This window comes from Amborella trichopoda, chromosome 5 (assembly GCF_054954075.1).
Source record: "Amborella trichopoda isolate Santa Cruz 75 chromosome 5, AtrichopodaSantaCruz75HAP2 v2.0, whole genome shotgun sequence".
In the NCBI taxonomy this organism is placed as follows: Eukaryota; Viridiplantae; Streptophyta; class Magnoliopsida; order Amborellales; family Amborellaceae; genus Amborella; species Amborella trichopoda.
The window spans coordinates 37,319,226-37,463,404 of record NC_142340.1 but is presented as its reverse complement, the minus strand read 5'-3'; the positions used below and the strand labels follow the sequence as shown (position 1 = coordinate 37,463,404).

Genomic DNA, 144,179 nt, shown 5'->3' with positions numbered 1-144,179 from the left:
ACATAAACCATAGTCATGAGGGTTATCACCATCCAACTAGCGATAGGATGGTATTCAAGGGAGAATGGGATATGATAAACTAAGACATGTCACAATGGTTGGTAGACGGTGGTACTCAACCCCCTTGACCTTTCTACTATTAATTTGGTGATGAACAGACTATGGAGGTTCCGTAGTCATGAGGATTATACTCATTGGTTAGTTTTTTTTTTACGCATGGGTGAACATAACACACCATGACCCATACCACCCATGGTCAGCTCGGGTTAAAACTACATTATTTATAAAAGGCTGCATTTTTTAATAGAATGTTTCAAAAAACGAGATTTAAAATATTTTTAAAAAAGAGAAATCCATGTATATATCATCCCATTTATTGTTATTTGAAACTTCCATCATATTTATGTATATTACGCACATACCCTTTCTCTTTCTTTTCTTTTTAATTCTCAGCTTGCCACTGTTTCATATCTTCACACAGTAGATTTGTATAAATAAAGAGATTTATGCATAAATAGATATTATCTAATATTTTTTATATTTTTAATCTTTGATGGGATAGGTTTAGAAAACTGGAAGACAAGGTTCTAGCATCATCATTTGAAACATGATGGCTGATCTAAAGTTTGAATGATTTATTAATTAAGCTCATAGCCAAGTCTTTCCCATGCTTCAAAGATCTGAGATAGACCATTGATCGCGTGCGTCATTGAAGGAGAGACTCGGTGTGGAGCGTACTGAGTTCGGTTGAGGTAATCTTCCCGCATGTTAGTTTGTGTTTGCAATATTGTATTTATTATGCTTCCTTATCCCATAAGCATTGTGTTGGTTTTATTCATTGAATGAAAAAAAATTGTAATTAGTTGCAGCAAATGAGAACCACTTTTGATTATTTATTTTTCCTTTCAAGTGAGTTTTATTGTATTTGGATTTTTGTAAGTATTCTAGTTGGTGTGAAAAAAAATAATTAAAATCTAGGGAAATTATCATAAATATACCTTAATTTTAGCTTAACTGGAAAAAAAACTCTCAACTTTCATAAACATCGTCTACATTATTTTTCTTCATTTTTTGTTTTTTTTGTTTTTTTTTTGACCAAAATAACTTTCACGGTAGCCATGAAGAACATTACGATACTTTAAGTATGGTAATGTTTAGCACATTTTATATGGTAATTTTAGTACCATAATGTTTAACGCATTTTAAACGGTACTTTAAGTACCAAAATATTTCCATTTTATACTGTACTTTAACTATTATAATGTTTAACGCATTTTATTCGGCACTTTTAAGATCTCCAATTAAGATACTCAAACGTTTAAAAATAACCTATAACTGGGTCCTTCAATATTACACATAGTAATTCTGAACCTCCCTCTCTCTCTCTCTAACAAACAAATCAACTCACAACGTGAACAACCTATCTCTCTCTCTAGCAACCAAATCAACTCAACCTTGATTCCTTCGTTAAGGTTCACCCACTTTTTATTTCCTTCCGCTCTTCAATTTCCAGACTTCCATTCTCTCTCTCTCTCTTGGCTTGAGACGAGGTCTCTCTTATATGAGATCAAGATCAAGAGCTTCGGCAATGGAGACGGTTTCCTGATTTCACCATTTTTTAGCAAAATCCAAGTCAAAGAAACCATATTTTTCACCATTGTTTTGCAAATAGAAAGAACCCAGGACAACTAATTTCAACCGCTCCCACCATTTATCCATATTCAGCAGCAAAACCAAATAAAGAAACAAACTTCACCATTTTCTACAAAAATAAAACCCCAAATCACCAAAGCTCACTCTCACTGCACGTCCATAAATGTACCATGCAAAGCTTACTGGCCACAAGTGCCACTCTCTATTTCGATCCTCACCTTCCTCACCATGCATAACCTTGCATCTTCCCCAACTTGGTTTTGGCAAACCATCAATCCCTTCGTAACAAACCTCAGAGTCTCAAAAAGCCTGGTTTTCACCCACAACCTAACCTTTGATGCCGCCCATGGCGAAACCCTACCAAAGACCAGGGACCCAATTAACGTTTCGTCATACTAGTGTAATGGGGGCCATGGTTTTCATGGGGTTGAGGTGGATGGGATATTACAGAATTAAAAATGTCATATAAAACGAGTTAAACATTCAGATAGTTAAAGTACTGTATAAAATGTAAACATTAATGTACTTAAAGTGTCGTATAAAATGTGTTAAATATAACGGTACTTAAAGTACTGCATAAAATGCTCTAAATATTACGGTATTTAAAGTACCGTATTGTCCTTCAAGATAGTACGACTAATATGAAGGTTATTTTGGTAAAAATAAAGCCGAAAATGAAGAAAAGTGGTGTAGACCATGTTTACAAAAGTTGATTTTTTTTTTTTTAATTAAGCTAAAACTAATATATATTTCTGATAATTTCCCTAAAATCTATATACACCGTGCTAAATCACCTTGTCCAACTATCAATGAAAGTCCATGAGAACAAAATAAATAAAGAACCCTCAATGTCCATGACAAGATTAAAGTGTACAAGGTCATATGTTTAGTGAGTTAGCTTCATTTGGTGAATACAATTTTCCCAATTCAGAAAGATTCCCAATGCTACTAATACTAGCTTCCTATTTCGTCTATTACCATTCTCTCACTGCAGTGACTAGGCAACTGAGGCAAAGGCCTATATCTTCGTGGCATGCCCTAAGCCATGCAAGCTCTAGGCTACGACAATGAATAGTTGAGCGAAGCTGAGCCCTCAACTCCGACATATTCATAAATAAGGGGTCAGATGTTTCAAACATGAGACCACCTGATGGCAAAGTGGTACTTAAATGTAGGACAATCTGATGTTTAAATGTTGGATTGCCATAGAAAAGGGGCGTTTCGAAGTTTTTGACGTCAGACCCCCCATAAATGTTCAGAAATAAAACAATAAAATTTCTATACGGTCTGATGGGTTAAAGTAGTAAAAAAAAAATCAAAATAACATAAATAGCACATATTTTCTGACTAGTCCTTTATTACAATAATTTTATACGGTATTAACGTATACCCCTAGATATCTAATGAACATCCTCTCTAGGATGAGGTGGTACGTAGAAGATAACAAGGTTGATGCAATGCATTATAGTCATGTAACATCCACTTTGTATGTCCTATGCCTAGAGTTACTCATTATCATCCAAGTCTTATCCCAACTACCGACGATCGACTATAACTTGATTGATCGTGTAATGTATATTTTCACCGCAGAAACCCGTACAACAAACATAAGCATATCTTTATAGGGCCCAAGACATAATAAGGAAAGAAATACAAGAGAAGATGGACATATGATTTTCACACACTTATGGCACCACCTGCCAAACCAACTACCAACATATACTGACCCACTGCAGACCCAACTTCATATGCCTATGCACTACTCTATCTCTAGACACAGAGGACCCACTGTAGACCCAACTTCAAGTTCCTCTGCACTACTCTCTCTCTCTCCACACACAAGGCACAGAGGTCATAACTTCCAAGTTTTATATAAACCCTTAACCCACTAGCAATGCTACCAAGTAATTTCTTCTTTTCTATATTCTCCTGCATACAAAGTTGAGTTCATCTAACCTTTAAACCCAAGCCATGATGATTAACTCTAAGGACCTCCTGGAGATGACCCCTAAATGCCAGAGACAGTCCTTTCATGGGAGGCGACAACATTGGAAGTCTGAGCCAGAGGAGGTATTGGCCTATGCAGGTCACTTTGTCATTTATACAATAGATGAAAGCCGATTCATGATCCCGTTGGCCTATCTGAACCGTCCAATCTTCAGGGAGTGACTTTTGATGGCTGAAGAAGAGTTTGGATTCACAGGATGCGGTCCACTAAAGGTTCCATGTGAGGTGTTTGTTATGGAGTACATAATTTTCCTATTGAACAGAAATCCCCCAATTGAAGTGGAAAGGCATTGATTTCTGTAACCACTTGCAAAGCCTCAATACCTTCTCTTGCCCTGCTTCAAATTGCCCCTGATTATATCATTCACCCAAGCTTTTGAGTTTGTTAAGTGGATATTGATCCCCAAATATTTTCATTTCATTTCGACTCTGAGGAGGAAAAACTCACCCCTTTTGTACAGATTGCACAATTTTGTTTCAATATCAATTTAACTCAATTCTTCTTTATCATCAATTTGGCTCTCCAATCGTTGTTATCTAATTTTCTAATCCCAAAAATGAATTATGGCATTTTGAAATGTCTTCACATGAAGTTAACTAAAGGCAAGAGAGCTAAATGAGTTAATAAGATGAAAGAAGGGTCACTTAAGTCAGGTAGTGATCTATTTAAGGCGCAATTGATGTATGCACAGAGGGGAGGCATTAAGTATAGTGAGATCTTCTATCCTATTGTGAAGCATACAACTATTAGTGTATTACTAGCCATGGTTGTGTTCTTTAATTCAGATTTGTAGTAGCTCGATGTTAGGTACCATTTTATCTATAAAATAATAGCTAAGGTGATATCTTGTTCTTGAATATCGATATGAAGAAGAATGTTGTGAACATCCTCATTGCCAGATCCAATACTGAAGTTATAGTACAAGTTGTACCTGAACCTGATTAATGTATTGTCCAGGTGAGCTTTTGTGGAATGTCGTTCGGATTTCAAGCCACAAAGATATTTTTTTATTTTGTCTCCATCTCTAAGACAAAGTCACATGAATCTTTGTGTTTCCATATTTAGTGTGGATATGAATCGTCAATTTTAGGAAGAAGTATTCTCAATTTACCAAGAGGTTACATGCTTGAGTTTGTCTTTGGATAAAGAAGATAGAGAGTATAGAGAGAAAGCTTGCGTGCAGAGAAAGTGTAAAAAGGCATTATAATAGATTGAATTTGTGTCTCTTGTTCTCATAGGTAAGAGTGTAAAAAGGCATTATAATAGATTGAATTTGTGTCTCTTGTTCTCATAGGTAAGAGTTTTTTTGCATTCTTTTTTTTTGCTGCTTAGTTAAGAATAATCAATCGCATTTGCATGTGGATGTAGTCAAATATGTGACAAAGCACAAGAAATCTTAGTGTTCTTCTCTGCATTATTTATTTCTTTTTATTGTTTTCTTGTTTAGTGCTTGCTTCAGGCCACCTATATTTTTCTTACTCCTTACTTTGCAAGAATTCAAGAGATCGAATTTTAGAGCATCTGTGCATGACATGGTCGAGCTACATTTAAACACACTTTTGTTAGTTGTGGTTCGAAATAATTTGGTAAACAAATTTGCCTCCCGGTGCCCTAAACATTATATTTGTGCCATACAGTTATCAACATGAGCCCCCTGTTGGCTCCACCAAAATAATATGGTAACATAGTATTTAAATATTCCATTATCATAAGGTACAAAATGAGTTTGGTCACTTAATAAATCAATGGTTTGACCAGTTCATTACTTTTTCCTATTTTTGCATGAGATTGAACTAAAGTTTGGAAGCATAAAAAATAAAAACATGGATATCTTGATTTCTGGAGATCTCTTTTTTCTTCTTACTCATAATTGCAAAAAAACGTTCAGTTTCTATGAGGCTGAGGCCCTTTTCAAAACATTCAGTTTCTATGAGGCTGAGGCCCTATGAAGAAAAGGCAAATCCTCACCTTGGAACCTTGACTAGGATACCTTGGGCATCGGGAATCTTTAGATCTCTCTAAAATCTATTTCCACTATCAATTATGAAATTTGTAGCTTAAAAATTAATACAGATTTTGCGAATTTGTGAACAATAAAAAATGTGCGGTCTAGATAATGCGCTACATTATAAGGTAGTTTAGGGCCTGAAATCCTTATATTTTTTTGTTTTCACAACCACAATGGATAGGGTCGAGATGATCGATTTGAAAGTTTTCTGACAACAAAACTGCCATTATCGATGAGTTTTGAGGTAAGGCTTTACTTTTTTCATAAAGCATAGGCCTTATTTTAACATTTTCCTTGCAAAAAGAACCGTAACCGGATCACACATCTTTCTATCAAGCTATTGACATTCCATAGTCTCCAACTTCATGTGAAATTCATTAATACAAATTTCCAAGAGTCAAAATTATATAATGGTTCTGTAAATTTAAAACTAGGTTTCTTCCCTTCTTGTCTTCAAGAATGAGAGGTCCACAATATGTACATTGAAGTACTTCATGTGTCAAATTTAAGAGACTAACAAATTTAATCATATTCCCATTCAATAGATATGTTTTGTTTTCTTGATGATACATAAATACGACGATGGGCAAGTAGGCCCCTGTTTTAGGAGACTTACTACCCATTATTCAATTCCATAGTCTTGTTTCAGTGTGTTCTCTGTCCCACAAAGATACGTTTTCATTCATTTTGTTGAGAAAGTATATAGCAAAAAAATTTACTTTTAGTACATGGATTTTGAATCATCCTCGGCCCCTAGATGTGAACTATAGCTGCTAGGGGTGTGTTTTAATGGATTCAATATCTTTAAATATTTTTATCATACTTTGCTACACACATGAAGCAGCTTGATTTTGCATATGATAATTAGGGGTGATTGTCATTTAGTACGAAATATAAGAGTTTTTGTAGTAGGGATGGTATGATGTATAAACTTGAAGGGTACACACAAATAACTGCCAAACATTTATTTATTTATTTGATCATATGTTCCTGAAACTTGTTGAGTAAACATATTTTTACATAGTGCTTAAAATAAAAACAACTAAAAAATATTTTGAGCAATACCAAAATACCCTTGCATATTTCGTGTTGTATTTGGTTCAAATTTTTGCTCAATATATGTTTTTATTATTTAAGTGCATTATATATTAAAAAAAAAGTATCAGCTCACCAAATTTAATAAATAAAATATTTAAATAAAATAAAAAATGAACAATAATACTATTTTATGGCCTTTGGATGTGGCCTTGTTCAATCTCATCTATTGGAAGGGTGCTTGTGCTTCTTTCCACCGTTTCGCATCATGTGCATAGGAGACTTTCCCTTTGTTGTATACAAACTCCATTTTATTTAGAGAAGCTAAAAAGAAATATAAGTTTGGATTTTTTTTTTTTTTTTTTTCTTCGGTTCGTTTGGGTTTTGAAGGAGGGGGAGAATTGAACAAAATATAAACATAGTGGACTCTCTCTCATTCATTACCATTCTCTTTCAATATCACAACACTGAGGACCATAGTCCATGTGGTATGTTTCTTCATATGCATCATTGAGGGGTATTGCCAACATTCCCAAAATGTCTGCCTTGATTGTGAGGTGAGATTTTTGTGTTGGGCTTCTACTACAAATAAATTTATGGTCCATGGGCCCAACACAAAAATAAGTGAATGAAACTTGTGCAGAAGGACAATAGATGAGTGCCAAACATTCAAGGCCCAACTTGCCAAACCAACTAATCAATTATGCTGACCCATTGTAGACCCAGGTCCACGTGCCTCTTCATTTCTCTCCCGACAACAGACCACACAAGCCATGGCTTGCCAGCTCTATATAAACCCTTAACTTTCACTCACAATGCTGCAAACTCTTCTCGGTTTTCTATATTCTCGTACATACAAGCTACATTCATCTATTCTCTACGCCCAAGCCACGATGATCAGCTCTAAGAAGCTCTCGGAGATAACACCCAAATGGCAGAGCCAGTCCTCTCGAGGAAGGCGACAGCAATCGGATAATGAGCTGAAGGACCTAGTGGCCGATAAGGGTCACTTTGTCATCTATACAATAGACGGAAGCCGATTTATGATCCCCTTGCCTTATCTTAACCGTCCAATCTTTAGAGAGTTACTATTGATGGCTGAAGAAGAGTTCGGGTTCACAGGACATGGCCCTCTCATGGTTCCTTGTGAGGCCTTTGTTTTGGAGTACATAGTGTCCCTACTGAGGAGAAACCCCCCAATAGAGGTGGAGAAGGCATTGATTTCAGTAACCTCATGTAGAGCCTCTATACCTCTTCAAACTGCCCCTGATCCTAGCATTCTTCCAAACTTTTGAGTTTGTTTAATGGAAATTGAGCTCCAAAAATTTTCATTTCATTTATTCATCAGAGTGGCTTAAGCACTCTACTGTTAATGTATAAAATACACAATTTTGATTGAATCACAAATTCACTTCTTGTACTTTATTTTCAATTTCATCCTCCAATAATTGTATTTTCTTTTGAGGATTTGTACTATGCTCCCACAGGTGCATGTATACACCTACTCCCTCTGTCAGAAGACTTGGGAGGACTTTTTGCATCTGAAATTCTGAGAACCACTAAAGAATCACTCGATGATTATTCTCGAAATGCCGAATTTGAATTTTTGAGTTTTCTAATACTTAGATCACACCTCTAAAAATTGGCTCTACTGATAGCAATATGGTAATATATGGTATTTAAACATTCCATTATCATAAGGTAAAAAATGAGCGTGGTCACTTAACGATCGACAAATTCATTACTTTTTCTCAGTTATGCATCAGATTGAACTAAAGTTGGGAGCATAAAAAAATAAAAACATGGATATCTTGATTTATGGAGATCTCTTTTTTTCTTCTCACTCATAATTACAAAGAGGATGTAGCATCTATAGGGCCTAGGAATAGGTAAAGCCTCACCTTGGAACCTCATCTAGAAAATGCTTTGGGCATGGGAAATTATTAGGTCTCTCAAAAATCAATTCGCACTATTAATTATAAAATTTGTAGCTTAAGCAATGGTACAAATCTTGCGGGATTTGTCAACACTTAAAAATGGACCGTCTAAATAACGCATTACATTATAAGCTATTTTTAGAGTTCGAAATCCTCATTTTTTTTCACAAGATGAGTTTTGGAATGAGCCTTTACTTTTTCTCATAAGGCATCGGCCTTAGTTTAACCTTTTCCTTACAAAAATAACAATAACCGGATCACACTTCTTTCTATCAAGCTATTGACCTTCTGTCGTCTCCAAATTTATGTGAAATTCATCAATACAAATTTCGAAGATTCAAAATTATATAATGGTTGCCTATAAATTCAAAAAGAGATTTCTTCACTTATTGCCCTCAAGAATGAATGTCCACAAGATAGTAATAGTGAGCAGCTTGGTCATCTACCCCAAAAAAAAGAAAAGGGGCTTGAATCCATGACCCTTTGAATTACTTCAAGTGACAAATTTGAGAGACAATAAACATATTTAAATAAAATAAAAAATAAAAAATTAAACTATTTTATGGCCTTTGGATGTGGCCTTGTCCAATCTCAACCATTGGAAGGTGCTTGTGCATCCTTCCACCAATCATATCATGTGCATGGGAGACTTTCCCTTTGTGGTATACACTCCCCATTTTATTTGGAGGAGCTGTAAAGTAATATAAGTTAGGGACTTTATTTTTTTTTTGTTTGATTGGGTTTTGAAGGGGGGAAAAAGGGTTTTTTTGTGGAGGGCAATTGAGGACCGATATATATATATATATATATAGATATATATATATATATATATATAATGTAATGTTAGGTGAGAAGGGAAATGAACAAAACATAAACATAGTGGAGTCCCCCTTATTCATGACCATGCTCTTAAATATCACAACACTGAGGACCATAGTCCATGTGGTATCTGTCTTCATTTACATCATTGAGGGGTCTTGCAAACATCCCAAAATCTCTGCCTTGATTTTCAGGTGAGATTTTTGTGATGGGCCATTGCTATAGACAAGTCTATCATCCTTGGGCCCAACACAATTACATGAATGAATTCTTGTGTAGATGGATCATTCAAGGCCCAACTTGCCAAACCAACTACCCATTGTAGACCCAGCTTCACATGCCTAAGCACTACTCTCCTTCATTTCTCTCCCCACACTAGACCACAAAAGCCATGGCTTGCAAGCTTTGTATAAACCCTTAACTTTCACTCACATTCCTGCAAAGTCTTCTCTTCTATATTCTCCTACATACAAGCTAAGCTCATCAAATCTCTAAATCTAAGCCGCAATGATTAACTCTAAGGACCCCTTGGAGACAACATCCAAATGGCAGAGCCAGTCCTCTCAAGGAAGACGACAACAATTGGATATTAAGGGAAAGGACCTAGTTGCTGATGAGGGTCACTTTGTCATATAAACAATAGATGAAGGCCGATTCATGATACCCTTGACTTATCTTAACCGTCCAATCTTCAGATAGGTACTTTCGACAGCCGAAGAAAAGTTCGGGTTCACAGGATGTGGTCCTCTGAAGGTTCCTTGTGAAGCATTTGTTATGGAGCACATAGTTTCCTTACTAAAGAGAACCCCCCAATGGAGGGATTTACTTGACCTCATGTAGAACCTCTATAGCTCGTCAAACTGCCCCTGGTCCTAGCTTTCTCAAAATGAAAATTTTTAATTTTATCTAGTCTAACACTTAGATCTCACCTTTTTAAAAATTAGTGCTCTCTATTCATTCTTGAAGCACCATTTTTTCAACTGTACAATGTGATTAGGAAAAAAAAAAGTTTGTTATTGAGGTTTATCTATGGTTACAGAGGTTACATCACCAAAATTTAAGGTATTAAAATTAATCTTAAATACGATTTTATCTAAGGGAGTAAATGGACAGTATATTCCTTCAGGAGTACAATAGCTTTTGGCTTTCTTTTCTTACCCAAAAAAATATTTGAGCGTTGTGGAACGTTCTCCTAACAAAAATGTGAAGGACATACCCCCCATCGACAAATATGCCGTCATATAACCTAGTTTTGCAAAGCACGAACCATCACTATGAGCCCTAGAGTTGGGAAAAAACATTTTTATATTATTTTAATGGGATTGTATACAATGAGATCATTTACATTTGGCATCCCGAGATCAAAATTACTTAAGAACATCTGACGTGAAATTTGATAGCTTGGGTGTGTCACAAAATTCGAGAAAATTTATTTTGGACTTTGAGCTTGTTCAATGAAATAAATATAGCCACCCAATTTCACATCCAGTGGTCAAGATTAATTTTAACCACTTTGTACCAATGGTAAATAATCTCTTTATATACTTTCCCTATTTTAAAACAATAACAGTTCAAAAAATTTGGCCATCAAAACATGTAACTTTGCATATATAAAGGAAGATATAATGGGTTTTTTTTAACACATTAGAGATAGTTGGACAAAGAGCCACTCTTACATATGAGAATACCTTTCTCAATTGTATATTAAGAATCCAGAGTGATGTAGCTCATGCACAGCACTCAAGTGCTGCACGTAAAGCATGTGCATGTGCATGTGCGTGTACGTGCAAGTGAACTTTAAGACATGCCCTTCTCTCGAAAGAGAAGAGCAGCGTCAAGCCAAATTTAATATTATGTTTCTTGACTTGCTCTGGTGGAATTCACAACTGAGCACAATGACCGTTTGGATGCCAAGATAAGTATCAAAACTTATATCGAATCACTGCCCCTATGATGAAAATAACTCTGCCAAGTCGGAAACTCGACTCTCGAGTCTCGACCTCCCCATGAGTCATATCATGTATCTTTGGCTTCCCTTTTGTGTTGTGATATCTGATGTTTTGGATCATATTTGCCTCAACTCCTTTTTCTGTAAATCTATATGTTTTTCTTCTTTGGTGGTTCTCGATAAGAAAATAGTAGTCTACTTGTGTTAATAAATATGGATTCTCATATGTCGGCTGTCCAAACAACTAATATCATGGGCATTGGCCTTACATTTGCGGTATGCTTTGGATTACAATGGGCTTTTGGCTATGTTGATATTGGAGCTCACATTCTTTCTCATTCAAGTCTCATTCAAGCCAAAGTTTGGTTAGGTGAGCGTAGGGGTGGGAATTGGGTCTAGTCGAGTCATGGACCCGGCCCTGGTTGGCCAAATCGGGTCTACGTCTGGACCATGACGATAGATCCAATGGGTAGGTCTAGGTTCACTTGACCTTGACCCGACCCAAGTCAAGTCCGGGTTTGGGTCCAACTTGGATCCCATTGAGTAGGGATGGGTCTTGAGTCAAGGATTGACATGACCCACTCTTGTATATAGGAGTATAAAGTACATATATAGAATATTAACTATGGAAAAGATCTTATCAGTCCACAGGCTAGCAGCTACAGTGTCAGCCAACGGCCCAGATTGAATCTGGGCCGGATCTAACGGTCACAATCTCATTTCATATTTGAATTTTAATATTTTTTATACAAATCTAAATCACTTGAAATTTTGAACGTCTACTCTTTAAAAGTATAAAAAATCTAATTAAAAATATATAAAAAATAATTCGTAAAATATAAATTAACCAAAATACCCCTGAAATGTTTCGAGGTATTTTGGTTAATTTTTACTTTACAAATTATTTTTTTTAATATTTTTATTAGGTGTGCCTTGATAAAGAATGAACATCTAAACTTTCAAGTGATTTGGATTTGTATTATAAAAAAAAAAATCAAATACGAAATGAAGTTGTGACCGTCAGATAGGCCGAAATTGAATTTGGGCCATTGGCTGACATTGTAGCTATCAGCCCATGGGCTGACATAATCCATTCCTATATATATATATATATAATGAATAGTTCTTCACCTCGCTGCAAACTTGTTATGTCCGTAGCAGTTTATTGAACGGTACTACGTGACGCTTCCACGTGATTTTTTGACCGTCATGGACCTAGCATGTCCATGACGGTACTGCCACAGACTTCCTAGGACTGTGGCGGTCATTTTATCCATGCCGCCCAAATTTTTCGAATGGTGATGAGCCTATGAGCGAAGACACTATTCATTTTCACCTATAGGCCATAGATGCTTCCATACTGGCTGACAGCCAAAGTGTCAGCCAACGGCCTATCTTCATTTGAAACCTCCTACTTAAATTTCTGCTTGTGCTACAATACCTGATAAAGGATGTTTGTGGCATCAACATTTGGGTCAGATTTCTATTTTTTGGTTAGAATTTTTGTTTATTTGTGGTGTTATTTATTTTATTTCTTCTAAAAGTTTCTCTACTGTTGAATATTGTGAGTCCTGCAAACTTTAAAAAATGCATGCATTACCATTCAATAGCAGCAATTCAATTTCTGCTTCTATGTTTGATCTAGTGCATACTGAAGTCCGAGGACTTGCTCATCTTGCATCAAAGAGGGGCCAAGATATTATGTCGTTTTTATTGAAGATCACATCAGATATACTTGGGTTTTCTTTATGAATAACCACTGTGAACTATATGACATCTTTGTCCAGTTTTATTCATACATTGAAACTCAATTTTCCACCAAAATCAAAGCCTTGCAATCAGATTTTGTTGAGGAGTATATTAGTAGGATGTTTCAAAAATTTCTTTCTAACAAAAATATTCAACACCAAAAATCTTGTTCATATATTTCAAAACATAACGGTATCGTTGAATGCAAAATCGCCACATTTTAGAAACTGTATGAGCATTTCTCTTGTTAGCATCTGTTCCAGAAACTTTCTGGGCAGAAGATGTTCGCACAACCATTTATCTGATTAATATTATGCCTTCTGTTGTCTCGTTTGGATGTTCCCCTTTTGAACTATTGTTCACTCAACCCTCGAACTATTCTATTCTTCGTTTTTTTGGTTGCACAAGCTTTGTTCTGTTGCCAGTATCTGAACGGGACAAATTATCTGCCAAAGCAATTAAATGTTGTTTCCTTGGTTATCCTAACCACCAAAAGGATTATAGACGTTATGACCATGTGACTAGGAAACTTTGGTACCCCGATATTTGGTATTTTCTGAGCATATTCTTTTTTATTCCCCTCCACCTGCTGAGCCTTCTTCCACTTCTTTTCTTGTCCCTTTCTCAAATGATATTTCTCTTGTGTATACAACCTCACCCATGCTTCCTATGGACAGTCCAATTGTAGAACACTCAACTACTGTTGATGAACCACTTTAGGCCCTGCACCTGTTGTCCACCGTCCTGCTCGTGTCCTTGTTTTACCTTCACGGTTTGTTGATTATGAAACTTTTTTACTTAAGCATTGAGCATTTCTTACTCTTGTTCATTCTTACTCTAAGCCACAGACTTATGAGGAAGCTACCAAATAGCTAGAGTGGCAATAGTCCATGGTAGAAGAATTAACTGCCCTTGACAAAATACATGCTTGGGATCTTGTTCCTCTTCCCAAAGATAAAATAGCCATTGGCTGCCGGTGGATATATAAAATTAAAACTAAAGTGGATGGTTGTATCGAGCGTTATAAGGCACAACTTGTAGGTAAAGGTTATAGTCAACAATTTGGGATTGGTTTTGTTGAAACCTTTGCTCTTGATGCCCACATAACTATAGTTTGTACTTTGATTTCTATAGCTTCTATTCGCCAATGTCCGCTATATCAGCTTGATGTAAAAAATATATTTTTTAAAGGTAATCTTGCAAAGAAAATATATATGAGTTGCCTCCTGGGGTTTCTGATCCTGCCAATAAAGTCGGTTGAGTACGACGCCCCATCTATGCGCTTAAACAAGCTCCTCGTGCTTAGTTTGAAAATTTTAGTTCTATTGTTATCTCTGCTGGTTTTCGAAAGAGCCATCATGACCCGACCATGTTTTTCTCAGTCACACCCAAAGGCTGCGCAATTCTCCTACTCTATATTGTTGATATGATCATTTCTAGTGATGATGAAGCTATTATACATCTAATCAAGCAGAAACTTAATCAACTTTTTGAGATAAAAGATTTGGGATTTTTAAAATATTTTTTGGGTCTGGAAGTTGCTTATTCTCCTCATGGGTATTTGCTCTCACAACTCACGTATGCCACCCATATTATTTCTCGAGTTCGCCTAGCAGATGATACAAAGTAGTATGCCACACCTATTGAGCAGAATGTTAAACTTCGTTCTATATATGGTGAACTTCTTTCGGATCCTATATTTTATAGGCAGCTTGTTGGAAATTTGATTTATTTGATTATCTGTCGGCCAGAAATTGCTGACGTTGTTCATCTTGTCAATCAATTATTGAGTGCCCCTCGTTCTGTTCACTTGGCAGTTATTTTACATACTATTCGTTATATTCGAGACACTCTTGACTGTGCTCTATTGCTTTCTTCGTCTTCCACTCTTGAGTTTCGTGCTTATACTAACTCTGATTTTACAGGGGATACTACTGATCAAAAGTCTACTACAGGTTTTTGTATTTTTCTTGGTGACTCCCTTCTTTCTTGGAAGAGTGAAAAGCAGAAATACATTGCTCAGTCAATAGCTTAAGCTGAGTATCGAGCAATAGCCCAAACAACAACTAAGATTGAATGGCTTCGCTAGTTATTAGTTGATTTGGGTGTGGAGTTTTCTAAGCCCACTCCCTTGTATTGTGATAACAAAAGTGTGATTTATATTGGAAAAAACCTGGAGTTCCATGAACGAACCAAACATATTGAAATAGATTGTCATTTTGTACGACAGGAATATTTAACCAGGACAATCTCTCTTCAATACATCTCATCTTCCGCACAACCCGTTGACATCTTTACGAAGTCCCTTAATGCCCCTCGTTTCTCAAGCCTTGCTTCCAAACTCTCAATGGTTCGCTTTCGGCCATCACAAGTTTGAGGGGGAGTGTGAAATTATGTATATTTACTTTCTTCTTTTTATTAGATAGGATGATCTTTCTGTGATCATGCAGGATGTATTCTTTCCTTTTTTGTATATCACACAGGTTATGCAATGCAACCACCTTTGTATACATATATGGGATTTCTGCCACAGGTTTAGTACACAAAAACAAATATTTCTCACAATAAGGATGTCTCTAGCAAGACCGTTCTTGTCGATATTCATTAATTTTAATTTTGTCACTTTTTTTCTAGTAAGAATCAAAACTTAAGAATAGCATCATCTGCTAACCACTCAAACCCAAGTCCAGTTCGTGATTAATATAAGTTATATTTTACTTGGGGAAATTTACTATGGACCGGGTTTATTTTTACCATTATAATGGTATGGCACAAAAATAGCCCTTTATTACCTAGAAGGATGTATCCACAATATTTATCTTTTGCCAAGTTTACTCCCGATCAGATCCTATATTTACCCCTTGAAACTTGCTTGTTCTTTCTCTCTCTTCTCTCTTCTGTCTCGCCTGCTCTCGATCCTCTCTCTCTTTCCTTGGTTCAATTTGTGCTCTCTCTGTCTCCTATCTCGGGTCTCTCTCTCTCTCACAAAGCCCTACTCCCATTACCTATAGATCTCACTCTCTCTTATAGATTAGGGATTTTATTGGGAAAAAATATTTGGGTTGTTTTTTTTGGGGAAAACTTTTACACTACTAAAAAAAAAGGATAATTTTCTTATTACATTCAAATTGCATGCTTAAGTTCTATTAAACCACTTGATTTTCTTAAAAAAAATTCAACCCAAGGCGGTCTGATGGTTCAAACATCGGATCGCTTAGTTCAATGAAAAAAAAACACAACAGAAGGTGATCCGATGTTTTCGACATCGGACCACACGGTTCACTCCAAAATTCATCAGGATTCGGTCTAATATAAGAACCATCGGACCGCTTGATTTCCACAAAAAAATTGCAACAGAATGCAGAACGATGGTTCAAACATCGAACCACATTGCTAACTTAGAAAAACTCAATAGAATGCAGTCGGATGTTAAAAAAATCAGACCACTTGATTTTCACAAAGCATTGCAACAGAATGCGATCCGATGTTTTTAAACATCGGACCACTTCATTCATTAAATTATTTCAGCAGAATGACGTCCGATGTTTGAACCGTTGAATTGCTTTTTTATCGAAAATTGCAATAGATTACGGTCCGAGGACCGGGGTCCAACTTGACGAAAAAAGATAAGCATCAGGGTAACTAAGTGGTCCCATGGCAAACTTGGAAAAATTAAAAAAATTTGGGGATCCATCCTTTCAGGTAATAATGAGCTATTTTTGGACAATATTGTTATAGCGGTAAAAAAAACCTGGTCCATACACAAATTTTCCTTTTACTTATGATACCAATCTTGGATTTTCTTGATTCGAATAAGAGGGAGCCAACGCCAAAAATTGGAAACCAACAAACGAAAACATACAAGTAGCAACTAGTAAAGAAAAAAAGGCGGTCATATAAAATGAATGTGTAATTTATTTACATTCTAACAAAATTGGACAATTTTGTACCCAAAAAAAAAAAAAAAATGATAACTCCATTATGAGCTTAAAAGCCACAAAGAATGTTGTTGGCAGGGATGATTCATGCAAGCCAAGGGAAGAAAAAGGCTCTCTGCATGATGTAATGGAAACTAATGCCTTCTCCACCTCCACACAAGCATTCTTGCTCAATAGAGACACTATGTACTCCATAACAGATGCCTCACATGGCACTTGCAAAGGACCACATCTCATGAATCCGAACTCTTCTTCCGCCATGGTTAGCAACTCTTGAAAGATAAGGCGGTTGAGATAAGCCAATGGAATCATGAACCAGCTTCCATCCATTGTATAGATAACAAAGTGGCCTTTGTCGACTACCAAACTTCCTCGCTGACTGGGTGTCCTCTTGAAGGAGATTCTCTTCCTCTATTTAATGGATTTCTTTTTCCATTTGCGAACTATTTGCAAAAGTATCTTAGAATTGATCATGGCTCCAATGAGGATAAATTAACTTTGTAAGAGTGGAATGGGAAGCAATTGATGGATGTGAGTTGTGTATAAGAGAAGGGTTTTATATAGAGTTTTTGGTCTTCAATTGTGTGGTACAGACTTCAGAGAGAGAGATAAGGGCTTGGAAGAAAGACAGTAGCACATGGAGTTGTCCACAGGGGCATTGCATCTGTTGGTGGTTGGCTGGGTTGCCAATTTTCCAATATATAACCATGCATTTTTGTATTTAAATAGAAAACAATAGATGTCGAGCATAGAGACAAAACTAATGGTGAGTTTTGTAGTAAGAATGCAATGCACATGTTTAAGTGATGCTGGGTGAAAAAAATAAGAAATAAAAAAAGAGAAACCCCTTGCGTGTATTTTGAGAGGGAGACTAACCTCTCACTATTAATGGCTAAATAGAGTGAATGATTTGCGCCTTGGTGGTAGAATTGCCGATCCAAATCCCCACTGACTTAACCGATCCAAATCCCCACTGACTTACCACTTTTTTAAGAAATGAGCTTCGACTTAATTGATTAGTACTTAATGATTTGCAACGTTATGTCCTAGGCTCAATTCCTGTCAAGGTTTAGGGTCCTCTCCCCACTGTCTCACCAAACAAAAAAAAAAAAAAAGTTACATAGAAAATGATATGAAATGGACTTAACAAAAGGTACGGAGTATTATAGCATTCAGTAAGTGCGTTCAACCCTTGTCGTTGTCCTAGCTTAAATCCCATGACTCATGCTTATTTATAACTTTGACAATGGTGGGTTTTAGTGGGTCATGGACTCAGCAATCTAAATGAGTCAACCATCCGAAAACCTTTCCCAAAGTTTCACTAGTTCATTCTGCTTATTTATTACTTTGACAATGGTGGGTTCTGTGGACTCACTTATTTACATGAGTCAACCATCCGACAACCTTTTCCCAAAGTTTCACAAATTCATACTCCGATCCACAATCAGAAGAAAATAGAGTATGTTTTAGTCAATTTTTTGCTATTCTCATGAGGGCTGCAACCACTTATCTGAGGAGGAATAATTTGAAACATATTTCAGATCTTCAATATTTGGAAAACTTAGGGTGAGTGTCCATGAACACTAACTTTTTCCTTCTCAGAATGATTTCAATTGTAAAGCTTTTCACACAATTCCGGGTATTTCAATGTATTTTGTTTTCACACAATTCTGGGTATTTCAATGTATTTTTTAAAAAATTTGTATGTACTGGCATTTCTCCCTTTCTTTTATTTGTGCCAGGGTGTCCGATGCGGTTGTTCTTCAGGACAAATAGTGTGTTTGGTGGGGTTTATGCATAGTCATTGTCGTCAGATCATTGTTGTCAAGATCAAGCCCTATGCATGTTCTCTATGTTCACTCAAATTAATATTTCATATCTTTGAGAAATTTTCACTAAATGCATATTTCACTTTACAAAATAGGTGGACAAATCATTCCTCTCCATTTTCACTTCCCTAACAGGTATCTCTTTAAAAAATTTATTTAAAAATAACCAAATTGCTCGAGTTCAGGCTGGGAATTCCAAACAAGCGCTGCTATTTTCGTGATTTGGCCTATCTTCATTGCTGTGAGTCAAATGACATGATTATCCCAGTTTATTCAGGTTTTAGATCATTAAGAACATGCTTTTCATGAGTAATCCATCATTCTGACTACATTTGATGAAATCCTTGCATATCACAATGCTTAATCTCAAATGGCACAAGAAAATCGGTGAAAATAGCCAACATACTCTAACTACCTGAATGAATACTGAAATTAGATGTGTTTGACTGACTTCTTCTGATTGGACATCCTTGTAACCACAATAATTTCGGCTAACTATATTTTTCATTGTTAACTCTAAATCAAACGTTTTACAGAGCTTCCAAGAAAAGGAAGTTATGTTCTTTCAAAGGCGAGCAACAAATGATGATAAGATCTCAGTTGGCTGAATTTTAGGCTAAAATATTTTTCAATGAAAATTTTATCCAAATGAAATATAGAGTAGCCATGCATTTAAAGGCATGTTCTTCCAATGGCTAGCAAAGAGAGAGACTCTCTATCACATAAGGATTTGTTGCCTCTGGAGCTAGTGCAGAGGCATATCAACATCACAATATAATGCATGTAGTATGGGGAGATGAATAAGAGAAATGTGGTGGGCACCCTCTCATTCATAGGTTTCCTTGTAATTTTCCTGATAGTGAAGCAGTGCTTCTAATGATGATGTTTGCATAATTGTTTTTTTGTTTTTTTTTTGTATATATTGATGGTGGGAATGGACGATGGGACGTTATGTTGAGGCATCTGCCGCTAACTACCGATGCCCCTATCCCATTGTCCGTTGTAATCTGTGCAAAGGTTCTCGCTGTATAATGAAGACATTGCCAGTGTCATTTACTGTGTAATAGTCAACTCTTGGCTGAAAAAAGGAAGGTTGTGTAAAAGGTGTACAAACATCGTCACGTGAATTCAGCATGACCATTGTCTTCATGGGCCCAATGGCTTTCATGGCCCCATGTATGACCATTGTCTTCATGGGCCCATTGTCTTTCATGGCCCCAATGTCTTTCATGGCCCAATGTATGTCGTATATAAATGGATATGACCACTCAGAAATGATAGCCTACCAACTAAAGGCCCAACTCTGTTACACACCTTGCCACACAATCTCTCTCTCTCTCTCATAATCAGTTACTTTTCTCCTAGTCACAATTCACAACTATTCTCCTTTTGAACCATTGATAGAAGGTTTCTCTTTGCTCATTATTCCAGCCATGATGAACTCTTAAAATGGCAAAAGCCACAGGTGATAGAGTGGGCTCTGTGGCATAGGAGGGTCACATAATTATTTATACAATTGATGGAAGTTGTTTTGTAATTCCAACACCCAACCAGGTGCCTGCCGGTGCCAAGTCAACCAAGCCAGCCCAACTGACTCAACTGCTATTTTAAAAGTGAAAGGTTTCTATGCTTCTCCTTCAGAGACGCATACTTCCCCGTTTATCTAACCATCCATTCAATTTAGATCCAATGCTTCAAAGTATTTTATTTTTAATTTTTTTTTGCTAACTATATGAATATGAAAATTGGTATGTGCCATCACCTCAATGAGGCGTACCTAAATAAAATATTAAAAACATATTTTTGATCAAATAAAATAATCAAAATACCCTTGAAACTTTCAGGGGGTATTTTAATCATTTTAATTTATTGATAATATTTTTTTCTATTTTTTTTATAGGTGCGACTTCAAGAGAGGATTGGGCACCCAAATTTTATTTTCAAAAGGTTTTGTATAAAAAAAATTAAAAATAAAATAGTACAGAGTGATTGGGGCCATCTAAGCTGTCCGTTTAGAATGGACGGTTGGTTAGGGGGAAGTATAGAAGTTTTATGTTGCAGGAGAAGCATAAAAAGCTTGCCCATTTTAAAAATATAGAGAACAAAGATAATAATAATAATAATAAATAAATAAAAAGGCAAAAAAAATATAGAGAATGAGTCAAGGTTTTAAAATGTTCTGGATCAGAATCGTCCGATTTGGATTGAGAATTGGTGGAGACAATCCGGTTCCCACAATTTATCGGGAACCAACAAATCGCCCCTAAGAACTATGCGGTTCAATGTAGGAACCAGCCGGTTCTGGCTCTTTGCCAATTCCTACAATAAACTGGTTGATTTGGCCCCAATTTATAACTTTTAAATATATTTTATCAAATTTTTAATTTAACAATATTATTTTTTTATCATAATAATTTCAACTTCTAAAAAAATTATTAAACATGCCCACTCACAAATGTGTGAAGGCCATGGTCCATAAGGCACGATGGAGCATAACAAGATTGAGTTTAGAGGGATAGAGTACTATCATCTGCTAAACATTGGATACTTGTCTTAGTTTTGTATCCCATTCTCCCTTGAATACCCTTCATTACTATGGTTTATGTAAGCTCATGAAGAGTACATTCCAATTTCCCACATAGGTGTGGCTTTTCCTTTTCTTGACATCATTATGATATTAGGATATCTCGAAAAAACCGTTTTTCTCGCTATTCATCGAACTGTTGTCAATTTTTTTTTTCTTTGGCTAGTTCAGCAGTAGGAATCAAACTTGAGATGTAGTGTCAATTGCTAACACCTCAAACCCAAGCCTGATTCCTAACTACTGCAGGTTATGTTTTACTTATAATACCAATCTTGGTTTCCCTTGATTCCGAATAAGAGGGAGCCAACCCCGAAAAAATGGAAGCATACCAGTAGCAACGAACGAAAACAAGTGGTGATATAAAATGAATATTTACTTTTGATATACTTGAACAAAATTGTACAATTCCACCAAAAAAAGAAAAAGAAAGAAAGGCTCTGTTATGAGCTTAGAAGCCACAAAGAATATTGTTGTCAGGGATGATTCTATGCAAGCCAAAGAAAGGCAGAGGTTCTCTGCACGATGTTATGGAAACCAATGCCTTCTCCACCTCTACACAAGCATTCTTGCTTAATAGAGACACTATGTACTCCATAATAGATGCCTCACATGGCATAAGCAGAGGACCACATCTCGTGAATCCGAACTCCTCTTTTGCCATTGACAACAACTCTTGAAAGATGGGGTGGTTGAGATAAGCCAATGGAATCATAAACCGGCTCCCATCTACTGTATAGATGACAAAGTGGCCTTCAACGGCTACCGAACTCCCTTGCTGACTGGGAGTTCGCTTGAGGAAGATTTTCTTCCTCTGCTGGCTGGTCTACTTTTGCCATTTGCAAGCCATCTGCAAAAGTCTCTTAGAGTTAATCATGGCTCCAATGAGGATAAATTAACTTTATAAGAATGAAATGGGAATTCCTTGAGAGAAAGTAGTGGATTTGAGTTGTGTGTAAGAGGTAGGATTTATAGTGTTTTTCAGTCTTCAAATGTGAGGTTCAGACTTCAGAGAGAGAGATAAGGGCTTGGAAGGAAGACAATAGCACATGGAGTTGTTCGCAGGGGCATGGCATATGTTGGTGGTTTGCTAGGTTGCCATTTATCCAATATATCACCATGAATTTTTGTACTTAGATAAAAGGCAACACATGTTGACCTTAGAGACAAAAGTAATGGTGGGTTTTGTAGCAAAAATGTAGTCCACATGTTTAAATGATGCTGGGTGGAGAGAGGAAAAAAAAAGAAAAAGTAAGCTCTTTATTATTATTATTTTATTATTTATTTATTTTTATTTTTTTTTGTGTTTTGAGTGGGAAACTACCATTTCACTATTAATGGCAAAATGGAAAATGATATGAAATGGACTTAACAAAAATGTACGGAATGTTATAGCATTCAGTAAGTGTGTTCAACTCTTCTGTCAGGTTGTCCCTGTTGGGTCCATGTGGCCTTTAAAGACCTTATGAGTGCTTGTAAAATGAAATGATGTAGTAGAACATGAACTCAGTGGGAGTGTGGTCCCTCGTGGGCCATACTAAGCAAACGATGTTTGCAGAAACCAGACTATGCTTGATGACCAAGGCCAGTCGGTTGGAAAAAACCCATGTTACCTGGGCATAAAGAACAAACCGAGAAGGGTTCTAATGGGTTAGCCCTTGATGAGGTTGAAGAATATGCCCGGAGGAGTGAGCCGAGGAACTGTGTAACCCTTGTGTGTGATGGTGCCCTACAGAGATAGGGGCCAAAATCTCATCCATGTACCATCACACGGCATGCATATCGATAGATCGTCCGAAAAAACTAGAAATCGACCTTTTAGGTGAAGTGTATGCATGTGCGAGAGATACCCTTATGCGCTATAGAACTGTTGTCGCATAAGGTCTTGGTGACGTTGACTTGTCTCTAGGAGAGGACATGAAAACCACAGACTGGGATTGCGATCCCTTGGCTCATTGACCGGACTTTTGTGACCCGCTAATGAGCCCCTACTTGGACTATGGATCAAGGGAAACATTGAGTCGGTCTGATAAAGCAAGTGTGATCTGTAGTCCACAGTTGAAGGTGGAATGCCCCATGCTTGTTGATTCCTAAACCATATGGATTATTTTCCAATCAAATTAATTTAACAGTGTTTGTTGTACAATGAAAATTATTTTAAGATTATTATTTGAATTTTTATGAACCTCTGGATATTTTATTTATAATTTTTGGATTTATAAAATTAAAGATATTGATTTTACAATTGTTTAAATATTCAAATAATATTTTAAAATCTTTTTATTAATTTTAAATATATAAAAATATCATAGGGGCCCATTGTGCACATGGGCCGGCCATATTTTTAAAAGGTGGGGTCCATGAGTGCCTCCCTTGGGTGGCACGCCCCATCCTTATTCTCTTTTTTATTTTTTGGTGATATGACATGTGGCCATATGGTTGGAAGCTATTGACTAACTATTGACTTAATATATCTTTGAAAAACTTTGTGGAAAGATTGAGTGGACTTGTGCAATTTTATGGTATGCACAATATTTTGATTAGATTTAATTTATTTAATTTTTATTAATAGTAAAATGGTTTAGGAAATGGGGATAATGGTTCATACACCTTCCATAATGTTGATGACCCATCTATAGAATAGATGGCTCAGATCACTCACCCCATAAGGCACCATTGATCGACAGTCTATGTTCAATCTTACAAGAAGAGGCAAGCCAAAGAAAATATTAAGAAACCATAATCTTATTTAAAGCCTATAAAAAGGGATTGTCTCTACCAACAAATATCTACACTTTTTCTTTCTATCTCTCTCTCTTAAGAAAGTTTATCTCTCTCATGTTTGATCTCTCTCTCCCACATAGTCAAAGAACCTAAAGGTTTAGGTTATGGAGTTCTTCGCTCCTAACTCTCAAATATGGATTTATGCTAAGGGTTTTAGGGTTTAGCAAAAAGAAAATCTATCTCTCTCAAACTAGGCTGCTAAGAGAATTCACTTATGGTTTGAGTTTGTGATCAAAGGGGTTTATGTTCTATTAGTATGGCTTAGTCAAAATTTGCTTTCCAGGTTCGAGATTGAAGCTAGACTGTTGATCCCGCACTATCGGATGGTAGTGACTTGGTGTGGGGTGTAATAAGCCCAGTTGAGGTAATCTGCGGCACTCTTCCTTTTATTTCTTGCAATCTTATCTTTTATTCTCAAGCATAGTGTATTGTTGTTTCAATGATATCAAGTTTTTAAGATCTTCGTTTTATTGTTATGTTGATTTTATATTGAAATTTATCTTATTATAATAAAGACCACATTTAAGTGATCTTTTGCCAAAAGAAAGGGGTGAAAAAAAAAAAATGTATTCCTCGACAAAAGATTACATGGGTCTTTCTTTCATTGGTATCAAAGTTATTGATACTTGATGTTATTAGTTGTCTTTTCTCTTTATTGAGTTTAGATCAAGCTTGGGAATGAGATATAAGAAAGCTAATGACCTTTGTGGTCAAGAAATACACTCACGGTTAAGAATTATTGAAAATTCTTACACCGAAAAAGTACTATGCATAATGAGTATTATGGGCTATTTTGGAGTAGAGATATGAAGAATATAATGAGATATTTTTCTATTACATACTCAGTGATATTTTGTTTATTTAAGAGTAGGATTCACGTGCAAAATTTCAGTGGGAGATCCTATAGGAATTGAGAGTTATGGACTCAACAATGAATGGTGTTAGTCCTGACCATGCAAAATTCAGGAACTGTCCATTGAGTTCCGTGATTTTTCTCACCAACCATATGATTTTATTTTTAAATCAAATTGGACTGCGACTCATAAAATTGAGTTTACTTTCAAAAAAAAAATATTTTATCAAGAAAGTCGTTGTGGTTTGAAAGATATGATCAATTTATTGAAGGATGCGCAAGTGTTGTTTTCTGCAACAAAAATTATTTTCATGACTTGAAAGTTAAGATTTAATTTCTATTTTTAACATAATGTTTTATGGTTCACACTAAATTTTTAGACTTTCATTCTGAGTCTAATTTGTAATAAAATTTATTTGAAAGAGATATATCTATGGAAAGAGAGGAATAAAAAATTTAGATTAAAAATATCTTTGAGGATTGAGATAAACAAATGTTTTATTGAGAGGTGCTTAACCTGATTTTCAATTGAAAAATTTGCATACGTAACTGTCACTAAAATGAATATTCACTAAATGATATGATTTAGGGATAGAACTAAGCATTATTTTATATTTTGAGCCTAATGCAATAATAAAAAAGATTCGAAGATTAACTCTTTATGAGTTGAGAGAAATCATATTTTTATCATGGGATGCTCAAGTTCTATTCTGCAGTAAATTAAAAGATGTGGCATGTTAAGCCACATCCTTGAATTCCCAATTATGAATACCTTTAAGATTCATTTGAAAAGGTTTTATAGTATGCCATGGGTCTGGTTATTATAGAGAGACTTTGTGGTAGCATAGAAACGCTAAAAATCAGTGGGAGAATCGAAATTGTGATATTTAAAATAATGGGATGAAGAAGATATTTTCTTCACGGTGTAAGACAGGAGAATCCAAGTGTCGAAGACATGAACACGTCGTGACATGTGAAACCAATGACCAATATATTCTCCACCAGTTGCGTGCACTTCCAAGATCACAAAAACTTGTCAAACAAGTAAAAGCGATGAATCAATAAAGCCCAGGTACCACACTACATGGTTTTGAGGTATAAAATATATCTCATATTATATGATAAGGTCATATAGGGAAAGAGGATTTAATAACTTTGTTTAACTTCGGTTATATTTTGGCTAATTGTTTTATGAATATGTATAAAGTGTATGGACATTAAGTACTAAGTGCTAACAAATTTGAAAGTGTCGGTTTTAAATACCTTGTGTTTTTGTGCCTCCTTGTGCTTGAGTATGAACTACTTAAGGTAGTGATACACATGGAAAAGTGATTTGAGCAAGGGCTTTGAGCCCTAAGGATGAAACATGAGAGATGGGTGTGACTCATTCAAATATGTAAGCACAAAGAGAGTGTTCTGACAGAACTTGGTCTTGGTGACCATCCTCTCAATAATGTTATTAATATGATGTGTTGCATGTGATGATGATCTCTTGATAAATTATCCATAATTACCAAAAAAGAAGTATTTTGTCAAGGCTTTAATAGATCTTATTTAGTCGTGCTTTATTTTGGATAAAATTATAAGATGATATATATGATTTGTTTTTGTGACCATGAACTTGACTTGGTAGGAAATTAAAGGTGAATGTGGTAAAATGATTTATGAAGGCTAAACATGTATTTTATAATTAAATTGGATGATTTAAGAAAAGCTTAAGTCTATGAATATGGCTTTGAGAAAACCACATAGTCTTGCAAGGTCCACTAAATTTTTATGAAAATCATTTTTAAATTATCATACTATTATATAATTGCTTGTGAATGCATATATATATGCCATGTCAATTTTTTTGTATTAAAAAGAAAAACATTCTGTCTTGAAGGTATTTATAAAAGTGAGAGAAAAACTACCATGCATTTTTTTTTTTTTAAATACCTATATGCCTTGACCCATGTTTTTAGTTATTTAGAATCATCGATTACCTAAGACTTTGAACCATAGGGAATGTTGTAGGAATGTCATCATGCTGGGCTTCCCTGACACATATTGTGTTGATTAGATAACTTAGTTTGAAGAACTCTTTGAGCCCATGAACATATGACCCCATGCGGTAAGAGTACGTGATGGTCTTTTGCGACAACATGTCCATGATTCACGATGAGATGTGAAAGATGAGCTACGACCATTTTTGGAATGAGATCCGAGCAGCAAAGACAAAAATGTGTTGCCTTTATAAATCCTTTTGTGAAAGGATTGATAGTGAAAACCATGATTAATGTATTGAGAGAATAAATAAATCCTTGAGAGAGATTGTAATAGGGAGAGAGAGATGGGAATGAGAGAAATTGAGAAAGAGAGAATATAAGGCCTTCAAAGGCCAAGTAGGAGATGTTGGGTTCATGTGGCTTTATGAGTGCTTGTAAAATGAAATGATATAGTGGAACATGAACTCCGTGGGAGTGTGATCCCTCGTAGGCCATATTAAGCAAACGATGTTTGCAGATATCGGACTGTGCTTGACGATCTAGGCCAGTGGGTTGGGGAAAACTCATGTTACATGGGCATAAAGAACAAACCGAGAAGGGTTCTAATGGATTAACCCTTAATGAGGTCGGAGACTATGCTCGGATGAGTGGGGACTGTGTGATGGTGACCTATAGAGACAGGGGCCAAGATCTCATCCATGTACTATCGCACGACATGTATATCGATAGATCATTCGGGAAAGCCAGAAATCGACCTTTTAGGGTGAAGCGTATGCATGTGCGAGAGATACCCCTATACGCCATAGAGTTGTGGTCGCATAAGGTCTTGGTGACCTTGACTTGTCACTAGGGGAGGACAAGAAATCCACAGACTGGGATTGCGATCCTTGGCTCATCGGCCTGACTTTAGTGACCTGTTAATGAGCCCCTGCTAAGACTGTGGGTCATGAAAAATACTGAATCGGTCTGATAAAGCAAGTGTGGTCTGTAGTCCACAGTTGAAGGTAGAGTGCTCTATGATTGTTAATTCCTAAACCATATAAATCATTTTCCCATCAAATTAATTTATTTGTGATTGTTTTATGATGAAAATTATTTTAAGATTATTATTTGAATTTTTATGAACCCCTGGATATTTTATTTATAATTTTTAGATTTATAAAATTAAAGATAGTGATTTTATAATTGTTTAAATATTCAAATAATATTTTAAAGTCTTTTTATTAATTTTAAATATATAAAAATATCATGGGAGCCTATTGTGCACATGGGCCAGCCATATTTTTAGAAGGTGGGGCCCATGAGTGCCTCCCTTGGGTGGCACGCCCTACCCTTATTTTTTTTGGTGATATGGCATGTGCCCATATGGTTTGGTTGGAAGATATTGACTAAATATTTACTTGATATATCTTTGAAAGATTTTGTGAAAAAATTGAGTAGACTTGTGTTATTTTATGGTATGCAAAATATTTTGATCAAATTTAATTTATTTAATTTCTATTGATGGGGAAATGGTTTAAGAAAAGGGGGTAATGGTTCATGCACCTTCCATAATGTTGATGGTCCATCTATAGAATGGATGACTCAGATCTCTCACCGCACAAGTCACCCTTGATCAACGGTATATGTTTAATCTCACAAGAAAAGGCAAGCCAAAGAAAACCCTAAGAAACCCTAATATTATTCAAAGCCTATAAAAATGGATTGTCTCTACCAACAAATTTCTACACCTTATATTTTTATCTCTCTCTCTAAAGAAAGTTTATCTCTCTCATGTTTGATCTCTCTCTCCCACATAGTGAAAGAACCTAAGGGTTTAGGTTATGGAGTGCTTCTCTCCTATCTCTCAAATATGGATTTATGGCTAAGGGTTTTAGGGTTTAGCAAAAAGAGAATCCATCTCTCCCAAACTAGGTTGCTAAGAGAATTCACCTAGGGTTTGAGTTTGTGATCGAAGGGATTCATGTTCCATTGGTGTGGCTTGGCCAAAATTTGCTTTCCCGATTCGAGATTGAAGCTATACCGTTGATCCCGCGCCATCGGATGGTGGTGACTTGGTGTAGGGTGTAATAAGCCCGGTTGAGGTAATCTTCGGAACTCTTCCTTTTATTTCTTGCAATCTTATCTTTTATTCTCAAGCATAATGCATAGTTCTTGCAATAGCATCAAGTTGTTAAAATCTTGGTTTTATTGTTATGTTGATTTTATTTTGAAATTTATCTTATTATAATAAAGACCACATGTTAGTGATCTTTTGCCAAAAGAAATGGGTGAAAAAAAAAAAAAAAATGTATTCCCCGATAAAAGATTACATAGGTCTTTCTTTCAGTCCCATCTTAAATCCCATGACCCATACTTATTTATGACTTAGACAATGGTGGGTTTTGGTGGGTCTGTGGACTCACTAATTTAAATGAGTCAACCATCCAAAAAAATTTCCCATAGTTTCACTAGTTCATCCTAACCACGACCAGGAGAAAATACATTATATTTTAAGGGCCTAGTTTCTATGTGGCTAAGCCTGCATATGTAGAAATGAGGGCCTCTTAATAAATATATTTTTGAGATGGATTTTAGGACTTAATTTTTAAGGATATGTAATCTCTAACATGGAGATCATGAATATAAAAAAATAAATAAGTTTTAAAACCTAGAAATAATAATTCTAGTAAAAAACATTTGGACTATTAGTTTCCATTATTTTTAGATGCAACACCTACTTGCATCTATTTTTAAGATGGTTGCTTTACACTTTCTATATCCCATATGTAGAAATGCGTCCATCCCGCATGAAACAATTTTCCATATTTTAATACTTTTTTTGTCTAGTCTCGTGAGGTCTGCATAATTTTTGAAGCTTCAACAACTTGTCAAAGGAGGAATCATTTAAAACATATTTTGGATCTTAAATATTTGAAAACATTATGGTGGCCGTCGATGAACTGATGTACAGTAACTTTTTCCTTTTTGCAGTGACTTCAATTCTCAAGATTTTCACACCATTTGGGCTATTTCAATGTGTTTTTAATATTTTTGTTATTTAAAATTGGGTGTGGTTTGTATAAGGTTGCCACCATTAACAAACAAATTACGGTGTACTTTCAAATTTTGTCTTGAGATGTAATTTGGGTGTCGAAATTTTTAAAAATAGTGAGAGAAACTATTTTTATTTCTAATTACAAAATTTTGAACTCCAAAAATGGTTCAAATGAATCAGATGTACACACATATAAAAATAGGTGGTCCAAATAATATTTTACATTATTTATAATTTTGGAGTAGTTGGATAAAAAAGTAACCTCTCTATTATGAATGCACTATGCAATAATAAACTTGTAATTGGAGCAGACACTTGGAACCATATTTAGGTGACCCGTGCATATGGTGATTGTTGTCAGATCATATAAGGCCTATGCATGGCAATGTTGTCAGATCATATGGTTCTAAAAAGTGCCGATCAATAAAACCAAAGTACAATATTTATTTTCTTTAGTTAAGTAGAAATCAAATTTGAGATGTAACACTGTTAAACATCAGCTACTAACCACTCAAGCTCAAGCCCTATTCCTTATGTTCTCTATTTCACACAAATTAGTCTAAGTTTTCATATCTTTTGGAAATTTTCACTAAATGCTCATTTCACTTTACGAAATCGTTGTGGTGGACAAATGATTCCTCTACATTTTCACTTCACAGATACCTCTATGAATTTTTATTTAGAATTAACCAAATTGCTCAAGTTCAGGTTGGGTATTTAAAAGAAACAATAATGTTTTCGTGATTCGGCCTCTTTTCATGGGCACAAGCCAAATGACATCGTAATCCCAGTTTATTCACAGTAATAAATCTTGAACATGCTTTTCATGATTAATGTATAATAGCAACTACTTCATTTGATGAAATCCTTACAAATTACAATGCTTAATTTCAAGCAACACACGAAAATCGGTGAAAATAGCCAACATACTCAATGTACTTGAATGAATACTGAAATTAGCTGTGTTTGATTGACTTCTGATTAGACATCCTTGTGACCTCACTAATTGCAATTAACTATATTTTTTATTGTTAACTCTAATCAACAGCACAATATAATGAATGTAGTATGGGAAGGGGAGTAAGCACAATATGGTGGACTCCCTCTCATTCATGGGGTTGCTTGTAATTTTCCTGAAAGTGCCGCCATGCTTCTAATGATGATGTTTGCATAATGATTTTTTTTCTTTCTTTGATATGTTGACTGTGGGAATGAATGGTGGGATGTTATGTTGAGGCATCTGTCCCTCACAACCAATGCCCTAATCCCATTCCCATCTATCCAATGGTTCGTTGACTATTACACAACCTTCTTTTTCTTGCGAAAAAAAAGAAGGCCGTATACAAACCATTGAAAGATGTTGGAACATCATCACGTGAATTCAAGGACAAGCACGAGGCATAAATGGTCAGGGTGAGAGTGCCACAACTTGACAATTAGAATTCCTTCATTATTAATAGGAAAGAAAATCACATAAATTTAGCATGCCAACAGCATGACCATTGTCTTCCATGGGCCCAATGTATGTCACGTATAAATGGATATGGCCACTAAGAAATGATAGCCTACCAACTAAAGGCCCAACTCCATGTGCACTTGTACACCTTATGGTTCTATATAAGCCTGTCTCCTAGTCACAGTTCACAACTTTTCTCCTTTTGACCCATTGATAGAAGGTTTCTCTTTGCTCATTATTCCAGCCATGATGAACGCTAACAAGCTCTCGCAAATGGCATGGACATGGCAAAAGAATGTAATGAGATAGAGGAAGAGACTCTCCTTTGAATGAACCACAGGTGATAGAGTGGGCTCTGGGGTAGAGGAGGGTCACATTATTCTTTATACTATTGATGGAAGCTGCTTTGTGATTCCAACACCCTAACCGGGTGCCTGCTGGGTCCCAAGTCAACTAAGCGAACCCGGCTGACTTAGATGATATTTTAAAAAATAGAGAACAAAGAGAAAAAAAAACCAAAAAATATATAGAATCACTCAAAGTTCTAAAATTCGCTGATCCAAATAAGAAACGCTCAATCCGAACACTGGAACTAGTCCGGTTCACACAATTTATTGAGAACCAACAAGTTCCCCCTAAGAACCGTGCACTTCATTGTAGCAAACTAGCCGATTCCTATAGTAAACAGGTTGATTTGGCCCCTATTTATAACTTTAAAAACAAAAATTCTCAAAATTTTAAATTTAGTAATATTCTTCTTTATCATAATAATTTCACTTTAAAAATGAATTTATCAAACAAAGGCCCTGCTCACGAATGTGGAGGGTCACTGTCCATAAGGTGCGATGGAGTGTAAAACAATTGAGTCAGGGATAGATGGAGCGTAATTTAGCGAAAATTATAGATACCCTCAAAATCAACTTTCTACATATCCTAACCCCAATACATTTGTATTATACCCTAAACCTAAATATTATTTTTTCTTGTATTTACTCCCAGTCAAATAGTCAATGCATTTTTTTTAAAAAAAAATTGCCCTTTTTTTCTCTTCTCCTTTTTTCTTTTTTTCTCTTCTCCTTTTTTCTTTTTTTCTCTTCTCCTTTTTTTCTTTTAATCACGTGATCCACTCTCTTACTTTCTCTCTCTACCTCTCTCTACCCACCCTCTCCTTCTTTCTCTCTCGACCCGTTTCTCTCTCTATAGCTCTCGGAGACTACCATCCTATCGCCCTCATGTCTATGGTTTATGTAAGGTCCTGAAGAGCACGATATACTTTCTCAAATGGGTGTGGATTTTCCATCTCTCGACATCATTATGATATGAGGAACTCCCCAGCAAGACCGTTCTTCTAGCTGTACTTTTGACTATTGTCAATTTTTTGTTTTTTAGGGCTTTATATACAGACACTAAAATGTTTTCTAAATTACGAAATGCTCTGTTTATAGGTAGACGTTACAAAGACAATTGGTCAACTACCGTTTTAAATTATTTTCTTAGGGCCATTTTTTTTTTTTTTTTGTTAGCTGGGCAGTGCCCCGAGGTTTAGGGAAATGCCTTGCTAACATAAAAAAAAAAAAAGTCGAGTTGACTTTCTTTGTAATTTCCACCTAAAAATAGAGCATTTCATATTTTAGAAAAAAATTTAGAGTCCGTACCTAAATCACTCTTTGTTTCTGTTTTTTTTTCTTTGTGTGGTTCAACAGTAGCAAACTTGAGATGTAGTGTCAATTGCTAGCCACTGAAGTGCAAACCTGGTTCCTTTCTCGTGCAGGTTACGTTCTACTTAAGATACCAATCTCAGTTTCTCTTTCCACCTAAAAATAGAGCATTTTGTATTTTAGGGAAAAATTTAGAATCGCTACATAAATCACTCCTTTTTTTTTCTTTGGGTAGTTCAACGGTAGATTGCTAACCACTCAAGCCCAAACCTGGCTCCTTCTTTCGTTATGAACTTAGAAGCCACAAAGAATTTAGTTGTCAGGCACGATTCTATGCACGGGAAGGGAAGGTTCTCTGCATGATGTTATGGAAACCAATGCCTTCTCCACCTCCACACAAGCATTCTTGCTCAATAGAGACACTATGTACTCCATAACAGATGCCTCACATGGCACTTGCAGAGGACCACATCCCGTGAATCCAAACTCCTCTTCCGCCATGGATAGTAACTCTTGAAAGATGGGGCGGTTGAGATACGCCAATGAAATCATAAACCGGCTTCCATCTATTGTATAGATGACAAAGTGGCCCTCATCGGCTACCGAACACCCTCTTTGATTGGGAGTTCTCTTGAAGGAAATTCTCTTCCTTTGTTTAGTGGCTTGCGTTTGCCAATTGTGAGCCATCTGCAAAAGTCTCTTAGAGTTGATCATGGCTCCAATATATAACCATGAATTTTTGTATTTAATGGTGGAGTTTTGTAACAAGAATGTAGTGCACATATTTAAGTGATGCTAGGTGAAGAGAGAAAAAAAGAAAGAAGTTCTGAACCCATTTTCTATGTGGACGAGATCTTATATATAGAAATGGGGGCATCTTAATAAATCTATTTGAGATGGATTTTAAGACTTAATTTTTAAGGACATGTAATCTCTAACATGGAGATCATGAAAATGAAAAAATAATTAAATTTTAAAAACTATAAATAATAACTCTAATAAGAAAACATTTGGACCACTAGTTTCCATTGTTTTTAGATGGAACACCTACTTGCGTCCATCTTTAAAATGAATGCTATACACTTTTTGGACTGCATATGTAGAAATACGGTCCAAACTACATGAAACAATTTTCCTTATTGATTTGTTCCTTTTTGGGTATGTGTGTATTTTGAGTGGGAGACTACCATTTCACTAATGGCTAAATGGAAAATGATATGAAATGGACTTAACGAAAATGTACGGAATGTTATAGCATGCAGTAAGTGCATTCAACCCTTGTCGTTGTCCTAGCTTAAATCCCATGACCCATGCTTATTTATATAAAGTTAGACAATGGTGGGTTTCGGTGGGTCTTTGGACTCTAAATCCCATGACTCATGCTTATTTATATATAACTTAGACAATGGTGGATTTTGGTGGGTCTGTGGACTCACCAATTTCAATGAGTCAACACATTTTCAATAAAACCAAAGTGCAATACATTTTTTTTTAGTTCAGTGGTAAGAATCGAACTTGAGATGTAGCATTGCTAGATGGAAAAAGTTTATATAAGGATGCAACCTTATAATGTATAACTACAAATGCACCTCAAAAATTCATCGAAAAAGGTAGTTTTAATGTTGAAAAACCCTTTGATTGATCATCTCAGTATCGAGATGTATGACTATGAAAAATAAAAAGATTTTAAGTCTCAGGAATAGTGTATTTTAAAATATATTATCTACACCGTCCATTTTCAAGATTTTCATATGTTTATAGATCTACTTCATTTTAACCATTTTTTCAATTTAAAATTTATAATTAGATATAAAAATAGATTTTGGGATAATCCTAAGAACATTTTACAGCAAAATTATATACCATGATAAAATTTGAAGGTGCACCTTACCTCTACAGCTACAGATGCATCCGTATGCCAACTGCACCCTTGCTAGATATCAGCTGCTAACCACTCAAGACCAAGTCCTATTCCTTTTGGTCTCCATCTCACTCAAACTAATATTCCATGTCTTTGGGAAATTTTTACTAAATGCTTATTTCATTTACAAAATCATTGAGGTGGACAAATCATTCATCTCCGTTTTTACTTCACTCAGAGGTACCTCTATGAATTTAAAAATAACCAAATTGCTCGAGTTCAGGTTTGGAAACAGTGTTGTTTTCTGATTTGGCCTCTCTTAAGTGGCACGAGCCAAATGACATGATTGTCCCTGTTTTTTCACGATTATAAATCATTGAATCTAGAACATGCTTTTCATGATTAATCCATCATGGCGACTGCTTCATTTGATGAAGTCCTTGCACATCACACTGCTTAATCTCAAACAACACAAGAAAATCTGTAAAAATAGCCAAAGTCCTCAAACTACCCGAATGAATACTGAAATCAGATGTGTTTGAACTGACTTCTGATTAGACATACTTATGACCTCACTAATTCAGTATTAATAGGAAAGAAAATCACATGAACTCAATATAAGCTTTATATTCCTTGGGCCAAATGTCTTTCATGGCCCCAATGTATGTCACATATAAATGGCCATTGAGAAATGATAGCCTACCAACTGAAACCCCAACTCCATGTGCACTTGCACACATTGCCACACAACCTCTCTCTCTCTCTCTCTCAATCAGTTACTTATGTTTCTATATAATCCCGTGTCCTAGTCACTATTCACAACTTTTCTCCTTTTTTGACCCATTGATAGAAGGTTTGCCTTTGCTCAATTATTGCAGCCATGATGAACTCTAACAAGTTCTTGTAGATGCCATGGAAATGGCAAAAGAATGTCACAAGATGGGGGAAGAGACTCTCCTTTGAAAGAACCACAAGTGACATAATGGGCTCTGTGGCAGAGCAGAGTCACATCATTTTTTATACAATTGATGAAAGATTTTTTGTGATTCTAATACCCAAACCGGGTGTCTGCTGGGTCCCGAGTCAACCAAGCCAGCCCGGCCGACTCAAGCCCAAGCCTGGTTCCTGATTACTGCAGGTTACATTTTACTTATGATACCAATCTCAGTTTCTCTGGATTCCAAGTAAGAGGGAGCCAACCCCAAAAATGGAATCATAGAAATATCAACTAGTGAAGAAAGAAAAGGGTGGTGATATAAAATGAATGTGTAATTTTATTATACTCGAACAAAATTGTACAGATCTATACAAAAAAAAAAGGAAGAAGGATGGCTTGGTTATGAGCTTAGAAGCCACAAAGAATTTTGTTGGCAGAGATGATTCTATGCAATCCAAGGGAAGACAAAGGTTTTATGCATGATGTTATCGAAACCATTGCCTTCTCCTTGTCCACACAAGCATTCTTGCTCAATAGGGAGACTATGTAGTCCATAACAGATGCCACACATGGCACTTGCAAAGGACCACATATTGTGAATCCGAACTCCTCTTCCGCCATAGATAGCAACTCTTGAAAGATGAGGTGGTTGAGATAAGCCAATGGAATCATGAACCGGCTTCCATCTATTGTATAGACGACAAAGTGGCCTTCATCGGCTAACAAACCCCCTCGCCGATTAGGAGTTCTCTTTTCAAAGGAGATTCTCCTTCTTTGTTTAATGGCATGCTTTTGCCATTTGTGAGCCATTTGTAAAAGTCTCTTAGAGTAGATCATAGCTCCAATGAGGATAAATTAACTGTGTAAGAATGGAATGGGAAGTAGTTGAGAGAAGTGGATGTGAGCTATGTGTAAGAGATAGGGTTTATATAGAGTTTTTGGTCTTCAATTATATGGCTCAGAGAGAGAGATAAAGAGAGAGAGAGTAGTGATAAGGCTTGGAAGGTAGGTAGTAGCACATGGAGTTGTTCACAGGGGTGTGGTGTGTGTTATGTAGAGAAAGACGGATTCCACAACACCAGAACAATCCGCTTTTCAATAACTGGGACAATGCTACACTAGCCCAAGACTCACACCTAAATAGAAAGAAGAAGAAGAATCAAGATGAGTGGAAAAAAACCTTATCTTTCGTTAAAGAAAAACACGGGATAATTAACCTTGACACCCGGTATTAACCTTAAAACATGTGAACAAATATTCCCACTACAAGCCTCTCTTTAAATAGAGGTTTTTACAACCATATTTCCTACAATAACTACTCAACTATAACTATAACTACTAACTTACAACAATAACTATTAACCACTTAGTAGTTTCATAACTTCTTATTACACAAACTCACAAGTACAACCTCACTATATCACTCGTAATAAAATAACATAAAAACTAATATGGTTTCTAGAAAATACACTTTAACAAATTTAACAATCCCTCTTAAAGTGAGTTTCTAGAAAGGAGACTATGTATATGTGATCATCTCCATCATTTTCTGAAATTGAAAATTCGGCCATTTGGCGGGCCAAAGATTCTTGTAAAATAAGAAGATTCTCAAACTCTACCATGGATGACTACGTAGCCCACCCGTGAATAGAAATAACATAGGGAATGTACTCCCTCTTTAACCATGAATGATGTGCCGCTTCATTCATGCCTCCAAAATAGGTTCCTCCGGAACAAGAAGACAAATCTCTGAACAAAGATTCTTGATCTTCAAGAAGAATTGAGAAATGGCAATATCACCTTGAGTTGAGTTAGCCAACTCATTCTCCAACAATTGCAATCTAGCCACATCTTTCTTATTAAATAAACCATCAAGTATAATCCAAATTTCACAAGCCGATTTACAATTCACAATATGACCAAATAGATTATGGGAAATAAATCTCTTCAAGATGGACTCAGCCTTTGCATTTGTTGCCCTCCATTTTTTGAATGCATCATTATTTCCTGAGTAGGAGTATCCCTATCATATCCACTAACAACTTCCTATTAGTCTTCACCAACTAGGTAAGACTCCATACATAACTTCCATATCTTGTAGTTTGATTGATTGAGCAAATCAATGCTAAAACCATTCATCATTCCACCCAAATTCATCTTAAGAAATAATTAATCTTCTTCAGCAAGGGAGTCAATACAACATCACTAACACCCTTGTGGCTCTGATACCATGTAGAGAGTAATGGATTCCAATCCCGAAACAATCCGCTTCTCAATTAGTGTGACAATACCACACTAGCCCAAGACTCACAATCAAATAGAAAGTAGAAGAAGAAGAATCAAGACGAAGTGGAAGAAAACCTTATCTTTCATTAAAGCAAAACATGGGATATACATAGGCATTACAATCTTGATACCCAAGATTAACCTTAAAACATGTAAACTAATGTTCCCACCTCAACTATAACTACAAACCTACAATAATAACTACTAACCACTTAGTAGTTTCATAACTTCTTATCACACAAACTTACAAGTACAACCTCACTACATCACTCATAATAAAATAGCATAAAAATTAATATGGTTTCTAGAAAATACACTTTAAAAGGTTTAACACTCCCTCTTAAAGTGATTTTCTAGAAAGGAGACCATGCATACGTGATCATCTCCATCATTTCCCAAAATTGAAAATCCGGCCACTTAGTGGGCCAAAAATTGTTGTGAAATAAGAAGATTCTCAAACTCTACCAAGGATGGCTACCTAGCTCACCCTTGAATAGAAACAATATAGAGAATGTACTCCCTCTTAAAACCACGAATGATGTGCGACTTCATTCGTGCCTCCAAAATGGATTCCTCCGAATCAAGAAGATAAATATCCGAACAAAGGCTTTTTATCTTCAAGAAGAATTGCAATCTAGCACGTCTTTCTTATTTGCATCAAGAGTAATCCAAATATCACAAGCTAATTTGCAATTCATAATATGAACAAATAGATTCTGAGAAATAGATCTCTTCAAGATGGACTCAGCCTTAGCATTTGTTACCCTCCATTTTTTTAATGCATCAGTATTTTTCGATGCTTATCATTTCTAACGACAACTTCCTATACGTCTTCACCAATAAAGTAAGACTCCATACATGACCTCCAAATCTTGGCGTTCGATTGGTTGAGCAACTCAATACTAAAGCATTCATCTTCGACCCAAATTCATCTTAAGAAAAAATTAATCTTCTTCACCAAGGGAGTTAAGACAACATCACCTCCACCCTTGTGGCTCTGATACCATTTAGAGAGCGACAGATTCCAATCCCAAAACAATTTTCTTCTCAATTAGTGTGATAATGTCACAGTAGCCCAAGACTCACAACCAAATAGAAAGAAGAAGAAGAACCGATATGAAGTGGAAGAAAATCTTATCTTTTATTAAAGAAAAACATGGGGTACACAAAAACATTACAATCCTGACATCGAAGATTAACCTTAACACATGTGGCCCCGGGTACACAAAGGCAATACAATCTTGACACTCTAGAATACCCTTAAAACATGCGAACCAATGTTCTCACCACAAACCTCTCTTTAAATAGAGATTTTTACAACCATATTTCCAACAATAACTACCCATTTACAACTATAACTACTAATCTACAATAGTAACTACTAACCACTTAGTAGTTTCATAACTTCTTATTACACAAACTTACAAGTACAACCTCACTACATCACTCATAATAAAATAATATAAAAACTAATATGGTTTCTAGAAAATACACTTTAACAAATTTAACAGTTGGTGGTTGGCTGGGTTGCTTATCATCCATTATATCACCATGTACTTTTTATTTTTATTTTTTATAGAAAGCAAAAGGTGTTGAGCTTAGAGACAAAAGTAATGGTGGGGTTTTGCAGCAAGAAAGTAGTGCACATGTTGAAATGATGCTGGGAGGAGAGAGAAACGATAGAGAGCTATTTCTTCTCTTTTTTCTTCTTCTTTTCAAATCTTTTTTTTTTTTAGGGGAGGTAGCCATTCTCCCCTAACGTCTTTAAAAGATTTAAAAACATGATAGGGGCTAGTCCCATTGAATTGCCCAAAAAAAATAAAGGTACCATCTAATGGAACATATTATGAAATGGATATAAGAAAAAGGTACAAAATGTTATAGGATTTAGTAAGTGCGTTGAACCCTTGTCGTTGTTCTAGCTTAAATCCCATGACCCATCTTATTTATATATAACGTAGACAATGGAGGGCTTTGATGGGTCTGTGGAATCACCAATTTAAATGACTCAGCCATCCAAAAACTCTTGCCAAAGTTTCACTAGTTCATACTCCGAACCACAATCAGAAGAAAATACAATATATTTCAATAATCTTTTGTCTATTCTCAATAGGTCTTCACAATTTTTAAAGCTGCAACGACTTGTCTAAGGAGGAATCATTTGGAGCATAGTTCATATCTTAAAATATGGAAAAATCAGGATGATTGTCGATGAACAATAACTTTTTCCATCTCGCTCCATTGGCAGAAGTTGTTAGAACGTTAGTCTTTTTCATCAACATTATGTCATCTTCCATTTTATCTGGTGAAACACCTTTCCAAAAATTATTTACACGACCACCCGATTATTCCCTCCTACGTGTATGTGACTGCATTGCTGTGTTTTATTACCCACAACTGAGCGAGATAAGTTATCTCCAAAGATGGTCAAATGTTGCTTTATCAGTTACCTTGATCATCAAAAAGGTTGTAAGTGTTATGACCCTGTGACCAAAATATTTTGGGTATCCCGTCATGTGGTGTTTTTTTAGCACATTCCATTATTTAACAATAACAATAATCCCTCAACCTCTCACTTTTCGTTCTTGGTACCCTTCTCTGATTCGGTTGGTCATTCCACTCATGTCCCTCTGTCTGAAGTCCAGAAAGGTACTCCACCATCTCATGCTGACAGTTCTGATCAGAACCCTGCACATGTTGATCCTCTGCCGCTCCCTGCTCTTAGACGGAGCTCCCGGGTATCTGTACCACCTCCCCAACTTGCTCACTATAAAACCTTCTTACCTCAACACCAATCATTTTTTGAACTCCAGACTTATAAAGAAGCTACAAGTCAACCTGAGTGGCAACAAGCAATGACTAATGAGTTGAATGCTCTCGAGCGTATGCATGCTTGGGATATAGCACCTCTCCCGAAAGGTTGTCGATGGATATATAAAATTAAAACCAACGCAGATGGCAGTCTAGAACGATACAAAACCTGCCTGGTGGCAAAAGGTTACAATCAGTAAAATGGCATCGACTTTGCAGAAACTTTTGCTCTCGTCACTTATATGACTACAGTTTGTACACTCATCTCAGTAGCTTCTGTTTAGCAATAGCATCTCTATCAATTAGATGTCAAAAATGCTTTTCTCAATGGTGATCTTGATATAAAAATATTTATGAAGTTACCTCCTAGCGTTGTGGATTCACAAATACACATGTGTAAACTTCGATGGGCCTTATATGGACTCAAACAAGCACCTCGTGATTGGTTTAAGAAATTTTGTAATGAAGTTATTTTGGTTGGATTTCGACAAAGTCATCATGACCCAGCGCTCTTTGTATCTGAGACCTCTGAAGGTCGAGTTCTTTTGTTACTATACGTGAACGACATGATTATCTCTGGTAATGATAAGACATAATTCATAAAATCAAACAGAAGCTAAGTAACACATTTAAAATGAAAGATCTAGGTTTCTTGCGGTATTTTTTTAGACTAGAAGTTGCATATTCTCTTTGTGGCTATTTGTTGTCATAGCTAAAATATGCTTCAGGGATTGTCTCTTAAGCTCAACTCCAGAATGATACAAAGAAAGTTGATACCCCTCTTGAAGTCGATGTCAAATTTCGGGTTACAAATGGAGAATCTCTTCCTGACCCAACCTTTTATAGGTAACTGGTTGGGAAACTGATATATCTGACTATTTCAGGCCCTGATATTCCTTATGCAGTACATATAGTTAGTCAGTTTTTGAGTGCCCCACGCTCTGTACATCTCGTTGTTGTTTTGCGCATCATTAGTTATATTAGGGATACCCACCACCAAGCCTTATTCTTCTCCTCTTTTACTTCCCTTGAGCTTCGGGCATATACAGACTCCGATTTTACAAGAAATCCGAGTGATCACAAATCTATCACAGGATTCTGCATTTTTCTCGGTGATTCTCTTATCTCTTGGAAAAGTAAGAAACAGAAACGCATTGCTCAATTAACTACGAAAGCTGAATACCGTGCTATGACACAAACCGTCGCCAAGATTGTTTGGCTACATTGGCTGCTTGAAGACATGGGTGTCACTCCATTTTATTGTGACAACAAGAGTGCCATTTATATTTCTAAAAATCTAGAATTCCATTAGCGCACGAAACATATTGAAGTCGATTGCCACTACGTCTGACAATAATATCTCGCAGGCACAACTTCTTTACCATATTTGCCCACTGCAGTACAACTCGCCAATTTCTTCACTAAATCTCATCCCCGCATTCTTTCTCATAGTTTGTTTCCAAACTCCCCATGATTCATTTCAAATCATCTCGCGTTTGAGGGAGAATGTGAACAGACATGGCAACTGCAACAGATATGGCAACTGGATATTGAGATATGTCGGTGTCAAATTGTATGATATACCTGTATAGAAATTGTATCCTATAGTTTTAGTAAGTATTGGTTGAACCCTCTCTATAAATACACAATTGTATTGTAATCTTATATATATATAGAAATACAAAGTTATTTCTCATAATATGCACTATGCCTTGATGTACATGTGTATGTGAATGAGCATTGTATGTTTCGTACACAATAAATAATTATGTGAAAGTATTTCACATGAAGGAACTCCGTCATGGAGTTAGATGTGGAAGTTTGATTGTCAATTGGTATTAAAAAATTCACTTAGGTGAGCTCCCGTATCTAATGACTTGAAGAAGTTATTTTGTAGTAGAATATTTTTACGAAAGTATTTTCATGTGTACCAAACGTGCCAATTTGAGGATGTGCACAAGAGAGTGGGGGATAATGGGCTATTCCTTCTCCATTACAAATTTTAATGTTTGGACTCCTTTCCATATTCTCAAGGCACACAGTATGACTCTGGTAGGCTAATAAATGCTTATTGTATACAGGAAAAGTACAAAATTATACCATTTATCTTTGATACAAGAATGTCACAATGAAATCGAGAGGATCAGGAGCATAGATTGTACCATTGGCCGTAATTCGTAAGTCTAAAAATTTGTTCTTCAAATATTGTGTAAACAAATGGCTAACTGAGCCATGTTTTTAATATAAGTAGTTCTCTTGAAGTTTTATTTAGCCATTTTCTTAAATAAAGTCCAAACATGGCTGTTATGGTCAGTCTAATATGCCCTTTGTTCTATTTTACAATTAAGGAAAAAGTTTATAAAGAGCTGAGGCTCTAAACAATCAAATTAGAGCCCACCTAAAAAATTTCATTAAAAGAGGTTGTTTTTTATGCTCAAATATACAATATGCATTAAGAGGATAAAAAAATGGATTTCAAATTTTGGAAATAATGCATCGTGAAATGCATTTTGGATGTCAATTTTCAAGATTTTCAAGTGTTCGTAGATCTGCTCGATCTACACTATTTTTTCAGCTTTAAATTTTATAATTAACGATGAAGATATATTTTAAGGCTATCACAAAAAATTTCAAGATTGAAATCACATTTCTTGACACTATTTGAAAATGCAATTTACTTTGATTATCTAAAGCCTCGGATCTATACAAGCCGCACCCTCTATGCAATAGTCTGACAAGAATTTCAATAAAAAAAAAGGGAATTTTATCATTGCTTATAACATATAAACTATCAAACCACTCATAAGAGATAAACTATTTTAAAATTTACCCTTTTGCAACTATGCCATGTCATAATCGTACATTTTTTATGGGTATTTGAATTAAATAAAAAAAATGGATAAAATGTCTAGTAGTTCGTAAGTGATAGTTATTTTGATAAATTTCCAAGAAAAAAATTATCTGACAAGAGCCATGAAATTTTGCATTTGATAATTTGGGGTCTTTGTGCTTTGTGTATAAAAACTAATGGTCTAATCCAGTAGAAATCCCTGTATATCGTGTGGTTAGTATGATCTTATCTCTCCCGTCCATCTTTAATGATGAGTGGTTGAGATAAAATTGTGAAGCATGTGACATTCCTATTTTTCATGATTCTAAAACTCGCACATCGCTCTTAACATAAGACCCGCTTAGGCAACATCGACCCAAGCATAAAGGAAAGCCTTGCACTTTCATTCTTATGAATTGAATAGTTAATTTAGGCATTTTTGTTAAGGGTGAGGTTTGTATAACGTTGCCTTCTTATTCTGTACAAGAAAGAAGCACCTATAAAATTTACTTAGAGATATTGTTTCGACGTAGAAAACCTTATGATAGCTTTAAAATCCCTTTTTATCTTCAGTTATAAAATTTAAAATTTAAAAGATGGTATAGATCAAGCAGATCAAGAAACACTCGAAAGCCTTGAAAATAGACGGTCCAGATAACTTGTTACAAGATGCATTATTTTTTGAACTTAGAATTCTTTTTTTTTTTTAATGTTCATTCATCACGAGGTTGAGATGATCAGTTAGAGGGTTCTCCTATGCTTGAACACTCTCCACTGTAGAATTTTGATGTGCACCTTACTTCAACAATATAATGTTGCAACCTTATATAAACTTTTTCCTTTGATCCCTAGTTTCAAAACTCACCGAAAAATTACATTTTTAGGCTTCTTGCCAAACTTTCAAATCGATCATCTCAGCCTTAATCCTTATGATTGGCAAAAAAAAAAAAAAAAGAGATTTTAAGCCCAAAACAAAAGTATATATTGTAATACATTATTTAAACCATCCATTTCACCCTACAAATAAGTATTTTGGGATCTACCAGATCTATTCCATTTTTTGAGCTTCAAATTTCATAATCAGTATGAGAATTTGATTTTATAGTGACCACGATTGTTTTCGTAAAGCCTACGCTTTATAGAGATGCCTTCGTTTTATAAATTTCTTTTGAACACTTGAATTGTAATTTTTGATGAGTTACGAAGCCATGCTTTACTTATTTTGGTAGAGCTACAACCCTATCAAACCGTTTTCCTTTATATAAACATTGTTATGACCAGTGTTTTAAAAAACGCCAAGTCGAACTGGACTTGCCCGGTTCGACTCGGAAATCGCAAAAAGTGGATCGTATCGGCTAAAAATCGAAAATCGTCCGGTTCTAGAGAGAACCGGACGATTCTGTACAGTGACTTGCCGATTCACTGTACGGAATCGGCGAGTCCGAACAATGAATCGGCGAGTCCCGTATGGAATTTTTTTTTTTTTTTTTTTGTTTTTGTTTTTGTTTTTGTTTTTGTAATCCATGATAGATTTTTTTGTAATACTTGATCGATTTTTTTGTAATCCATGATCGAATTGTTTTTGTTTTTTTGTAATCCATGATCTAATTTTTTGTTTTTTTGTAACCCATGATAGAATTTTTTGTAATCCATGATCGAATTTTTTGTAATCCATGATCGAAATGTTTGTTTTTTTTCTTGTAATCCATGATCGAATTTTTTGTTTTTGTTTTTTTTTTTGTAACCCATGATAGAATTTTTTGTAATCCATGATCGAATGTTTTGTAATACATGATCGAAATGTTTGTTTTTTTTTTGTAATCCATGATCGAAATGTTTGTTTTTTTTAATCCATGATTGAATTTTTTGTTTTTTGCTTTTTTTGTAACCCATGATAGAGTTTTTTGTAATCCATGATTGAATTTTTTGTAATCCATGATCGAATTGTTTTTTTCTTTTTTTGTAATCCACGATTAAATTTTTTGTTTTTTTTTGTTTGTTTTTTTTTGTAATCCATGATCGAATTTTATGTAATCCATGATCGAATTTTATGTAATCCATGATCGAATTTATGTAATCCATGATCGAATTTTTTGTAATCCATGATTGAATTTTTTGAAAATTTGTGATTTTTTTTTTTTAATCCATGATCGATTTTTTTTTTGTAATCCATGATAGAATTTTTGGAAAATTTGTGATTTTTTTTTTTTAATCCATGATCAATTTTTTTTTTGTAATCCATGATAGAATTTTTGGAAAATTTGTGATTTTTTTTTTTAATCCATGATCGATTTTTTTGAAAATTTGTTATTTTTTTTAATCCATATTATTCAAAGAGAAAATGAGAGAGATGATGATTCTGAGGCCACCCTATCCTAGCCATATTATTCACATATCGAGTCCCAACAGCAACAGTGTAGGGATGAGCACGACAATGCAGGTGAGCATGAAGGATGGACAATCTTTGGGGATTTTAGATTTGGAACACAACAAAACACTAACACTCAAGGATTTGAGAATAGTCAGACGCCTACTAATATCGATGATTCGTTTTTAGATTGAATCAATGAATTGTTAAACGAATTCAATCAATGGCGCCAGCGTGACCAAGAAGAACAATAACGTCGTCTATCATTTTATTTTTAGATCATATGTTACTAATTTTATGCTTTATTATAGTCCATGTATGTTGATATACTTATTCCATGATAATTATATGTTTATCCTTTTGTGTGATGTAAATTAAATGCTGAATAGCGGTTCATGCAGGGAAAGAACATATCAATATTCGTATATTCATTCAAAAACATGAAAATTCTTAATGGAGTACCCTCATTTCTTATTGAATTCCTAAAAAAAAATATTTATAATGAATTTTAATAATTTTTTCGGATTTTTTTTAAGCTTTATTATGACCGATTCACTCGATTCCCGATCAAGATAGCCGATTCGCCGATCCGGATCGGTTTTTTGAAAGCCAGATCCGGGTCACCGATCCGTTTTTTGTTTATATAAGGTTGAAAAATGTTGAATTAAAGGTGCACCTCAAAAATCCCCGCCACCGGTCTCGTCTCCTTTGAACGCTTCAAAGGCCGAGGTCCCTGCTCTTCCTCACAATACCTTCTAACCCTAGTTTTCCTCCTCGTTCAATCCAGGGTTTCTATCTGTTACTCCCTCTCAAACCCTAGATTTACACAACCATGTATACCTTAACCGCCATTGTTATTGAGCTCCCTGAAACCGCAGCCACTGTTGCATCTGCAACTCCCCTTCTCTGCGCTAGAAGCCATGGATCGGCTAGGGTTCCTGGCCGTGATCTCCATTATGGTGATTTCTTGGGGTTTTGCAGAGGGTTTGGGGGTGAATTGGGGGAATATGGCCACTCATCCATTGAAACCAGACATAGTGGTTCAGATGTTGAAGGATAATGGGATAAAGAAGGTGAAGCTCTTTGATGCTGATGCATGGACTTTGAGCTCTCTTGTAGGTAGTGGGATCGAAGTTACAGTGGCTATTCCAAATGATATGTTGGGGAGAATGGCAGGGAAGTATGAGCACGCCAAGGAATGGGTCAAGAAGAATGTTACAAGATATAATTATGAAGGGGGTGTCAATATCAAGTAAGAATTTCTGATTTTTTTTTAAAAGATTTTTGGTGATTTTAGGGGTGATTGGGTGTAAACTGTTAATTTTTATATGGAGGCGGTGAAATGTGGTTTGAAAATTAGATTTCTTAGCAATTATTGGTGTTTCTTTTTTTACTGGGGATTTAATGGTTTTGTCTCCATTTTGGTCTATGAAATTCATTGCGAAGAATTTGGTTGTTTGAAGATTTGGTTTTTCTATGATGGGAACATTTATGAAGCTTTTTATATTTGGGTATTCAAATTCCGAGCAGTTCAAGTAAATTATTTAGTGTTAAATGGCACTGCATTGATGATAAATTTCATTGTGAAGTGCTACTGTTGTTAAATTCTTTTAGATGCAGTTTAGTGATAATTTCAATGTACATGTTTATAACTGTGAGTTTACGTATGAACAATGGTGATTTCAATGAATCTTTACGTCAAAGCATTCCCTTGTATTTCTAATTTGTGGTATACTAATTATAATGTTTTCCAGTATGTTTAGATTTATGTTTTGTATTTATTGATTAGGGCCTCATAGTTGGAATACATAATTTCAGCGGTGTTCTTCATACTGTAGATGGCTGATTTGGTCGCTAGGACAAAAAGAAAGAGTGAAAACTAGTCAATCGGACCTGCAAAAATCCCATGTTTTAAAAGTCTTTGCAAGTTTAAAACTATGCTGATTATTAGCCAAATTAATAACAACCTCTGAAATGGAAGAAAAAAGTATGCCGGTGCGAACAGAACTTTTTATTGTTGGTGGCTGCAATTATTAGCACATAAAGATTTATCAACAAAAGATAATAATAAATTTACTTCTAAGCTCATACTACAAATGTACTAAAAAGATAGATCAGGAGGGTATTTTATGTGCTGTGTTATGTTTGTGTGTATGAAGTTATGGTCATTTAATAGCATCCATGGGGACATGGGAATCTGTTGCTTCTTGTTGTATGTTCTTGTGTGTGTCTCCTATATTTATTTACTGGAAACATGAAATGTTTGCTTATTAAGTAAGGGCCAATAACTTGTATGTTTGTGATCGTGCATTACTCGGTGTGTTTTTCTTTCAAATTCTTTGTATAGTTACAAATGGCTAATTCAACTATATTTTTTGCAACACTAATTCTATACCATCCAATTTGGGATTCACAACATTACAATTGGAGTATTGGACCCATATGCTGATTCTCACATGCAAAGATTTATATGCCCAAAGTTTGAAAACTCAAGCTAAGTTAACTAGGTAAGACACAAGTGAATCTCTATAAAAAATAATCAGGAAAACTGCCCAAATCAAATCCAAAAAGGTGAGTCAAGTCTTGTAACCATGTTTTAAATAAACAATACACCAATTTACCACTTTTTTAGACTTTCTTCTCAATTTTCTCCAACAATCTTCCACAGATATGTTGCTGTTGGGAACGAGCCCTTCCTTACAAGCTATAATGGGAGCTTCATGAAGAGTACTTTCCCTGCTCTCCAAAACATTCAAAAAGCCCTAAATGAGGCGGGCATTGGTGACAAGATCAAGGCCACCATTCCCCTAAATGCCGATGTCTACAATTCCCCTTCTGATGATCCTATGCCTTCAAGCGGTGACTTTCGTGCTGATATCCGATCCCTAATGAAAGAAATTGTCCATTTCCTTAATGAGCACAATTCCCCTTTCATGGTCAACATATACCCCTTCCTTAGCCTCTACCAGAACAAAAATTTTCCAGTTGACTTTGCCTTCTTTGATGGAGGAAGCAAGCCCTTAAATGATAAGGGTCTCTCTTATCTCAATGTTTTCGATGCTAATTTTGACACTCTTGTGTGGTCTCTAAGGAAGGCAGGGGTCCCCAACATGAACATAGCGGTTGGTGAGGTGGGGTGGCCAACAGATGGTGATAAAAACGGGAATGTTATGCTTGCTAAACGATTTTACAATGGGTTGATAAAGAATTTGGCAAACAATAAAGGCACCCCACTTAAGCCAGGGCACATTGAAACTTACCTTTTTAGCCTTCTCGACGAGGATGCTAAGAGTATTTTGCCAGGTGATTATTTCTTTTTGTTTGATAAATCGACCATTGATTAAAGAAAGGGCTTTATATCACAGTATCTAGACATTGATTTAACACCACAGCCATTTTGGTTTTATGCCTCATAATTGGTAGAAGGGGCACTTTCAATTTCGGCCCTCAAAAAAAGGTCTCTGTCTCCCACATTTCTCTTTTATATATCGATTTGTAAAACATTGATATTTTACTATATTTGTTCTAAGACGCATTAGATGTTGAGGTGCAAACACCTATATATCTCTAGTATTTCTTTCGATAATTAAAACAAAAGATATCAACGTTTCAAATACCAATACCTTGTGATGATTTTTCAGAAAAAGAACTGAAGGTTTTCTGGCAGAGGTGTGCAATTGGAAGATCCCCACCAGTTCTGACATAAATGTGAAAGGATGCTTGTTTAATACTCAGAACTCAGATAGGTGCAGAGTTAAAATAAGCATCTTATGGTTCTTTGATAATAGAAAAAACTTAAAAAAATGCAGTATTCATCAAGTCATTCTCATAATAATTCTAACGAAAAAGAAAAGGAAAACTGTGCTCAAAATGATTTTTTTTTTCCTGTTTTTTTCAGGTGATTTTGAGAGGCACTGGGGGATATTTAGGTTTGATGGTAAGCCCAAATTTGAGATGGATCTATCGGGTGAGGGTAGAGAGAAGCAGCTTGTTGGGGCTAAGAATGTGGAGTATATGCCTCGACAATGGTGTGTGATGAAACCGGGGCATGTCGACGTGGCCAAGGTCGCTAACAATGTGGACTATGCGTGCTCCTTATCTGATTGCACTTCGCTTGGGTTCGAACGGTCATGTGGTTATTTGGACCTCAAGGGGAATGTCTCATATGCATTCAACATGTATTTTCAGGTGATGACCTTTTCTACCTCTTAGCTAATGCGATCTCTCTCTCTCATGCACACTCACGCTCACATGAGCTTGGATTTTTAATCACTGTTTTTCTGGTTGAGCTATATATATATATATATAGAGAGAGAGAGAGAGAAAGAGAGAGAACCAAGGTTCTAATCAATCAACTTAGAGCCTACCTCAAAACTTTCACTAGAAGAGGTTGTTTTGATGCCCAAATATCCTCAAATTGATCATCTGGGCATCAAGATGCATGGACATAAGACAAAAATGGATTTCAAGTTTTCGAAAATAGTGCATCTTGTAACGTATTTTTGGACTGTCAATTTTCTAGATTTTCATAGATCTGCTTGATCTACACTATTTTTTAAGTTTTAAATTTTATATTTAAAAATAAAAATATATTTTCAGGCTATCACAAAGATTTTCAGTCTTGAAACTACATTTCTCGACACTATTTGAGGGTGCGCTTTACTTTGATTGTTTAGAGCCTCGACTCTATACAAACCGCACCCCTATATATATATATATATATATATGAGTGTGGTTTCCATAAGGTTGCAACCTTAAACAATCTAAGTAAGGCGCACTTTCAAATTTTATCATAACATATAATTTTGATGTAAAATATTCTTAGGATTATCTCAAAATCTATTTTTATATGTAATTATAACGTTTTAAATTCCAAAAATGGTTAAAATCAAGTAGATTTATAAACATATAATTTTTTTGAAAATGGACGGTCTAGATAATATGTTGTAAGATGCACTAATTCTGAGTCTCAAAATCTTTTTGTTTTTCATATTCATACATCTCGATGTTGAGATGATCAATTAAAACGTTTTTAACAGCAAAACAACTTTTTCTGTGGATTTTTGAGGTGCATCCTTAGTTATACATTTTAAGGTTGCAACCTTATATAAGCTTTTTTAAGGTTGCAACCTTATATATATATATATGGGAAAAGTTTATATAGAGCCTAGGCTCTAAACAATCAAATTAGAGCCTACCTCAAAACTTTCACTAGAAGAGGTTGTTTTGATGCCCAAATATCATCAAATTGATCATCGCGACATCAAGATGCATGAACATGAGAACAAAAGGGATTTCATGTTTTGGAAATAGTGCATCTTGTAACGCATTTTTTTACTGTTAATTTTCAAGATTTTCAAGTTTTCATAGATCTGCGCGATCTACACTATTTTGAAGCTTTAAATTTTATAACTAAAGATGAAAATATAATTTAAGGCTATCACAAACCTTCCAATATTGAAATTATATTTCTCGATACTATTTGAAGGTGGGCTCTAATTTGATTGATTAGAGCTTCAGCTCTATACAAACTGCACTTATATATATATATATATATATATATAAGTCTTTCCAATGCCCATAGGCGAAAATGAATTGTGATTTCGTCTACTCTCATTATCGTCCAAAGTTTATCACATGATCACGATTGTCCGATAGTGTTTCATTTTTCATTTTTTTTTACTAATCGAAGTGATCTGAAATTTGGAGCGTGTATACCTCTTAGTGAGGTGCACCTAATAAAAATATAAAAAAAAAATTCACGAAAAATAAATTGACCAAAATACCCTGAAGCTTTACGGGGGTATTTTGGTCAATTTGTTTCATGTAAAATATTTTTTTGATATTTTTTCATGTCATTTCAATTTGTAGAAAAAAACAATAAAAAATGAAGCACTACGGGACAATCGTGAGCATGCGATGAACTTTGGAAGGTGATGACGGTAGGCAAAATCACTGTTCATTTTCGCCTATAGTTGTTTTGTAGTATTTTCCACATATATATATATATATATATATATATATATATATATATATATATATATATATATATATATATATATATATATATATATATATAATGATCCTGTGAGTGGGCGCACAAGAAAAAATGAGCCCAACGGCCTAGATTGAATCTGAGCCAATCTTACAATCATGGATGTCCGCGAGTGTTTGAATTTTAATTTTTTTTCTATAAATCCAAATCACTTGAAATTTTAGGCGTGTGTTCTTCTCATCAAGACGCACCTAATAAAAATATAAAACAATAATCCGCAAAAATAAAATTGACCAAAATACCCACGAAACTTTACGGGTGTATTTTTGTCAATTTTTTTCATGTAAAATATTGTTTGATATATATATATATATATATATATATATATATATATGGAAAAACTTTATACTGAGGCTCTAAACAAGAAAAATTCGATTGCGTCTTAAAACTTTCATCAGAAGAGGTTGCTTTGATGCCTAGATATCCTCAAATTGATCATCTTGACATCAAGATGCATGGATATGACAAAAAAAGGATTTGAAGTTTTGGAAATAGTGCATATTGTATTCTGGACCGTCAATTTTCAAGTTTTGCTCTGTACCAATTCGCCTATAGGTGTTTAAGACTTCTCTTCTTCTGTCGCTCTTTTTGAATGTCAGAGAGAGAGAGAGAGAGAGAGAGAGAGAGAGAGAACTTATGAATGTGCTGAGTTTTTATTTCAATAGTTCATGCTCGTGTTTGTTTCCATGCTATCTTTGGGGAAGTTCGTGTTTTGTTGGCTTTTGGGGATTTCGGATGCTTCTCTCTCTCTCTCTCTCTCTCTCTCTCTCTCTCTCTCTCTCTCTCTCTCTCTCGAGTGATTATGAGAATTTTGTAAGGTGTGTTCTATTCTGTCTAATCCAACTTCACAATTTTTATGTGTTTTGGTTGTTGCAGACTCAAGATCAGGACGTGCAGGCTTGCAACTTCCAAGGGCTAGCCATGATCACTACAAAAAATCCAGCACATGACACATGCCTTTTCCCTATTCAGATTGTGAGCCCCAGTGAGAGAGTGGTGGCTACTGCTTGGTTGGCTTCGGCGATGGCCTTGTTCCTCGTGTTGTTTGGGGTGTTCTAGAGAGAGAAACATGTTGCTGTAGAGAGAGAGAAGAGCACAATGTGGAACTTTCAAGTGGTGAAGTTCTGGATTTGTCTTGTATCCAATAGTGTTGTATCAAATGGGATAATAAAATTTGACTACTTGTAACTACTGACCTAGTCTTTCTGAATTAATATTGATTCATTTGCTGTCACAAGCAAGTTTGATTGAATAGTATTGTGTTTTTGAGAGAAAGAAGAGAGAGAGCCTCTTGAATATATTCATCTAACAAGTTCATTCCTTCATATTGTCTATTTGTTTTAATTTGGTGAGATCTTCTTTTGTGACAGTATTCCATCTAGGAACAAGACATATGCTTAAGTTAACAGCTTCAAAAAAAAAAAAAAAAACAAGACATGCTTCTTCTTTCCATTCCTTTTTTTTTTTTTTTCCTTGCCTTCTTCTTGGTCTGAGGATTATATGTATTCTTCTTACTTTTATAATTTTCATATTTAGTCATGTTTTAAAAATGATGGTCTCTACTGTCAACATAATTTGTATTGTTACTAATGTTGGTGAGATATTTGAGAACAGTTGATTAGTGTACAACTGAAGTATAGTTGTATTTTCAACAAAAGTTTCCTTCGTCTTTTATTTTTTATTTTAAAGGGCTATAATTGATGTTTATTCCTTGTAGTTAGAATTTCAAATTATTTTTAAAAGATCATTGCTGTGCTTTAATGTTTCTTAGAATTGTTTTATATTAAAATTCTAAAAAGTCGATAAGACTTCCTAGCTTTTTTATCTTCAGTTTTGAATTTATAAATTTTCTACTCTCAAAAATATCTCTGACTGATTTTAACTTTTTATTACCGTATTACCAAAATTTTCAAGTATTTCAAAATAAATATGTTATCTTGACCATAAAGAAAGGAAACCCACTTTATTTATTTTTAATATTTTTGAAGGATTTATAATTTTAAGTGCATATATTTATTTTCTAAAAAGAGTTTGTGACAAAAAAGAGTTTATGACTAATTTCCAATTTTTTAGTGGAGGATCAATAGTAAGATATCTACTTTTAGAACATTAACAAAAAACTTAGCAACTTGGGTTTCGCTTCCTTCCTCCAGGTTCACTATGGGAGAGTTCTACCATGTCATCACCCGACATCCTATACATGGATTTGGCTAGGGGGGTCCTTTCCTCCTTTTACTTCATGCTGTCTGTGTTGAATGGTTTGTGAATCGTCCACTACAAGTGATCTTAGCTATAGGAACATATTCATCCATGAGAAGGAGAATATTTATTGCTTCTCATGTCTCTCTTTGTTGTCTTCTCCGAAAGATAGGTGATACCTTCGGGATAGGCTTGAGTCACTTCCAAAATATATGCCTTGAGAAATTCACTATCGGCCTTCATACCACCTAGGAAGTGAACACATGATTGTCCTCCACCTGCATATAAATCTCGCCCAAGCAATCGCATTTATCCTTTCAATGTACTACAAGGATGAGGTGTTCATGCTAGTAAAATGTTACTTCCAAAATATACTCCTTGAGACATTTGCAATCAGCGTTAATACCACGAAGGAAGTTAGCACATGATCTTCCTCCATCTGCATATAGATCTTGCCCAAGCAATCGCATTTCTCCTTTGAATATCCTACAAGGACAAGGAGGCATTCATGCTAGTAAAATGACTGTTTCCCAAATTCATTATTGATGTGTTGTTGCTTTAGGAGCATCTCTCTTTCAATTAGCTACTTCTTGCTTTAGTTTGTAGCTTGAGTTTATTGCCTAAACAGATAGCAAAGCTATTATGTGATCCATAGTTTGGTGTGCATTTAAGCATAAGATTGTAGCCGCTACAAAGTTCAAAGGAGCTTACTAGCTGGGGCATCAGTAACTCTTTGTTTGGATTCTACTTGGCGTAGTAGCTATGGACTTTGCACGGAAGAATCGATCCTTTAATCTTATTTGTCATTGATGATGTTTCTTACGTGAGTCAAGGATTGACGGTTACTTGGAGACTTGTTCATCATTTGAGCAACTCAGCAGCAGACTCTCTCGCCAAGGTGGCAGACTCTCTCGCCAAGGCGGGTGCTACAAATGCGACAGACTGAGTATCTTTTTCAAACTCAGCCAACTCACCCCTGGGGTTCCCACCCTCTCTCCCGCTTCCTCTTCGTCCTTCAATTGTGTTCCCCCTCAGGGCATTTCTGTATAGAGCTTCCTGATTTAGGGAACCGATTTTTTGCTGTATATAGCCCCTGAATCTCTCAGGGCCCATTTTTATACTCTTACCCCTCCTCAATACAGTTGATAACTTCTTAAAAAAAATGTTATTTGCATGTCATGGGTTTTCTTATAGGTTTTGTATATCATTATTTTCTCGTCTAATACAGACCAGTGTGGTATTAGAGCCATCAACTTGAATTGGAGCAAGTAGTTGTTTCGACTTTAGTTTTGTTGAGACATGCATACTTCTTCTAATAGAAGAAGTGAAAAGTGGAAGCCATTGTAGTGCAAAATGAATGCTTGTAAAAGTAAACAATTGATGGTCAATTCAAGGTCAAGGGTGGCAAACCATGACAAGTTCTTAGAACACTTCTTATGTAAAGTTGTTTTCTTTTTTTCCCTTGGTGTGATTATCTTTTTCAACTAGGCATGCTTATCTGCCTCCTTTTTCTTGGGTTATTGTTGAATCTATCATGGATGATAAGACACATTGTAATGTGTGATGTTCTTCAAGCTTTAGCAGGCAGCTCCATACTACGCAACATGAAGATAATATCTATATGGGTCTATTTCATAGGATGGATAGTATGGCGATTAGCATGGAATATCAGTGCTCTTTAAAGTCTTGTTCAATTTTGAAGGCAATTAGCTAGGGTTGGGGTCTATGGTATCACTGACCCCTGTGCTCCTTTATATGTCTGCTTTACAAGCAAAAAGGCCCCATAAGAAAACTACAGTAACCAAAAGCCAAAAAAAAACAAATGGAGAGAGGAAAAAAAAAGGGCAAAAAATAAAGAAAAGGAAATGCAACTATGCATTACCAAAGCATAGCTGGCAGCCGTCAAAACTAATGGGGGATATTATTTGAGAGAACAAGAACAAAGCATCCCCCATACTCTGGTACACCATTGTTAAATTGAAACATAGCAATTACACATTTAAATGTTGGGTTGGATACAATGCCCTAGCTCTAACCAATAAAGGAAATAGTACAGAACCACTTCAATGGGGGCGAGTCTACATAAAGATTATTTATGCCTGAGTCGAGAGAAGCAACCATATATTTTACACCAGAGGGGAACTCATTAAATAGCGATAATATGCATAGATTTGTGAAATGAAATGATTATGTTGCTACCCTTCGACTTACAAAAGCTTGGATTCTCCCTCCCCTGTTGGTATATATATCGCAACTTTTAATGCTCCAAAATATGGGTGGTGTTTAGGAGTATCATAGGATAATGGATTCATATTATTAACCTCACAGGTGAACTCTTATCCAACAGTAAGGGGTTTTACTGCCATTGGTCCTGGAGGTGATGAGTTTGTGCAAGCCATGGTTGTTGCCGTTGAATCAGTAATTCAGCAGCCAATTCCAGAGGTATCACGTAATTATTCAAAACCTTTTTTCTTTTTATTGAAATGTTAGTTCAATTCCTTGGGCAAGAAAAACTATGTGAGCTATATGCTACTCATTTATCATAATAAGAAAAATTACCTTTTTTCTTCTCAATGGAAATGATTGTTAATGTATTATTACTGCTGCTGCTACCCGGTCTTTTGTTTTTCTTTTTGACTGTTGTAACTTTTGTTACAGGCAAATTCCTTTTCGTTTAATCATATTGATATCTTTTTCGTAATCTATTTAGGTTATTTTTTCATGAGTATCTCATCTATTCTATAAAAGTTACCCACTCCTATTGGAGTGGAACTTTTCCCTAGTGAATATATTATGATGTCTATAATAATACATGGCGTAAGTTGCTTTATTAGACATGGTGTACTAATTTAAGAAGTACAAGGTGTGGTGCCAGAGATTTCGAAAAAAAAAAAGGGACATTGGATGAAGGAGACATATTGAATTCTTGGTGGTAAGAGATGCAAAATCATGGAGGGTGGGATATATGATAAAAGTAATTAGGCTTGCCGCTTGCCCAATGTTTAGACACTGGATTTCAGATATTGGAAAGGAATAGAATGCCCAGCATTTGGTCAATTTATGTTTTGCGGTGTTTCTTGCTTGGATTATTGAAAAATTGACATGTCACACAAAATATTACTGCATTTGCCAGGATTCTAGTTTTTCATAGCTCTAATGATTTCCCTCAGACTTCTTTTGGAACTCTCCTTTATTAATGCAAGTTCAGTAATTATAGGAGTAGAGATGAGGAAGTAGTTAAATTTGATGACCAAGAAATTTAAAAAAGAACGCATGTCCGATATCTTGGGTTGATAATCCAGGAAAATGGAGAGATTGAGGAAGATGTTGTACATAGTGGGTGGGTGAAGTGGAGATGTGCAACTAGAGTTTTATACAATCGCCATATAACAATGAAGCCGAAGGGGAAGTTGGGTGAAATGTTGGGTGGTCAAGAAGAGATAGAATTCGAAAGGAAAACATTTAGGATAATTTAGGTATGACTCCAATTGGCGATAAGATGAGAAAAAGTAGACTTAGATAGACTGGACATGTGCAACGCAGACACAGTACAACACCTATTACGAAGTGCGAGTTGGTTCAAGTAGAAGACTTAAAAGGGTAAAAGGTAGGTCCTAAAGGATATGGTTTGAAGTATTGAAAAAAGATATGGGGACGTATGGCCTTCCTGAGGGTATGGCCTTAATAGAACAGAATAATGGACCCCGATTTGTGTAGCCGACCCCATTAGTTGGGAAAAGGCTTTGATGATGATGGAGCTCTTCTTTAGTAGAAATCTCTTATGTAAATAATGCAAATTTGATTTGATTTCTAACACTTCATATTAAAGCACAACTCTCCCCATCAAGCCTTGCTCAAAGAAGACCCTCTGCGAGGAATGTGAAGACCCTTGCTCTGAGTCTTATAGCTGTACTTATGATCCACCAAATAATAAACAGACATGGACTTGTTGCACATGAATGCGCCATAAACCACTTCGTAATGCTTCCTTCATGATGTTGAATCTGCGTCAGCATCTCTTGCTATTCCACTACACATGCATAAACCTCAAATCTTCTTGACCAATGCCATTGTCCACGTGTTCTATGCTTGACATGATACCATTTGCAAGAATTGAATCAATTAAAGCATCACACAATCTAGTCATAAGACTATTGAATCAATTGAAGCACAACAATCATGGGAGTACTTCTGCTGTAAATCCGAACTCTCATGGTTTTGAACCAGAACTTAATATTTTGGCAAAGTAGAAAAAGTTACAGGTTCATGTTCCTTGAGGGTTCAAACTCTTAACCTACCTCAAGCAAACTTGTCTAAGCGTTGTAAATATCGTAGAGTTTACTTGAACTGAATCAGAACATTATAGAAGTACATAATGTCCAATAACCATGCCAATCCAAGGGAACAATGACCCTAATCTGAACAAGAGGGTATTTAGAAATAATTATATAAATAAAGACATGCTCGCACCGGAAAATTATTCTAGTGTACTTCTGCGCTGTGAAATCACCATGATCACTTTCTCTATCTCTGTGATCATCTAAAGCTTTTATTAATGCTTTTTGATCTTGCTTATATGTCCTTGCCTGCATTGATAAACTGTCGCCTTTGCCAAGGCCACCTTCTTGTTTTCCCAAGTTCTCCATACTCTTTTGAAAGGTATAATGCTTTTGTCCGTGTGACCCTGCATGAAGTTAAGCAGTATTCAATTACTCAAACTCAATACCAAATGAAACAGTTAATGTGGAAAAACTCGAGTGACTTCTTCAAAAAAATTTTTGAGGAGTTAAGAAAAGAAAAAAATATGCAAGTGTCCATTACTCCATGTTGGGATTCTAACTCAGCTTGTCAGTAAGTCATAAAAGATTGCTTCCATATCGTTACCCTTGTTTGAAAAAAAAGAAAAAATCATTGCTTCCATATCATAAATGTCCTCTATATGTCACTACCGATGAATATTTGTTATCGATGTCCAAAACTCAGGCACAACAAAGTTTTATTCACTTGTTGAGCAATTTTCTTAAGACACATATGTGTTCACCTTGAGGCCATCCATTCTTCTTTATTAATCAAAACATTAACAAACTAGAAGCTGTCATTTAACTATCACTATGGCCTAATCTATACTTATGCCCATAGTTAAGGAAACCTTGTGGGTAGGGTGACTATCCAACTCCGAAACCTCGATCCCACGATTCCTGCAAGGGATCTTGTAGGGACCCTGTTTTTTCAATTTTGAGATCTCGCTCCCAAAATAGGGGACCACATTCCATCCATTAGTGGAATCTAGATCCATTTTGAAATAGATCCCCGCTCCCATCAACTATGGTCAAAGGTTTTGGTACATTAAAATCTTGGGTTTCATGTTTGTGGGATAAAATTATTGTCTATTCTATTTTCTTTTACAAATATTTGTGCTTTCATGTTATTGATAGTATTAGAGTATAAAAGTGGTTTTAAAATATAAAATATTTTTAAATCTTGAACTTTTAATGCTTTTGGATTTATTTTATGTCTCACTTTGATGTGTTTGGAGGAACCTCTTGTAAAATATAAAAATTAAAGTAATTCCTACCACAGATTTTTCATTCTTTAAAAATAGTTTATGATCAATTTTCAAATGGGAAAACTTTCTATACTTACCCGTCATATGCATCTTATTACTATTGTTATGCGCCGCATTGCACGTGCTATTAACTATTAATAATTGAAATAAATTTTCAATCTTGAAATAATAAATAGCATATTTATTTATTTTATGGATTTTTTGGATAATTTTTTTTTATTTTCAATTTTCTTAATTTTGAATTATATTATTTTTTTGATGTAGTTGAATTTATCTCTCTACAGCTATCCATTTGCAGCAACACACCCTATTGCTCCTCCCCTTGTTTTTACCCCTCTCAGAGATCTCTCTATCTCTTTCTCTATTTTCTAATCGCCTTCTCAAATTTACTTTGAGCGCCCATCTTGTGGGATGCCTTCTTTTCATAATTCCATTGTAAATTATATGCTTCATATATAAAAAGTTAACACTTAAAAAAAAAAAAAAAAAGTGGAAAATGGAAAATGGAAAAAATGAAGAAAACAAAAAGAAATTGTAGTTTCCATAAAATATCACGCAAACATTAAAATATAATCCGTAAATATTAAAATATGATTATAATTTTATTTAAGATATTAACAATTTGCCATTCGCTTTGGACATTAAACATGATCCTTATTATATATAAGATTTATAATAGAACAATCTATATATTAATTGTATTTTTAGGATTGTTTCACTTATTAAATAATTGTTATGAAATAGTATATCGCTTATGAATAGGAATTACATTTATGGTAATTTGTATGTCTATGTTTAGAATGCACACAAAGTTGCAACCTTGTACAATTAAAGTAAGGCACACTTCTAAACTTTGTCATAAAATACAATTTTGGTGTCGAAAATTTTTAGGATGGCATAAAAATCTATTTTTTAATCTAATTATTAAATTTTATACTCCAAAAATAGTTCAAATCAAGTAGATAAATAAACGCATAAAAATCATAAAAATGGATGGTCTAAATAATGCGTTGCAAGATGTACTATTTTTAAGACATAAAATCTTTTTTCTTTTCCACATCTATACATCGTGATGTTGTGATGACCAACATCAAAACAACCTTTTTCTAAGGATTTTAGAGGTGCACTTTATTTCTACATTTTAGTATGTCAACCTTATATAAACTGTTAGTTTTTTCTAACATAACGTTATATAAACTTTTTCCTTGAATTTTTGTAGGTAACACAGAGAAAGACGTAGGGATAAGACTTTCAGGTTGTACTTTACTTGACTTGAAGAGCTCATAGAAAAGCGTGGCCTCTTTTTCAGAGGTTATTGAAATTCTGGATGGCGAATAGCCGGTACGAGTATGTGAAATCCTTTGAACTCCCTGACAATCTGCTGCCTTCCACATGGATCATTGTTAGAATTGATGGCCGTGGCTTCCGAAACTGAGTCTATCTCTCTTTCTCATCATCATCCAAGGTGTGGATATATGCTTGTGAATCCATTTTGATGTATATTTCAATTGGGAATATTTAATTTTTCTTTTTCATCTCTTTCAATTGATTTACCCAAAAAAATCTCTTTCAATTGGGTTCTCTTTATAGGTCAGTTCATAGATGACTTATGAAACTTTATAACTTCAAGCTTGTCTGGTGCTGATGCAAAACTCTGGCCATATGTGTTTTGGCCGCTTTTTAGGTGATTCCAAGAATATGTGTCAGTGACTTTTTAAAAAGCCAAATTTCACCAATTTTTCAGACACACAGGAAAGTCTCTCTCTCTCTCTCACTGTTTTTGTTTTTTGGATGTGGGAATTTAGTCCCCATCCTGTAGTTGGAATAGAACGCAAGGCGTCGTATTGTAGCGCTCCCCACCATGCTGACCACCTAGCCTTGAGCCCATTCCTGAAAAGACTCTCTTAGTGTGTAACGAAAAGTTTGGAAATGCCTGCTTTAACCCTAAACTCAAAAGCCTACTGAAAAAAAAAACACGAAAAAAGAAAAAAGAAACACTGAAGTGCTACTTTCGTATGAAATCAAAATGGAAATTGATGCAAACATTTAACAGCCACACCAGCAGTAAAAAATCTGACTGTCATTTTCCCATGTTGCTCTTCTATTGTGTAATTGGAGTTTCCATACCTAATGTGTAACATCAAACCTGGTAGCTTGAGGGTTTTAGGCTTTTAGTCTTGCAAACAAGGTTGTATGTTTTCTGATCTCATCCTTACCAATAGAAAATGATCAAGATGAATAATGGTGTTGAGTTATTTTCTTATTTTTCTAGTTATAGATATCTTTAAATTATAAGTGGATGCAATCTATTCATGGAGCTCTGTATCAAATGTTTGAACTTTGACCTCTGATTGCAACAATTCATTGTTGTTATTTGGGATGTTATGAACGTAAGTTCCCTTAGGACACTAAATGGTTACCAACCTCTAGACTTAGATGGAAAAACAAGGTCAGTTAAAGTTGTGAATATTCAGTTAAATTAACTATAGATTATAGGGGTTGAAATTAGCGATATAGTTTGTCATATTAGGATGCAACTTCTTCTGTTTTCTTACAGGTGAAATGGGGTGCTTTTATTCCATTCTTAGTTTATTTATCAACTACTGATTTTTGTGTTGTGAACCATGCAGTAATTGTTTATTATATGAAGAGAAGTTTAAGGTTGTTAGGACATATATATTGTACAGATATTCAATCAAGTTGCTAGATTTTATGATTTGATGTAAATCTTTCCATGGGTCCCACATGAGAAATGATCATCCCGTTCTCTAAAACTACTAGACTTCATGTAATTTTTTTATCAGGTGGGGCTTTGATATTGTCAACCTTTATAAGAATTAGTTTGCTCTTCCTGTAAGAAAATTGTATAAACCTTTAATTTGATAAGAGTTTCTTATGTCTTCTTGTATTCACCAAGGAAGGACAATTCCTTTGGAAAGTTATTTTGATAAGGGAAGTAATTGGGTGCAACCATGATCCAGGAATTATTGGCGAACTCAACTTAGAGAAGCAATGTTCCTAAAATGGCCCCTCAATTGGGTGGGTACATAAGACAGTTTTGCATTATGCAAGCAACTGGATGCTAGCCCACATTTCTTTATTAAAAAATAAAAAAGAACCTCCTTCAAATTCTTATCTTGGGGAATATATGTCAGTGATGATAAATGAAGCCTTTATAAGTTCGAGCAACTATTTGCCTCATTTTCTTAGTAATGGGGTTTTCTGAATTGGTTTACTTTTTTGGTTATTCCCAAGCAGTGAATTGTATGTGTCTATCATTCATCTACACTGAAAAGAAGTTTGCTGATAGAGTTCTTTTTATGTAAATTTGGTTTTAGAGTTGTACCATACTTACCCGAAGCGATTCCAAAACCGAATCGATTTAGGAAACGGAATCGAGGAATCGCCACTAGTTGGAAGATTTCCTGTTTTTTGAATCAATGTCTGTGCAAGAGGAATCGTGGGAGATGAGATTCCTATTTGTAAGAATCAGGTTTCCCTAAAATGGGATTGAGAACCTTACATAATGGAACAAGATTCCTAGCTCTTTGGAATCAAGTTTTTGACCAAGTTGGAATCGACCTATATGGAATTGAGATTCCTTCATTTATGGAATCGAGATTCAGGCATCTTTGGAATCGAGAGGAACTGAGAGGAAAACAATATACATCTCAATGTCATTCACTTGTTTGACATGTCGTGCACATCTACATTATTTGTGTTCCTATTGCATTATTTCTAACATCTTGGAGTTGCAATCTCTCTATTGGATCAATACAATGCATCCTTAAATAATTAAGTAGAGAATGTGGACCACCACTTTAGTTTCTATTGGTCATTACAAGCGAAAAAAGATGACTACACCTTGTAGCTTTAGATTGGGTGTCTAGCTCGAGTAATTTGATGCCTCTAAAACTTCTAAACATTACTTCTCATAAACAAGCTAAAAAAAATGGTCGTACTTTGGTAAATACACAATAAATGTAGAATCGAGATTCACCAATTGTGGAATCGAGAATCAATAAATATTGGAAACAAGATTCCATAAATATTGGAATTTAGATTCCTAAAATAAGGAATTGAGATTCTAGACTTCACAAAAACAAATTCCATAAAGATTCTTTATCAAAATCGTCGAATCAGGATTCTGAATTGGAATTGCGACCTTCGGTGAGAAATTCAGTTAACTATGAGTTGTACATTGTATAAATTGTTGATAGTGTTGTGTGTTGTCAACTGGTCTTATAAGTGAAGGAGGACGTCCTACATAGTAGTGATATGGAAATCCAGATTTCTGTTCTCTTCATAATTCATGATTTTCTTTTAACAGAATATCTCACAGTTTTATTAGAATAATTGAGATTAGCATAAATGGCCTCAAGATGACAAATTCTATTGCAGAATAACTTATTTGTTTGTGTTTTGAATTTTCATGGTATTCTCATTCTATCTATGGAAAGAAATGCAACTCGTCCTTTTTGTTCTCATTCTTTACCTATATTTGAGAGCTGACATTCCTTTTTGAATAAGTTATTGTCTTCATGGTGCCTTCATGTAAGTTTATATGGCATTATCTTTCTTTAAGGAAATCCTGGTTCTTTTTAACCATTCTTGGTAGGTTTTCGGAGGCTCACGAATTTGAGAAGCCCAATGATGAGAATGCCTTAATGTTAATGAATTCATGTGCCATTTCCTTGCTAGAGGATTTCCTGGACATTGTATTCGCTTATGGTGTTAGTGACGGGTACAGGTGCTGAATTCATTTGGTAAATTTTTTACATTAGAATCAAACTTCTCAGTTCATATCTATTCAATGTCATCTCATATTGGATGGTTGTGTTTTTACCACCTAATACTTATTAGTGTACTATAACCCAATGGACTTTACAAGTCATAGTCCATTAGGTCATCGTTGTCCAATGAAATGATCAACGGTGAGGGAAAGAAAGCGGGACCCACAATGTTGGCTCACTCTCTTTATCATGGTCAATCACTTCATTCAATGTTAGATGACCCATTTGAGTTTGCCCATTATCCATTGGATGATAGCATACTTTTCCTACTCAAGGATAATATTTGTTATTAGGTGGGTTGGCAGAGTGGCTAGCTCCCAACAGGAATTGGTTATGATTTTTAATGAGATCACAGTTCTCTTTTCTCCATGGTTGAAAGAAGATCCATCAGCCAATGAGAGCGATGAAAACTCTGATCTTTAAGTTGTATTGAGTTTTCCTAGTCAATAAGATTCTGCCTTTGGCATCTTCTTGGTGCTGAGTAGTGATGCTTGGACTTCAGTTCGAGTTAATAAAGTTTTAAACTGTTACCAATGAAATAAGAAAAGAAAAATATTAGTTGGGATGAATTTCAAAGTTGATGTGATGCAGGGAAAAAATAATAAGCAGAAAAAATAAAAATAAAAATAAAGGTAGCCTCTCTCTGGGTCTACAAGGGAACCCTAAGATCTTTTCACAAGATCAAACTTTTTCTTTATTCTCCAATCACCCTCTCTACAAAGAAGCGACCACTTCCCTTTAAATACAAACTAAAAAAAACACAAAAGAAAAGAAAAGAAAATTAAACTCTATCTTATCTCTTAAAATCATGTCTAACATCTCCTAATCGATTGTTAGGGGTGGTAATGGACCCGGGACCTGACCCAAGATCCGACCTCGGTGGGTCCGGATATGGGTCCAAAAATTGGACCCGGCAAGTCAGGTACAGGTCCATGTAAACCCGACCAAGACCCGACCCGAATAGTGTTCATATTTAAATAAATATAACTCTATTTTTTTAGTTATAATATTTAAATAATACATGCATATATTTAATATAATATTTAAATATATTTAATATAATATTTAAATATATTTAAGTATATATACATTTTCTTGGGTTGGGTCCAATCAAGTTCGGTCGGGTTCAGGTTCGGGTTCGGGTCTTTTAAATTTTTTTACTAGGAACCGACCAGACCTATTGCTACCCCAATGGCAACCCAACGATATGATAATCCCTATCCATATAAAAAAAACTAAACTAAACTTCCACTTCTACCCTTGAAATCTCTGAAGCTAAAAAAGATAAGAATAACCCTAAAGAAAACTAAAAATAAAAAATTCCAAAATTCCAAATAACATATTTTTTAAGTCCTAGAAAAGTATTAAAAAAAAAAAAAAAAAAAAAAAAAATTCATCTTTTTTTTTATTTGCATCATGATGAATAGTATCAGACGATGTCTATTGGTTGTACTTAATGTGTAAATTATGTTTGTGCTTTGCAGTTTTGTTTTTAAGAAGAGTTCTCGAATCTACAAGAGACGTGCCAGGTTTCTTTTGCAATATCTTTCTTTTGATTCATGCATCTTCACCAGTTAGAATCATACTAATGTACTAGGGCGGGGTTAATCCTCATGAATTTTAGTATGATGAAGAGATTTTTAAAAGGGTAAGTATGCCTTAGTCCACTGGAGTATGGTAAATGATACTACATGCAGAGTCTGTTTCTGATGATAAACAGCACCGTGGTGATTAACCATACCGAGAGGTGAATGCCTCAGCAGGCCCCTCTAACATCAATCTCCACTGTCACCACTAGAGAACAGTGGATGCCCTTTTGGAGTATTGCTTACCCATCTCTATTGTATTATGGTTCCACTTGCTATTTAGAAACGAAATGCATCCAAGGGGTTGACCACCATGGTCATTGTCTTTACCTTGGAGGTCCATATTCCAGTCCATTGGACTATGGTACTTTTCTTCCCTAAATGAGATGAAAAATTCATTTTAGTTGCTGTTATTCTTGTAACTCGTGATTTTGAAGGGTTAAAAGATTTACATGGTTCTTGTTTCATTTAATTTGCAGCAAAATACTATCTACCAGTGTTTCATTATTCTACATATGTCATGAAGTGGGCGGAGTTCTTCCCCAATAAACCATTGAAGTATGCACCGTCTTTTGATGGGCGAGTTGTATTGTATCCTACAGTTGCATATGTTCATGATTATCTCTCGTGGCGCCAAGTGGATTGTAAGTACCTTTAATTGATAGACTCCCTGTAAGATCATGGGTCAATGCTTTGTTAAAATGCTGAGATAATTGAGATTTTCCTAGTGCATGATAATTACATAATTTAGCCACTTAGTGTTTTTGGAAAATGTACTGTGATTTATGGGAAAATGTAGCCCATTTGGTTCATCATCACTAAGCAGTGATGGAGAGAGAGTGGAACCCCACATTGGGGTTCATTTCCAATCTGATGGGTGTGTTGTAGTCCATTGTGTTACCAACGTGTTGAATGACGGGCATAATCGGTTGTGTGACCCACCACTGGGGTTTAGACCTTTTTCTGTCAGTTCTACTCTCCCATACCCTCCGTTAACATCCTTCATTTCATTGGATGGTGATAATCCCAAGAGAGAATTTTTTGCTATGGTTATTATGTGGTAGAATCCTATCTTCATTCAGTTTTGTTTTTTTCAGGTCACATAAACAATCAGTACAATACTTATTTATGGACATTGGTGAAGTCCAGAAAAACCAATGAGGAAGAACAAAAGATTTTAAAAGTGACATAATGTTAACTTTGCTGTAGAAGCACAGTGGCTGACCTTAGGCTGAGACTCACATTTTTTAGATAAAACATAGCTAAGATAAATTTGAAGATATTAGATGAGGACCAATTCCTAAGCCCTAATATGGAACATGACACATATGATTTCTATCATATATATATATATATATATATATATATATATATATATATATATATATATATATATATATATCTGAAACACATTGTTTCTTTCTCCCTGTCATTTGATGTTTGCTGAGTAGTCTGATCTTGTGAATTTCAGGTCCCACATGCTCTTGTGAAGTTTATTGTCCTGTAGTTCTCTCTCTTTCAAATATTAATTGAAAGTTCAGTCTTGGTTCAAGTCATGATTTCTTCTACTTTGCAAATTCATTTTTGATTTGATTCATGATGTCTTTCATCTGGTTTTATGCATGTTTTTTCCTCTAATGCTTATCAATGTTGCATTCATGCAAGATTCTAAGCCAATACTATCCTATGATGTTGGATGTAATCGATCCTAAGCCAATACTATTCCTGAGGGAAGAAATACCGGAAAAGCGTTTTGGGGAACATTCTAAACCCCCAAGACTTAATCCATGCCAAAAACTCCCCCAAAACCTCAACTTTGTGATTCATCAAAAGTTCGACAATTTTTTTATTTTTCGATCTTCCAAAATCAAAAGCAATGCTTCGTGGTATTTTTAGAGCTTCTAGTGGTCCAAATTGAGGACTTTTGGTGATCGAATAGATGACGTTTGGACCGACATTGTTTTCATTTTTATATTTTTAGAGCATTTTGCAATTATGATATTTGAATAAGGGTTTTGATAGTTTTTGCTATAATGGATTATGTTTTGAATCATTTGATTTTTTTTTTCCTCTTTTTTTTTTGCCTATCTACGATATATTTACATGTTTGTTGTTGAAAGATTGATTTTTTTTTTTTTGATGAATTGATTATTAACTCCTTTGGACAATGAAATTGGGCCTATATCGAATTCTTTTGTAAATAATTGATTCTTGTTTTGTACAGTGTGATGTTTTGTTATCCTATTAGTTTTGTTTTACTTCTTTTGATATTTATATTTGTAGATGAAACATTTACTGATTTGGATTTATATTTTATGAAGTCATAAACTTTGGATGAATTTGATATTTTGTGAATATTTAATATCTAAAACCAAATCATATGGATTTTAATTAGTAAATAATAATTTTATTATAACTTAGGTCTCTGCCCGTCTTGTCGAGGGTGCCGAGCCGCCTAGGCAGCTACGCCCCCAAAACGCCTAGGCGCCCACTTGTACTTTTATGAACATCGATCATATGCAAGTTTTTACCCTGAAGGGAAGGGATCGAGATGCACAGGAGAAAACCATATGAGAAACAAATGAAACCCTGAGGAGACAAAAATGGGGATAAAAAGTGAGGGCTCCATTAATAACAGTAACCCTAGCTAAGTTGTAGTCGTTATAAAGTTGGGAGAGACTGCACCTCCTTTGTCAAGGGAGTGTCCCACAGAACTACCCTCTCTCTATATGTGCTCATAAATGTGGAAAGATACGATCAATGTTCTAGTGATGTTCAAAAATTTTGTCGGAATAGGGGTTCAGGTTTCCGGGGGCAGGGAGTTGCCTTGGATACCTAATATGTAACATTCTTCGAATCCCTTTCGCAGGTAAGGACATTGCCGCATTCTTGTCTAGAAATCTTTACTCCTTGAAGTAGGGTAGAGGATGATGTTGTGAGTAGGGTAGAGGATGATGAGTTACCAATCGGCCTGGAAAAGAGGATGATGTTGTGAAGTTGGACATATCAAGAATGAGAATTTATTGTTGAGAGATCAGCTATGTCAGTTACTTGATATTAATTTATACTCTGAAGTTGTCTGTTTTTGCAAGTATTGGAGCTAATGTCCTTTGACTAAAGATTAATAGTATTGTGAATGCCTTGTACTTATTGTGCGGATGGGATAAGCCTTGAAGTCTCTTTGGATGCAAGAGATCACTTTTCTTCTTTAATGCATTGTTCTATTCTTGTATTTCTTTTGGTCTGATTGATTTTGTAGGATAAAGGACTTTTGCATTACTTGCTGGACTAGAATTTCATTGACTACCGAGCCATCACATGCAATATAAATCTGAAACTTTCTTGGGAGAAAGAAGTTGTAGAATTGCAATAATTTTGTGTCTATTATTTAGATTTGTAAAGCTAGCCAACTAGAATAGGACTCATATATGTTGAGCTCACACCCTTGGAGTCCTATCGCAACTATACGAAGTCAGGCAGTGGAATTAAGTGTGTGCTATAGTGGAAACAGTAAACGAGCAAAGAAGCGATCATCGCATGCAATAATTTTTACGTGGTTCACCCTTAGGAGTTGCATCGACAGGAGAGAGGCAAACAATCCACTATAAACAATGGAAATTACAAGGATTCGATGAGACAAATTCCTTCTTTTGAGAGGCTTTCTCTCACTTGGATTTTCTTTTTTAAGAGGCTTTGAATTTCCCTTGGTCTTCTTCAAGAGGATCTCTACTCTCTCTCTCTCTCTCTCTCTCTCTCTCTCTCTCTCTCTCTAGAGGCTTCTGGTTCTCTCTAAGATTTTCTTTTTCATCAAAGGGTTTTTTTCCTTCAGCATCTCTCTAAGAAGATTCCTCTGTTAGGTTTTCTGTCTTAGATCTTTTCCCTCTCTCAAAAGGAGCTCTCTTTCTTTCTCTGTTTAAGGGGGTTCAGCCCAAAGCCCACATCTTCAATCTTTTGCTAGATCCTATCATATTTCATTCTACCGTGCATACTGAACATGGGGGACAATGGTAAAAGAATGAATCCCATTACGAGTTGCATACCAGTGCAAGGCGATATAGAGTAGAGGAGCAACTTGCTTCAGGAGTGTCACCTGCAGTTAAACTGAGAAGGTCCTCTATGGAACATAAACCCTCAAGAAGGAAATGCGTATCGGAGTATGTTATGCCAATTGTTGGGAGTAAGCTAGAAAGCTACAAGGAAGCTGGATGAACATAAAGAGTGGATTGGACTATGAAAGAGGATATGGGATGCCTTGTATAAGAACCACATCTATTACTTGTGAAGTTGCGAAAAGGCAAAATGGCAATCAAGAACAAGGTATTCAGGCTGAAGATTGAAGGAAATAGCTGGCAACCTAGGTGCAAGACAAGGTTGGTTGTGAAATGTTTCAGAAAGACAAAGGGCATGGGAAATTATCAAAAATATCCTTTTACTCAATAATTTGAGAAACACCCATATTTTTCAAGTTTAGGTGCATACTTATTTTTTCTTGTTTTATTTATTTATACTCAAAATACCGTTCATGTCTATCATGAGCTTAATAGGTCTATATGGTTATTCCAAGCACCCCAAGAACCACCCAGGTGGCTGCTTGGGCCTTCCCGGGCCTATAAGGGCCATGAAGGTCCATCATGGACCTAATAGGTCCGTGATGATCCCAATATAGGTCCTAGGAACGTGATTGTCCCAAGACCATCACGAACCTATTAGGTTCGTCATGGGTGGTCATGAACCTAATAGTTCCATGATGGGCTCTAGTCCTCTGAATCATAGCTGAATGAAGACATGTAGAAACTCACCCTAATTCCTCTATTGCTCATCTTTCCAGTCTAAACCATACTTGGATATTTTCGTAGTGTAATGTCCTTTCTTTCTAAAACTTCGAAGCCAAATTCTTCTCCAAAGGTGGCATTCTCAATCTTAGGAAATTTTTTTTTCAGTGACTCATGTAATTCAAAGGGAATCCTATTCAAAATTTGCTACTCGCTCCAACCTGGTGCCATCGTTGCCAATCACTATACAAATTCGGCTTCTAAATTACAAAAAGAAAAATCTCCCTAGTAAAATGTTGATCTTGTGCCCATTAGGACCATCACGGATCTATTAGGTTTTTGATGGGTTTTTATGGACCTATTAGGTCCATGAAGCCCCAAGCATCCACTTGGGTGTGTCTTCGAGTGCTTGGGACCATCATGTACTATTAGGTCCATTATGGACCATCATAAATGCCATAGGTTTGTGAAGGGGTATTTTGGGTAGAAAAATAAAAAGAGAATGTTTGTGTATAAAATTGAAGAAACTAAGGTACTTTTAGAAATATTTGGAAAAAAGGGATATTTTCAGTAATTTCCCAAGTGATGGAATCTTTTCTCAAGTTGTAATTGGTTCCTCTCGTGGTGGATATTTTAAGCCAAGTACTAAGCATAGCCCATCATGCAAAAAAGGAGAATGAAGAAATTAATGAAGTTCCTTGTGCAAAAAAGGAGAATGAAGAAATAGATAAAGTTCCTTATGCATTGGCACTAAGTTTATTGTATGTCATAGTGTATACAAGGCCAAATCTTGCATTTGCATGGTCGAAATGGCTGCCATGGGACCATAAAGCCTGAAACTGGAAGTGGAGATTGTTGAGGTCTCCTGTCCCATGAGGAGGAGGGACCATGAGATGATCTACATGCTGTTTTTTAGGGAAATTATAAAAAATGTACCTTAACTTTTGGCTGATTAAAAACAGACCCATACTTTTCTAAACTTCATCTATACCCTTTTTTTCACTTTTTGCATTATTTGGACCAAAGTAGCCTTCACGATAGTCGTATGACTATGAAGGAATCACGATAGAATCAATACCGTGATGGTCTTGATGTTTTGAGGTATCACGGTACTTTAAATACCGTGATGACCATGAGAAGTATCACAACATTTAAAGTGTCATGATGGCCTTCAATTCTATAACAGCATTAGAAATACCGTGATGGTATTAAATTCTATTTACCCGTGATGGTCTTCTAACCATTGACGAGAACAAAGATGGAAGGGCAGCTACTTTTGGGGATGACATCGCTATTGAAGCATTGGCCACTGAATTCAAGAGAGATTGTCGTGGTGAGCATATCTCTGCTTCATTTCATTCTCTTATTTGTTCTCTCTCTCGGGTTTATTTCTCTTCCTGATCTCTTTTTTTTTAGTAGCCCTCACAAAAATTGAATGCCCAAAGAATAAGAGTAAACGAGGAAAAAATGGATGGAATTCATAGAACAACGACGGCTTTTTTGGGAGAAGCAGCGGCGGTTGAATCAGCAGCACAAGCGATCAACAACTCGTAGTGGTCGGCTCTTGCCCCGTACCAAACTTGCAAATATTGATAATATTCCCTTTTCAAAAATCTCATTTCCAGGTTGTTAGAGTCTGAGCTGGAAGTTTGCGATATTCCTCATTTGCGCGCACAGAAAGAGAGAGAGAAGGAGTTATGTTCCATGCTCCTTGGAGATATGTTCCATGTTCCTTAAAGAGAGGGTGAGCAATTTTCCTTATTGGGTCCCACTGTAAAGATAGCGTGCTCCTTTTGAAGAGAGAGAGAGAGAGAGAGAGAGAGAGAGAGAGAGAGAGAGTGTTTTTTTTTCTAGGTACATATGCCTCTCACGAGAAGAAACATGGGGGGCTTTATAACTAAGCCCCTGAGCTTGTAAGGAAGGAAAAACATGCACCCTTCTTCGTCCGAAGGGCCATCAGAGCCATTTTATAACAGTATTGCGGATGATGTTATAGAATTGAAGACCATCACAACACTTTAAGTGTCGTGATACTTCTCATGGCCATCACAGTACTTTAAGTACTGTGATGCCTCAAAACATCAAGACCATCATGTCACTAAGTCTACCATGATACCTTCACGATCATACGACTAGTGAAGGTTATTTTGGTCTAAATAACGCAAAAAGTGAAAAATAGGTATACATGAGATTTAGGAAAGTATGAGGTTTTTTTTAATAAACCAAAAATTAAGGTACATTTTTTATAATTTTTCTATTTTTTATAATGAGGAGGTCCCCTTTGGCATTACCCTTAAAGTGAGTGGGGTATATGGGGAGAATACCAAAGTACTTGGGGAGCGAGTCATTGGAATCACATACTAGAGGAGCAACACAGGGCCCAAATGACTTGGGGAACAAGTCATTAGGATTAACGGTTTGGGGTGCATAGTGTCAGCAGTTCGACCTATTTTCACTGGTTGGAGCATCATTGACTGATTCAGTCAGTTTTCCTGTGTGGCATGTATGGTCCATTGTTCACTAGATGGTTCAGGTAGATCTCCCAAGAAAAGGTGCATTTTTTTTCCTTCCAGTGAGTTTGTATATTTAATTTATTTGTTCATGTAGTTTGGCACTTTCACATAATTTATTTGTGGATCTTCTATGTTAGCATCTTTACTTTCCATAATTGGGGAACAAGGGAAACTTTAGATCTGGCGCCACCCACGTATAAAACATATGTGACCCCTATTTTTAGCTGTTTGATTTGAATTGACATTTGGGATTATTTTATTCATAATATCACAAAGTTTTGGGGATTTGATCTGTGATCGGATGTTTTAAAAGAGTATTTTTATTTTATAAATTTTTTATAGAGAATTTGGGTGTGCACATCTTACAGGGGTGTGCACATCTAACTGAATGTTTTTATTTTTGCCAAGTGCCCCCATTAAGGTTAGGGTGTCCCCAAATTTCATGCAAAACTGATTTGTAGAAAAAATAAATATAAACAATTAGGCATGACATTCGTCTATTTAGAACGAATAGTTAAGAGTAAGGGTTACAAATGTTTTATATATTGTAGGACTACATGTAAAGTTCCTCTTCAATTATTACTTTCTTATCAATATCCCTTGAGATTTCCTTCTCTTGTGGGAGGAAAAATCAACGCGATTGTTTTAGTCAACAATAGTTCTTACTGTCTACTTTCTAAACGGTCAAACCTAGTTGTTTAAGTGCTTAATCAGTTATTTAGTACACGTCATTGATTCTAAAATAAAAAGGATTGTTTACAAAGAGACTATTTATCTTTATTACAAGGAGATCACAACTATTCCCACTCACTAGATGTAAAATTGGATGGTTTCACGAAGTTCGAGAAATTGTTTTTTTTTTTAACTTTCTGTCTATTGTGTGGATATGTATCTCACTATCTCTTGATAAGATTAGGTATATATACGTATCTCTTGATAAGATTAGATGTCATTGTATAAGTATGTATCTCTGAATTATGATAAGATTAGATATATGATAGATGTCTATCCATAACTGAATGTATATTTATACATGTCTTGTATATTCTTAGATATATCAATAGACACAGAGCACAGGATCAGTATAAATATACAACCGAACCGGATCGAGCAAGAATAGATACCTATCATATAATATCAAGGGCATCTAATCTTATCCATCATAATCAAGAGTTACATATCCATACAAGGACACCTAATCTTATCACGAGATACATATCCATATGATAACATATTCATTGATATTCTTACAACCATCCATTTTGAAATTCAAGGGACAAGAAGGATTGTAACGTCTTTGTACAAAAGATAAATGGTCTATTTGTATATTTTTCCAAAATAAAATCCCAAAATCTTATATCAAGAAATAGGTCATTTACTCCATCTCATTTACTTGAGGGAGTAAATGCTAATCTTGCTTGTGGAGCACAATATTTATGGTATTTTTCTCTTGAAAGATAGAAGTTGAAATATCCTCTTTTCAAAAGGAGCACAGGTTTGTGTAAAGAAGTTGGGTAAACTCACCATTTCCTTTGCAAGAAACCCTAGCTTGTGCAGCATGAGTATATGTGTTAATGGTATTTTTCCATGGCTTGATACATCAAGGACACGGTTTAGACACTTTTGTAAATCCTTTAAAATCTGGCTACGGAGGTATTAATTTCACTTAATATCTTGCTTCTCCCTTTATCTGAATGATGCGTAAACATTATATTTAAAAAGCTAGTTTTGGGGTTGGCATTTATAGCACTCGTATTTGTATCAAATTCTAAAAAACTAATAGGAGATAGTTTACAATGCTCCAACCATAGAGAGAGAGAGAGAGAGAGAGAGAGAGAGAGAGAGAGAGGGCTTCGAATGATAATGATCTATATTATATACCTTAGGAGAGGGAAGAGAGTAGTGTTATTTAGTTCCATGCGGGTAATCTCCACATATGAAGAGGTAATAATATCTTTTGTCTCGATTTTCTAGTTTTTTAACCATTCAATAGGGGAAAATTATGGATACCCTCATGGACCATACTTTCTAAGCGTATGACCTTGCAGTATTTTTAGGCGTAGAATCTCCTAATATTTTTTAAATCCCACAACCAACCCAATGTCTATTTAACTTTGCAACCACCTCCACCAGGAATAAAGTAGTCATTGTTTTGGATGAGAATATTGCTGTGTAAATAAATCACAATTTTCTCTCTAAAAATTTAAAATTTTAGAAAAAGAAACTATCTAAAAAACTTTAGAGATAAATTATCTTAAATTACTAGTATTTAGAGAAATTTTTTGGGAGAAACTATCTCAAAACATTTCTATCTCAAATTTCAATAGAAAAAAATTTTCTCAAAATTTTTAGAGAGAGAATACAAAAACTTATATTTCAAGTTGTTTGAGAGAGGAACTTTAAGACAGAGAGTGAAGGGATGTGCACCAATTGTAGGTTTATATATGTGGGGTATTTTTATCCAAAACATTTTTTTTTTTTTTTTTTTTTTGGGAGTTGGCTCAAAACTAAATAGTAATGAGGTTAGTTTTGTTACTTACACAGTAGTGGTGGAGCTGTGCTTAGTAAGTGTGAAAAGTACTGGGTACAGCAATGCTTGACAGTGGGGTCTAGGGGATACATCATGAGGATAGAGTGGAGGTACACTTGACTTAAACCGGTTTGGTGGACCATCTTAGGCCTTCATCACCATTAGGCCCATTGATGAGAGCAGACCATGGTGTTATACTAGCATTTATTATTCTATACTTTCCAATGATCAAAGGGCCTCACATTGTTCCCAGGGATCTAGGCCACATTTTGGGTTCCATAAAAAATAGTGTGAAATGGTTTGATAGGGCTGCAACCCTATCAAAATACGGAAACCTCACTTCATGACTCATTACTTCAATTGTCGAAGAACCTTTAAATCGATCATCTCAGCTTGAACATTAGGTTGTGAAAAAGAAATAGGATTTCAAGTTCTCAAAATAGTCTATATTGCAACAAATTATCTAGACCATCTGTTTCATCCTAAAAATAAGTATTCACGGATCTGCAAGATCTATACCATATTTTTAGTACTATATTCCAGGAGGTCCCTTCGCTATTCTGAACTGGAGAACTTCCTTAATCTATCTGTGTCTCTTGAGGAGCAATTCTTCCCTTTATGGGCGAAGATAGGCTCTTTTGGTGCCCCTCCCCATCGGGTTTCTTCTCGGTTTCATCCTTCTACCGAAAGCTTTCTCAACCTCCTACCTATCCCCTTAATCCCCCCTCCTTAGCAGCTCGGGCTTGGTTCTCCTTGGTGCCACACAAAATTCTGTTCTTTACTTGGTTGACCTTACACCGAAGGGTTCTAACAGTTGATCTCCTTTAGAGAAGAGGCATACCCATGCCAAACCGGTGCACTCTATGTCTCTAGGTGGGGGAGAGACCTCTTTCTCCATTGTCCTTTTGCCTTCTTCTTGTGGGGTTTTCTTCTCAATCTTTTCAACTGGCAATGGGTGACACCTCAATCTATCCCTTGTCTCTTCTCCTCTTTGTTGCCTTCCCCTTTGGCAGAGTCGGGTCGCTTGCTCTAGAAGGCATCTATCTTTGCTCTCCTCTTGACGATTTGGCTTGAGCGAAACAATCGAATCTTCCAAGGTATATACAAATACCCTGAAGTGCTTTTCAATCAGATCAAGTCCCTTGTCTCCTTCTGGGCATCCGAGGACAAAGTCTTCAAAAGTGTTATGAGGTCAGCATTCCAGCTCAATTGGCAACCTCTGCTCCACCTTTCTCACCCCGGGGTCTCTAGGTCTTCCCACTGGTCCCCCCCAATTTCGGGAACCATCAAGCTCAATTTTGATGGGTGTTCCCTGGGTAACCCCGGCCATGAAGGCATAGGTAGCCTCTTCCGGAACAATGAGGGCCACATTCTTGCGTCATTTTCCAAATCGATCGGTCATTCCGACGCCCAATCAGTGGAAGCCCTTGTGCTTCTTGAAGGTTTGCGATTTTTTGTCGCTCATTGGGCTTGCCTCCTCATCGCCGAAGGAGATTCCAGCAATGTCATCCAATGGGCCTCGGCAGCAGCACCCTATCCTTGGGAATTGGCGCTCACTTTCGAAGAGATCACCCATCTTTGTTTCTGGAATTTCGATCTCATGGAGCCATGTTTGGCGCAAGAGTAATTCTGAGGCGGATGCCCTTGCCAAAGAAGGTGCCTCTAACACCTCCACAGCGGAAGATTAGGAATGCATCTGGAAGGATCTGCCGGTCTCGTTTGCGAGTTTTAGATTTTACAGTTTTCTTCCTGGGTCCCTGTGGGGTTACCTACCCTTGTCTATTTTATATCTGGCCCCGCCTTGGGGGGCTCCGCAATTGTATCTTCACTTTCATTTCAATAAGGAGTTAAACAGTCTCAAAAAAAAAAAAAAAACTCAACCCACCTCCTTTACCGGCTTGGGATGGGTTAAGGGAAGTTTAAGGTCCTCACCCTTATTAGACTAATCTCCTTAGGAAACCATTACCCCTAAATGTTGAGCATGACAAGGATTTTTTGCATGCTGAAATTGAAGGTTTGGATCAACAAGATTAGCCTTAGACTTGCCATTTCTTTACATATACATGTCATTGCTCTTGATTCCTAACTTATATGAATCTGGTGTTAGTATACCGTGTCACCTATTTATTCAAGAGCTCTCTCTCGCTCTCATGCTTGGGTTGTTCTAATTCTAGACTCGTGTTTGGTAGGTCATTGATGGAGCACAAGCTAAGGGCTGGAACCACTCTCATTGTCGATAGATATTCTTACTCTGGTGTGGCTTTCTCAGCTGCCAAAGGTCTTGATCTTGAGTGGAGTAAGGTGCAGTTTTATGATACCTGTTTCTGTATCACGAACTCTACCTTTTTCTTTCTTTGCATTTTTAAGGTGCCAAAACTTTTATCTATGATTAACTCTTACTCCCCTAGCCCAAAGAAGAAAGAACTTGTGATCTCTACGGGACCTAAAGATCTTGATCTCTATGTATGATGAATTATATTGTTTTTGCCCTTTCTAAAGTCCTTATGTTTCTTTTTTTGCAGGCTCCTGAGATGGGATTGTTGGCTCCAGACCTTGTAGTCTACTTAGATATTCCTCCTGAGGTACTGTATATCTCAAATATATTTTATGAGGAAAAGAATAATATATTCCAATGGATTATGGAAAACTACAGTGCATTAGAGTCATGACCATCTAGAGGAAGTGGTCCAATTTTGGGTATTAATCTGTCCATCACCATCCATTATTTTCTTGGACAGTGATGATCCAAATGGACTATGGCTTCCTGTATTCCATTTGAGGATAGGATACTCTCCCATTTCTTTAAACTTGTGTTATACATGAAATATCAGGAATTCTGGCTTGACACTGTTATCTCAACCCTTTGCAATTTGGGTTTCCCCAAATTACCCTAAGCAACAATATATTTCAGATATTCATATTATATTGGGTAGTTAATATTAATTCCGGCACTTTTCTTGAATCAAAACCTTTTTTAAAATATTTTTTGATTGATTGCTTATTACTTTTTAGTTCTTATTAGTTCTTATTTCATTTTTGGATGTTTCTTGTGTGATATTTCTCATCTTTTAATATCATCCCATCGACATTGTAAATTGTTTGGTCGGGTGAACTTGTATGTCCCAGAAAGCTGCTGAGAGAGGAGGATATGGAGGACAGAGATATGAACAGCTGAGTTCCAAAGGAAAGTGGACCAACATTACGGAACGCTTCATGACCCCACATAGAAGGTACACGCTTAAACTTGTCAGACACTTGTTTTAAATCTCTCTCTCTCTCTCTCTCTCTCTCTCTCTCTCTTGCTCGCTCGCTCTGTGACAAATTACAGTTCTTTTTCTTTTGCCTTATGTGCCTGACTAGGTTTTCCTGAGTTGTTTATTTCAATGGCTTGCAGGTTGTTGATGCATGTCTATCCATGGAGGATGTAGAGGAACGTCTGAGACAACTAGCTAAAGACTCTGTTAGCTCTTGCCAAAATGGGATGCAACTCTCTCAACTATGGTTAAAGGTTTAGTTTCCCTCTAGGAATGAAAGCAGGGCTAATGATCACGCGAAATTCGCAGCATATTGGAGAATGATATTTGATATTGGTTGCTTAATTAAGGTTTCATGTTGTGAAACAACAGAATATGGTTAGAGAGAGAGAGAGAGAGAGAGAGAGCTGTGTACATGTTCGCTGCTATTACTGTTTCTTGCTTTTGATGCCAGTATTACTGATCACGACCAGTTTCCTATGAGATACTGGCAAAAGAGAAATTTCTTAAGATGTAATTCAGTTTTAGTGTGAGAGTTTACAGTATTCATTCCAGGATGAGAGGTCCTGATGATCCATTTATGGACCCCATGCTATTATATCATGTTTACCATCATGTATTGGAAACTATTCCATCGGCATTCCATTGGTCTCTCTCTCATACAAACACATATTGATCTTGAGTAAGAGAGTTAATTTAGAGCTTAATGAAATTGATTCTTTTCTACTGCAATCCTACAAAACACCACGTCAAATGTTTCTAGGTGAGAGAGACTTCAATGTAAAAAACAGTTTCCACAGATATTGGTCGCACTTCAATTTTAGCTTCAACTCTAACCAACAAACACATGGTGAATGACAAACTCAAAATAAATCAAAGAACGAACTCTCAGCAACAAAAGGGTTCATCTCATTCTTGTCTCTCCTTTAGGCACGGATGTTGTTAGCTTTCCAGCCTCCTCATAGGTGAATGAAAGCCAACCAGCTCAGATTTGTGTCTTTTCATGCCATGCATTCTTTGCAGCCTTTGTGGAGTGAGCATAATCAAGTATGTTTTCTTTAGCCAATTGATAAAGAATACATGCAAGTACAAACTGCTTGCTGAATAAAATTACTTTGAACAATTTAATGATCTTTTTTCTTGGCATCTCTTTGTGAAAGGATAAGCTTTGTCCTCACCAAAACACCAAAGAATATTGAACCCCCAATACCAATCCAGAGTACTCGAGGACTGATGCCCTGCAAAAGGAAACGACTCAATTTCTGAAACTATTAAAATAAGCTATAGTATTTTGTCTGATGACATATGTATGATTAAGTCATCCATATCAGATGGCTACGGAAGACTTTTAGAATCTATAAAGTTAGTGAAATAGTTAACCTTCAGTAGCGCAGAAGGCCCTTCTTTTACAATTGTCTGAGCGCAATCGAAAATCCCTTTGTATTGGTTGGTTGATCCCTGCAAGTGAGATTAAAATTTACATTTATAAATCGAGAATATAAGAGCATTACAAAACTAATATATGTGGAAAGAGAATCATCTTTTCACAATACTTGCACCATTAATCGGGTCTTAATGACATCAAGAGGAGTGGTCATAGCACCAGTTAATGCACCTGCAAAAGATGCAATAATGAAACTGATACAGAAAAAATTCTAGTAAGCAAAAATTTATAAATAGCTGAAGATATCAAAATTTAGTCCCTTCTACTGCATATATTTGTATCTAATCTATTAACTTTTGAGAAAAAAATTAGTTCAGGTTGGATGGCTCAGAAAGTAAGCTTTATGGCCAAGATAATTGTTGTTTTGTTGCTCTTAATTTAGTTTATTGTCTATGGCGCATGCGATTCATGCAAGTCATATTCTGGCGAGGTGAATTCTACACTAAGTTTAGGTGGATGACAGTAGGGAGGATTTGAGAACATGGGATTTTTTGTACCATGAGTTGAAGCTTCTGATGCAGTGTGCTTTATTTGCTCCTCTTACTAAAAGCATCATTATTATTGATGTTTAAAATTGTAATCATCATCATCATTATACATGCATGCATAATCATTCTTGGGATCAGCACAACTCTAAAGCTAATATAAAGAATTTGTGTTAGGTCTAAGAAAAATGTTTTTTTCTTTAGAAGTTAAAATCAAAATTGAAAATCAAGTCCCTCTCCTCCCTGTTACCATCCTGGTGGACATCCCTCTCAAACTCAGCCTTTGGATGGGCTGGCATTAGGCTGCAAAGGAAACTGCAGCTATTGAAAGGTAACCTGAAGGTCTGGAGTAGGACCCTCCTTGGCTCTTTTGCATCCTAGAAAATGGATACTCTAGAGGAGATTAAACACTCAGACGTGGAAGAGGAATCCAGACCCCTCCTGCCATCAGAATCCCTCTGGAGGTCTAACTTAAAAGTCATCTACCAATCTATACTGGTCCCAAAGGTCACTGGTAAAATAGCTCAAGTCGGGGGACCTCAACACAGGGTTCTTCCACAGAATGGCCAACCGTAGGCGAAAGGATAACACTATCTTGCATCTCATGGTGGGGGAAAGACTCCTAGACCAACCTTTTGAGATCGAGGAAGCAGTTCTACTTCAAAAACCTTTTCACATAACCCTCTCCGCCTAGACCAGAGATGGGGGACCTCCAATTTTGAACCCTCCCCCATGACAAAGCACACTGGCTAGAGAGATCATTCTTAGAACAAGAAATTATGTCCACCATCTCTAGTCTGGCAGTGGATAGGTCTCCCAGCCCAGATGGACTGCCCCATTGCACCCGTCAAAGAGGTCTAGGATTCTTTTAGGCCGGACTTTTTGGCACGCTTTTCAGAGTTTTACTCGAGAGGGGTGATACGCTGAGCTATGAATGCTACTTTCATAGCCGTAGTCCCAATGATAGAAGGCACTAAATGCTTGAAGGATTTCCGCCCTATAAGTCTGATCAATTCGACTTATAAAATCATCGCTAAAGTGCTAGCATCTTGTTTAAAGGAGGTGCTCCTTTTGGTAATCTCCCCCAGCCACAGTGCCTTTGTCAAAGATCATCAGATCTTGGACGAAGGCCCTAGTGGCCCACGAATGTATCCACTTGAGACATATAGCTAAAAACCCAGGTCTCACATCCAAGACAAAGTGGACCAAAAACTAACAGGCTGGAAGGGGAAGTTTCTATCCCCTACTGGAAGGCTTACTCTAATCAAAGCCACCCTAGCCAACATCCCGGTATACCAGATGTCCCTTTTTCGAATTCCCACAGCTGTTTGCGATAGGATCAGAAAAGTAATCCGCATATTCTTTTGGTTTGCTGATGCCTCTACACACAAGTTCCACCTCATCTCCTGAGACAAACTGTGCCAACTGAAAAGATTGGGTGGTTTGGGAATAAAAAATCTTAGAATCTAAAACATTGCCCTATTAGGAAAATGGCGCAACTTCAAAGGTTTGTCGACTCTCAGTGAGCTACAACTTCGAAGAAAATTTTTCTCGAGCAGTTTATGTTCGCACTGCTGTGATGCAACAAAAAATTAATAAAGTAAGAGAACAACTACTTTTATGTCAAATCTTGCATAAGAATAATTTTCATTAAATATGTGAATATGTCTTAACATAAGATAGAGAGTTAACAATGATATTTGATATTTTTCAACAAAAAAAAAAAAAATTCACAAAATCAAGATCATGAAAATTTCTAACTTAAAGAAACCAAAGCATAGGATAATTATACAATGCAGTGACAATTATTATACAAATAAAATATGTCGAAAATATCTAAATTATAGGTCACAAAAAAAATAAAAATAAATAAATACATACAATCACTGAAATTGGTTATATAGCCAATAGGTTAGACCTTTGTGTATATGTTTGGAATAGTGGGAGCAATTTTGTTATATTGTCACTATACGTGGATGATATTTTGATAGCCGGTAATGATATTGGCATGATTAACCATACCAAATCATGGCTAAGCTCACATTTGGAGATGAAAGATATGGGAGAAGCCTCATATGTATTGGCCATTAAGATAACAAGAGATAGAAGTTCAAGACTTCTATGTTTATCTCAAGAAAATTATTTAGAAAGTGTTTTAAAGAGATTTAAGATGGAAAATTGCAAGCCCATAGATACACCTGTTTGTAAAGACTTGAAATTATCAAAGAAAATGTATCCATTAAATGATAGTGACAAAGCTGAAATGGAAAGAATTCCATATGCTCAAGCTGTAGGATGCATAAATTATGTCATGTTGTGTACAATACCTGATTTGAATCATGCATATGGTCTTGTAAGTAGATTTCAGCGTAATCATGTGATGGCTCATTGGCAAGCTGTAAAAATGATACTCAGATATATTCAAAAAACTAAAAATTACAAATTGTGCTTCCAAGCTGACAACTTAGAGGTTACTAGATCCTCTAACACAGATTTTGTAAGAGACCTGGGTGATAGAAAATCAACCTCAGAAATTGTATTTATCTTTGGAGGTGGATGTGTTTCTTGGTCTAGTAAGAAACAAGATTGTGTAGATCGATATACAATGGCAGCCGAAGCTGGATATAGCCGACGAACCTGTTACAAATTTTTGTGATAATCAGGCTGCATCAATTAGAAATGAAGCTTATAATTCCAAGGGTACGCACATTGAAATTGATTATCATTATATTTATGATATTATTGGAAAGAATGAAATAACTGTAAGTTATTTGCCATCTTCAGATATGATTGCATATCCTTTAACAAAGGGATTGAGTCATGTAGCTTTGATGGGACTTAGAAATATTTAAGTCAGAAACTCCCAAAGGGGATATTTGCTTATGTCTTGGTCATTAGAGGAACAATCGCATTAGCGTGAAAAACTATGACATGACTTTGGATATTTTTTGTTATGAGATGTATAACCGTACTTGCGTGAAAGCCTCATGACAAAAATATGCACATAAAAGTTAAATTCATTAGGTGGTAAAGTCTTTATGATATTTCAATATATCGGGCCCTCATGGCCAAGTGGGAGATGTTGGTACGTGTGTGTGACAATGGGGCCTTTAAACGTGCAATATTTCTCTCTCTTATAATTTAATGCTTTTCACGAAAAAATAGAGGCTTCTTAGATAGAGAAAGTGCCGTTATCTAACGGCTAGAAAGTAACTAACCACTTCCAAAGATTACAGAGTCACGTTTTCTTAGAGATTTCAGGAGAAAGCCGAACATTGGAGAACAACATCCTTCATCCCTCTTTAAGAAGGGTTTCATGGCCATGAAGAGGGACACAGAAATTTACAGAGTTACCACAGTTCTGGTAAAAACATGATCTTTACGATTGATAGTCTCAAGACACTGCCCCTAATCCTAGGGGTGAGTACATCTCTTCCCTCAAGTTTTTCAACATATAGGTAAAACCACAAGATAGATTCCTATAAGTGATTTATGCACCACATGGACTATACAGACATATACAAACATACACACGTAAATTGTAATATAAGAAACCAACTATATGTCATGGCACAATTATCGCAAACTAAATATTGCATAGTAAATGCTATAAAGGTTATTTTCACGTGTGCACAATTGCACCTTAAAAAGTTCAATGGATCACCATAAACAAAAAGAAACTCAACGGAAAAACCCAAGTTTATACAAGGATAAGATTTAAGAACTATTAAGAATTCCAAACGAGAAAATTAAGCTCTATTAAACTCGCCAAATGAGCAAAAGCATTGAGGTTTTCTAGAAAAATCTTGGGGCCCATTTGGATACAAGGAATCAGGAATCTTAGATATTTGAAATCAAAAAGAATCTATGGATTTTCAATATCAATGATTTTTATCATGGATTTATCAAATCTCTTGTTTGGATAAACTATATAAAATTCATGGATTCCTTGCAATCACTTCCATGTCCATTGTTTGGTAACAACACTTGATACAATTTCTCTCTCTAAAATTTTTATATACTCTCTTTAAAACGGAAAATTTGGGATAGTGTATCTATAGAAAATTTGAGATAGTTTCTCTCTCTAAAATTTTGAAATAGTTTCTCTTTAAAATTTGATATAGTGTCTCTCTAAAATTTGATATATTTTCTCTCTCCAAAGTTTAAAATTTTCGATATTTTCTCTCTCTAAAACTTAAATTTTGAGATAGTTTCTCTCTAAATGTTTTTGAGACAGTTTCTCTCTCTAAAAATTTCATGTACTTTCTCTATCTAAAATTTGATAATAGTTTATCTCTCCAAAATTTTAAAATACTTTCTCTCTCTAAAACATAAATTTTGTGATAGTTTCTCTCTCCAAAAATTTTACAGATAGAAACCGAAATTTTTGAAATAGTTTCTATCTCTAAAAATTTTAGGTAGTTTCTCTCTCTAAAAATTGATATAATTTTTATTTTTAAAATTTTAATATATTTCTCTAAAATTCCAAATTCGATATTGTTTATCGAAAACTCAAAATTTGAGATAGTTTCTCTATCTAAAAAACAAGATATCTCTCTCTCTAATTTTTTTTGGCAGTTTCTCTTTCTAGAATTTATAATAATTTCTCTCTAAAAGTTTAACAATACTTTATCTCTCTACCATTTTAAGAATACTTTCTCCCTCTAAAACTTAAGATTTGATATACTTTCTCTCTTTAAAAATTAAAATACGAGATTGTTTCTCTTTCTAAAATTTTAACATACTTTCTCTCTCTAAATGTTAAAATTTGAGATAGTTTATCTCTTTAAAAAAATTAGATACTTTCTCTCTCTAAAATTTTCATACCTACCAAATGCTCCCTATGTTTCAGGTTGAGGGAGCCAATGAGTGAAATCCATGGGCCTTCGAAATGCAAAAAAACAGTTTTTCGTGTGGAAATGAAATCATGGAAAAGTAAGTCGATTTTGATTTTCCTGATTTTAAGTATCCTAGTCATTAGGCAATCCAAACGGTGGATTTCGGTAAAATCTAATATATTAAGAATTCATGTCTTAAAATCCATGTACCCAAATAGGCCTTAAAACTTTGAGATAATTTATCTCTCTAAAAAAAATTATAATTTATGATGCAAATAAATCTTGGGTTTTTCTTAAAAAATATATATATATATATATAATTTCTGCATTTTAGAAAAAGTGTTATCTCGATTTTTAGTTTTCTTCGTGTTATTGTCGATTTTTGTTATAGAGGGTCTAAAAGGATTTGGATATGACAAGGGGTTGGGTTGGTCATGATATACTTGATTTTAGCATGGTTAGATTGTTATTTTATGTTACGTGATTAATTTCATAGCTCGAGGGATGTGCTAAAGAGATAGGTAGAGGAACCATGTAACTTTTAGATGGTGTTTCCTAAATCTAAAGTGAACGAATTGTGTGTGAGAAAGAGACGTTGGAGGGATAGAGATAAGTTATTTATTTTTATTTATTATTATTTTTAGTTTATATTTAAAGGGAAGATATTCATTTTTTGTTAAAAAAAAAAAAAGTAATTGAAGAATAAGAAAAAGATTGATCTTGGGGTGGCTGCTTATCATAAACCTTTTTATTTTATTTTATTTTTTGTTTTATTATTTTTATCCATGCATAAGTTGGTTCCTGAGCCTTTATTCTGTTTATTGTTTTTCTCCCTTAGAGCCTTGATATTCATGTTGATTATAAATAATTGTTGATCATAAACATTATTATTTTATTTTAGTTTTTTGTTTTTTTTTTTTTTCCATGCATCAGTTGGTTTTAGAGCCTTGAGATCCCTACTGATTATAAACAATTGTTGATCTAGCTATGCAACACATAGATTAAATAATTGAGTGATTAGATAAAAAATTTGAGAGACTCAAAAAAGAGTTGATAGAACGTATTGGTAAAATCATACAATAAAATCTACAAAATCTATTTAGTAGATAGCAGCAAGAGGAATAAGAAGAATATGAAGAAGTAGATCTCCATAGAAAAGACGATGTCGATAACCCATATGTGCAGAAAAAAATAAAAAATCAATCATAAAGAAAATAAAAATGTGTCTTGCAGCCTATGAAATACTGCCTTATGAGCTGAAGGAGAAATCAAGATTTAATTTGGCATTCAAGAATTCGCCCGTGAGCCTGAAGGAGAAATCAAGATTCAATTTGATATCCCAGAGTTCGATATCGTAGAGTTCAATTTGGTATTCCAAAGTTTGGTATCTTAGAGTTCCACTCTAAATTGTGTTGGATCAATTGGTTCAAGTACCAAGAAAAATGGCGAGACTACGCCACCAATTATTTAATTGGCTTCTGAATATTTAATTAGCTTTTGAAGAATATAGGCTCGTGGTTGAGCTTTTCTCACATGCAAACAAAATTTGGTTTTTTTCTAAAAAAATTATTTTTATTTTTTGGCCTTTTGGTTTTATTTAGGGTTACTCTTGCTTTTTTTTTAGTTATAGAGAATTTAAAGGGTAGAATGAGAAGTTTATTTTCTAAAAAATTTTGGATATAATTAATGGTTGGATTGGTTAAGGTTTAGGATATACTTGGTTTTAGCTCTTTGATGCTGATGCATGGACTTTGAGGTCTCTTGTAGGTAGTGGGATCGAAGTTACAGTGGCTATTCCAAATGATATGTTGGGGAGAATGGCGGGGAAGTATGAGCACGCCAAGGAATGGGTCAAGAAGAATGTTACAAGATATAATTATGAAGGAGGTGTCAATATCAAGTAAGAATTTCTGATTTTTTTTTAAAAGATTTTTGGTGATTTTAGGGGTGATTGAGTGTAAACTGTTAAATTTTTATATGGAGGCGGTGAAATGTGCTTTGAAAATTAGATTTCTTAGGAATTATTGGTGTTTCTTGTTTTATTGGGGATTTAATGGTTTTGTCTCCATTTTGGTTTATGAATTTCATTGCGAAGAATTTGATTGTTTGAAGATTTGGTTTTTCTATGATGGGAACATTACTGAAGCTTTTTATATTTGGGTATTCAAATTCCGAGCAATTCAGGTAAACTATTTAGTGTTAAATGGCACTGCATTGATGATAAATTTCATTGTGAAGTGCTACTGTTGTTAAATTCTTTTAGATGCAGTTTAGTGATAATTTCTATGTACATGTTTATAACTGTGAGTTTTAGGTACGAACAATGGTGATTTCAATGAATCTTTATGTCAAAGCATTCCCTTGTATTTCTAATTTGTGGTATACTAATTATAATGTTTTCCAGTACGTTTAGATTTACGTTTTGTATTTATTGATTAGGGCCTCATAGTTGGAATACATAATTTCAGTGGTGTTCTTCATACTGTAGATGGCTGATTTGGTCGCTAGGACAAAAAGAAAGAGTGAAAACTAGTCAATCGGACCTGCAGAAATCCCATGTTTTAAAAGTCTTAAAAGTCTTTGCAAGTTTAAAACTATGCTGATTATTAGCCAAATTAATAACAACCTCTGAAATGGAAGAAAAAAGTATGCCGGTGCGAACAGAACTTTTTATTGTTGGTGGCTGCAATTATTAGCACTTAACGATTTATCAACAAAAGATAATAATAAATTTATTTCTAAGCTCATACTACAAATGTACTAAAAAGATGGATCAGGAGGGTATTTTATGTGCTGTGTTATGTTTGTGTGTAGGAAGTTATGGTCATTTAATAGCATCCATGGGAACATGGGAATCTGTTGCTTCTTGTTGTATGTTCTTGTGTGTGTCTCCTCTATTTATTTACTGGAAACATGAAATGTTGGCTTATTAAGTAAGGCCCAATAACGTGTATGTTTGTGATTGTGCATTACTCGGTGTATTTTTCTTTCAAATTCTTTGTATAGTTACAAATGGCTAATTCAACTATATTTTTTGCAACATTAATTCTATACCATCCAATTTGGGATTCACAACATTACAATTGGAGTATTGGACCCATATGCTGATTCTCACATGCAAGGATTTATATGCCCAAAGTTTGAAAACTCAAGCTAAGTTAACTAAGTAAGACAAGTTAATCTCTATAAAAAATAATCAGGAAAACTGCCCAAATCAAATCCAAAAAGGTGAGTCAAGTCTTGTAACCATGTTTTAAAGAAACAATACACCAATTTACCAACTTTTTAGACTTTCTTCTCAATTTTCTCCAACAACCTTCCACAGATATGTTGCTGTTGGGAACGAGCCCTTCCTTACAAGCTATAGTGGGAGCTTCATGAAGAGTACTTTCCCTGCTCTCCAAAACATTCAAAAAGCCCTAAATGAGGCGGGCATTGGTGACAAGATCAAGGCCACCATCCCCCTAAATGCCGATGTCTACAACTCCCCTTCTGATGATCCAATGCCCTCAAGCGGTGACTTTCGTGCTGATATCCAATCCCTAATGAAAGAAATTGTCCATTTCCTTAATGAGCACAATTGCCCTTTCATGGTCAACATATACCCCTTCCTTAGCCTCTACCAGAACAAAAATTTTCCAGTTGACTTTGCCTTCTTTGATGGAGGAAGCAAGCCCATAAATGATAAGGGTCTCTCTTATCTCAATTGTTTTCGATGCTAATTTTGGCACTCTTGTGCGGTCTCAAAGGAAGGCACGGGTCCCCAACATGAACATAGCGGTTGGTGAGGTGGGGTGGCCAACAGATGGTATTTTATAAATGGGTTGATAAAGAATTTGGCAAACAATAAGGGCACCCCACTTAAGCCAGGGCACATTGAAACTTACCTTTTTAGCCTTCTCGACGAGGATGCTAAGAGTATTTTGCCAGGTGATTATTTCTTTTTGTTTGATAAATCGACCATTGATTAAAGAAAGGGCTTTATATCACAATATCTAGACATTGATTTAACACCGCCACAACCATTTTGGTTTTATGCCTCATAATTGGTAGAAGGGCCACTTTTCAATTTCGGCCCTCAAAAAAAAGTCTCTCTCTCCCACATTTCTCTTTTATATATCGATTTGTAAAACATTGATATTTTACTATATTTGTTCTAAAACGCATGAGATGTTGAGGTGCAAACACCTATATATCTCTAGTATTTCTTTCGAGAATTAAAACAAAAGATATCAACGTTTCAAATACCAATACCTTGTGATGATTTTTCAGAAAAAGAACTGAAGGTTTTCTGGCAGAGGTGTGCAATTGGAAGATCCCCACCAGTTCTGACATAAATGTGAAAGGATGCTTGTTTAATACTCAGAACTCAGATAGGTGCAGAGTTAAAATAAACATCTTATGGTTATTTGATAATAGAAAAAACTCAAAAAAATGCAGTATTCATAGTCATTCTCATAATCATTCCAACGAAAAAGAAAAGGAAAACTGTGCTCAAAATGATTTTTTTTTTCCTGTTTTTTTCAGGTGATTTTGAGAGGCACTGGGGGATATTTAGGTTTGATGGTAAGCCCAAGTTTGAGATGGATCTATCGTGTGAGGGTAGAGAGAAGCAGCTTGTTGGGGCTAAGAATGTGGAGTATCTGCATCGACCTCGATAATGGTGTGTGATGAAACCGGGGCATGTCGATGTGGACAAGGTCGCTAACAATGTGGACTATGCGTGCTCCTTGTCTGATTGCACTTCGCTTGGGTTCGAACGGTCATGTGGTGATTTGACCTCAAGGGGAATGTCTCATATGCATTCAACATGTATTTTCAGGTGATGACCGTTTATACCTCTTAGCTACCTCCCTTTCTCATGCACACTCACGCTCACATGAGTTTGGATTTTTAATCACTATTTTTCTGGTTGAGATATATCTATATATATAGAAAGAGAGAGAGAGAGAGAGGTTCTAATCAATCAACTTAGAGCTCACCTCAAAAATTTCACTAGAAGAGGTTGTTTTGATGCCCAAATATCCTCAAATTGATCATCTGAACATCAAGTTATACGGACATAAGATAAAAATGGATTTCAAGTTTTGGAAATGGTGCATCTTGTAATGTATTTTTGGACCGTCAATTTTCTCGATTTTCATAGATCTGCTTGATTTACACTATTTTTTTAAGCTTTAAATTTTATATTTAAAAATGAAAATATATTTTTAGGCTATCACAAAGATTTTCAGTATTTAAACCACATTTCTCGACACTATTTGAGGGTGCGCTTTACTCTGATTGTTTAGAGCCTCGGCTCTATACAAACCACACCCCTAGATATATATATATATATATATATATATATATATATATATATATATATATATATATATATATGAAAAAGTCTTTTCAATGCCTATAGGCGAAAATGAATAGTGATTTCGCGTTCAATGAACAGTGATTTCGCCTACTCTCTTCACCATCCAAAGTTTATCGCACGGTCACGATTGTCCGATAGTGTTTCATTTTTTTTTTCTATTAATCAAAATGATCTGAAATTTGGATCATATATACATCTTAATGAGGCTCACCTACTAAAAATATAAAAAAAATAATTCGCACAAACTAAATTGATCAAAATACCCTTGAAACGTTTTTAGGGTATTTTAGTCAATTTGTTTCATGTAAAATATTTTTTTGATATTTTTTCATAGATTCGCCTATTTTTTAGGAATACATACTTCAAATTTCAAGTCATTTCGATTTGTAAAAAAAAAAATGAAAAATGAAACACGTGAGCGTCCTATGAACTTTGAACGGTGATGAGAGTAGGCGAAATCACTGTTCATTTTTGCTTATATATATATATATATATATATATATAATCTGTAAAAATAAAATTGACCAAAATACCTACGAAACTTTACCGGTGTATTTTGGTCAATTTTTTTCATGTAAAATATTTTTTTATATTTATATATATGGAAAAACTTTATACTGAGACTCTGAACAAGAAAAATTAGAGTGCGTCTCAAAACTTTCATCAAAAGAGGTTGCTTTGATGCCTAGATATCCTCAAACTGATCATCTTCACATCAAGATGCATGAACATGATAAAAAAATGAATTCAAGTTTTCGAAATAGTGCATATTGTAATGCATTTTGGACCGTCAATTTTCATGTTTTGCTCTGTACCAATTCGCCTATGGGCCTTCAAGAATTGTCTTCTTCTGTCTCTCTTTTTGAATGTGAGAGAGAGAGAGAGAGCACTTATGAATGTGCTGAGTTTTTATTTCAATAGTTCATGCGTGTGTTTGTTTCCATGCTATCTTTGGGGAAGTTCCAGCTGCTTCTCAACGCCCTTCACGTTAGCAACTGCTCTTTAACTTGTTCCTCTCTCTCTTTCACACACATTTTGCCAATGTTTTTCCTCAGTAGTTCAATGGTTTATGTGTTTTGTTGGCTTTTGGGGATTTCGGATGCTTCTCTCTCTCTAGTGATTATGAGAATTTCTAAGGTGTTCTACCTGTTTAATCCAACTTCACAATTTTTATGTGTTTTGGTTCTTACAGGTTCAGGATCAGGATGTGCCCAGCGGTCTTCCATCAGCATCTTCCTTGCAACTTCCAAGGGCTAGCCATGATGACTACAAAAAATCCAGCACATGACACATGCCTTTTCCCTATTCAGATTGTGAGCCCCAATGAGAGAGTGGTGGCTATTGCTTGGTTGGCTTCGGCGATGGCCTTGTTCCTCGTGTTGTTTGGGGAGTTCTAGAGAGAGAAACATGTTGCTGTAGAGAGAGAGAGAAGAGCACAATGTGGAACTTTCAAGTGGTGAAGTGCTGCAGGTGTGTCTTGTATCAAATAGTGTTGTATCAAATGGGATTATAAAATTTGACTACTTGTAACTGTTGACCTAGTCTCTCTGAATTAATATTGATTCATTTGCGTTCACATGCAAGTTTGATCGAATAGTATTGTGTTTTTGAGAGAAGAGAGAGAGAGAGAGCCTCTTGAGCAATCAACAAAGATTGGTTCTTATAAAGCATACACACTATGCTGATCGTCTTTGGATCAAGCGCTGATAAGCATATTGAACTATCGACACGGCTAGTCTTCACGATCATACACAATAATGCAATTATCAAGGGCCATTTTTCTTTCCTTTTTGCCCCATGTTATCACCCTGACAGGTGTTGTAAAATCGGGATAACTCAATTACTTCTTTTGAGCAAATTGAGATATTTCAAATCCTACTAGATGTAGAGAACATTTCACTGTAATAATTTCAACACTCAAATAATATACCCAAGATGTAATTATAAATCCAATATAATTGGAAAAAATAAATAAACAAGAAAGCGAGTAATATAGGAAATCACAAAAACACAACACAAATGAAAAGTAGAAAGGGGTACGCATATATACGTGTTTTACCCAAGATGAACTTTATTCACAAGCAAGACCGCAAACGTATATTCACTATTGAGAGGAAAACTAGTAAGATTGGGATTATGTAGATTTATCTCATACAAATAAAATGGCTCAACTCGAGCCAAAATGGTGATATTAGGGTTTTGTAGAAAAAAAAAAAAAAAAAACCCAAATTTTCGCCCATCCTTCTCTTTCTACGTTTTTCACATTTTTTTTTTTTTTCTCAACACTCTTTTCTCACTCAACTTAATAGGTTATATAAATCCACAATACAAATGGCATATTCATAATGACTAAAATGTCCCTTAATAAGTTAAGAATACCGCATGGTGGTGATTTGGCATCACGTCCCAACAACATCATAGACATAGAGATGTAAGGAGGGGATCCTATCCACTTGTTTCTAGGATAATAAGTTCATCACCTGGTCTTAGAAGAATTAATGACTCTTTGACTTGCCAATATTTTTTTACGAAAATTGCAAATTCCCCCCAAAATGGATTTTTCATGCATTTTACCCCACTTAATTTTTCTTAACAAATACTCCCATACAATAGTTTATTTGTTTTGGATGAAAATACTCTTATCTCGCATAACAAATTATTTTCGTTAGATAGGATGGTCCGGCATTTTGAACAGGCCGATGATTATTTTTACTGGAATGGCCGATCCGGCGTTTCATGGTGGCGGTCCGACGATTTTTTTTTTTTACTGAAATCGCTGGTTTGGTATTTTGAAGTTGCGGTCCGACATTTTGAAAGGGGCAGTCCGATGTTTTGATATGATGGTCCAGCATTTTGAAGGGATAGTCGGGCGTTTTGAAGTGGCGGTCCAACGTTTTGAAGTGATCAATCCAACGTTTCCTTCTATTGGGATCCGAAAATGACTTGTTACATGAGGGAAGGGCATTTTTCCTTAAAAAATAGTTTAACTCTTTGTATAGAGGTATTCGGTAGGAAACATGATTTTTTTTGTGGTAAGTTGCTACAAAAAAGTTGGGCGGGTAAGTGCGTAAAAATTACCATTGGGGGTGTTGCAATTTTTCCTGTTCTTGTTTAGTGTATGTTGGTGAAAGCTTTAAGCTTTATTAGCTTGACGGTGAATAAGTAAAGTGCACTTCAAGCCCTACAAAAGAAGTTTCAATCAGTATCTCAACATTTGGATCAAGGAGCCATTTAGAAATCTGGTCCGGATCTGTGAGTCGAAGCTATTCTCTGGTGTGAGAATCAATTTAGAAAAATAAAAAATTCAAAAATAAAAAAGAAAATAGTTAAAAACAGAATATGTGGCAAGATATGGCCGATTAGGAACATCCTGTTCCGGGATAGAATCGCTTAGTTCCTTGATGGAGTCGAGTGATTTAAGGGTACCAAACTGATTCCTAGTTTCGACAGGGAACCAGGTCGGTCAGCACTAGATCTTGATTTGGATTGGCTATTCCAATTTGGATCGTTGGTTTAAATGTGGTATTGAAAATATCTATGATACGTTGAAATTCTATTTAAATCCTTAATTATGAAATTTCAAACTAAAAGAATATTGCAAACCTAGCATATATGTGAACACTTGAAATGGATGGCTAAAATTGTTCTTTACAAGATACACTTATGTTTAGAGCTTGGGATTTATTTTTTGGTTAGATTCATAATTGTCAAGGTCGAGATGATCGAATTGAAAATATTTCTATCATAATTGTAATTTTCAGTGACAATTTAAGTAAATCTTTGTTTTCTATCCCAGTGTTTGTTGTTGCTATTATTTTGTACAATGTCTCAAAAACCGGATCATTGAGGTGGATCATCCACCTTACACGTTCGTGTTAGATGGCTAGATTAGGATATGGTGTGGGGATTTATGGTGGCTTAATAAAACACTAGATAAATTTAGAAAGAAAAAGAAAATGAATAGAAAGGAGACTTTTAGTATTTGACCGGGACCGATACCGATACCTTCACAAACCCGGTTCAATCCTAGCCGATTCTCTACCCGGATTAATATTCTCAACTCAGATCTCTTATATTTAGCCAGAGCTGCCCTGAATATCTTAGTAAAGGGCGGGAGAGAGACAGAGATGGGAACATGCCATGGACTTATTACTGGAGAGAGATGGGAACATGCCATGGACTTATCCCTAAAGAGAGAGAAAGATGGGAACATGCCATGGACTTATCCCTAAAGAGAGAGAAAGATGGGAACATGCCAACAAGCCATGGACTTATCTATGAAGAGAGAGATGGGAACATGCCATGGACTTATCCCTGAAAGTGACAAAAGTGGAAGATCTGGAGTTTGAAATGATCAAAACCAACAAACTTGGACATAACTCATAAACCTGGTGTTTGTCTTTTATTGGTGTTTGTTGTCGGTGTTTCTAACTTTATTTTTCCACCTCATTTTTTAATATGTTTTCTCATTTATTCTGTGTGCATGGTCCTCCTTTCTATTGTAAAAATCACCTTTTTTTTTTTTTTTAGTAAGTGAGTTTATAAAAGATAAATCGGAGATTTAAGCCTTACTCTTATAGTAAGAATGGAGTTAGAAACTTCAACATAAAATAAAATAAAAACTATTTAATTACCATTAAGTAGATCTCGAACTTGGGACGTTCCTGTTATTAGCACGTGGCTCTAATCAACTAAGCTAATAGGCCAGGGTAATGAGCTTTAGGTTTAAACTCTCATAATCCACTCAAACCCACCAGTAATTTTCCACTCTAAACTGTCTTAATCCACTCAAACTCACTTCTAATATTAAATAGAGAGAGAAAGTGACAGGTCTTAATCCACTCAAACTCACCTCTAATATTCAATAGAGAGAGAAAGTGAGGTCTTAATCCACTCAAACTCACCTCTAATATTCAAGAGAGAGAGAGAGAAAGGGGGAGAGAGAGGGATTTGTTTACCTCTAAATTTAACCAGAAATTTGCCGTGAGAAAGAGACTGAAATGTAGATTTTAATTTGATGGGAGTATTGTGCTGAGAGAGAATCACATATACCTTTTTAGAGGAAGTACAGAATCAGGCAAAGAGAATCTTCTATATCATGCATGTGTCACGTAGGAACGATATTGAATGGCGTCAAACCTTTTTTATTTTTGTTTTCTTTTTTTTTTCTGTTTTTTTCCTGGGAGGTTTTCATTATTATTTTGGTTTTGCAAGGTGTGGCTTACATGAGGTGTAAACTTTCAGCGATTAAAAAATAAATAAATGTTTATGTGTGATCCCAACAACAAATATGTTATATGTGACCCCACTTTTTAACCGTTCGATCTGGATCAAATGATTATGAACACCAAACACTGTATTATTTTTCATTTTTTTACAATTGTGGATGAAATTTTGGGTATACCATTATAAAATTAGGGCAAATGTATAAAAAATAAAAAACAAATACTTTATAAAAAAATTTACTAAAATGCCCTTGAAATTTTAAGGTATTCATCGAAAATATTTTTGTATTATTTTTATCATGTGTGCCACTGTCAGATCTATGTAAGCCCCAAATTTGCTTCAAAATTATTTGTAAAAAAAAATAAACAACTATGAGCCATATGATTAAGATCTGAAGATTAAGAGCTAGCTTGTGACATTGTGACTCAAGCCATCTCATCCATCTACTCAGATCTAGCGGCTGAGACTAAATGTTACATATACCATATATGTGAATGGGGTTGCATAGAAAGCCCTCTCATTAAAATAAAGTGCATTTCTAGGCAGTGCCAGGAAAATATAGTTTTGATGCATAAACTCTTAATACACCCTTGGTAATAAAATTTAAAGTTTCAACAATAGTGTAGATTGAATATGTCTATAACTATTTGAAAATCTTAAAAATAAACAATCTAATGATATGTCATAAGATACAATATTTTTTAAAGAAAATTACATACACCTCTTGGATCATACTTTCTAGGCATAGCTCCCTACTACCTTTTTTTACCACAGTAGCAACCCATTTATTTATTTTTATTTTTTTTAAGCCCCCTAAGAAAGAACATAGGGCATTTTAGGACGAAAATTCCTTTTGTAGTGAAGAATGTCTTGTAGTCTCATGTCAGTCCAAGATATGGAGTGCGGGAGCAGTTTTTGTTTTACATTAAAAGCCGGTCTGACACATAGAGTACTGAATTGACTTCTGGTTTATTTTGGAGCCGGTCCAACACTCCATATACTAGTCCGGCCTCTATTTTACATTAAAAGTTAGTCAGTCACATGGAATATCGAATCGACTTTTGTTTTATATTTGAAGATGTTCAACACTCCAAGTGCTAGACCAGTTTTAGTTTTGTAATTGAAGCTAGTTTGACACATAAAAGTGTTAGATATGACTTGCACTCAATACTTATTTTGAAAACGAGTCAAGCCCAACATTCCAAGTATCGGCCTGGCCTCATCCTCTCAAAAACATTTAGAAGCAAGTCCGATCCGGTACACTAAGCATTGGACTGCCCTTTAAAAGAACCTTGTTTAAAAATAAGGCCACAAACCATTCTTGACCAGAGGGGTATTTTTATCCCAAACTATTTCTTGTTAACTACCCTAACCCTATATTCCACCTTAAGGGGAAGTTAGAAAAAATTAAAATAAAAAAAGAAAAAATAGAAAAAAAAAAGAAAATAAAGAAAAAAAAAATAGATATAACAAGGAGGAGGGGGGGTTGAAAAAAGTAAAAAAAAAAAAACTAAAAAGGGGAGGGGGTTCAAAAAAATAAAAGAAAAAAATAGATATGACAAAAAAAGTAAGGTAAATGCATTATTAGTATGACAAAAAAAAACATGTAAAAATAAAAAAAGATAAAAAAAAAAAATAGTTTTAGGGGGTTTAAAAACACGAAAAGAAAATAAAAGGGGGTTTAAAAAAAAACAAAAAAAAAACTTAAAAAATAAAAATCGTTTTAGGCGGTTTAAAGGGGGGGGCGGGGGAGGGCAAGTTAGAAAAAAAAAAAAAAGAGAAGGGAAAATTAGAAAAAAAGAAAAAGAAAAAAAAATAGATATGACAAAAAAAGTACGGTCAATGCATTATTAGTATGACAAAAAAAAAAGAAGTAAAAAGTTTATACAAGGTATCAACAATTTAAGGTAGAGATAAGATGCATCTCACAAATCCACTCAAAAAGGCTGTTCCCGCATCAAAAAACCTATAATTCTTCATCTCGATCTCGAGATATATGGATATAAAAATAAGATTTCTTGTCCTAAAATTAATGCATCTTGTGATACATTATCTACACCATTTATTTTCAAAAAAATTAGGTGTTTATAGATCTGCTCAATCTCATAATATTTGAGCTTTAATTTTCATAATTATGTTAAAAATAGTTTTTTGGGCCATCATAATGGTTTTCAACATTAGAACTATATCTTTTAGAAAGATATAGATGTGTGCCTTATTTTGGTTATTTAATATTGATACCTTATACAAATCACAAGGGGCCTCTAGTAGAAAGTATGGTCTAGGGGAATCCACATACTTTCTCCTATTTTTAAATATTAAAATCTCTATTTGTATATTTGTTCATCTTGAATATGGAAGATGATCAATTCTAGGGCAATGTTTTATAAAGGGAAAAAGTTCATATGAGGTTGCTACCTTATACTTCATAACTAAGATGTACCTCAAAAATCCAATAGAAAAGAGTGTTCCGAAGTAGGAAAATTTTTCAATTGATCATCTCTACTATTTTCAAGATTTTTAAACATTATATATATATATATATATATATAGTTATGAACCTCAAAAATCCAATAGAAAAGAGTGTTCCGAAGTAGGAAAATTTTTCAATTGATCATCTCTACTATTTTCAAGATTTTTAAACATTATATATATATATATATAGGAAAAAGCTTCTGTGAGTCAATGGGCTCATAAGAAAAAATGAGCCTAATGGCTCAGATTGAATTTGAGCCGATCTAACGATCACGGATGGCTGATAGTATTTGAATTTTAATTTTTTTTCTACAAATCCAAATCACTTGAAATTTTACATGTGTGTTGATAAAAAATAGATGAATATTCGAAAAATATTAAAAAAATATTTTACATGAAAAAAATGATCAAAATACCCCTCGTAAATTTCAGGGGGTATTTTGATCATTTTTAATTTTTTTGAATTATTGTTTTTATATTTTATTAGGTGCGACTTGATGAGAAGAAAATTCACCTAAAATTTCAAGTGATTTGGAATTGTAGAAAAAAATTAAAATTCAAATACTTGCGGTCGTCAGATCGGCCCAAATTCAATCGACGCCATTGGGCTTATACTATTATGTGAGCTAGTGGGATCACCCTAGCATCTTCTATATATATATATATATATAGGAAAAATATGGGATTAGCCCACTAGCTCATATGAACATATGAGCCCAACGATCTGGGCCGATCTGACGATCATCGATGTTCGGTAGTGTTTGAATTTTATTTATTTTTCTACAGATCCAAATTACTTGAAATTTTAAATGTCTGTTCTTCTCATCAAAGCGCACCTAATAAAAATATATAAAAAATTTATCTGTGAAAAAATATCAAAATACCTCCCGAAATATTTTGGGGGTATTTTGGTTATTTTTTTCATGTAAAATATTTTTTTGATATTTATTGAAGATTCACCTATTTTTTATGAACATAAGTTTAAAATTTCAAGTGATTTGAATTTGTAGAAAAAAAATTAAAATTCAAACACTACCGGACATTCGTGATCATCATATCGGTCTAGATTCAATATGAGACGTTGAGCTCATATATTCGTATGAACTAGTGGGCTAATCCCATCTTTTCCCCCACATATATATATATATATATATATATATATATATATATATATATATATATATATATATATATATATATATATATATATATATATATATATATATATGCTCCACTTGCACTGTTTTAGAAATGGCTGCGGTTTGTCGAGGCTCCAAAAAAATCAAAGTAAAACGCACCTTCAAATAGTATCGAGAGATGTGGTTTCAATAGTGATTGCCTTAAAATATATTTTTATCTCTAACTATAAAATTTAAAACTTGAAAAATAGTGTAGATCGAGCGCATCTATGAAAACTTGAAAATTGGTCTATAAATAGATGCACTATTTTTAAAACTTAAAATCTATATTTTTTCATGTCCATCCATATTGAGGTCAAGATGATGAATTTCATAACATTTGAGCATCAAAATAACCATCTTTTTAGTGAAATTTTGTTGAGGTGCGTCCTAATTTGATTGTTTAGAGCCCGACAATTATATAAACCTTTTCCTTTAGAAATATGGGTACACTTGAAACTTGAAGTCGTGCATGTGAGGTCACAATACTTGCACGGAAAATCTTGTAGTGATACGTCCTGACTTTGGCGAAAAAAGATTAAAAAAAGCTTACAAAATGTTTTCCCACTTCTATTGCGAAAAATAGGACTTCCTCTCTCTTCTCGCATGTTGACTTCGAACCCAGATAACGACTTTTGCGTGTAATAACATGCGTACGCCACCAAAAAGGTCCTCGTTTCTCTCTCTAGCTCTCTTTCTCTCTCTACCCCATCATCAAGGCCTCTCTCTCTCCTCGGTCCTTCCTCGATATAACGGACTCTCGGAAGCTCCAACTGAATCTTGCAACTCAACTCAGAACGCAACACGTGTCGTCCAAAAAATTTAATTCTCATTTTGTCCCCAACTCGTAAGCCCTGAGCCAACCAAAAAATCTCTCTCTCTCTCTCTCGAACTTTTTTTTTTTTTTGAAAAAATCTCTTTCTCTCTCTATTTTTTTTTATTTTTTTAAAAGATCTCTCTCTCTCTCTAACATTTTAATCCCTATTTTCATTCTTCAATTCCGGCGATTTTGTGCCCTCTCTCCATCAAGTAGAAGCCTGAATTTGTAGGGTCTCTATAAATGGGAAGTTCATAGCTGGTTTCTAGGATTGCCGAAACACAAAAATCAGTATTGATTTCTTGGATTCCGAAACTTTTCTTGGGTTTCTGAAACTTGAAAGTGCGGGTTGCTTCCTGGGGTTTCTAAATTAGGAGTTTATTTGGGTCTCTGATCCTGAAAGTCAAGGTCGAGAATTTCTTCGACTATTTCTATTTGTTTTCCCCTTTTCAGCTGCGAATTGAGACTGTAAATGATATGCATCTTTTCAGATCTTTTGCTTAGTTTGCGTTGAATGCGTTTTGGGATTTCTATAAGTGGAAAGAAGGGTTGTGGCATGATTAGTCCTGAATTTACAGTAACAGGACGAAACTTCCTTTTGAATCTTTTGGCTGGAGGTGATTTTTAGGGCTTCCGTGTGTACAGAAGATTTTTTAAAGGCTTGGTATAGTTTGGAATACAATTTGTTGATGGATTGTGAATGGGGGTTGTTTGACTGTTGATGAAATTCTAGGTTTTCTTTTAAGAGAAATAAGAGGTTGAGGATTCTCTGGTGATAGATTCTACGGTTTTTTAAGTAGAAAGGGTAGATTGGGTCTTCTTTGAATTAAAGTTATTCTGCTTTCTCAAAGAAGGGAGAGGAGCATTGGTTCTTTTTGTGGAGACGTTTTCTATCAGTGAAAGAAGCTTTTCCAACCTTTCTTTGTGTTTTGTAGGCCCTGGGATTATGCCTTTTAGCTTTCTTGGTTTACATTAAATTTTAGCTTTCTTATTGGCGTGAACTTTTTCTACAGGAGGAAATATCTCAAAGTTTTTACAGAGTTGGGTGTACCCTGTTTCTAGAAAGTGCAGTGGGCTTCTACATTTGGAAGACGCTGTTTTGTTTCCATAGATTTTCTGGTCTCTGTTTTTCCTCACGTTTGTTGAATATTAGAATCCCATAAATAGTTGATCTGAAGTTTTAAGCAAGACCTCTATTCTATTTCCCATGTTTGAAGGTTTCCACAATTGGAAAAATTTGCTCTGGGTTTTTCAGATACAGATCTTGTGAGTTGTTACATTTCTTAATCCTTTCATCACTCATTTGGATCCCTCAAATTTTCAAAAAAATCATCATCCAAAGTTCAAAACTGAGAGAGTTTTGTTGGGAGGCATTTTTGTTCAGTGATATTTGCTCTTGAAAATCTAGGTTTCTTCTCTCTCGTTCTGTTTAGGAATTCTGGTTCTACAATGGTGGCTGTTGAGACTGATAATACTTTGGGCAGTCTAGAGGTGAATGGCTCAGAGATTGGCGTCCCTAAAGATGCAAAGAAGATTTTGATGTCTTTGGCCTCTAAGTGGAGTGATGTAGTGGATGCAGAACATTTGGAGATTGTTCCTTTGAAGGGAGCCATGACGAATGAGGTTTTTCAGTGTCATTGGCCAACAGCTGAGGGAGAGGTTCCTCGAAAAGTCCTGCTCAGAATATATGGTGAAGGTGTCGATATTTTTTTTGATAGAGAAGATGAGATTAGGACCTTCGAGTGCATGTCTAAGCATGGGCAGGGGCCTCGTTTGTTGGGTCGGTTTCAAAAGGGGCGTATTGAGGAATTCATTCATGCTCGGGTATGTGATCGAATATGGTCTTTACTTTCTTGGTTAAATAGGATACTTGGTTGGTGGGTTCTTTATACTTTTGGTTTTATGGGATAATTTGTTGTCGGTTTTTGTTTTGTTTATTTTCTTTTCTAGTCACGCAGTTTAGATTTCAGCTACGATATATTGTTTGGGTTTTATGAATTTTTTGTTATTGGGTTTTCGTGTATTTTTATCATTTTAGTTTCTAATCTTTGAGGATCATGAATTGCAGATTGGATTTCACCTATTCATTTTTCTTTCATTTGCTGTTATGTAGCTCTCACATTCTCACAACCGTTAAAATTATTGAGAAAGATACAATTCTTTGCAACAATACATGGAATGATCAGATCTTGCATGTCCCTTTTCTCCCATTTTTCATTTTCTTTTGTCCACCTTAATTGTCAAGATGTGGTGTTTCTTTTCTCTTCTTTGGGAGGCCTTTATATCTCGTTTTTAGCTTTCGTTTCTCTTTTCTTCATTTCTTGGCTGTTCTAAACAGAATCAATGAGGAACTGCAAGTCTCATTGTTACAGTTATTTTCGGTCTTTGATACACTCATGGTACTGGCTTTGTACTGCTTTTCTACTAATATTATAATTTCTCTCTGTGGGCTTTCCCTGCCAAATGTTTGATTTGCCATATTTGCGGTTTCTGGACTTACAAATAATAATTCAAAAGCCTTTTAGGTACTGTGTGGCTGCCAAAAAAATAGTTTCTAAAATTAAGAACTTCACAGACAAAAGGGAAAAAATAAAAGAAAAAGAATCAAAGAAATATAAGATGCTTCCAGTGTTAATATGAATAACAGGTACCCTGAACCCTCTACAGGGACTGAGAAATAGTGAAGCTATCTGCCATGGAAGATGACTTATAGATGATAAATACTTCAATCATCTCGAAGTTAGCCTCTGAAGCTCTAGGGGGTTGTACATGTGATGGTTTTTGGGTACTTTCATTCTAGATAACCTGCAGTAGGTCATATGATTTACCAGCCCTTTTTCTACTTCGCAAAGTAACAAAATTTGTCGGACCATATTCTATGTTGAGATTTACCAATCGTATTGAGTTTACTAGAAAGCTTGCAGCAAACAATTGTATAGCAATCTAAACCAGCACCAAAGCATCAGAAGTAAACATGAGGTAGTTTCAGGGTACTTATCATTTTGGGCACAACAGCTATGCTCCTAGATAAGGTTTAGTAATTCTGCTTCTACCCTGTATAACAACAGAAAATTTCACAGACCATCTTCTATGTTGCTCCAATTATTTTTACTTTCTTAGAAATTTGATGTTCTTCTCATTTCATAACTTATTTTTTAAAAACTTGCATGAATGCTTGATATGCAGTCCTATCCTGGCAGATTCTAGGCTTGCGTCCAGGCATTTATATTATCTTTTTGTGTATGGCTTTTATCATGTCTTGTAACTCTATGACTTTTAATTGAACATGGGTTGGAAACTTGGATTTCAGACACTTTCAGCACCTGATCTGCAAGATCCAGAAGTGTCTGCGCTCATCGCAGCAAAGTTGAGAGAGTTCCATGATCTAGATATGCCTGGTCCAAAGAACGCTCGCCTTTGGGATCGACTGAGGTCAGTACTTTATTCCCTTTGAAGTACCCGCCACGGGTCAAAATCACTGATTGCTTTCTATAGTGCTTTTGAATTCTTTGTTCAAATGTATGTCTAACAAAAAGAGAAACATATTAGAATTCTTTGTTAAAATGTATGTCTAACAAAAATAGAAACGTATAAAAACTGGAGAAAAAGAGTCAGAGCTTCAGAAAATTGACATCTATGGAAAGGAAGAATAGGGGTAAGGAAGAGGGTTGTGTTGGGGGGGGGGGGGGGGGGGAAGAGTGTGTGTGGGTGGTGGAATCAATCTTCTTGGTTGATTTGGTTAGAATTTAGGGTATACTGGTCAACATGTTTATGCTGGCTCTTATGCCCTTTTGAAAATATTGGTGAGGGGCTGATTCTATAGTTTACCTGTGGTGATAATTTTATCCATGGTTTCTGGCTGTTAAGTTTGCTCATTTAAATTGAAGTTCTTTTATTGCTTTACAGGAGTTGGCTCAAGGAAGCCAGAAAAGTGTGTCCTCCAGAGGAAGCTAAAGACTTTCGCTTGGACATTATGGAAGAAGAGATAAAATCTCTACAACAAGAACTCTCAGCAGATAATCAAAAGATTGGGTTTTGCCATAATGATCTTCAGTATGGAAATATTATGATGGATGAAGAGAACAAATCAATAACCATAATTGTAAGGCCTTCTTCTTTTTACCTCAGTACTGTATAGGTCCAGTGTGTTATATTGCTCCTTCGCATGGTTTTGGATTCTGAGTATCACCTAAGAGTTGGGAGAATGATGTCTGCCAGCATCCTGATGTTGGTGCTCGTGCCCCTAATCTCTACTGAAATTGGTTAAATTTGTAGCAATTTGAAAAAGATGGTGAAATCTGCTATCTATCTCAATATTTATTTTAAAGTGGGCTTTTGAAATATTATATCCACCATTCTTCTTTTGGACTATGCAACCTTTTTTTTCCTTCTATTTTCAAGTCACCACCTTAAAATTTAGGCTGAAACCATATTTTTCATTTCAAAAAAAAAAAAAAAACATAGGCTGAAAACCACTTCAAAATATTAGATTTGGTTTAAACACCTGGCTAAAATTGTTTCCACATCCAAGATATCTTTGCCTGCTTTTGAATTTCTATCAGTACTTCTAATATGCCCTTGTGCATATTTTTATGCCTTATCATGTGTGGATTCCATATTACTCAGAATTTTGATAGAGACAGGTCTGCATTTTGAGATGCCATTTCACAAATTTTATTTGCTTAACCTCTTCATTTTCTTCAATCCCAGCCATGGGAATATTAGTTGAGCTCTAACTGAACTTAAGGAATCCTTGTACAAAAATGTTTCTTCTGAATGTCCAGTGGAATTTAAGATGGACGACTTTAACCCTAGGAATCCTATGCTGATACAAAATGCAGTATTCCCTAATTGAATCTGCATTTCGCTGATAGCTTCTGTAGCTTCTGTTTGTTCTATGTTCCAAATTTGGAAATGAGTGAAATTTTAGAACTGAAATAGCTTTGCCTCTTCACTTGGTACCTGTATTCTCAGGACTACGAATACTCTTGTTACAATCCTGTTGCAGTTGATATTGCAAATCACTTCTGTGAGATGGCTGCTAACTACCATACTGAGACACCTCATATTTTGGACTACAGCAAATACCCCGGTTGGTTTTTACTTCTTTTGTTAGTTTCATAAATTTCAGAGGGAAAGAATATCATGGTTCAGTGGACTATGGTCTATGGTAGTCTAAAGCTACAGCAACCGTTGGTTCCCACTGATGGATGGCTACCTCTCCTTCTGTTAATCTCCCACTAACTTCGGAAGGAAACAATGATGGATATTGGAGTACTGTAATACCATAATCCGTTGGACTATGTAGACTTCCCTTCTCTCAATCAGGTAACTCAATGCAAGTGTTATTGTTGTACTATGTTGAATTTCCATTGGCTGCAGATCATGAGGAGCGCAAAAGGTTTGTAGAGGCATACCTCAATTCATCAGGCAAGTCATTTAACTGTCTCCTGCATAGCCACGTGTTCATGTTGGACGGTGGATATATGTGTTAATTTATGTGTGTGACTTCACACATCCATATAAATAGAATGCAGTATGACATGTATGGGCAGGTTCAGTAGGTTTTGATCTGAGCTCGCTGTTTTTCCGAGCATGTTGTCTGGGCACCATGCCCAAATTCACATGTAGGAAGAATCATATTATAATGGTTAACTAAGTATTTCGAAATGGCAAAGTTGACTGTAGTCTGATGGAGTGACAATAATGGAGATTAACTGCATTACAGTTAATCTTAAACAATCATCATCGTGAACGGATGGTGTATGCCCTTTCGGAGTACGATATACCATACTTCATGGGATTATGCTAATGTGAACTGCAGAAGTTTATAAGGTTTACAGTATATGTTAATCAATATACAATATTAATGTTTTAATCAATACACAATATTAATCAACACGCAATATTTAGTTTGATTAATTAACAGATCATACCTTTCTCTTCATTGATAAGATCATCAATTTTGGTAGGAGAGCATTGGTTACAAAACATAGCACTAATTGATTGACATAGAATCTGATGAACAGAGTTTATCAGGGAAATGAAAAAGACATTTATACCTTTTAAATAAGGGAAAAATGCTAAAAAGCACTCAATTTATTAAAAAAAAAGGAATGAGATGGAAGCTACATACCACAACGGGGTCCTGATTGAAGTGTAAAACTAGCAGAATTTCGGCTATCTATGCTACTGTGCCCATGAAAAGGAAATATCGTCAAGCTTTAACAAAACCAGCTATTTATCAGTGTTAGCTTCATTGTAATACCTTCACTCTATACAGGTGAACAGGCGAGTCATGCTGAAGTTGAACAACTTTTGAATGATGCTGAGAAGTACACACTTGCCAGCCATCTTATTTGGGGCCTATGGGGAATCATCTCCGTGAGTAATCTTTGTTCCATCAATGAATGCTGGACCTCTGCTGTTTTCTTATTCCAATAGTATCCCTCCCTCCCTCTTTCCCTCCTTCGCTTTCGCTCTCTATGTGTTTTTTTTGTGTGTTTTAGAGGCGCCGAGGGGGTGGGGTGATTGTCACATGCACTTAAAGGATACACACAAAAATCCGTTTGTGGAAGTATAAGCTGAGAGTATGCTATAGTCTAAAGTGCAAAGGGGCATCAACCTCTTATTTTCCCGACGAAGGAGATAATGGATACTGGAGATCAACTGTACCTGGGTGAATGCCCAGATGAGGTTAATCTCCACCATCCAACATCAGGAGCGAATGGAAGGATTCTCCTATGGAGTTTTGTATACTATGCGTTACAGGATACTTTCTTCTTTAGCTTCATTTTGTTCTGTAATAAAGCATTCACTGACTTGTGCAGGCGCATGTAAACGATATCGCCTTTGACTACAGGGATTATGCAAGACAGAGGTTCGAGCAATACTGGACGAAGAGGGCCGCAGCTTCAAGTTCTTCTCTGTCTACTTGAATTTGTCATGTACTATATGACTGTTTTTCTTTTTCAAAAGGGGTTTGGTTAGCTAGGATATAGTTCTTTCATTTGTTAACTGATTGTAATTTGTATAATAATGATTGAAATGTACATATATGCAAACAAGATTGCTATTGCACGAGTAGTTGCTCAGGAGCTCGATATTGATATTTGTATGCCACATCGGGAAACATGTTGCTTGGGATGATTCTCCTTTTTGGAATCATAAAGTTTGCCACATGCTTAAAAGTGTCGGTGTTTTGTGTGTGAGAGAGAGAGAGAGCATTGGTTTGTGGCTATTTCTGTTTTCATTTAATGGTTAAAACCAAGGCTCGGGTGATCCAATAACTGATTAATTTTCACACTGCATTCATCTGATTTCTGAAAATAGAAGAAGCACCCATCTGTGTCCATGTCAAAACTGGGTGGAGCGCTTATTGTATCCCAAGTATATAATCTATGTACTCTCTCAGTTCTTGGGCTGCAACCATGGCAAAAAGAAGATATGACAGTGCAGATGTGTCTCTCTATAGTCGCACCAATTTGTCTCTCTCCAATTAGCTCAAATCTATTCTCTCCAATCTGCTTGAATATACTCTTTTAGCCTCCTGTCCCCTTGTTTCATTAACTGGCACCAGCACCTTCCACTTCTCTCTCCTCAGCTCCAAGAAGTACGGATCAAACATCATAGAACGTGCTGCTTCATTTTAAGCCAACACCCCATCTAGAGGTCTTATCACATGCTCGCTGTGCTGCAGTGGCATACGGTGAATATGCAAAATCTTCAATTTTAGTGTGGAACTCTGCTACCATAGAGAAGAGTGCCTCTTCATTTGTTCAATCTGGTGATGATGATGATCTCAACGTTTATGGTTTTCACCTGGACTCTGTGAACTTGACTTTTAAGGTGATTGTAAGATCTGGGCATGCAGATCAGAACTATGAGTTCGATTGTGACCGTGCATTGGAAATTGGCAGCCGCCATGTTGACATGGAGGACATGAGCATCGAGCTGTACCTCTGTGTGCAAGGGGAGTGTTATGAGGTCGGGTTTACGGATGGAGTTTACAACAAACCATTTGGAATTAGAACCCGATGAAGTCACCTCAGTAACTAATCTTTTTATTGACCAGATTTTTCTTTGAACGCAAATGGCATGCTTTTTATAAGAGCATATTGCACAAAAAAAACCCCTTGGAAAAAATAACTTCGTCGATGTTGATTGGAGAAAGAATGAAAATATATATATATAAGGGTAACAACAATGGTCATAAAAAAAAAAGGGAAAAATTATAAGTACACCCTAATGCCCTACTTTTTAGACATCTCCTCCTCTCTCCCCCCTTAAAAACAACAAAAAATAAAAGAAATAAATTTTTTTTTTTTTACATTATATTATTAATCCAAATATTGTTTATTCTTATACCTACTTTTGAATTTAAAAAATAGATATTTTAGACCTAAATACCCTGTCATTTCAACTAATGTTTATCTTTTTCTTATTGTTCTCCTACTTTCTCTCTAAGCTGACCATTATAATATGTTGGATGGGCAAAATTTCAATATAAGACTCTCTAAGACATTTCGTGTACCGAAACAATTTTAATATCAGAAGTTACTCTGGCACATTTTATATCGGCTCCCATTTTGTCAGAAGCTGATCCAACATTTTTGTGATTGAATGGCATAATTTTGGGGTTTAAAGTAGGTTAACATAGGGGGTATTTTAGTCCAGCAAAAACTTTAGTCTAACAAAATCATTTTTTTATTTTTTATTTTACTTTAAGCGATTTGGGGGATCACGGGAGTATCCATGATTGCCACTAACAAAAAAAAAAAAAAAAAAAAAAAAAAAAAAAAAAAAAAAAAAGAGTGAAAATGCCAAAGAGTATATTTCCGTACTTAAATTGTACCACGGAACCCACTCCCCTCCATCATTGCCCAACTAATACTGGACGGTGAAATCCTCAAGGTCCTATAGTTATGATAGCACGTGCAAATGATGATTCGAGGATTTTGGGAGTCTAATGCACAATGTGGTCCTCGTGACCTCCTAAACAATCAAAGTAAAGCGCACATCTAAACCTTTCAAAAATTCAGTTGTGGTGTAGAAACTCTTGTGGTGGCCTTAAAACATGTTATTACCATAATTATGAAAAAATGTTGTAAAAATATTGCAAATTGAGCAGGTCTTCAATCAGTTAAAAATCTTTAAAATCAACCATTAGATAATGCTTTACAAGAGGCACTATTTTAAAGATTAGATTTTTTCTTTTTTTTTTACTTTTGCATATTAGAGGTCAGAATGATTAATTATAAAGTTTTTAAGACGAACAATTTTCTTTTGATAAGTTTTTAAAGTGCATTTCACTTCTGCTACAACCTTATACACTTAATATAAATTTTTTCTTTTCTTTTCCCCTAAAATACGAACTTTTCCATTTCCTCCTAACCATATATGATAATCCATTATTATCATTTCATTTAATGCGATAAATTATTATAATGCAAAAAGTTTATATAGAACCAAGGCTCTAAACAATCAATTTGCAGCCCACCATTGTTTTGATTCTCAAATATCCTCAAATTGATCATCTCGACATCAAGATGTATAGATATGAGAAAAAAATAGATTTCATGTTTTGGAAATATTATATTTTGTAACGCATTTTTGGACCATTAATTTTCAAGATTTTCAAGTTTTCATAGATACGTCGATGTACATTATTTTTTAAGCTTTAAACTTTATAAATAAAGATGAAAATATATTTTAAAGCTATGACAAACATTTCCAATATTGAAACCACATTTCTCACACTATTTGAAAGTAGGTTCCTATTTGATTGTTTAGAACCTAGGCTCTATACAAACCACACCCTATTCTAATAACCCTACTTCTTTAGGATTTATCATCAAACAGCGGGATTTCATCAACTTTGAACAGCTATTTAATTAAAAATAAAGGAAAAGCAATATCGCATAAATCTTAAATTTTATGGAGATGTCCTTTTTTGGACTGTTTTTCTAAAATGCCAACTAGTTCGGTACTCTTATTTGTTTTTTAATTATCCCAAAAAAATACTAAATATATTCATGGCTTTAACAAAGTTCTAGCGCTGACGAAAAGCTATCCATATAAAACAAAAATTCATTCCTACGTAGTTTTATCTGAGGAAGTCAATAAACAGTATACTCCTGCAGAAGCATAAAAATCTTTAGTTTCTCTTGCCGAGGCGCAGCAGGCTCAGCTTGCCCAAGGTCACTGCCTCTCGTCGGGTTTTTTCGCTTCATCACCATTACGACCATCGGTGAAAGCTCTGAGCTTTCTTGTTCTTCTTCTATAAGCTCTTAAAGAGAAGCGCATCTCTCTTTGAGAAGATTCTAGGTGTTAAATTTCTATCTATTTTTGGGGAAAATCTGCAGGGTTTTAAAGATTGGGTTGCAGAGAGAGAGATCTAATTTGATTGGGTTGGTTAGAGAGAGATATATAAATTATCTATTTTCATCTTTGGGTTATCTTAGGTTTGGAAGGTTTCTCTTTTTCTTAGGAAAAGTGGCGTGAGTGATTGAAACTTGAGGGTTAAATTTTTAAGTTGTAAAAGAAAAGTATGTAATCTCAGTGTGGGAATGGAAAATCCATGTTCTTGAGCAAATCTCTAGGAATTGGACCCTTGCATTATTCTTTTCTTAATCTTTTTGCAAATGTTTCCTGTTTTGGCTGTGTGGATCGTATCATCAAGCTGAGGAGATTGGCCATTGCCAAGCACTTGGTGGAGAGATAATCAAGTAAGTACACATAAATCTCTGTGTGTCTCTCTCTATCTATCTCAATATATCTCCTTTTTCTAAATGGAACGTTGTTAATCGAGTTGGGGGGTTCTCTCTGTGAAATCTGGGTGTTTTTTATTTTGGGTTTTATTTGATTTCTCTCTCTGTAGTTTATGGAAGGCATCATTTTTTTTTTTTTTTTTTTAATTGCCATGCTTGCGATTTTGATTTTTTGGTTGAAATGGTGGTGACTTTTGAATTGGGTTGTGCTTCAAACTCCTTTTGTTGATGGAATCAGTCTGTTTTTTTTTTTGAGTGGGTATGTCTCAAACCCTGTTTTCTAATGAAATTTCTGTGGTCTTTGGATTGGGGTGCCTGCAAATGGGTTAGCTGCAACTCCTTTTTTGCTTGGTTTCGGAATTGGGTTGTCTGCAAATGAGCTTGCTTTACTGTTTCTAAGTTCTTCTTGATAATATGAGTCTCTTGTGGATCTTCTTTCGTGCTTTCCAGAATTTAGCTGTCTGCAAATGCAAATACATGCTTTACTTCCTTCTTTTTTCTTCTCTATCATTGAAATTGCACTAACCAGTGTTCAGGACTTGGCCTCGGCCCTGTCAAGTTCCAGTGCCCTCGCCCCTCGCCCTTGTTAAAAATTCTTAAAAAATCAAAAAATTTGTTAAAAATACCGATATATGATTTGGAAATATATTGTAATAGGTTTGTTATGGTTTTTATGATGATTCGTGAATTTTCCTTAATACATATTCAAATTTTTATTTTTTTTCATTTTATTGATTTTTCTGGAATATTTCAAGGTATAAATCATTTGTTTTCTATAACTCATATTTTGTATACTTTTTCCATTTTTATAGACATCTAATGATTTCTATCACTTATTTTACTTTTAGCTGATTCTTAATTAATTTTTATCAGTCAATTTTTTTTTTATAGTGTATTTTGGGCTTGTAAAGGCCTCTTATCAGTCTATTTATATTTTTTAATTTTTTAGTGTATATTTGGCTTGTCAAGGCCTCGGACTTGGCGAAGTTACTCAGCTTGGGCAAGGGGTGAGTCTGAAGCCCAAGCTGAGTTTCAAAACATTGGTACAAACAATGCCATCAACTTGATGTTGCTGCATTGTAGGAGAAATTTTGATTTTTTTTTTGTTTTTGATGCGTGATGGTTATTATCATGTATTAGGTATTACCTTTTTTGCCTTTCTTTTATATCAACTAGTATAAGTAATGCTACAATTTTAAAGTTATATTTTTACTGATGTAATGTATATCTTTGTGTAATTAGTTTTCTTGCTAATCCTAAAAATACGTAATATATCTATTACTCTGGCCTTGCCACTTCTTCGAATTATATCAACACTTCACTCCTACAATAAGTTATTCATTTCAATTATATTATTTACGGTATAATTTGTATTTCAATTAGTTCTCTCTGCAGTTTCCTTTTTCATTTTTTGGCACTTTTAATTATATTTTTAGTGAATTAGTTGACATTATATTTACTTATATTAGTAAATATACTATTTACTTATGTGAAAGTTTTCTATACTTCCCCTTTACTTATAAGTGAATAACATATTTACCACAATTTTCCACAGCAAGATTTTTTGTTTTTTTGGGTAAATTTGGTAATTTAGTGGGGATCACGGCCCCCTACCTGTTCAAAAAAAAAAAACGGGGAGGGGGCCATCATCCCACTAAATTACCAACTTTACCCCAAAAAAAAATCTTGCTTTGGAAAATTGTGGTGAATATGTTATTCACTTATAACTAACTATGTTATAAGTAAATATATTATTAAGTAAATATATTGTTTGCATATATGTAACTATATTATTTACATTATAAAATAGTACATATTATTTACTTATGACTAAATAATTTTCTTTTAAACCCTAAACCTATTCCCTCTCTTCTCTCATCCCTTGCTCTGCTGCTCTAATTTTTTGTTTTCTTGACAGCATTAGAAAGCTTCACTTGGGCTTAAAGTTGCAGGAGGAGGAGAGCGAGGCATCTGTGGACTTGACATCAGGTGAGGCTCTATTGTTATCTCAGATGGGTTTTTGGTTCTCTAAGTTGGGTTTTCTCGCTCGTGTGTTGATTGTGGGTTTTAATGTTGTGTGTCTGAGTTTTCTTTTCTCTATGTATATCTGCAACTTCTGCTTTACTGAATTCCCAAGCCTAATCACTTCCTGTCACAGCAGCCACTCTTGTCTCTGAAACTTGGTTTCTCTCTCTTCGGCAAACTTTGTCTCTCTTTCCAAAACTTGGTTACTGTACCAGTATGTCACGTAGTGATCCGTGGTTTTGGGCTTCTCTCTGTTTACATGTTTGCTTAATGGGATTCTCATTGCCTATGCGCTTTTAATTTATCTTTTTAGTATTATATGATGAATTTCTTTGGTACCGAAAATTCATTTGATCAAGACAGTGGGATTTTAGAAACCAGCGTGCATTGCTACTGTACATGTTATTAAAGATATGATTTTGATAGAACCCATCCTAATGTAAAGAACCATATGTGGGGAGAGCAGTATTATTGGAGGGAAACTTACTGGAACTAGAGATCTAAGAAAGTCCCAAAATTTCCTGAGAAAATCTCCTAATATTGACTCAGTAAGTGCAGAGAGGGGGTGCTCTTAGAAGTGGGTGAGGAGGAAAATACTATAAATTTTCTTACTTATTGCGAATGGAATCTAGATAGAGAAAAAATTTCCAGAATTAATGTAGTATATATATGAAGTCTGTATCTCTTTTTGTGACTTGTGATTTGAGATCAAATGTATTCATGATAACTGTGTCTTTTTCTATTGTGGAGGTGCACTGTAAGATGCTCATTATGGTTTATTTGCCTTGATAATTTCAGTTCCAGTAGTTATGCTCAAAGGTTTGAATGTTTTTGTTAAAGGCTTGGGGATCTTTCAAGTGCTGCCAGTGTTTCAAAAAGCGCTAGGTGGCACCTAGGCAGTCCGGGGGATCCAGGCCGCCCAGCGCCTAGGCGGGCACCCAGAACCTGGGCAGCCCAGTAGAAAGAAAAATGTTTGTAGTCTAAGTGTCTAAGTCTAACAATATAATTATATAGCACATAATCCATAATCCATATTTCCATGAATGAGGAGAATTTAGATAGTCAATAGTCCATATTTTCATACAATGCTAGAACCATACAAGCATACACATAAGAGTTAGATAGTAGAAACTAGAAACTAAAAAATAGCAAAAAGAAAATATACAGTCTACGACTCAATAGTCAACAACAAGAGTCAATTGTCTTTATTCTTTAGTCATCATCTTCATTATCAGAAGGAGTAGGGTAAGCCTTATCATATGCATAAGATTCGAGGCCATCATTATCTGAGTCATCTCTCTTTTCAACATAACGTTCGTCCTCCTCTGTTTCTTTTGAATTTGCCTCTTCCTCCTCTTCTTCTACCTCCCTCTTACTCTGTGCAGATGAGGCCCTAGGAGTTTTTGCTGCTCTACCTGGTGCCTCTTCGCCCTTTTCTTTCTTTTTGTGCTTCCCTGAACTCAAGTATTGCATAATCTCTTCTCTGGTAGCCTCAGGAACATTTTTACAAGGGCAACATCCCCATAATACCGGCAAAGTGTTTGTTGAACGGGTAAATACCCCCATTAGTATCATTTCCACAATAATTACACCTAATACGATTTTTGTCATTCGGATTTGGGTTATGACCATACTTCCAACCTGGATCATCACTTCTAGAAGAATCTGGAGAAGATATTTTCATAGAACAATGCTCATTTTCTTCCCTTTCTGGTTCTACTAAATTCAAATATTGTCTAATCTCATCTCGAATAGCTTCAAGAATCTTTTCACAAGAAGCAACATTCCCTTTAATACCGGCAAAGTGTTTTTTGAATCGGTTAATACCCCCATCAGTATTTTTTACAAAAATTGTATTGTTTGGTTTTGGGTTATAACCATACTTCCAAACTAGATCACCTCTTCTAGCAGAACCAGAAATAGACCTATCCAAATGACAAGGATATTGTTCTTGTTTGTATTTTACTGAACTCATATATTGGTTAATCTCCTCTTTGATAGCTTCAAGAACATTTTTACAAGGGGCAACATTCCCCCTAATACCGGCAAGATGTTTTTTAAACCGGTTTATGCCCCTTTTTATATCATTTTCACAATAATTGTATCTTATGCAATTTTTATCCAAAGGATTCGAGTTATATCCATACACTTCGACTAGATCTTGAAGAAGACATCTCTAAATACTACAAGCAATCTAAAAAATAAAATTTTGCACTTACTTTGAATGCTCGATCTCCAAACTTCCACCTCTGAGATGTTTTTTAGAGCTAAAATCTTCAAAAACACTCTCTAATAGGCCTCAAGAAACTCCAAAACTAAATCTAATCTTAATAGGTGATGTTTGGATCCATTCCCCGTGACTTTGAGAGACACTTACATCCAAAGAAAATCATGAAATCTAGTTTGTTTTAGGTTTCTCTCTCTAAAATGGGCTCTAGTGGTTTTAGGTTTCAAAAGACACCAAAAAAAGCCCCTCAACAAAGGGCATTTCCGCCTTTGGGAGGGGCGTAGGCTCTGGGCGGCCGCTAGGGCTAGGTGCTGGGCTCCCGCCTAGGCGAGTTCCCAGGCGCCCGCCTAGGCGAGTTCCCAGGCGCCTAAGCAGGTACCCAAGAATATCCCGTCTAATTTGACCGCCTAGGCTTGGGTGATGCGCCCAGGCCTTCAGAACCGCCTAGGCGGCCGCCCAGTCACTAGGCGGTCCACTTTTTAAATCATTGAGTGCCGCTTTCTCTATGATCTTGATATATGTCTTTCAAATAAATAAAATTTTGGTCACTCTTTTTTACTTCGTAGGATCACATTGCCAGATTGTATGGGAAAGAAACGGTTGACATCGCCAATTGACATAGCAAAGGAAATCTCCAAAAGTTTGTGTCCTGAAATGCTTTGATTTTGCAGGTATGTTCCAATTCAATCTTTGTTGAATGATCTACATATTGGTATGATTAGATTTTTATGTGAACATTCCAGCTTTTGTCTTTGGCTTTTTGTATTTTTGGAGACCCAGAAATTGGGGTCCTAAATATACTCCTTGGTAGGGTTTTAGTTGTGGGAACTTATACCTATGGGAGCTTATAATCCTTTGATTTACATGTATATAATAATTGATATCCGACCCCAATTAATTGGGAAAATGCTATACTGATGATGATGATGTATATAATAATTAATATACTTTCATAATCTCTCCTAACATCTGTGTGTGTGTGTTGAGGGGGGGGGGAAGAGAGAGAGAGAGATTCTATTTGTTATTCTCCTATATATTTAAGTTCTTCATAGTCTATTTTCTTAGTGTAGCAGCCGGCTTTAACAAAACCCCACAAATCTTGTTTTTCATAAGATAGGCTCCTTTCTCCTGTCATTACTTCTCTTGTGTATATTCTCTGAGAAATTCATTCCTTCTTATTTTCTATTTATTTTAATTTGGTGAGAATATATTCATCTAAGAAATTCATTCCTTCATATTGTCTATTTGTTTTAATTTGGTGAGATCTTCTTTTGTGACAGTATTTCATCTAGGAACAAGACATATGCTTAAGTTAACAGCTTCAAAAAAAAAAAAAACAAGACATGCTTCTTTCCATTCCTTTTTTTTTTTTTTCCTTGCCTTCTTCTTGGTCTGAGGATTTTATGTATTCTTCTTACTTTTATAATTTTCATATTTAGTCTATGTTTGGTCTCTACTGTCAATATAATTTGTATTGTTACTAATGTTGGTGAGATATTTTAGAACAGTAGATTAGTATACAACTGAAGTATAGTTGTATTTTCAACAAAAGTTTCCGTAGTCTTTTATTTTTTATTTTTAAAGGGCTATAATTGATGTTTATTCCTTGTAGTTAGAATTTCGAATTATTTTTAAAAGATTATTGCTGTGCTTTAATGTTTCTTGAAATTGTTTTATATTAAAATTCTAAAAAGTCCATAAGACTTCCCAGCTTTTTTATCTTCTCACTTTTGAATTTAAAAATTTTCTACTCTCAAAAATATCTCTGACTGATTTTAACTTTTTATTACCGTATTACCAAAATTTTCAAGTGTTTCAAAATAAATATGTTATCTTTGACCATAAAGAAAGGAAACCCACTTTATTTATTTTTAATATTTTTGAAGGATTTATAATTTTAAGTACATATATTTATTTTCTAAAAAGAGTTTGTGACAAAAAAGAAGTTATAACTAATTTCCAATTTTTTAGTTTTTTTAACTACTAAGTAATGATGTTTTGTAAAATTATTGTCTATTCTATTTTCTTTTACAAATATTTGTGCTTTCATGTTATTGATAGTATTGGAGTATAAAAGTGGTTTTAAAATATTTTATATTTTTAATTCTTGAACTTTTAATGCTTTTGGATTTCTTTCATGTCTCATTTTGATGCGTTTGAAAGAACCTCTTTTAAAATATAAAAGTTAAAGTAATTCCCACCACAGATTTTTCATTCTTTAAAAATAGTTTATGATCAATTTTCAAATGGGAAAACTTTCTATACTTACCCGTCATATGCATCTTATTACTAGTGTTATGCACCGCATTGCACGTGATATTAAATATTAATAATTGAAATTGTTTTTCAATCTTGAAATAATAAATAGCATATTTATTTATTTTATGGATTTTTTGGATAATTTTTTTTATTTTCTATTTTCTTAATTTTGAATTATATTATTTTTTTAGTGTAGTTGAATTTATTTCTCTTTATATTAGTAATTATATTTATTTAAGTAAATATTGTCTTTAAAATTTAGAATATAGAACACCTTTGCCCAGGCCACTTAGATCATCAGCAAGACTCTCCGAGCACCATGCCCTCAGGTGTCTTGGTCTGCCCCTCTCTACAGCCACCCCTTTGCAGCAACGCCCCCTATTGCTCCTCCCCTTGCTTTTGCCCCTCTCAGATATCTCTCTATCTCTTTCTCTATTTTCTAATCACCTTCTCAAATTTACTTTGAGCGCCCATCTTGTGGGATAATTCCATTGTAAATTATATGCTTCATATATAGAAAGTTAACACTTCAAAAAAAAAGAAAAAAATAGAAAATGGAAAATGGAAAAAATGAAGAAAACAAAAAGAAATTGTAGTTTCCATAAAATGTCACGCAAACATTAAAATATAATCCGTAAACATTAAAATGTAATTATAATTCTATTTAAGATATTAACAATTTGCCATTCGCTTTGGACATTAAACATAATCCTTATTATCTATAAGATTTATAATAGAACAACCTATATATTAATTGTATTTTTGGGATTGTTTCACTTATTAAATAATTCTTATGAAATAGTATATCGCTTATGAATAGGAATTACATTTATGGTAATTTGTATGTCTATGTTTAGAATGCACACAAAGTTGCAACCTTAAACAATCAAAGTAAGGCACACCTCCAAAGTTTGTCATAAAATGCAATTTTGGTGTCGAAAATTCTTAGGATGGCATAAGGATCTATTTCCTTCTCTAATTATTAAATTTTATACTCCAAAAATGGTTCAAATCAAATAGATATATGAACGCATAAAAATCTTGAAAATGGATGGTCTAGATAATGTGTTGCAAGATGTACTATTTTTAGGATGTAAAATCTTTTTTCTTTTCCATATCTATACATCTTGATGTTGAGATGACCAACATCAAAACAGCCTTTTTCTAATGATTTTGGAGGTGCACCTTAATTCTACATTTTAGTATGTCAACCTTATATAAACTGTTTTTTTTTTTAACATAACCTTATATAAACTTTTTCCTTTAATTTTTGTAGGTAACACAGAGAAAAGATGTAGGGATAAGACCTTGAGGTTGTACTTTACTTGACTCTAAGAGCTCATAGAAAAGCGTGTGGCCTCTTTTTCAGAGGTTATTGAAATTCTAGATGGCGAATAGCAAGTACGAGTATGTGAAATCCTTTGAACTCCCAGACAATCTGTTGCCTTCCACATGGATCATTGTTAGAATTGATGGCCGTGGCTTCCGAAAGTGAGTCTATCACTCTCTCTCATCATCATCCAAGGTGTGGATATATGCTTGTGAATCCATTTTGATGTATATTTCAATTGGGAATATTTAATTTTTCTTTTTCATCTCTTTCAATTGATTTACCCAAAAAAATCTCTTTCAATTGGGTTCTCTTTGTAGGTCAGTTCATAGATGACTTATGAAATTTTATAACTTCAAGTTTGTCTGGTGCTGATGCAAAACTCTGGCCATATGTGTTTTGGCTGCTTTTTAGGTGATTCCAAGAATATGTGTCAGTGACTTTTTAAAAAGCCAAATATCACCCATTTTTCACACACAGGAAAGTCTCTCTCTCTCGGTCACTGTTTTTTTTTTTTGGATGTGGGAATTTAGTCCCCATCCTGGCGTCATATTGTAGCGCCCCACCATGCTGACCACCTAGCCTTGAGCCCATTCCTGAAAAGACTGCCTCTTAGTGTGTAAAGAAAAGTTTGTTAATGCTTGCTTTAACCCTAAACTCAAAAGCCTACGAAAAAAAAAAAAACGAAAAAAGAAAAAAGAAACACTGAAGTTTTGCAAGAAATCAAAATGGAAATTGACGCAAACATGTAACAGCCACACCAGCAGTAAAAAATCTGTCATTTTCCCATGTTGCTCTTCTATTTTGTAATTGGAGTTTCCATACCTAATGTGTAACATAAAACCTGGTAGCTTGAGGGTTTTGAGGCTGTTAATCTTGCAAACAAGGTTGTATGTTTTCTGATCTCATCTTTACCAATAGAAAATGATGAAGATGAATAATGGTGTTGAGCTATTTCCTTATTTTTCTAGTTATAGATATCTTTAAATTATAAGTGGATGCAATCTATTCATGGAGCTCTGTATCAAATGTTTGAACTTTGACCTCTGATTGGAACAATTCATTGCTGATATTTATTTTGGGATGTTATGAAAGTAAGTTCCCTTAGGACACTAAATGGTTACCAACCTGTAGACTTAGATGGAAAAACAAGGTCAGTTAAAGTTGTGAATATTCAGTTAAATTAACTATAGATTATAGGGGTTGAAATTAGCGATATAGTTTGTCATATTAGGAAGAAACTTCTTCCGTTTTCTTCCAGGTGAAATGGGGTGCTTTTATTCCATTGTTAGTTTATTTATCAACTTCTGATTTTTGTGTTGTGAACCATGCAGTAATTGTTTATTATATGAAGAGAAGTTTAAGGTTGTTAGGACATATATATTGTACAGATATTCAATCAAGTTGCTAGATTTTATGATTTGATGTAAATCTTTCCATGGGTCTCACATGAGAAAGGATCATCCCGTTCTCTAAAACTACTAGACTTCATGTAATTTTTTAATCAGGTGGGGCTTTGATATTGTCAACCTTTATAAGAATTAGTTTGCTCTTCCTTTAAGAAAATTGTATAAACCTTTAATTTGATAAGAGTTTCTTATGTCTTGTATTCACCAAGGAAGGAAGATTCCTTTGGAAAGTTATTTTGATAAGGGAAGTAATTGGGTGAAACCATGATCCAAGAATTATTGGTGAACTCAACTTAGAGAAGCAATGTTCCTAAAATGGCCCTCAATTGGGTGGGTACATAAGACAGTTTTGCATTAGGCAAGCAACTGGATGCTAGCCCACATTTCTTTATTAAAAAATAAAAAAAAACCTCCTCCAAATCCTTATCTTAGGGAATATATGTCAGTGATGATAAATGAAGCCTTTATAAGTTCGAGCAACTATTTACCTCATTTTCTTAGTAATGGGGTTTTCTAAATTGGTTTACTTTTTTGGTTATTCCCAAGCAGTGAATTGTATGTATCTATCGTTCATCTGCACTGAAAAGAAATTTGTTGATAGAGTTCTTCTTATGTAAATTTGGTTTTAGAGTTGTACCATACTTACGCGAAGCGATTCCAAAACCGAATCGATGTAGGAAACGGAATCGAGGAATCGCCACTAGCTGGAAGATTTCCTGTTTTTTGAATCAATGTCTGTGCAAGAGGAATCGTGGGGGATGATATTCCTATTTGTCAAACTCAGGTTTCCCTAAAATGGAATCGAGAACCTTGCATAATGGAACAAGATTCCTAGCTCATTGGAATCAAGTTTTTGACCAAGTTGGAATCGACCTATATGGAATCAAGATTCCTTCATTTATGGAATCGAAATTCCGACATCTTTGAAATCGAGAGGAACTGAGAGGAAAATATTATACATCTCAATGTCATTCACATGATTGACATGTCATACATGCACATCTACATTATTTGTGTTACTATTACATTATTTCTAACATCTTGGAGTTGCAATCTCTCTATTGGGTCAATGCAATGCATCCTTAAAGAATTAAGTAGAAAACGTGGACCACCACTTTAGTTTCTATTGGTCATTACGTGCCAAAAAAGATGACTACACCTTGTTGCTTTAGATTGGGTGTCTAGCTCGAGTAATTTGATGCCTCTAAAACTTCTAAACATCACTTCTCATAAAAAAGCTAAAAAAAGAGAGAAAGTGGTAGTACTTTGGTAAATACACAATAAATGTAGAATCGAGATTCTCCAATTGTGGAATCGTGAATCAATAAATATTGGAAACAAGATTCTATAAGTGTTGGCATCTAGATTCCTAAAATAAGGAATTGAGATTCTAGGACTTCACAAAAGTAGATTCTATAAAGATTCCTTATCAGAATCGCCGAATCAGGATTCTGAATTGGAATTGCGACCTCCGGTGAGAAATTCAGTTAACTATGAGTTGTACGTTGTATAAATTGTTGATAGTGTTGTGTGTTGTCAATTTGTCTTATAAGTGAAGGAGGACATCTTACATAGTAGTGATATGGAAATCCAGATTTCTGTTCTCATCATAATTAATGATTTTCTTTTAACAGAATATCTCACAGTTTTATTAGAATATTTGAGATTAGCATAAATGGCCTCAAGATGACAAATTCTATTGCAGAATAACTTACTTGTTTGTGTTTTGTATTTTCATTGTATTCTCATTCTATCTATGGAAAGAAATGCAACGTCCTTTTTGTTCTCATTCTTTACCTATATTGAGAGCTGACATTCCTTTTTGAATAAGTTATTGTCTTCATGGTGCCTTCATGTAAGTTTATGTGGCATTATCTTTCTTTAAGCAAATCCTGGTTCTTTTTTACCATTCTTGGTAGGTTTTCGGAGGCTCACGAATTTGAGAAGCCCAATGATGAGAATGCCTTAATGTTAATGAATTCATGTGCCATTTCCTTGCTAGACGATTTCCCAGACATTGTATTTGCCTATGGTGTTAGTGACGAGTACAGGTGCTGAATTCATTTGGTAAATTTTTTACATTAGAATCAAACTTCTCGGTTCATATCTATTCAATGTCATCTCATATTGGATGGTTGTGTTTTTCCCACCTAATACTTTTAAGTGTACTATAACCCAATGGACTTTACAAGTCATAGTCCATTAGGTCATCGTTATCCAATGAAATGATCAACGGTGAGGGAAAGAAAGCGGGACCCACAATGTTGGCTCACTCTCTTTATCATGGTCAATCACTTCATTCAATGTTAGATGACGCATTTTAGTTTTCCCATTATCCATTGGATGCTAGCATACTTTTCCTACTCATAAGGGATAATCTTTGTTATTCGGTGGGTTGCAAGAGTGGCTAGCTCCCAACAGGAATTGGCTATGATTTTTAATGAGATCACAGTTCTCTTTTCTCCATGTTTTGAAAGAAGATCCATCAGCCAATGAGAGCGATGAAAACTCTGATCTTTAAGTTCTATTGAGTTTTCCTAGTCAATAAGATTCTGCCTTTGGCATCTTCTTGGTGCTGAGTAGTGATGCTTGGACTTCAGTTCGAGTTAATAAAGTTTTAAACTGTTACCAATGAAATAAGAAAAGAAAAATATTGGTTGGGATGAATTTCAAAGTTGATGTGATGCAGGGAAAAAATAATAAGCAGAAAAAATAAAAATAAAAATAAAGGGGGCCTCTCTCTGGGTCTGCAAGAGAACCCCAAGATCTTTTCACAAAATCAAACTCTTTCTTTGTTCTCCAATCACCCTCTCTACATAGAAGGGACCATTTCCCTTTAAATACAAACTAAACGGAATAAAAAAGAAAAGAAAAGAAAATTAAACTCTCTCTCTCTTATCTGATAAAATCATGTCTAACTGTTCCTAATGGATTGTTAGGGGTGGTAATGGACTCGGGACCTGACCCAGGATCCGACCCGGGTGGGTCCGGATATGGGTCCAAAAATTGGACCCGGCAGGTCAGGTCCAGGCCCATGTAGAGACCAGACCTAGACGCGACCCGAATAGTGTTGATATTTAAATAAATATAACTCTATTTTTTTAGTTATAATATTTAAATAATACATGCATATATTTAACATAATCTTTAAATATATTTAAGTATATATACATTTTTTTGGGTTGGTTCCAATCAGGTTTGGTCGGGTTTAAGTTCGGGTTCGGGTCGCTTAAATTTTTTACTAGGAACGGACCAGACCTATTGCTACCCCAATGGCAACCCAACCATATGATAATCCCTATCCATATCCATTTAAAAAAAAAAAAAAACTAAGCTAAACTTCCACTTCTACCTCTTTAATCTCTAAAGCTAAAAAGATAAGAATAACCCTAAAGAAAACTAAAAATCCAAAATTCCAAATAACATATTTTTTAAGTCCTAGAAAAGTATAAAAAAAAAAAAAAAATCATCTTTTTTTAAGTTGCATCATGATGAATAGTATCAGAAGATGTCTATTGGTTGTACTTAATGTGTAAATTATGTTTGTGCTTTGCAGTTTTGTTTTCAAGAAGAGTTCTCAAATCTACAAGAGACGTGCCAGGTTTCTTTTGCAATATCTTTCATTTGATTCATGCATCTTCACCAATTAGAATCATACTCATGTACTAGGGCAGGTTCATCCTCATGAATTTTTGTATGATGAAGAGACTTTTAAAAGGGGAAGTATACCTTAGTCCACTGGAGTATGATACATGATACTCCAAAGGGACATGCAGTGTCTGTTTCTGATGATAAACAGCACCGCGGTGATTAACCCTACCGAGAGGTGAATGCCTCAGCAGGCCCCTCTAACATCAATCTCCACTGTCACCACTAGAGAACAGTGGATGCCCTTTGGAGTATTGCTTACCCATCTCTATTGTATTATGGTTCCACTAGCTATTTAGAAATGAAATGCATCCAAGGGGTTGACCACCATGGTCATTGTCTTTACCTTGGAGGTCCATATTCCAGTCCATTGGACCATGGTACTTTTCTCCCCTAAATGAGATGAAAAATTCATTTTAGTTGCTGTTATTCTTGTAACTCATGATTTTGAAGGGTTAAAAGATTTACATGGTTCTTGTTTCATTTAATTTGCAGCAAAATACTATCTACCTGTGTTTCATTATTTTCTTCTACATATGTCATGAAGTGGGCGGAGTTCTTCCCCAATAAACCATTGAAGTATGCACCGTCTTTTGATGGGCGAGTTGTATTGTATCCTACAGTTGCACATGTTCATGATTATCTCTCTTGGCGCCAAGTGGATTGTAAGTATCTTTAATTGATAGACTCCCTGTAAGTTCATGGGTCAATGCTTTGTTAAAATGCTGAGATAATTGAGATTTTCCTAGTGCATGATAATTACAAAATTTAGCCACTTAGTGTTTTTGGAAAATGTACTGTAATTTATGGGAAAATGTAGCCCATTTGGTTCATCATCACTAAGCAGTGATAGATGGTGATGGTGAGAGAGTGGAACCCCACATTGGGGGTTCATTTCCAATCTGATGGGTGTGTTGTAGTCCATTGTGTCACCACCTTGTTGAATGATGGGCATAATCGGTTGTGTGACCCACCACTGGGGTTTAGACCTTTTTCTGTCAGTTCCACTCTCCCATACCCTCCATTAACATCCTTCATTTCATTGGATGGTGATAATCCCAAAAGAGAATTTTTTGCTATGGTTATTATCTGGTAGAATCCTATCTTCATTCAGTTTCGTTTTTTTTCAGGTCACATAAACAATCAGTACAATACTTGTTTATGGACATTGGTGAAGTCCGGAAAAACCAATGAGGAAGCACAAAAATTTTTAAAGGTGACATAATGTTAACTTTGCTTTAGAAGCAGAGTGGCTGACCTTAGGCTGAGACTCACACTTTGATTTCTTATTTTAGATAAAACATAGCTAAGATAAATATTGGAGATATTAGAAGAGGACCAATTCCTAAGCCCTAATTTGGAACATGATACATATGATTTCTATCTATCTATATATATATATATATATATATATATATATATACATCTGATACACATTATTTCTTTCTCCCAGTCATTTGATGTTTGCTGAGTAGTCTGATCTTGTGAATTTCAGGTTCCACATGCTCTTGTGAAGTTTATTGTCCTGTAGTTCTCTCTCTTTCAAAATTGAATTGAAAGTTCAGTCTTGGTTCGAGTCATGATTTCTTCTACTTTGCAAATTCATTTTTGGTTTGATTCATGATGTCTTTCATCTGGTTTTATGCATGTTTTTTCATCTAATGCTTGTCAATGTTGCATTCTAATTCATGCAAGATCCTAAGCCAATATTATCCTATGAAACTATAGGAGCTTTTAAAGCATTTGTTCCTTATCTGATTTTCAGGGTACTCAAAAGCAAGAAAAAAATGAAATCCTTTTCCAGCAGTTCGGCATCAATTACAATACATTACCTCCAATGTTTAGGAAAGGCTCTTGCGTCTTTAGAGAAGAGGTTTGTTTCGTAGAAAGAGTACAATTAATAGGGACACTGCAGCATAATCTAGTATAGTCATATCTTTCTGTTGGAAATTAATGATGTGAAATAATTACTAAAATTGAGAAGGATCGAATATTTTTTTTTGAAATTTATTTAAATTACAGGTGCACGAAATTTCAAAGAGTAAGAAAGTTAAGAAGAAGGTGGTTGTGGACCATTGTGACATTATTTGCCCGGGCGACATGCACTTTTGGAATGAGCATCCATACATCCTATCTGATGATCAGTAGACACATTTCATTTTATAAATGTCTTAATTTTTCATGATTGATGGAAATTTTCTACCATGCGATAGCAAACTTTGTTTATCGATTTTTTTTGTTATTAATATATTGAAGAAAAATGAAAAGAAAACTGTGGTATAAATCAATCAAATTCTTGTGATTTCAATTTTGATTTACAGCTTTTTGTCATGTTGACTTTTGTGTGTGTTTGAGAGAGAGAGAGAGAGAGCGAGAGAGTCCAAATAGTAACAAGATGGTTCTCTTACCCTCCAAGATCAGTCTCATTGGAAAAATTTCCTGAGAATGTCTCACTGCAAGTGCAGTTTCATACTTTGGACTGACCATTTCAATGCATTTGCAGTTTCATACTTTGGACTGACCATTTCAATGCATTTGCAGTTTCATACTTTGGACTGACCATTTCAATGCATTGGTAATTAATGATTTGGAGTTCCTTTGGAGCTTCAAACCCACTTTTTTATTGATGAAGTATTTCACAATCAATCTATGGGGAGCTCTAAATCCACTTTTTATGTTGAGAGTAGGAATTGCAGGTGTTCTAGAGTGCTATTGGGTCTTCAATCCATGTAAAAATTTGGAGTTTTTGCACGGACATAAAAGCTTAGAGTTTAGCCACCTAAAACAATCAATGGGTTTCAGAATTTTAGCCATATTTAAATAAACTGAAAGGAGAAATTTATCAAGATTTAGCTACAAAGATGAACTACTTGACACTTTGCTAATGTCTATTGATTTAATTTTAAGAGGCCTATCAAAATACACTGGATCATGACTTGAATAGGTGAAGATGAGTAAAATATTAAATAATTGGTAAGTGACTGGTATTTTGATACACTTTTCTATAACAAAAATAAATATTCGAAGGGTCTTTATGGTCTAGGATTAGTTACCTGTTCCTTTTCCCACTGGAATACAAACATCAGTGCTTGTATAAAGCAGAATTTTGTTAAGGTTCGTATAATGTGCTATCTTATATTTTACTAGTAATGCTACCTCTAAACTCAGCTGTAAGATGTAATTTTGGCGTTAGAAACTCTATGATGATTTGAAAATCTATGTCGAACCTCAGTATAACATTTAAAATTTTAAAAAATAGTACGGATTGAGTAGATTTATAAATATGTAAAACTCTTAAAAATTAATTGTCCATATAGTGCACTTGTTTTTAGATATTAAAATTTTGTGGTCGAGACGATCAATTAAAAAGTTGTTTTCCACCGATGATCAATTTGAAGGTTTCTTGACTTTAAAACACTATTCTTTTACTTGATTTTTTAGGTGCACCTACCTTCTATAGGAAAAGTTGTAACGTTATATAAATTGTTCTAGCAATAAACCAATTATCATTCCTCTGAGAGGTTTGATTGCGGTGCGAAATTCATCTATGCTCATATGGAATGGGGTGGCACACCCCAGCCATCCATTAATGATTACTTCCCTATAACTTACTCTTATTGACAACACATTTTACACTAAATCCCTCAAATCAAAGATCTACTCGAGAGGATATTTTTGATATAGAGTTTTAGGATCTCTGTTTAATAATCACGTTACAAGTATTTTCAAGAAAAAGAAGGATTTCGAGTTTCTGAAAACTTATATTGGTCCATACAAAAGTAGCCTTGATTTTGAACTCCAAGTTTCGAATTGAGGTGTTTTTCTCTTTTCTTTTTTTGTTCTTTTTGGATCGAGAGATCAATTTGGAACTTCAAGTTTTGAATGTCTGTTTTCGTGAATCAATTGGTTTGGAACTTCAAATTCTAAGTCTACACTCAAAGACAACCTGTGGGAAATTCAAAGGTTTGAACTTTGAAATGATCACTTGTCTGTTTTTCTTTTCTTTTTAATGAATGAATAATTCAAGGTTTCAAGTTCCGAACTTGACTCTGCACTCCAAAAAACAAGTGTGTATGAGTAGTTCGGAACTTCAAGTTTCGTGTGGAAAATTCAGTTTAGACCGTGAAGTTATAACCTTATCTCTCGATAAAAGAAAGGCCCTAGTCGGGAATTTGGAGCTACGAACTTCGGGTATTTTGGTAAACTTGAAGGTGATCTTTGTTTCTAAAATATTTTAAAAAGAAAAAAGTTTATATAATGTTATAACCTTAAAATGTAGAATTAAGGTACACCTCAAAAATCCATAAAAAGAAAGCTGTTTTGATGTTGGAAAATTATCTAATAGATAATCTCGATATCGAGATGTATGGATACAAAAAAAGTTTTTGAGTCCCAAATATAAGGTATCTTGCAACAAATTATCTACATCGTCTATTTTTTATATTTTTATTGTTTATAGATCTACTTGATTCTAATCAATTTTTAAAGTTTAAAATTTATAATTAATTATGAAAAATGAATTCTTAGGTCATTCTAAGAATTTTTTACAAGAAAATTATAAGATAAAATTTGGAGGTGCTGTTTAATATGATTGTTTAAGATTGAGTGTAAAATGTAGGACAACTTTTAAATATTAGAAAATTTGCCAAATTTCAATTCGAGAAAATTTTAGCGAGTGGGTCTTTTATCCTTGGGAGCAAAATGTACGTAATGCTCTCGCGGGAGCGGGAGAACAGTATACGACTATATGGGGGGAGTATTCCGTCATAAAAAAAAGAGAAGGTTTTTCCTCGTCATTTTTTTCTCCACTAAGCACCCACTATTTCAGCTCATCATCGATTCTCAGTTAGAAGCCTCTTTATCCAAACCCTAGAGGTCTGTCTGTCCGCAAATGAAAATCCAAGCTCTCTCTCTCTACTAAGCGCTCGTTCTCTCTCTCTAGAAAACCCTAGAAACCTTCCTCGCAAAACGCCAATTTCTCTCTCTCCAAACCCTAGTCCCAAAAACCAGAGACCCCAAAAAACCCGAGGGATTACCCATCTGATTAATCTCAGCAACCTTTCTAACAAAATAAATCAGCTTAAAAAACCATGGTTTGTATCAGGCAAGCCACCATTGATGATCTCTTGGCCATGCAGGCCTGTAACCTGATGTGCCTTCCTGAAAATTACCAGATGAAATACTATTTCTACCACATTCTCTCATGGCCCCAGCTCCTCTATGTTGCAGAGGACTATAACAAGAAGATAGTGGGGTATGTCCTTGCAAAAATGGAGGAGGAATCATCAGAGTGCCATGGCCATATAACCTCTTTAGCTGTTCTCCGAACCCATCGAAAATTAGGGCTTGCTACCAAACTCATGACTGCTGCCCAGAGAGCCATGGAAGAGGTTTTCAATGCTGAATATGTGTCTTTGCATGTGAGGAAGAGCAATAGAGCTGCCTTCAATTTGTATACTGAGACTTTGGGGTATAAGATTCATGACATAGAGGCCAAGTATTATGCAGATGGTGAGGATGCCTATGATATGAGGAAGCAGTTAAAGCCAAAGAGTGGGGGTGATGGAAAACATCAGCATCAGTTTCAACATCAACATCAACATCAGCATCAGCATCAGCATTCAGGTGGGTGTTGCTCTCATGGACCTGATTCGAAATAGGGGGATCGTCTCATTGATTGTTAAGGTAAGATAATGTATTCTTTTTTTGTAGTTTGGATGAATGGTGGGCTGTTGTTAAGGGATTGAACTGTGAACAATTATGATTCAGCTTTCTTTTTTTATTTTTTGGGTTTTTTTTATAGGTGCTTGAATTTTTGGAAGGAATTGTATGATAGTAGTATGTGGATTAGAAAAAGTATTGCATAATTAGATCGAGGCTGTCCTTTTATATCATATGAACAACAGTACCAGAGCAATGTATGCTACAATGTGATTTTAGATGATAAATGGTGGATTTACAGAGATTCTAAAAACAAAATTGGTGGATTTACAGAGCATTCTTTTTCTTATTGGGTTGCTTTGTTTGTGAGCCGTGATCTGTTTTTATCGTTCTGGTTTGGATTTTTTGGGGTGTTTGTTTGATGTTTTTCTATGATATTATTATGTGGTGGTTGTGACTGGTAATTTGTAATGCATACACTTAAGAATGTAATTACCCAAGTTAGAAAAATGCTTGTCTGGTTAAATAACTGGGAAGAATGAAATTGCTATACATCGATGTCTTTCTCAAATAATGTCGATGATTAAAAGCTTCTTTTTTTTAAAAAAAAAAAAAAACTGTGGTTTTGGTTTTGGGTGCTCTTTAAAGTATATTTTTTTTGTCCTTTTTTGGAGCAAAGGTACCTGTGGTAATATGTAGAATTATCATATATACAATGTTAAAAAATTTGGCCGCCCAGGCGGCCATTCGGCTAAAACACCTAGGTGGGGAACCTAGGCAGCTGCCTAGGCACTACAGTTAAAGAGGCCGTCTAGCGCTGCCTCGATGCAGGTTGCTGAGGGAGGAAATATGGGAACAGCGTTTTGGGGAACATTCTAAACCCCCAAACTTAATCCATGCCAAAAACTCCCCCAAAACCTCAATTTTGTGATTTATCAAAAGTTCGATAATTTTTTATTTTTTGATCTTCCAAAATCAAAAGCAATACTGCGTGGTAGTTTTCAGAGCTTCTAGTGGTCAAAATTGAGGACTTTTGGTGATTGAATAGACGAGGTTTGGACCGACATTGTTTTCATTTTTATATTTTTAGAGCATGCTGCCATTATGATATTTGAATAAGGTTTTTGATATTTTTTGCTATAATGGATTATGTTTTGAAAAATTTGATTTTTTTTTTCCTTCTACAATATATTAACATGTTTGAAGTTTAAAGATTGATTTTTTTTTTTTTTTTGTGATGAATTGATTATTTACTTCTTTGGACAATGAAATTGGGGCTATATCGAATTCTTTTGTAAATAATTGATTCTTGTTTTGTACAATGTGTGGTGTTTTGATATCCTAGTAGTTTTGTTTTACTTCTTTTGATATTTATATATTTGTAGATGAAACATTTACTGATTTGGATTTATATTTTAAGAAGTCATAAACTTTGGATGAAATTGATATTTTGTGAATATTTAATATCTAAAACCAAATCTTACGGATATTAAGTAATAAGTAATAATTATATTATAACTTAGGTCCCTACCTGGCTTGTTGAGGGTGCCCAGCCGCCTAGGCGGCTACGCCCCCAAAACGCCTGGGCACCCACCTGTACTTTTATGAACATTGATCATATGCAAGTTTTTACCCTGAAGGGAAGGGATTGAGATGTACAGGAGAAAACCATATGAGAAACAAATGAAACCTTGAGGAGACAAAAATGGGGCAAACAGCGAGGGCTCTATTAAAAACAGTAACCCTAGCTAAGTTGTAGTAGTTATAAAGTTGGGAGAGATTAAACCTCCTTTGTCAAGGAAGTTATGTGCTCATAAATGTGGAAAGATACGATCAATGTTCTAGTGATGTTCAAAAATTTTGTCGGAATAGGGGTTCAGGTTTCCAGGGGCAGGGAGTTGCCTTGGATACTTAGGATGTGACATTCTTCGAATCCCTTTCGCCGGTAAGGACATTGCCGCATTCTTGTCTAGAAATCTTTACTCCTTGAAGTAGGGTAGAGGATGATGTTGTGAAGTAGGGTAGAGGAGGATGAGTTACCAATCGGCCTGGAAAAGAGGATGATGTTGTGAAGTTGGGACATATCAAGAATGAGAATTTATTGTCGAGAGATCAGTTAAGTTGTTACTTGATATTAATCTATACGCTAAAGTTGTCTTTTTTTTGCAAGTATTGGAGTTAATGTTCTGTGACTAAAGATACAAGTATTGTGAATGCCTTGTACTTATTGTGTGGATGGGATAAGCCTTGAAGTCTCTTGGATGCAAGAGATCACTTTTCTTCTTTAATGCATTGTTCTATTCTTTTGCTCTGATTGATTTTGTCGGATAAAGGACTTTTGCATTACTTGCTGGACTAGAATTTGATTGGCTACTAACCCATCACATGCAATATAAATCTGAAACTTTCTTGGGAGATAGAAGTTGCAGAATTGCAATAATTTTGTGTCTATTATTTAGATTTGTAAAGCTAGCCAAACTAGAATAGGACTCATATATGTTGAGCTCACACCCTTCGAGCCCTATCACAACTATACGAATTCAGGCAGCAGAATTAAGTGTGTGCTTATAGTGGAACCAGTAAACCAGCAAAGAAGCAATCATTGCACACAATAATTTTTACATGGTTCACCCTTAGGAGTTGCATCCACAGGAGAGAGGCAAACAATCCACTCTAAACAATGGAAATTACAAGAATTCGATGAGACAAATTCGTTCTTTTGAGAGGCTTTGTCTCCCTTGGATTTTCTTTTAAGAGGCTTTGAATTTCCCTTGGTCTTCTTCAAGAGGATCTCTACGCTCAAGTCTCTCTCTCTCTCTCTCTCTCTAGAGGCTTCTTGTTCTCTCTAAGATTTTCTTTTTTCATTTTCTTTTTCATCAAAGGGTTTTTTTTTTTCCTTCAGCATCTCTCTAAGAGGATTTCTCTGTTAGGTTTTCTGTCTTAGATCTTTTCCCTCTCTCAAGAGGAGCTGTCTTTCTTTCTCTGTTTAAGGGGGTTCAGCCCAAAGCCCACGTATCTTCATTCTTTTGCCATATCCTATCATATTTCATCCTACCGTGCATGCTGAACATGGGGGAGAATGGTAAGCGAATGAATCCCATTGCGCGTTGCATGCCAGTGCAAGGCGAAATAGAGTTGAGGAGCAACTTGCTTCAAGAGTGTCACCTGTAGTTAAACTGAGAAGGTCCTCTATGGAACATAAACCCTCCAGAAGGAATGTGTATCGGAGTATGTTACACCAATTGATGAGAGTAAGCTAGAAAGCTACCAGGAAGCTGGATGAACATAAAGAGTGGATTGGACTATGAAAGAGGATATGGGATGCCTTGTATAAGAACCACATCTATTACTTGTGAAGTTGCAAAAGGGCAAAATGGCACTCAAGAACAAGGAATTCAGGCTAAAGATTGAAGGAAATAGCTAGCAACCTAGGTAGAAGACAAGGTTGGTTGTGAAATGTTTCAAAAAGACAAAGGGCATGGGAAATTATCAAAAATATCTTTTTACTCAATAATTTGAGAAACACTCATTTTTTTTCAATTTTAGGTGCATGCTTATTCTTTCTTGTTTTATATGGTGATTCCAAAGCACCCTAAGAACCACCCAGGTACGTGCTTGGGCCTTCACGTGCCTATAAGGGCCATGAAGGCCCATCATGGACCTAATAGGTCCGTGATGATCCCAATATAGGTCCCAGGAACGTGATTGTCCCAAGACCATAACGAACCTATTAGGTTCGTCATGGGTGTTCACGAACCTAATAGTTTCGTGATGGTCTCTAGTCCTCTGAGTTATAGTTGAATGAAGACATGTAGAGACTTACCCTAATTCCTCTATTGCTCATCTTTCCAGTCTAAACTATACTTGGATATGTTCACAGTATAATGTCCTTTCCTTCTAGAACTTACAAGCTAGATTCTTCTCCAAAGGTGGCATTCTCAATCTTAGGAAAATCTTTTCTAGTGACTCGTGTAATTCAAAGGGAATCCTATTCAAAATTTGCTACTCACTCCAACCTGGTGCCGTCATTGTCAATCACTATACAAATTTGGCTTCTAAATTACCAAAAGAAAAATCTCCCTAGTAAAATGTTGATCTTGTACCCATTGGGACCATCATCGATCTATTAGGTCTGTAATGGGTTTTTATGGGCCTATTAGGTCCATGAAGCCCCAAGCATCCACTTGGGAGTGTCTTGGGGTGCTTTGGACATCATGTACTATTAGGTCCTTTATGGACCATCATAAATGCCATAGGTTTGTGAAGGGGTATTTTGGGTAGAAAAATAAAAAGAGAATGTGTATGTGCATAAAATTGAAGAAAATAAGGTACTTTTAGAAATATTTGGAAAAAAGGGATATTTTCAATAATTTCCTAAGTGATGAAATCTTTTCTCAAGTTGTAAATGGTTCCTCTCGTGGTGGATATTAAAGCCAAGTACTAAGCATAGCCCATCATGCAAAAAAGGAGAATGAAGAAATAAATAAAGTTCCTTATGTTAAAAGGAGAATGAAGAAATAGATAGAGTTCCTTATGCATTGGCAGTAAGTTTATTGTATGTCATAGTGTATACAAGGCCAAATCTTGCATTTGCATGGTCGAAATGGGCGCCATGGGACCGTAAAGCCTGAAACTAGAAGTGGAGATTGTTGGGGTCTCCTGTCCCATGAGGAGGAGGGACCATGAGATGATCGATATTATGTTTTTTAGAGAAATTATAAAAAATATACCTTAAATTTTAGCTTATTAAAAAAAAACCAGTACTTTTTTAAACTTCATTTATATCCCTTTTTTTCACTTTTTGCGTTATTTAGATCAAAGTAGTTTTCACGATAGTTGTATGACCATGAAGGAATCACGATAGATTCAATACCGTGATGGTCTTGATGTTTTGAGGCATCACAGTAAATATAGTGATGACCATGAGAAGTATCACTGCATTTAAAGTGTCGTGATGATTTTCAATTTTATAACAACATTCGAAATACCGTGATGGTATTTAATTCTATTTACCCGTGATGGTTTTCTAACCATTGACGAGAACAAAGATAGAAGGGCAGCTACTTTTGGGAATGACATTGCTATTGAAGCATTGGCCATTGAATTCATGAGAGATTGTCGTGGTGAGCATATCTCTGCTTCATTTTATTCTCTCTCTCGGGTTTATTTATCTTCTTGGTCTCTTTTTTTTTTTTATAGCCCTCACAAAAATTGAATGCCCAAAGAATAAGAGTACACTCGGGAAAAAATGGATGGAATTCATAGAACAACGATGGCTTTTTTGGGAGAAGCAGTGGCGGTTGAAGCAGCAGCACAAGCGATCAATAGCTCATAGTGGTCGGCTCGTGCCTTGCACCAAACCTGTAAATATCAATAATATCCCCTCGTCAAAAATCTCATTTCCAGACTCTCAAAGTCTGAGCTGGAATTTTGCAATGTTCCTCATTCGCGCGCACAGAGAGAGAGAGAGAGAGGGGTTTAGCAAGAGAGGGAGTTATGTTCCATGCTCCTTAGAGATATGTTCCATGGTCCTTAAAGAGAGGACGAGCAATTTTCCTCATTGGGTCCCATTATAGAGATAGCGTGTTCCTTTTGAAGAGAGAGGGAGAGTGTGTGTGGTTTTTTTTTTAGGTACATGTGCCTCTCACAAGAAGAAAAATGGGGGGCTTTGTAACTAAGCCCCCAAGCTTGTAAAGAACGAAAAACATGCACCCTTCTTCATCCGAAGGGCCATAAAAGTCATTCTATAATCGTATTTCAGATTCTATAATCGTATTTCAGATAATGTTATAGAATTGCAGACCATCATGACACTTTAAGTGTCGTGATACTTCTCATGGCCATTACGGTACTTTAAGTACTGTGATGCTTCAAAACATCAAACTATTGTGTCACGAAGGCTTTTGTGATGCCTTCACGGTCATACGATTAGTGTGAAAGTTAATTTAGTCTAAATAACGTAAAAGGTGAAAATTTGGGGATATATAATGTTTAGGAAAGTATGAGGTTTTTTTTTAATAAATCAAAAATTAATGTACATTTTTTATAATTTTTCTATTTCTTATAATGAGGAGGTCCCCTTTGGCATTACCTTTAAAGTGAGTGGGGTATATGAGGAGAATACCAAAGTATTTGAGGAGCGAGTCATTGGAACCACATACTAGAAGAGCAACAAATGGCCCAAATGACTTGGGGAGCAAGTATTAGGACTAATGGTTTGGGGTGCAAGTCATTGTAAGCCCTAAAAATGTTTCAGACGTGAGTTCAAGAGTGAGAAAGTTGGATGTTCAAGTTCTTGGAAGAGCGAAAAAGTTGGATGTTCAAGTTCAACTTCTAGCTTTTAGGTTGAAGCCTCTTAAAACTGAAAAGATATGCTCTACATAGAGCATGAAAAGGCCAAGAGAGTAAGTGAGAAGAGTATTCAAGAGAAAAACCCAAGTATGAAAGAACGAACCCCTAGCTTTTAGGTTGAAGCCTCTTAAAACTGAAAAGATATGCTCTACATAGAGCATGAAAAGGCCAAGAGAGTAAGTGAGAAGAGTATTCAAGAGAAAAACCCAAGTATGAAAGAACGAACCCCTTGAAGAGAGAGAAAATCCTAAAGAGAACCAGGAGTCTCAAAAGGCGGAGCGAGAGACTTGGAATCCAAGAGAGTAGAGATCCTCTTAAAGAAGAGGACCAAAAAAGATCAAACGTCTCTTGAAGATGGAAATTCAAGATAGTAAAAGCCTCTTGGGAGCTGGTATTTGTCTTTAAATATTTGTATTGTATATTGTTTATAGTGGATTGTTTGCCTCTCTCGTAGGCATAGTCTAGAAGTATAAAGCACAAAAAATCTCGGTGTTTGGAGCTTGCTTCTTTGTTTTATTGCTCCCATTTATGTGCATGCACACTTAATTATGTTTTATGAATCAGTATAGTTGCGCGAGGGCTAAAGAGGCGTTAACCGAAAACTCACAACTTGGGTTTGATCATCTAACTTTCTCACTGTTCCAAAGAGAGATATCAAAGGACTTACCTTTGGGGCCTTTTTATCGACTTCCGAGTCCGAGTGTAATGCTCCTCAAGTCATTGGTCGTAATGACTTTCTCCCCAATATTACCCCTTCCACTTAGGGGTAATGGCAAAGGGGTCCTGAAAGCACCACGGGGTTCTTTTGTCGAAATGATGTGGGAGTCCCTCCTCATGGGATGGGATACCCCTACAATATTGAACCCCTTAAGATGCCTTGAATTAAATTTGATGGTAGCTTTCGAAGGTAATCCACCACATGTAGAGTTAGTAGCTTACATACAATAGCTTACATACAAAAAACCCAGGACCCGGGTTCTTTTTATGACCCTATGGAGGCTAAAAAAAAAAGCAATGTTAATAGGCCTTTGTTTTCCCTGTTCATCTTTTAGCCCACTGGTTGGAGGTGTATGCTTGAGTTTATTATATGGGCAATGAAGAGATATATTGTCTTGGAGATTAGTTAATATTATGGAAAAACTTCAAGTAGTAGGAACATTTGAAGGTTTAAATTTGGGTGAAATTTATTGTGGTGATCAGCAAGGGAGGCTTGCTCATCCACCTCTTCCTAGGATTCCACTTCCTTTACCACTAAATTGCTTTTGCTTTCAAATTTCCAATTATGTTTCAATATTTCCATATTTTGCTGCCTTAAGTGTTGATAAACACACATTAAATTTCATACACATGAATTTGCATAGTGTCAGCAGTTCGACCTGTTCTCATTGGTTAGAGCATCATTGACTGATTCATTCAATTTTCCTGTATGGCATGTATGGTCTATTGTTCACTCGATGGTTAAGGTAGATCTCCCAAGAAAAGGTGCATTTTTTTCCCTTACAGTCAGTTTGTGTATTTAATTTTATTTGTTCATGTAGTTGGCACTTTCACATAATTTATTTGTGGATCTTTTATGTTAGCATCTTTACTTTCCATAATTGGGAAACAAGGGATACTTTAAATTCGGTGCCACCCACGTATAAAACATATGTGACCCCTATTTTTAGCTATTTGATTTGAATTGACATTTGGGATTATTTTATGCATAATATGACAAAGTTTTGGGCATTTGATCTTTTGACCGGATGTCTTAAAAGAGTATTTTTACTTCATAAATTTTTTACAGGGAATTTGGGTGTGAACATCTTATAGAGGCGCACATCTAATTAAATATTTTTATTTTTGCCAAGTGCTCCCATTAAGGTTAGGGTGTCCCCAAATTTCATGCAAAACTGATTTGTAGAAAAAATAAATATAAACAATTAAGCATGACATAGCGAATAGTTTAGAGTAACGGTTACAAATGTTTTATATATTGTAAGACTACATGTGAAGTTCCTATTCAATTATTACTTTCTTATCAATATCCCTTGAGATTTCCTAGGAGGAAAAATCAACTTGATCATTTTAGTCAACAATAGATCATAGAACAATAGTTCATACCAATGGTTTAAAAAGTGGATCGGTGACCCGGATCGAGCATCTAAAAAACCTATCCGGATCGATGAATCGACGATCGAGATCGAGAATCGGTTGAATATTTCGGATTAAACCTTAAAAAAAATCCGAAAAAAATATTAAAATTCATTATAAATGTTGTTTTTAGGAATTCAATAAGAAATGAGGGTACTCCATTAAGAATTTTCATTTCTTTGTATGAATATCGAAATATTGATTTGTTCTTTCTCTGCATGAACTACTATTTACCATTTAATTTACATCACACAAAAGGAAACATAGAATTATCATGGATTAAGTATATCATCATACATGAACTACAATAAAGCATACAATTCGTAACATACGATCTAAAAATAAAATGACAGACGATGTCGTTCTTCATCTTGGTCACGCTGGTGCCATTGATTGAATTCGCGTGACAATTCATTGACTCGATCTAAAAACAAATCATCCAATTTAATGGGCACTTGACTATACCCAAATCCTTGAGTGTTAGTGTTTTTTGTGGTCTTAATCCAAAATCCTCGAAGCTTGTTCATCCTTCATGCTCACTTACATTATCGTGCTCATCCTTATTTTCTTATTGTTGGGAGTCGATATGTGAATAATTTGGTTGGGATTGGGTAGCCTTAAAATCATCTCTCTCATTTTCTCTTAGACCCCCTTCCCACTCTCCCTCATTAGGTGCAATATCTCTGACATCTCCGACGAATTGTGGATATGTTAGCGGGCTATTTCCTCTTTCATGCTGCTCATCACCTTTTTCAAGATCTTCTTTCCCGATAGCCTCAAGGAACGCTCTTGTGCAACATTGACTCCTTTTCTTTTACTACCCATTGTTCTGCTATGTCTGTGACAAATATTGTGTCCAAGTCTATCGGCCTATAGTCTTCAAGCTTTCTTCTTATTTGTCACTTTCAGAGGTTTAAGTTGAAATGAACATAGACTAGTTTATGAAGCTTCTCCGAAGCGAGGCGATTCCTTCTAGTAGTATGCAACCATTGGAACGTATTTCAGTTTCGCTCACAGCCAGTAGAAGAACATGTCTGGGAGAGCACCTTGATTGCTATCATCTTTAGGTGAGGTGCATCACTACCATATATCTCTCACCATTCTGCTGGATTAAAATGCAAAAAGCATTATAAAGGCAAGAACAATTCATAAGATTAAATATATGAATGAACAAAATATTAGTTAGGGGATAACCTGGATCCATCTTAGTTCGAAAATTTTTGGCAAGTCTAGTTCCGAAGGATCCTATAGCATCCCTATACATAGCAAGCTAAAACAAAATATTTCGTTTTAGTGCATTATTTCTCACAAATATAACAACTCGATTAAGTTCTTATCGAAATATTAAATAATGCCTCTTGTATTACTGCTACCTGGTTTCGATGGCTTCTCTCCAACTTGGCAATAATGTATCTGACCCTTTCTATAATCTTGTGAGGATATTCGGGTGTCAAATAGAAAAATTTTGGGTTGAAGTAGTAACCTGGAAAATATATAGATAGAGAAATGTATTTAAAATTTCATAAGAAAATAATTTACAAGGAAACATTCTAATGATATAAGTATATATTTACCTGCATAATGAATTGGACGTCTAAATTTGGTGTTCCACCTTCTTTCTATAATCTCGATCACTTTACTAGCAAAACTACACTTCTCCCTAATAGCTGATTTGGCCCTCTTGATACCTTCATAATGATGCCTATGGTAGCTTTCTTGTCAGCATCCACCATTCTTAACACCGTGACCAAAGGGGCAGTGGCGTCTACGATACTGGAACATCGAGTCCAAAACCTCCTATTTGAGATTATGCTGTCCACTTTTAGCCCAGTACTGGACTTCGAGAGGCGATCATTTAACCACTCGTCACTGGTAAACAATCTCTTTATTACACCTTCAGATTCCCGAATGGAGTCCACAGCCAAGTAATCTGTCGCAAGCAGGTTAATACAAGGCCTGATTATCTCTTTTTTTTTAGACTGTTCTCTGAACAAAAATAAAATTTTAGAGTGGTTATATAAAAATCTTGACACCAACCTCGCTTCTTGTAGAGTCTCATTTACAATTTTGATCTCACCGATCTCCTCTAACATCAGATCGATGTTGTGTGCAGCACACAGGGTCCATACAAGATGCTTCATCTTATCCATCAACTTGCTGGCCGCAGAAACACATGCACGTGCATGGTCCGTAATAAATTGGACTATATGCTTATCTCCCACCTCCTCCACTATTTGATCATATAGTTGTACATAGAAGTTTGCATCATTCTTCGTCCCTGATTCGTCTTTGCTAGACAAAAAAGCTGTACCTTTTGAAGAATGAGCCAAAAAGTTTACAAACTCTTTTTTGTTAATTTTATTCAACCAACCATCACTCATGAGAGTAATACATGTTCTTGGCCAACTCTGTTTATATTATTCAATCCACTTTATAACTTCCTCCACCTTTTTATCCAATTTTGGCCCACTGAGCTCATATGTGGTCTGGGGTTTTACCTCGGGCCCGGCTCTCTGGATTGCGTTGACCATATGTGGAAAATATGGGCTATTGGCTACGTCAAAGGGGATCCCTTTATCGTAGAACCATTTTCCTATTTATTTGCCCAACATGTTTCTCGTACCTTTCACCATGCCTTTAAGGGTTATCTGTTCTGACTTGGGCTTTGAGAGAAATGGGTCTATACGACCATGACCTGCAATACTGGCATTCCTAGGTAAGCTAGAAACAATTTATTCAACGTCTGATTCCTCTTGATACATATTGCCACTAACCCCTCCATACATATTTGAGCTAGGCTCGCCATACATGCTCAAGCTGGGCCCGCCATGCATGTTTGAGCTAGGCCCACCATGCATGCCCATGTCATAACCACCAGGCATTCTAAACCCGCATTCCCTCTGGTATGTTTCATATAAACTCATTCTTGTGGCCATCTTCAAGTCATTATTATATTGCTCTTCTGGATCATTCCCGCTTGATGGCATATATAAACTAGCTTTCTCTTCATCCATCCTTTGTTTTGCTATTGTTTTACCTTTGGTAGCTTTGAGAAATGCCTCTATCTGCTTTCTTACATTATAATGGATACTATTGCATGCAGAAACATCTCCCTTAACCCTTGTCAAGTGTTGCTTGAACCTATGTACCCCATTACTTATCACTTTTTAGCAGTAATTACAAATAATTTTATCTTTCTTGTTGGGATCAAGTCTGACCCCATGTTGCCATGCATCGTCTTCCGCAGATCTTGTCATGGTTCAACTTTAAAATGTACAAGGTTAAAAATTAACCTGACAGTTCAACATGAAAAATAATCACCATGTGTAGTGATAATATGTAGGGGTAGTTCATGTAGCTATATTTGTTGTTAATGCAAAATACTTCTATTGACAAAAACATTTTAATTCCTACTGAAAAAAATAATTTATTTATGCAATATTATAGATAGAAATAACCTATATCAGCCACTACATATAGAACAATAAATTTACATTGATATAATATCAATAAAAAATATATTTACAATGATATAGTAATTCACAATGCCAATGCATATGGACTTGTCACAAATTTTCATTTCAACAAACATGAATTAGTTCCTATTGAGAAAAAGAAAATATTTATGCAACATTATAGATAAAAAAAAGTTTGTACAAGTCACACTTAGAATCAAGAAAAAAATTACATTAATATAGTCATCCATAATGCCACTACACGTATATTTGACACAAAAAACATTTACAATGATATAGTCATTCACAATGCCACAAATAAAATTTACAATGATATAGTCGGTACAATCCCAACTCGATTGAAATGATCACAAACAGTCGTACATTTCAATTACAAATATGCAAGATAATATAATAATAAATGCAAGCTCCAAGCATGGCTACAACTCGATTATCAAGAACATACATTTTTTGCATGAAAAATTTAATAATGAAATTGAAAATTGTAAGATAATATAATTATCATACATGCCACGATTTTTTTACAATGATATTCACTTTAATTCCTCATGATAATATAGTTTAACAACATGTATTTTTTGCATTAAAAATTTTAAAAATTAAAAATATATTTTTAATGCAAAACTGCATTAAAAATATAATACAGTTTAACAACATGTATTTATTAATGTATTTTTTTGCATTAACAACAAATTAAAAAATACAGTTTTGCATTAAACATATAATAACATGCCACGATTTTTTTATAATGATATTCACTTTAATTCCTCATGATAATATAGTTTAACAACATGTATTTTTTGCATTAAAAATTTAAAAAATTAAAAATATATTTTTAATGCAAAACTGCATTAAAACTATAATACAGTTTAACAACATGTATTTGTTAATGTATTCTTTTGCATTAACAACAAATTAAAAAATACAGTTTTGCATTAAAAATATAATAACATGCCACGATTTTTTTACAACGATATTCACTTTTAATTCCTCATGATAATACAGTTTAACAACATATATTTTTTGCATTAAAAATTTAAAAAATTAAAAATATATTTTTAATGCAAAACTGCATTAAAAATATAATACAGTTTAACATGTATTTGTTAATGTATTTTTTTGCATTAACAACAAATTAAAAAATACAGTTTTGTATTAAAAATATAATAACATGCCACGATTTTTTTACAATGATAATACAGTTTGACATGTATTTTTTGCATTAAAAATTTTAAAATTAAAAATACGTTTTTAATGCAAAATTGCATTAAAAATATAATACAATTTAACAACGTGTATTTGTTAAAGTATTTTTTTGCATTAACAAAAAATTAAAAAATGCAGTTTTGCATTAAAAATATAGTAACTTGTATTTTTTTGCATGAACAATCTATCAACATGCAATTTTTGGAGCTAGAAAT

General features: G+C 35.2%; 5 protein-coding genes, 1 long non-coding RNA gene and 3 pseudogenes across 34 annotated transcripts; 6 read left to right on the top strand and 3 right to left on the bottom strand.

Moving 5' to 3' along the window:
• Positions 1-21,863: 21,863 nt before the first annotated feature.
• On the bottom strand, positions 21,864-22,582 carry LOC110006751 (auxin-responsive protein SAUR68 pseudogene; annotated as a pseudogene). The gene has a single exon (XR_016056188.1). The product of XR_016056188.1 is annotated as an auxin-responsive protein SAUR68 pseudogene (transcript).
• A 13,834-nt stretch (positions 22,583-36,416) lies between these two features.
• LOC105420206 (auxin-responsive protein SAUR68 pseudogene) lies at positions 36,417-36,961 on the bottom strand (annotated as a pseudogene).
• Positions 36,962-47,217: 10,256 nt separating this feature from the next.
• LOC18428404 (glucan endo-1,3-beta-glucosidase 8) lies at positions 47,218-53,681 on the top strand. 2 transcript variants are annotated; one of them, XR_016056179.1, is made up of 4 exons: positions 47,218-47,626; positions 49,043-50,120; positions 50,273-50,562; positions 53,306-53,681. XR_016056179.1 is itself a non-coding variant. In XM_006837724.4 (4 exons), exons 1-4 carry the CDS (start codon positions 47,295-47,297, stop codon positions 53,486-53,488), a joined length of 1,440 nt encoding a protein of 479 aa, XP_006837787.3. In that variant the 5' UTR covers positions 47,218-47,294; the 3' UTR covers positions 53,489-53,681. The 2 variants fall into 2 exon arrangements, 1 of the variants encoding a protein (XP_006837787.3); XM_006837724.4 differs by having other exon boundaries at positions 49,043-49,677.
• A 7,569-nt stretch (positions 53,682-61,250) lies between these two features.
• Positions 61,251-80,285, top strand: LOC105420201 (thymidylate kinase-like). 15 transcript variants are annotated; one of them, XM_088867791.1, is made up of 9 exons: positions 61,251-61,315; positions 61,414-61,659; positions 64,813-64,944; positions 66,472-66,516; positions 67,053-67,217; positions 78,578-78,689; positions 78,911-78,970; positions 79,515-79,618; positions 79,783-80,285. In XM_088867791.1, exons 6-9 carry the CDS (start codon positions 78,585-78,587, stop codon positions 79,814-79,816), a joined length of 303 nt encoding a protein of 100 aa, XP_088723917.1. In that variant the 5' UTR covers positions 61,251-61,315; positions 61,414-61,659; positions 64,813-64,944; positions 66,472-66,516; positions 67,053-67,217; positions 78,578-78,584; the 3' UTR covers positions 79,817-80,285. The 15 variants fall into 15 exon arrangements, 14 of the variants coding, with proteins under 14 accessions (XP_088723917.1, XP_088723915.1, XP_088723913.1 ...); XM_088867789.1 differs by having other exon boundaries at positions 64,813-64,960; XM_088867788.1 differs by lacking the exon at positions 61,251-61,315 and having other exon boundaries at positions 61,331-61,659; positions 64,813-64,960.
• Positions 80,213-81,273, bottom strand: LOC148782075 (uncharacterized). Its single transcript, XR_016056187.1, has 3 exons — positions 81,196-81,273; positions 81,023-81,100; positions 80,213-80,880 (listed from the first exon to the last, which is right to left on the bottom strand). It is a non-coding gene; the product is annotated as an uncharacterized LOC148782075 (long non-coding RNA).
• Positions 81,274-81,955: 682 nt separating this feature from the next.
• Positions 81,956-93,357, top strand: LOC18428405 (glucan endo-1,3-beta-glucosidase 8-like; annotated as a pseudogene). The gene is made up of 6 exons (XR_016055225.1): positions 81,956-82,085; positions 88,177-88,309; positions 88,522-88,593; positions 89,735-90,339; positions 90,937-91,231; positions 92,967-93,357. The product of XR_016055225.1 is annotated as a glucan endo-1,3-beta-glucosidase 8-like (transcript).
• Positions 93,358-102,482: 9,125 nt separating this feature from the next.
• Positions 102,483-108,660, top strand: LOC18428406 (putative choline kinase 2). The gene is made up of 7 exons (XM_011622937.3): positions 102,483-103,294; positions 104,781-104,902; positions 105,377-105,572; positions 106,445-106,562; positions 106,853-106,900; positions 107,754-107,854; positions 108,301-108,660. The coding sequence occupies exons 1-7, from the start codon at positions 102,920-102,922 to the stop codon at positions 108,406-108,408; spliced, it is 1,068 nt and encodes a 355-aa protein (XP_011621239.1). The 5' UTR covers positions 102,483-102,919; the 3' UTR covers positions 108,409-108,660.
• A 3,281-nt stretch (positions 108,661-111,941) lies between these two features.
• On the top strand, positions 111,942-127,409 carry LOC18428407 (tRNA(His) guanylyltransferase 2). Of its 12 annotated transcripts, none has more exons than XM_020663731.2 (10): positions 111,942-112,197; positions 114,158-114,228; positions 117,058-117,162; positions 120,120-120,241; positions 123,409-123,540; positions 125,046-125,090; positions 125,633-125,802; positions 126,268-126,353; positions 126,903-127,010; positions 127,160-127,409. In XM_020663731.2, the coding sequence occupies exons 4-10, from the start codon at positions 120,138-120,140 to the stop codon at positions 127,283-127,285; spliced, it is 771 nt and encodes a 256-aa protein (XP_020519390.1). In that variant the 5' UTR covers positions 111,942-112,197; positions 114,158-114,228; positions 117,058-117,162; positions 120,120-120,137; the 3' UTR covers positions 127,286-127,409. The 12 variants fall into 12 exon arrangements, 9 of the variants coding, with proteins under 9 accessions (XP_020519390.1, XP_088723911.1, XP_088723908.1 ...); XM_088867785.1 differs by having other exon boundaries at positions 123,409-123,556; XM_088867782.1 differs by having other exon boundaries at positions 120,120-120,275.
• A 2,350-nt stretch (positions 127,410-129,759) lies between these two features.
• Positions 129,760-131,116, top strand: LOC18428408 (Acyl-CoA N-acyltransferases (NAT) superfamily protein). Its single transcript, XM_006837728.4, has one exon. The coding sequence runs from the start codon at positions 130,228-130,230 to the stop codon at positions 130,795-130,797; it is 570 nt and encodes a 189-aa protein (XP_006837791.1). The 5' UTR covers positions 129,760-130,227; the 3' UTR covers positions 130,798-131,116.
• The last annotated feature ends 13,063 nt before the right edge of the window (positions 131,117-144,179 follow it).

Coding starts and splice junctions, on each gene's coding strand:
- LOC18428404 (XM_006837724.4), top strand. CDS start 47,295: ATGGATCGGCTAGGGTTCCTGGCCGTGATCTCCATTATGGTGATTTCT. Junction 47,627..49,042: donor GAAGGGGGTGTCAATATCAA/GTAAGAATTTCT, acceptor AATCTTCCACAG/ATATGTTGCTGTTGGGAACG. Junction 49,678..50,272: donor TGCTAAGAGTATTTTGCCAG/GTGATTATTTCT, acceptor TGTTTTTTTCAG/GTGATTTTGAGAGGCACTGG.
- LOC105420201 (XM_088867787.1), top strand. CDS start 61,607: ATGGCCGTGGCTTCCGAAACTGAGTCTATCTCTCTTTCTCATCATCAT. Junction 61,660..78,577: donor CTTTCTCATCATCATCCAAG/GTGTGGATATAT, acceptor CGTGTTTGGTAG/GTCATTGATGGAGCACAAGC. Junction 78,971..79,514: donor ACTTAGATATTCCTCCTGAG/GTACTGTATATC, acceptor TGTATGTCCCAG/AAAGCTGCTGAGAGAGGAGG.
- LOC18428406 (XM_011622937.3), top strand. CDS start 102,920: ATGGTGGCTGTTGAGACTGATAATACTTTGGGCAGTCTAGAGGTGAAT. Junction 105,573..106,444: donor ACAAATCAATAACCATAATT/GTAAGGCCTTCT, acceptor CTGTATTCTCAG/GACTACGAATACTCTTGTTA. Junction 107,855..108,300: donor GCCTATGGGGAATCATCTCC/GTGAGTAATCTT, acceptor TGACTTGTGCAG/GCGCATGTAAACGATATCGC.
- LOC18428407 (XM_020663731.2), top strand. CDS start 120,138: ATGGCGAATAGCAAGTACGAGTATGTGAAATCCTTTGAACTCCCAGAC. Junction 125,091..125,632: donor ATCTACAAGAGACGTGCCAG/GTTTCTTTTGCA, acceptor TTTAATTTGCAG/CAAAATACTATCTACCTGTG. Junction 127,011..127,159: donor CTTGCGTCTTTAGAGAAGAG/GTTTGTTTCGTA, acceptor TTTAAATTACAG/GTGCACGAAATTTCAAAGAG.
- LOC18428408 (XM_006837728.4), top strand. CDS start 130,228: ATGGTTTGTATCAGGCAAGCCACCATTGATGATCTCTTGGCCATGCAG.